Below are 121898 nucleotides of genomic sequence, written 5' to 3' on the forward strand. Positions count from 1 at the left end.
AAAAGTTTATCATCTACATGCATTTCTAAAGAGATAGTGATTTTAGTAAATTTTGGGTAAACCATTTACTCACCCTTCACTTGTTTTAAATGTTTAGAAATTTCTTTTTTAAGTTGAACACAAAACGAAGATGTTTTAATAACTCAAAAATTTTGAAACAAGGGAAGGGTTAGTAAATTTTCATTTTTGAGTGAACTATCCCTTTAAGGCCTGTGACTGTGTGAACATTTTAGAGTTTAAATCATCCAGCCACAAGAAATTATAATGTTTGTGAATTTAATATAGATTACATAATATACACTGAAGACTGTGCATTGTTGATTATTGATTATCTGTACCTGAATACTGTTTAGAAAACTATCATTCACTTTATCTTTGCTATATTAAATTTATCTATGCTTGTTATATAATATCCGAGACTCACTCCTCTGCAAAATCACCCCAAATAAATCTAAAACGAAGAATTCTTTTCAAATAAAGCCATATTCATATCGCAATGTATAATGCAGAATACAAAATATTGCAATGTCAATATTGTGCAGGCCTAAAACACACACAGCAGCAATTAAGCAAAATTACAGCATTCATGATACCCAACTGGCAAACAGCAAGCCAGCACACTAATGATGAAAACGGACAACTTAAACAGACAAAGTTAATTATTTAAAAGTATTAAACACCGGTGCTGACAACTGTAAAACATTTAACTTGGTTAAACAAACTCAAGTTCACCAGCTCAAGTTCACCAGATTCTTTGTTTCAACTTAAGATGTCAAGTTTTAGTTGAATATTTTGAAACTCAATGTCTTAAGTTGAAACAAAGATTCTCTTTAAGTTGTGTTGACTCAAATTTTAAGGGCAGCTGGTGAACTTGTTTGTAACTTTACCCAAGTTAAACGTTTTACATGGAAGTATATCAAAAATGAGGACAAAACCGACCCAACACCAAATAACTGCACAATATTTTACATCAATGCATTTATAATACACAGTTTATATATATGAGCAATATCTCACTCGTAGCAGTGCGATATGGTTGTATATCGGCACTGGTGGGAGGTGTGCGTTGTGTTGCTTAGTGCCCCCACCAGTGCCGATATACAGCCATATCGCACTGCTATGAGTGTGATATTGCGTTGATACAACAGTTTGACGACATAATTGTGTATATAAAAACAAAATCAACCATGGAGAGTCTCAAAAACCCTTTTGTATGAGGAACAACTTTCTTCCACCTTTGGATTCAAATCATAAGCTGACAGTTATAGAGCTGTTAAAACAGTCAAAAGCATCTTTTAAACTTTAGATCTGTAGTGTCTGCTATTTGCTGCCTGTATGTGTGCGGAGTAATACACAAACTAAAAAATACTAAAAAAAAAGAGGCTGTAGGAGTTCTGATATTGCAGAATATTGCACGGCTTTCAGCCAATCAGATTTGAGAACCAGATAGAACTGTTGTATAAATAAATATATATATATATATATATATATATATATATAAGTTTCTGATGGCAAAATTGTAATTTGTTTGTCAGCTTTTGTGATTCATTCTTTGAAGAATTTGATCTATCTATACTGACTATATATGATCTAATATGATCTTACTGGCCCCATACTTTTGAAAATTCAATTCAAGTTTATTTGTGTAGCACTTTTCACAATTATTGTTTCTAAGAAGCTTTACAAAAGATGCACATGCACTGCAATCATATTTGAAAAGGTTAATGTTATTGTCTACTTTATTAGTTACCAATAACTTTAACTGATTAACTAGTAATAATAGCTTATAACATTTAAAGCTATTATAAATAAACATTACCCTGCAGTTATATACTATATAGGTGATGTCTACACTGTTTACTGCATTTTTAAAATGAATTGAAACAACACATTTCTTGCATATTTTGTTTAGACAACTTAATTTGAATATGTTCAATCAATTTGTTAAATCTGTTTATGTTAAATCAAGTTTATGTTCAATAAATTTGTTAAATCTGTTATGTTAACTTAATCAATTTGTGTTGGGACAATATGGATGAGTTGTGTGGATCCCTGCATTTTTTACAGTGTATGTGTACATTCAATGAAGTGTATTTGGTTAGTGTATGTCAATAAATAATTATATTAATAAAAAAAAAAAAAAAAAATCTTGCATTTTTACATCCATGCAGAATATAGGGCATACATGTGATGCTTATTTCAGGTTGAAAAACTAAAGAAAAAAGAATAGTTGTGCAAAATATTGCAATGTTGTAATTAAACACTAGGTGGAGATAAATTTCTATCTTAAACAGGTTAGCTCTTTCTCAGGCATTGCTTTGCAGCAGGATGACTTGTTCCTCAAGGGGCAAATACTTTACAAAAATTAAGTTACAGATCTTAGTCCAGCTATTACTTTCTTTGCATAATATATTTTCATAGGATTACCACTAAAAAAATCTCCAAAATTGTTGCAAACAATTTAAATATGTTGAATTTAAACAAATTTAATTTACTAATGTAATAACTAACTAAATTTACAAAGACCTAACTTAAAAATCTATAGTAAATCCAAAGAATTTGAATCTTTTTTTTCCAGTAGGTAACACATTCGGTCCTTTTAAAATAAAATCTCCGTAAAAAAATAAATAAATAAAAATAAAAATGAATGGTAAAAGAATTAGGATAAAGCACACTGTAAAAAATGCTGGGATCCACACAACTCCATGTTGGCCCAACACAAATCAATTAAGTTAACTTAATTGTTTTTAAGTGGATTGAACATATTACAATCAAGTTGTCCCCCCAAAAAAACATTAAGGTGTTGTGTGGATTCAGCTAATTTTAAATAAGTAGTTTGAACAAGCCGCAAAACTATATATTTTTTGAGTGTATTATCCTAAGTGTCTTTCCGATTACGCCTATAAACTCAGTGTCATTGCAGTGTTAAATAAATCATTAACAAAATATATAATCAACAAACTGAATAAAGTCAAGTTATTATCGATACATATTGCTAGTCGATGAAACTCAGACAGCAGAAAGCTTAACAAAAAGCTACTTATCATTGAGTAAAGAAGAAGAGGTCTGATTTGTTTTTGAACAGACTGTGGGGAGGGAGTGTGTTTGATGGAGGAGAGTGTCTGAGGGGTTTGTTATGGATCGGGGAGAATGATACGGGATGGGGGTTTGTGGGGAAAATCTCTGACAAAACTGAGGCTGCCCCAGATTTTTTTTTTTTTACACGATTAATTCATATGGTCAACAGTTAGAAGTTTAAGATGACACCCTGCTGGCCTACTGCTCTAGGATAGGTGCAATTATTAATTAAGGGGGCAGTTCACTCGAAAATTACAAGATTACAAGTGGGTCATTATTTACTCACTACTTGATGTGTTTAGTTTTTTCTCTTGATGAACACAAAAGAAGATGTTTTGATGAAGCCATCAACTTTTAAAGTATTTTTTATGGAAGTCAATATCTTCTAGCGTTCTTCCAAATATCTTCTTTTGTATTCATCGGGGGGAGGAGGGGGGTGATTACATTTTAATCTTTTAGGTGAACCATGCCTTTTAAACATGTATATCCAAACAAGCCTTTGCATCCAATCCAAGCTATTAATTGTTTGTGAGATTATTTTATACCGATGACATGGCAATCGCAAGAAAACCTCTGATCTAATAATTCGCAGTAAAGCACACAATCACTTTTAGGTTTCCATCAGTGTTATTAAGTTTTATTGTGGTTACACAAAAGCCTCATAATCCTTGGCCCCCTCCCATTCACACCATTGTGTAAAGTCCAGCTGATCCTCCTTCTCCCCCCTCAAATCCGGACTGCTTCCCATGTTCCCTGTGTGGAGTCCGGCACAATGCCCTTGTTATCCATCGGATTGTCTGCAGTCATTACTCACTCGGCCATCCACTTTGCCTTTTGTGCTCAGCTATCTTTCACTCTGGACATGGACCTGAGACTCAGCCTGCCTCGGCCCATCTGCCACACACACACACACACACACACACACACGCACACACACACACACACACACACACACACACACACACACACACACACACACACACGCAGCTCTGTACCAGCTGTCCTGGTGAAGTCCCTGGGGTAGAAACAGGTGCTGGGTTTGTGCAGGGTCGAGGCTGACGGTGCACGGCAGCACACGCCGATTCCTCTACAAAAACACTTGAACTTGATGGTACAAATTGTCTGATTCAGATGGAGAATAGTAGAATAGTTCTGTTCAAAGCTTTGGGGTCAGGAAGGTTTGATATAAGTTAATGCTTTTATTTAGCAAGAATACTTTACGCTGAACACTAAATTGAATTAATTAAGTGTTTAAAAAATCAAAAAGATTTGAATTCTGAAAGAGACAAGCATCTCAGTTCATTTCAACAATGGTATTTTGTAAAGAAATCAATGTTTTTTTTATGACTTTAAATTAATGGAGCTTGACAATCAAGAAAATAAGAGTTTTTATTGGTCAACTAGTGTATCAAAATGTATTGTTTCCACAAATCATTAAGCAACTTAACTTTTTTCAACATTGTTTCTCCAGCATTAAATCAGAATGTTAGCATGATTTCTGTATGACAGAGTTCTATTTTTGGATAGTACATTATATTTAACATAATGGTATAATATTTTGTGGTGCCACGGTGGCGCTGTTTCGAGCCTCGGCTGGGTCAGTTGGCATTTCTGTGTGGAGTTTGCATGTTCTCCCCGTGTTCATGTGGGTTTCCTCCGGGTGCTCCGGTTTCCCCCACAAGTCCAAAGAGATAAGTATAGGTGAATTGGGTAAGCTAAATTAGCCATGGTATATTTGTGTTAATTAGAGTGTATGGATGTTTCCCAGTGATGGGTTGCAGCTAAAAGGGCATCTGCTGCGTAAAACGTAAGCTGGATAAGTTGGCGGTTCATTCTGCTGTGGCGACCCCAGATTAATAAAGGGACTAAGCTGTTAATAAAATAAATGAGTATAAGATTTCACAGCATGGCTGTTTGTACTGTGTTTTTTATTAAATGAATGCAGGTTAGGAATGTAAAATAAGAAATATCAAATATTTGGGATATTAAAAGAAAATCTTTCTGACCAAAAACATTTGAATGAATAGGATTGTAAAATAAAATTGTATTAAATGTTTTTCTTGTTTAGTAGAATTTATGGTTTAAAGCTGATTAGAACAAATAGTATTTTAAACTTCTCTATATAGTTTATGTAGATCTAGATTATAGTAGAAAATGTAGAAAATCATTGAGGATTTTGAAGCAAAAATTAGAATTGTATGTTTTTAGTTAGCACTGAAGCACAGCAAGAAGGTTACTGCTTAAGGCTGATTTATACTTCTGCGTCAAACGTCGGCTTATGCTACGACACTGAAGCATAGCCCTTCGCCGTGGCCGTCGCCGTCACTGACGTGCACCTTTCAAAAAATGTAACTACACATCGCAACAACGCGTAGCGTAAGCTCTGTGATTGGTCGGCTTGGTAGAGTCTCAGCTGGGCAAGATGGCATTTCTCTGTGGAGTTTGCATGTCAATATAATATAATGTAATATAATATAATATAATATAATATAATATAATATAATATAATATAATATAATATAATAACATTTGTAGTTGACGTGGTGGTGCAGAGGGTAGCACATTTGCCTCACAGCAATATAATATAATATACATTGTTCAAATTACAGTTAAATACTGTGTAATTTACAAAATTCACTAACAGTGTAATATAATATAATATCTATAATATCAATAATATCTATCTAATATAATATATTATAATTTAATATAATATAAAGGTGAAGCAGTGGTGCAGTAGGTAGTGCTGTCGCCTCACAGCAAGAAGGTCGCTGGTTCAAGCCTCCTCTCAGTTGGCGTTTCTGTGTGGAGTTTGCATGTTCTCCCTGTGTTCGCGTGGGTTTCCTCCGGGTGCTCCGGTTTCCCCCACAGTCCAAAGACATGCGGTACAGGTGAATTGGGTAGGCTAAATTGTCGGTAGTGTATTAGTGTGAAAGAGTGTGTGTGGATGTTTCCCTGACATCGGCTGGATAAGTTGGCGGTACATTCCACTGTGGCGACCCCGGATTAATAAAGGGACTAAGCCGACAAGAAAATGAATGTATAATATAATATAATATAATATAATATAATATAATATAATATAATATAATATAATATAATATAATATAATATAATATAATTAATATACACTAATAACAATTTCTAAAATCTACGGTAATTTACTATTTGCCAGAAACTTATTGTAAATCAACTATAGCTAAATAATGTATTTACATTTAAAGCACCATTTATGTTGCTGTATATTCATTTACAGTATTGTGTATTTTTACTGTAAAATATACAATAAGTTTCACAACGTAGCTTTAAAATACAGTAACATACTACATAACAGACCTACAGTAAAATACAGTTTTTCAAAGCTTTCCTTGTTTTAGAGTTTTAGGCATGATAATGAAGCTGTAAATATGTAAAAATTTTAAATTTGTAACAGTAGTGAAAAATAATTTGACTTAAGAGTTTCTGTGTAGGCCTAACTGTCTGAAGAGGTCTGAAACCATGCCAGAGTTCAACGTGAAATTATTACATGCTGTCCATTGATGGTCAGATAAAAATAGATAAAAGGAAAAGGGGGCTATCAGTGTGGGCCTCTGGGTAGAGTTATTTATATCATAAGCACAAATGTGCCCAGAGGGAGGGGGATAATGTTCAGCACATATGAGGAACAGTCCACAAACAGATCAAAATACCCACAGCCCAGTCACCTTAACCGTTTCCCCAGCATGCATTCAAGGTGAAATTAAAGCACTTTTATTGGGGAGATCAAAGACTGAGCTTGGCAGGACTCCTCTATTTTAGGACTTTACATTGCGGGTTGTAAAAAAAGGGAATGTGTTGACACTTCAGATGCCTTCTTTCTTTACTATGGCAGTTTGCACGTTTATCTCTTAGTACGTGATTTACATTTCCCCGGGTGGGTGATAAGGCAACATTCTCAGGGAATTCAGTCTTGCTTAATATTTGATTTTACTAAACAAATGTTGAAAGAGTTTTGTGATTCCAGTCGAAGTTTTTTGATTTTGTTATTTGATACAAGACATTGCATGCTAATGGCAATTTTAGAAATTTGGGTTTTTTAAATTTTTGCCTGATTTAAAAGGCGCCTGTTGTTCTCCTTTTTCCAGTGTGTCAGTTAAGTTTCAGCTCAAAACACCCATCAGGTTATTTATTATATCTTACAAAATATTGGAATTTTCTGCTCTAAACACAATGAGGCTGTTTTTGTTGCCTTTGCCTTTAATGCTAGTTCTCTCTGCCCACCGTTTCCACATGCCTGTCAGAGTGTGCCTCAATCTCTGCCTTGGCTGCATCAGATAAATAAGCACAGTGACAGACATGAAGGAAGCAGATCTCATGTAATGTTTGTGAGAAATACTATAGTAAGAACTTTATTAATGTTTAATTGATGTATTTGTTGTAAAGTTAATGAGAATGATTACAAAGTTCATACACACACACACACACACACACACACACACACACACACACACACACACAGCGCACACATTTAACTTTGTGCGTTTTTGTATGCAAATGTGACAGGATACACGATAATTTATAGTACTGTATGGATATTCGTTAAGTTCATGTTCAAAGTAAACCTGATTTAATGTCCACAAACCGAGATTGAAGCGTTTTCTTTTATAATTGTACAGACATGAGACTGTGGTGACAAGTAAAACTGAAGTAAACTTTGTAATTCATTAAAAACATTCACTGTTTTAAACACGTTTTAAACTTGTAAAACTCACATTTGATGATGACTGATGATCACAGAGAGCTAGATAGTTTGATAGATTTAGCAAAAAACCCAGCTAAATACATTCTTGTTCACCACTGTAATAGGAATTTGCATGGAAACTATTAGGAATAGTAATTTGCTATATTCTACTGTAAAATGTACTACTACTGTAGTTGAAAACAAAAATATGACAGTTAATGAAAAAGTTATCTGGTATTACAAAATATATAATTTAAAATAGATTCATGAATGAAAACTACTTTTGTAAACATTTAAAATTCAACTTAAAATTGATATAATGCAGTGAATAATAATACAAAAACAAGTAGGCCTACATGATCTTGTCGCGTGTTTGGAATTCAATAGTAAACACTTTTAAAAAATAAGGGTCTTGTACCGCTAGGGTGAAATGTTAATGACCTACAGTAAAAGTACTGTAATATGTTCATACTGTAAAATTAAAATGTGCTAAAGGGCATTTTACCATAAAAAGAATTTGTGGTAAGGCTATTTTACTTTAAAATGAAATTGAAGTAAAGGGCCCTGCTACTGTAAAACACATTTAAGTTACTGTAAAGGGGCAGTTGTGGTAAATTGAGGACAACAGTGCTGACAGTAAATTACTGTAAAAATACAATATAATTTCTACAGTGTAGATTGGGACTTTGAACCTGGTTCGTCCAGTGTTAAGATTTTTGTCACTTAAATATATGCCTTACTGGCATAAAACATCATTTACATATTTTAACATAATATTTTAGAAAATCATATTAGTTTTTTCATCCTTGCTCAGTGATTGTGATAAAATGTGTTTATTTATTGTTTTAGGAAACAAAACATGAATGTCTTGATTAATGCATCACAAATGAGAAAGAGTCTGACAGAGATGGATTTCTCTGGACCCGGAGCCCTTGTACTTGCTCCAGCTGGCCTGAATTGATGTTCTGCTTCTGAATGAACATGAACTGATTCGGGACATTCCCAGTATGTGCTTGCAGAGGGCAAGCTGCAACAGGCCTGAATGCAAGTACACAGAGGAGTCTCAGCCCCGTCCCCTCCCTCCTGTCTGCAGTCTAGAGCCATTGTACAAAAACTACAGACATCCGAATAGTGACGTGTCTCTCAGACGTCTAGATTCTCAGCAATGTAGCACTGTTTTCAGTGAAGTTTGCTTTTGATTTAACATACAGTTATATAATACAAGATAAAATTGTAAAATAAATGGGTTAAGCGCATAGGGGGTTTACGTTTTTTATTTAATTTTTATTATTTTTATGCCTGGTGTTAAAAATGACTGCGTTATAACATTACATAACATAATAAAATATGTGAATAAGGGATATGGATTTTTAGTATGACTCCTTTTTAAGGCTTATATTGCTAGAAGACAATAATAAAATGTTTAATTTCAGCACTTTTATTATAATATAATATCATATAATATCGTATAATATCATATAATATCATATAATATCATATAATATAATATATATGATGAAGTTTACAAAAAAGAAGTAGGCTACATTTAGGTCATTCTGTGACACCCTTTTTCCCAAATTGACTACATGAAACAAATAAGTTTTTGTTAGACACATATAACATTTGATTATTTGTATATTTCAAACTTTTTAAATGTTATTTTTATTACATCTAATAAAAGTCTGAACTACAGAGAAAGCGGAGGAGGAGGAGAAGGAGGGGCGGGTTCAGACAGCGCTGCGTCTCGCCGAATTTCATCCGAGTACCGTTCACTATCCACAGCTCTGAGCCCCTGAACATCTCTCACCATCATGCGGTGATGTGACTCGTGGACAAAGAACTTTCTTTTTTATTTTAAATCTGGAAAAATTAAAAGATCTATCGACGCAATTATAGAGCATCCCACCCCCTGATACGGAATATATTCGTAGCTGTTTCTGATCAACTAAAGATGTCTATATTGCCTTTCACGCCCCCGATCGTGAAGAGGCTGCTGGGCTGGAAGAAGGGCGAGCAGAACGGACAGGAGGAGAAATGGTGCGAGAAAGCGGTGAAGAGTCTGGTGAAGAAGTTAAAGAAGACCGGACAGCTGGAGGAGTTGGAGAAGGCCATCACCACCCAGAATATCAACACCAAATGCATCACCATACCAAGGTACATAATGAAGATTGTGTTAAAACATAGTGAGCTGCCCACCGAGGTGTCATTTTGCACATCATATCGCTCATTCAGTAAACAAACCATGTTTAAATGCAGGATGCCTAGGTAGAAAGCTAAGTAGTTTTCGAGACACCGCCACATAATAAACGTTAACGTTACGTTACAACCAAACTGTGCGGCTAACGTTGCTAACTGAAATGAACAGCCAGCGAGTGTTCTCTCTTCACTTGAGTTTTCTAATAACGTTACTGGTTAAGAATATTAATGTGTTAAGTTATTTAGTTGTCTGACAGACATCAATGGATGTTTCATTCGTCCCCAAAGCAGATTATTTCCCTAACAGTTACAACTAATGCGCGCATCGTTATTTGACAACATTAGCTTGCTAAAGGCAGGCTTTAAGGTTGCTCTTTATTGTCGCATCTCGTTTCATACTGTATCTACAGAAAAAATATATAGTTTTTTTAGTCATATCTTAATATCAAGTTCTTATATTTACACTAGTTTTGTTAGCGTAACTTGTATACAAGCCCCTATCAGCTAGCCTGACGTGCTGACTATAGAGAAAAACATTCATTACTTTTAACTGTTGAGTTGGTTTTGAAAGCTTATATGGCTGATCATAAACTTCACCCGTTTATATTCATAACAGACAGACAGTTTAAAAGGCTGCGATAAACTTAACGTTCAGGCTCATATAAGTGAATAAAATGCCAAACGCCACTAAATGCCAAGCTAAGCTGTTATATAACAGTCTGGTATCTAGAGCAGACTGGGACTGTTTTGACAAATTTTTATTCAGAGAGCTGGATTGGGCATAATTTTACAGTTTTGTGATCAAACCTTATTAGTATGTTAAATTAATAATAAACTGCAGTGAAACTATTCAGTACTATTCAGTGTTAAACTGTCAAAACAACTCACTGCAACTAGTGAATGTGATTGTTCTTAATATAGTTAATTATACTGGTTAAATTGCAATTGTACATCAGTTGGTTTATGTATTTTAATGTTCATTCTATGATACTTTGTTATTGCCACTAAATCAGTGTACAGTGCCCTGTGCCCCAGATGGTGGTGGTTGTGGAGGAGAATAGAGGAGAGTAAAGCTTGTTATATCATAACCACTGTGGTAGTTATATCCAATTGTACTCAGGACATTTAGTCATGGGTAAAAGGATTTGGAGAATTAATAGCCCTACAGATGAAAACGCAAAGCCTTTGTGGCTGCTGAAGGCAGTAATATGCATATTTTTTTTTGAAAGTATTACATTTAAGCTGCATATACCTGTATTTCCATGCTATTTAGATTCATGAATGGCAGGAAAAAGTTTAAGGATCGATCATTTTGCTTACTAAAAATTATGCTTAATGTGGTCTAAGTGGATTTGAAGGCACAAATTATTGCTTTCAAACATGTTTCACTAAATACTCCCCCAATAAGCCATTGAACTTGAATTTTTGAATGTATTGAATGGGATAGCCCCTTGAGATCTCATTTTCGAGGGGGTCCCTACGTACATAAATCAAACAGAGTACATCACGTCATAACAAACATACAGCTAACAAAAAACAAACAAACAAGCAGTACACTTCACCTGAAACACTTCCCACAGTCCCAAGCCTAGGCAAACAAAAACATATAATCAAAAGTACTGTACAAACAATTTGATATACAAATAAATAATAAGCATTTAAATTGGAATCAATATTAATAACATTTAGAAATTCATTTATTCATTTTCTTGTCGGCTTAGTCCTTTTATTAATCCGGGGTCGCCACAGCGGAATGAACTGCCAACTTATCCAGCGAGTTTTTACGCAGCGGATGCCCTTCCAGCCGCAACTCATCTCTGGGAAACATTCACATACTGTATACATTCACACACACACACTACGGACAATTTAGTTTACCCAATTCACCTGTACCACATGTCTTTGGACTGTGGGGGAAACCGGAGCACCCGGAGGAAACCCACGTGAACGCAGGGAGAACATGCAAACTCCACACAGCCGAGGTTCGAACCAGCGACCCAGCGACCTTCTTGCTGTGAGGCGACAGCACTACCTACTGCGCCACTGCCTCGCCCTTTATTTAGAAGTTGTTTCCAAAAAAGAAGATAAATAAGTCCTGAAAAGACAAAATGTCTTAGTTGATCTAAAAAACAAAGGAAGATTGTTCCAGTCAGAAGAAGCTTTGTATTAAAAGGACCTACGGCCACTTTCTGTTGTAATTCTTGGAACAAAAAAGTAATTCTGTTGCATATGTCAAAGAGGATATGAGGAGGTAAATGGAACAAAAAACTGCTTTAAATAGGAGGCAAATCTAAAATAAACACACTAAAATAAACAAATGATATTGTCTGCGGAACTTAGGTTGAAGCAAACCAAGAGATTTGTATAATATGCAATGATGGGTTCTATACAGAGATCTTAAAACAAACCTACAAAGAGAATTAAAGACAGTATTTTAAAGTTTTAAATAATATCAGAGGTATTGTTATAAATAATATCAGCATAATCAATAATAGGAAAACTTAATTAAGAATTATATTTTTTTCTTACTTAAAATGAAAAACAATTAATACAACGATGAAGAGAACCTAAGCACAGATATGACTTTTTAATTATAAAGTCAATATGGGGTTTAAACTTTAAAGGACAGGTCGAGCCAAAGACCTAGATATTTAAATTCGTCGTTCCGAAACCCATGTTATTTTTACTGTATTATAAAGATTAACTTAATGTAGTTTACTGCACTATTTTTGTAGGCATATAATTTAGGAAAATTAATTTGCATCTAAAGCTTTTCTATACATCAAGTTAAAATAAGGGATTTATTGTATAAAAATGCATTGGATGACTGGCTATATAATTTACACAAGGCTTAGAGTATACATCTTCAGCCACTTTTATTACTAACAATTAGGGCTTCTTGAGTTTTTCTAAAATATAATAATCACAATTATTGTGGTCAAAAGCAAGAGTGTGTGTATTAAACATTATTATTCAAGTAAATAATATAATTATACTATAGTTATTTATTTAGTTGTAAGTTATTTACAAGTCCTCAGTGCTCACAAAAGAGATAGGGATGAGAATGTCATTTCACCACAAAGAAACAAAGAACAACTGGGAGATTATGTAGTGAAAACATAGATTTATTATGATATAATTTGCATAACAATACTTTTTTGTGTGTTTATCTAGTTTCTATTGGAAATTCATCATTTAAAATAATTGTGTTTCTTCACCCAAACTAATGTAACAAATTAATTTTAACAAAGCTTACATTCCATACAGGTATACTGTCACAATAATCAATATACCAACTTATCGCACAACACCTGGACATGAGCTCAATCATTTGCTGATGAAATATATATCACCCATTAGGGATGCAACGATTATAGATTTTGGTTGTACGATTATTATAGTCTGAGGAATAAACACGGATTGATGGTTACCACGATTATTATGCATTCATTAATTTCAAAACACTACTAGTTTAGAAAATCACATGAAAACTCACATTGCTGCTTAGTAACTAAATAATACAGAACAAATCATAACAAAAACAAACAATAGTCCATTTCTCTTTGAACTTAAAAATAAGTGAAAAAAGTTTTAGACATTTAAACAAGTAATATCTTTACTCTGAAAATAAATGACAGAACAATAAATGAATGAATAAATAAATAAAACAAATATATAAAACTTATCGCTTTAAGTAAAATGCTCTGCTGGAAATAACAAACTTGCAAAAAACACAATATGTGATCGACCTTTAGTTAATATCCTCAGCCATGTTTAATCTGCGTGCATACTAGCCTCGGTGTACAACCTCTGAACTTCAAACTAGTGCACAGTTGTCATAACTTTGTTTAGTTGCAGAAGTTTTGTTCCATGCAGAAATGCGGTGTTGAGAAGTCTTTACGATTAATAAACCATGATGAATTAAAGGGCGGAGTGAAATCGTTTAATCATTGCATCCCTATTTCCCATACATAAAAACCAACTCTAGCAACATTCATCTCTTATCTTTATTGGAGCTGTCAGTCAGTGTCAGTATGGGTAAAAAACACTATAGTATTTAATATACATTACTACAGTATGTTTTAATGTGGTTTCCTGATTATTAAAAATAGGTCTGGTAGCAGATATTGCATTCTGTCATTATGTAATGAGCGACATCAAATGGTCTTACAATGGCATCAATATCATTTATCACAATATATTTTAATGCAATATATCTCATCACAAAATATAGATATCATGACAGGACTACATACAGGTCTGTTTAAATAAACAAACGGGTCAAAGTCAGGTCAAGAAATCTCTGTGGGATTCCCCTGGTGACAAACATAGTGTTAATAAATAGCAGTGATATCAGCAAGCGGTATTTGAGCCTGGGGTTACATACTTGAGCATGTCAGTGCATACCTTACCATCTGTGATTGGAGAGTTTAGTCAGTGAAAAATCAGTGGATTTGTATTTGATCTCATATTCCAGCTGTTTCCCATATTTGTTGATCACAAATTATGGCAGGTGAGCTGGAATTGCTCAATTGTTTACAGTGCTTGCTTACAACTGGTGCCCCACTGGGATCTGTTCTTTTTCACCCTGTTCCCATTTGGCTTCTGGTTTCATCACTCCTTCCATTCTGTCTAGGCAAAGTTCATGACTTACTCAAGCAAGGTCCCCCAGAATAACTTTTTATTTATTTATTTTTTTTTTTTTTTAATTCTGAGGCTTTATATTTAATTTGTTTTGTCATTTATGGGGTATTTTGCACTGGAGGAACATTTTCATATAGTTCCTAGAATTATTGGATGATGTACACATATTTTGGTGGGTTTGCATTTGTACAAACTGGAAATAATTAAGTAAGGTAATGCATTCTGGAGGGGCGACGCAGTGGCGCAATAGGTAGTGCTGTCACCCCACAGCAAGAAGGTCGCTGGTTCGAGCCTCGGCTGGGTCAGTTGGCAATGGCATTTCTGTATGGAGTTTGCATGTTCTCCCTGCTTTCGCATGGGTTTCCTCCGGGTGCTCTGGTTTCCCCCACAGTCCAAAGAGATGCTGTAGAGGCTAAATTGTCCATAGACTATGAGTGTGTATGGAGGGCATCGGCTGCATAAAATATGTGTTGGATAAGTTGGCGGTTCATTCTGCTGTGGCAACCCTAGATTAATATAGGGACTAAGCCGAAAAGAAAATGAATAATGCATTCTGGATTATTTTTGCGTAACATTTCTGCTGTTTTCCAGATCAGTGCTGATGAAAATGATTTTATCTTTATACTATTTTAATCATGAAATTTCTGTGTTTTTTTAACAACACACTCCTCACCTGATCTTACAGTTCTATTTAGTGCCTTATATGAAACTTACTAAATAAGAAATGCTTTAAAGGGTGAAGCAAATACTGTAGCTCTATTCTTATGAACTTTATACACTTGCAGCTGCTTAATAAAGGAAACGTTTCAAACAACCACAAACCATGCAGTGCAGGGTTCAGAAGAATAGCGCTATTTCATTTAGCTTTTGGCCTGCTTGCCATGTTATATTTGTCATTCAGAAAAACAGGGCAACACTAACATTTAGATAATTGGTTGTCACACCACTGGCATTAAACGTAATTGATTGCGTTTGCGTAAGTTTCCTCTGGGTGCTCCAGTTTCCCCCACAGTCCAAAGACATGCTGTACAGGTATTGTCCGTTGTGTATGAGTGTGTAAAAGAAAATGAATGAATGAATGACTAAGTGACATGAGATCCTCAGCTGTATCCCATCTAGACCATGTAGAAGTCTAGATGAGATACAGCTAAGGATACTCACGTCAATATAGCATAATCTAATAAAATACAATTATATGAGATTATACTATATTGATGCGAGTATCCTCAGCTTTTTCTGTCTAGTTAATAAAACAATTAATGCTTAATTTTTTAAATAATATTATAAATACTTCTCACTAACTTCCGATCGCGCTTGTATCTCTTTTAGCAACAATGGCACCGCTGATTACTTGTCATATAACAAATAATACGATTTGTTTACTTGATGATTACTTGTCATACAAAATAATAATAATCATTATTAAGTGGTTTAACAGAGAAAATATATGTTCTACCACATATTTGAAAATCGGAGTAGCAGAATTTTCATCATATAATTAGAACATATATATATATATATATATATATATATATATATATATATATATATATRTGTGTGTGTGTGTGTGTGTGTGTKTKTGTGTGTGTGTGTGTGTGTGTGTGTGTGTGTGTGTGTGTGTGTGTGTATATATATATATATATATATATATACAGTTGAAGTCAGAATTATTAGCCCCCCTGAATTATTAGCGCTCCTGTTTATTTTTTTCCCCAATTTCTGTTTAATGAAGGGAAGATTGTTTTAGCACATTTCTAAGCATAATAGTTTTAAAAACTTATTTCTAATAACTGATTTATTTTATCTTTGCCATGATGACAGTAAATAATATTTTACTAGATATTTTTCAAGACACTTCTATACAGCTTAAAGTGACATTTAAAGGCTTAACTAGGTTAATAAGGTGAACTAGGCAGGTTAGGGTAATTAGGCAAGTTATTGTATAATGATGGTTTGTTCTGTAGATTATCGGAAAAAAAATAGCTTAAAGGGGCTAATAATTTTGTCCTAAAAATATATTTTTTTAAATTAATAACTGCTTTTATTCTAGCCGAAATAAAAGAAATAAGACTTACTCCAGAAGGAAAAATATTATCAGACATACTGTGAAAATTTCATTTCTCTGCTAAATATCATTTAAGAAATATTAAAAAAAGAAAAAAAAATCAAAAGGGGGCTAATAATTCTGACTTCAACTGTATATATATACAGGGGTGGACTTTGAAAGCAGTTTCCACCAGGCCAATGTAACAGTTAGTCAGGTCACGTCGGATGCGATTTAGATATTGAAGACCGGGGGGTGGGGCGTTAATGGGGGCGCGGCAGGCCAGACTCGCGGTGGCAGGCCAGATTGACCATCAGGCCAGATTGACCGTCAGGCCAATCCCGTTCCCGGTGCTCCCTATGGCCAGTCTGCCCCTCTATATATATATATATATATATATATATATATATATATATATATATATATATATATATATATATATATATATATATATATATATATATATATCCCGAAAAAGGACAAAAAGAATCAAAATATGATATATCCATTGATCATTGGGGCTGGTGGGTCATGTGATAAACTTGCCGCGTTGCCATGGAAACTTCATAGAATTCGAAAAATCAGTGTGTGAGAAATACCCGGATAACCTACTACTTCCGGAAAGATTCTGAGGTGTGCATCAAATGGACGCTACGCAATCCCATGATGCCTCACGAGAGAGTTCATGAATGGTCACGTGATCATAACAAAATTCTCACATTTATCCAGTACAGAACATACTTTTTTTAACGACCATGGTCACAAAATAAAAACTCATGCAGAAATGTCGGGTGGAGTATTCAAAACTCACGTGTGAAAGGGTTAAACCTTAAAACTCTGGTTGTTTTCTTTGCTATCTACTCTAATTGTCAGATACTCAGTATGTGCTAGTGTCCTGAGCTACTTGAACAAAAAGGTTGTCAACAACAACTCTACCCTACATGAGTACCTGTTTTTTATTTTAGCATTCTACGGTTTGACCACATACATCCTGTCCTTTTTTCAAGGAGCTTTCACACAGGAAATTAACGGTGTTTGCTTCTCTGCTGCATCTTCTTGTCTTCTGTGCTCTGTCAGGCAAACCTCCAAACCACTGCATCATCTACTCTGGTGTTTATTTTAGCAAATACCCACACAATGCCATGTTCACACACTCAGACAGACTTTCTGTGCACTTCAAACACAGATGAGGGTGTGTTTATTGAGTTATTCAGAGATCAAGAATGCTGTGTAGGGTCTGAAGAGGGTGTGGGCTGTTCTCTGGATGTGGTTGAGTGTAGAAGGTTTGGCGTTTGGTTGGTTTGAATATAGTGAAACGTGCCATGCATACAGCCTGTGAGGTCCTGATCCTCCCTAGATTGATATGTTCTCTGCTCTTCTGGTTGAAATCTTCTCTGTGGCCACCTGGGTGGTAACGGGAAGGCTTCACATGTGTGCAACAGAAAAAGAGCAGGAAATCATCACCTGCTCACAAGCTGCTCTGAGATTCTGTGGTTGCATTATTTCCAGCTCCTCTCGCTTAGTCAAACATAGCACAGATATTTTGAGAATTAGAAACCAAAGTGAGATTTGCTTACTGCTGAAAATACCTTTTAATGTAGGGCTGTTATTAGAGTCATTATGAAAACGTACATTTAAAAAAAGCTTTACTTTTTAACTTTTTAAAAAAGGATTAGGATATTTTATCATCGAAAATCATAATACTCTGTCTCAATACTCATGTTACACCCTGCTTTCAAAAGACCTTCAGAATAAAGTTGTAGAAAGGCAAAAACTTTTTTGACAAAAAAAACAAAAAAATTATTTGGAATGTAAGTTGATTTCAGTCTATATGACAAATAAAGTCATTATTTTAAAAGGGGTATGATGATTTTCTATAGACACTGTACATATATATATATATATATATATATATATATATATATATATATATATATATAAACGCGCGCAGGTTGCAGAAAAAAAAACTGGAGCACTAGCATTTACAGCGAGGGAATGACATCCGATGCAGTACAGAGTTTGTTGTTGTCTTAGAAATAAGTTATATTGATTACATATTATATATATATTATTTACATTATTATATATATTATTTACATTATTATATATATTATTTACATTATTTACCCAGTGATAAGCACAGTGATTAGGCAAAATTAACGTTAAAGTGAGTGACGTTCGTCGGACAGGTCCATTTGGGATAGCACCCTCCCAATGGATATTGTATAAGAAGAAATGGCCAAGCATCCAGCACAAAATATACAATCTCGTTTATCTCCAAGTGTTTTTACTGGAGAGAAGTTAAAGGCCTACAAGTCTTTGGATCCCAACAGTTTTGTTCTGTGTGGTCATGTGCAAGTAATAATGTTCCATGATTACCAATTCAAAACTATGTAGTGCTAAAAACTGAAGTTCTGCCTAGCCAAAGACAAGTAAAAAAAGACGGAGCTATCCAAGGCCTGGGTAATCATCAACAAGCAAAACAACTGCATTCTGATAGCGAACTGCACCTGGACGGCAGGGTATGTGAACGTACATCTTTACATTCCATTCTAAGCATTCAGTGTCTGCAGTTTAATTCACCATATTTCACTTTTTTTGCTGAAATCCTTGCAGCAATTAAAAATGAGTAACGTGTATGATTCAGCATAGTGTTAACTTACTTGGGGTGAAATGAGAACTGCAGAGTCCAGCATTTTTAATTAGTTCGTCACTTCATTCAGCTCCCTTTTACCCAAAGATGTCTGAGATTGGCATTAAAAGCAGTGTGGTGTACATTAAAAGTTACGTTTTCTATTTTTGGACTTTCAAATTTGGCATCCTACCGCACAACAACATGTTTGCTATTGCAACCGGTCTCTTTTTGCAACCCGGAACCCGTGTGACATCATGTGTGACGTAGGGCTGTGCAATTAATTGAAAATCCGATTTCGATTTTGGCTTCTAACGATTATGAAAAACCATTAATCGAGATAAACGATTATTGCATCATTAACCGCCCCCTTTCCAGTTGTACACGTGTTGCTCTTAAAAGCGCGAAAGACCGCATGATTCTGTGTGCCACGCACACACAGAACAGAAGCATGCAGTCAGCATTCGGTCTCACTCGCACACTGAGACGAGGAGTGCATACACATCCAAAGTCGTCTTAACGTGAGCGCTTTAATGGTTAAATAGGTGTCAAAACGCAGTGTTTAGGGATTATTCTTATTAACCCTCATTTGTGTAATAAACAAATAAGTTGAGAATCAAAAGACACGCGAAATAGAAACCACTAAAGAAAGCGTGCGAAGATTTCTGGACATAATAGTTTTAATAACTCATTTCTATTAACTGATTTATTTTAACTTTGTCATGATGACGGCACATAATGTTTGACTAGTTATTTTTCAAAATACATGCATTCAGATTCAAAGTGCGATTTAAATGCTTAATTAGTGTAATTAGGCAGGTCATTGTATAACAGTAGTTTCTTCTGCAGACAATCAAAAAATATATTGCTTAAGGGGGCTCATATTATAGACTTTAAAATGGGTTTCAAAATATTTAAACCTGCTTTTATTCTAGCCAAAAAATAAATAAATAAAATAAAAAAAGCCTTTCTCCAGAAAAAAGCGCTAATAATTTTGACTTTAACAGTAATCGTTTTGAATAATCATGATTACAATTATGACCAAAATAATCGTGATTATGATTTTTCCAAAAATCGAGCAGCCTCAGTGTAACGTAGGTTGGTAATTCCTATATTGACCTTATTCTTCAATGTGGAAGTGTGCTCGTTTTTGCACTTTAGAACTTCCGATTCAGTGGCCTATGGGAGAAATACATAGGAATAATAAACGGCAGAAAACGGTCAAACCGCTTGCTCTACAAACAAGTTTTTTGCACGACAATACAGACAAAATAGACAATACAGACCGAATAATATAATAAGAAAATGTCAGTTTGCAACATCAAACAGCAAAACGGGCTGTTTTTAATGTCTAAAAATCAATAGAAGAAAATAAGACTGGAAGTCTTAAGGAATAAAAGATTCAAATGGCTCCGCCCGCTCGTACGCGGAGAATAAAGTAAATAGTTTACATCTCTCATTTGACAAATAAATGTTTGTGGAGCAACAGTATTAGCTCATGCCCATCATTGAATACAGCACCCCCATTATTTTCCCCTGATGTACTCACTGGCTGCTCCAGCAAACTTCAAAACAGTCAATTGGTGGTCAAATTGTGTTTAAAGATTATTTCACAATTTGCACACAATTTTATCCAAACTACTGGATCTTGGCACTTTCATCCAGAAATGTGGCAAATAAATATGGAAATAAAGAGCTACAAAAAGCATCAGTTGCAGTTATACGGTTCTTGCATGTTTTATGTTTGGTAACAGAATTGTTATAGGAATCAAATGGCTGCAATAAAAATACTAATTAGTTGTCATTTAAAAATTTAAGCTTTGCTTCTATTCTTCAAACCACTCGGTTTAAATATTTGCCAGCAAGAAATTTGTAATCATACAGGTCAAAATTGTGTTTTGACAATTTGTTTTTCAAAATACACATTTGCCTAGGTGTCTAAAACTACTTTTGTAAATTTGTTGCAAACATCACAATGGGACACCTTTAAACCGGAAGCTGCAACGTTTTTTTTGTTTTTTTTTTGCATTGTGATGCAGTTCCTAGAGAAACGTAATATTAAATGAGAAAACAGTTGGCTTATTTTTTCTACTGCAAGCTAAATGGATGTAAAGTAGGCACTTCATTCAGAAAGATCAGGAAAAGGGTTTGGAAAGTTATTACAACTTAACAGACACCTCCTCCTCACCATTTCTGTTTGTTGTCAGAACTGACAGTTGAAGCAGCGTGGTTAAATGTTAGCCACGCCCATTTGCTAAGATATATGTAATCTGACAATTTACTGAAAACAAAAAACAGGTAGTGCATTTTTTTATTTTATTTAAAGATTAGAAGGGCAAACAAAAGTGTTTTTCTTAAAGGGGTGGTCCACCCTCATATTTTAAACTTTAGTTGATGTGTGATGTAGCTGTGTGAACATAAACAACATCTCTGAATGTAAAAAGTTCAATGCAAAGGGAGACCTTGGTTTTTACCGAGTTAGCTTAGCAAAGCCTACAATGAACGAATTTTGGGGACTACAAAAAATACTTCTGCCCCCTGTGATCAAAGTTCGTTTACTGCGCATACAAACGGCGCAAGTATGGGCCGTGGCCAGAGGCGCTGTAACGTTTCAGAAGAGATGAAGCTATAAATGCGTTCAAATACTGCTGTTTCCACAGAGCTTCGTCTGTTTCTGTATTTGGGCTTCCAAAGGACATGACACAAAGACAGTAGTTAATACAGTTCAATATTAATTATGTTCCAGAGAATTATAAAATACATAGCAAGCATGATTTGACAAAACAGCTTCCAGAATCTCTCCCAGTTCAGTGCTGGATTCGGCTAAAATCTCCTCAAAGCAGAGGCTGTGAACTACAAGCTGTAAGTGTTTTTATTTGTTAAAATTGAACATGACATGTACAGTCTCTAGCGTTAAAGATATGCTGAAGCAACGATGTAAACAATGGGAAATGCTTCTTTGCGGGCAAATGATTTGGCTACAAATTCATATTTATTAGTCAAGCTGCTGTAAACACATAGAAACACACACTCCACCAGCACGTTCGTGTCTCTTATGTGTGTGCGCGACTGCATTGATTGTCTTCAGGCAGCTTTTCCATGTGTTTCACATCTCAGATAATGAAGTCACAAAACATATGTGGATGATTCATATTACTTACACCTGCATATTCCGGACATAAATGAAAGACGTCGTGTAACGCATAGAGTTAAAAAAAATACAAGTTAGCTTACCTGACTCGTGGTAGTAGCAGAATAATAAATCAAGGCTCACACAGGTTGCATCCCACATCTTGTGCTTTATTCTTCTGTCATAATATATTACAGAAAATAACTTAATCCGAGCATCAGAGAGAAAAAAAAAACTCCTGTGCACTTGCATTTGTTATAGAAAGATCACACATTCACTCAAACACAAACATAGACACACACAAAGACGAAGTCTTTTAAAGGAGCCACACCCCATTTTCACTCATTACAGACACTAGTCAGATTTTATTTTAGAGCAGGCAGGAGGTTGACTGATTGTTTACACAGCAGAAAAGCGCGTGCTTTTACGGGTGTGACGTGGAGCCGATCCGCGAATAGCAGCACATTATGACGATGACCAATCAGAGTCGCTTAAGGGTGGGCCTTTCAGAGGAACTACGAAATTTGACAGTCCTTTTCATGTTAGCTGAGTAACTGTGTATAATCAAAGTGAGATTTATGAAAAAATAATGCGATTTTCCTCAAGTGAAACATGAGCACACATTGCTTTGCATCTTATAAACATAAATACATTCTGGACCACCCCTTTAATGATGTGCACAGATGAATCGTTCACCACAAAACTAGCAATGTGAGCTAACAAAATCAGATGGTTAGTTTTAAATTAATTGGTACTTGAAGTCTTGTGTACACTGGGACAATTATTGTGCACTAGTGAGTTAAAGTGATTGTGCATAACAATGATGAGCAGCATAAAAGCTTCATTCAAAAAATGCCTTAAATGTCTTTTAGGGGGTCAGGTGTGTTGATGCGCCATTTTAAAAACTAGCCAATCAAATGAGATTGATTATTTTTGTTTTCATTAAGTGCCATCTGAGCAATTGCATGCAAATGTTAACCTTGCCATGAAAAAGTTTTTACCAAAATAGCGAAACCCTTCCTAAGGTCTTTGTGTAGGCTTGTATTTTACTGTACTGTAAAAATACTCAAGAAGGTCTCTGTCAGTGTTTTCAAATATTAAATTTGACTTGACAAAGTCACACAAGTGTCAATTTCACATCTGTCACATCCATACCAAAGAGTTGTCACATCAATAATGAAGCTTTTTCCTTATAAATCCAAAAATGTCAAATAAAATCAATGATTTTTGTTCTGTAGTGAGCCGACTCTTATCTTTTTGAATAGCATTGTTCCTTTTGGGTTGCGCAGTTTCATTCACAAAACTTCTACAATGTATCTTGTATAACGTTAACTTGCTAGGTTTTTGGTCACATCCATAATGTATGTTCATTTTCCTCATAAAATATATAAAATGTTTACAGATATTTTTCTGATCCTTTAACTCTGTGGTTAGTTTTTGTAAAATATAAATAGATATTTCAACATAACGTTAACAACGTCTATAAGAATTTGTTTGTGAGTTTTTACTGCAAATATCACATCCATAACACTGGAATTGCTCATATGACATTTTTGCACGTTCACTCAGCTCATCACCATTGAAAATCTCTTGCGTATGAATGTTGAAAAATGTCTCAAAAATGCTGTCAGTCAATAAAAAATAAAGCATAAATGATAAACGAACAGTGTGCATGAGGCTTTACCCTAAATGAAGTAGTCAACAGCATAAATTCTGAGGCAACTCTGGTGAGAATTGAGGTCAGGGGCCTTTTTAGGGGCCGTGATGATGACTAATGGATTTAGCACAGATCCACAGATGTGGATTGTCTGAGATAGGCCTATGTGGGAGAGCACACAATAAACAGCGCTGCTTAAAGAGGAAACTTTGAGGTTACTGGTGAGCCACATGCACTCTGTCCTCCATCCTCAACTCTCTCCTCTTCCCTTTTTTTTATTAATACACAGGTTTTATTTAATGTGTTATTGTCTGCTTTTGCTAGTGCTGTTTTGAACTTGTGAATGACTCCGATATTGATTTTAGAGAGGCTGTGTGTGTGTTCAGGAGGGGGTTGGACAGAAAAAGACTGCTGCTCTTGGCTTTGACAGAAGGCTGAATGAGTTCTGCTGTGTGTGACTTTCAGGTCAATCTGGAGGTCAGTTTGAGTTGAACAGAAGGAATTTCAGTATTTTCAGCTGAGCCGTGGCTGTGAATGTGAATGTGAGAGACTCCAGGACTTTGCTTTGTGTCTGTGTCAGACAATGGGATAGTCTGTCTACTCTTTGTCAAGTTGCAAACTCACAGAGGTTCTGGTCAGCAGCTTTGTTTGTGTCTGTCTGTCTGTCTGATCTGTCTGTCTGCATTTTTGCTAACTTAGTTTTTTGAGTGTAATTTTTATGTGGACGGTGTAGAAGTGATATGAAAATATATATTTTGTTACTTTCGTCTTTGGAAAATAAAAAGAGAATTTTAGAAGAATCATCAATCGAGTTCATAATGACTGAGAATCAAAATATTGGTAAATTATACTTTGTATAAAGTGTACTGTATTATACGAAACTTAAAAAATGTAAAAATGTAGCTCTTGATTCAAATGGACCACCTTTGTTCATTCATTAATTAAGGGTCGCCACAGCAGAATGAACCGCCAACTTATCCAGCATATGTTTTATGCAGCGGATGCCCTTCCAGCCACAACCCAGCACTGGGAAGCACCCATAGATTCTCACATTCACGCACATACACTATGGACAATAGCTTATTCTATTCACCTATATAGCGCATTTCTTTGGACTGTGGTGGAAATCAGAGCACCCGGAGGAAACCCACACGAATACATGCAAACTCCACACAGAAATGCAAACTGACCCAGCCAGTGCTCGAACCAACAACCTTCTTGCTGTGAGGTGACAGCGCTACCAACTTATTTATTTATTTTGTAATATATGTATGAAAAAAAGCTGTGTGAAGATTCTTCAAATTCTATGGGAAAAGCTTTCCTTTTCAAAAAGCTTGACGTGCCTGTTTTTTTTCGCATGACATTAATCCTTGTTGCAAATTTTAAATATTTTAAGTTATGAATGAAGGAATTATAACATATTTTGCAACTTAGGAAACATTTGTCAAGTTAATTAAATTAAATTGTTAAATTAAATAGTCTAAATATTTTTGAGGTTTATTATATATTGTTTCACATTTTATACATTTTTTATTGCAAATGTTGTATTTATTCAGGCAATTTTGCAAATCTTTAATGTCACGCCATGATAATATTTTGTATTGGTAAACCACAGGGTTACCCAGAACAAGAATTTCTAACTTTAATATAATACTTTTAAAATATTGACATTTTATACCATATTTGATTTGATACTGGGGCGGAACACTGGCTCAGTGGTTAGCACTGTCACCTCACAGCAAGAAGGTCACTGGTTCGAGTCCCAGCTGGGCCAGTTTGCATTTATGTGTGGAGTTTGCATGCTCTTATGGATTTCCTCCGGGTGTTTCAGTTTACCCCACAATACAAAGACATGTGCTATAGATTAATTAAATAACCTAAATTTGCTGTAGTGTATGAGTGTGTGTATGGGTGTTTCCCAATACTGGGTTGCAGCTTGAAAAGCATGCACTGCATAAAACATATGCTGGAATAGTTGATGGTTCATTCAGCTGTGGTGACCTCTGGAATAGGGACTAAGCCAAAGGAAAATGAATAAATTATTTGATACTACAGAATAAGTTTTTGATAGCAATAAGTCAATCTGGTGCACTTTTTGTTGTGGTAACGCCAACATCAAACAATTTGATAATAATTAATAATGATTTTTTTTTCAAATAATAATATATCTATATATATTATATATTATTTATCTATTATATATTATATATCTATATATATTATTTATCTATATATTATTTAATATATTATATAATATATTAAATATATATTATATATTATAATATATTTTCAAATAAAAATAATCAAATAGTATTATTATTTTGAAATAATAATAAAATTATATATATATATATATATATATATATATATATATATATATATATATATATATATATATATATGTGTGTAATTTTCATTATTTTGGCCCAGGTAACAGTGTATTCTTATAGTTAGCCACCTATTTTTAAAAATATTTATCTATATGTTATTTTCCACATATTTGAACTATGGCAACAATATATAATGAGCAAAGTTTAACTTGTGGAACAGATAAAACCGTGGTTTGCTGCAGTAGGACCATAATAAAATTTCATCTAGACCAAAAGACAGAAGCACTATTAGCATGCCGAATTTAACAACTAAATTTATAAACATGCTTCATATACTGTAAGTGATCATAGGCAGTACATTCATTTCTACGTTCATATTTTTATTCTGTCTGGCAAATACAGATGTCATCTGTTCCTAGTGGATATTTCTAGTGCAGAATGTTGGCATACATACCGCTGGTGCATAGCTGAATGAATAGGTAAACATTATACTGGAAAAGTGTGCAGGCGTTTGTCTCTGTCTGCTCTGCCACGCCGTCTTTCTCTCCTTCTGAACTCAGCCTATGTATTTCCACGAAATCCAGTCACTCGATTTCTCTGTATCACCTCAGTCTTAAGTGTCTGAGCTTTTTGAAGAATTGGGATAATCTCAATGTCAGGCGAAAAGACATTAATGCAATGAAATTCATTAGCTATGGCTGCCATTGAGCGTAGACCACAATAGCATGAGGATGATTCATGCTTTCTCTTCTCGCAGCTGGTGACCTCTTCCCTTGGATTAAAATAAGTCTCGATTCCCTCTTTCCACTAAACAAGACTCTTGCATCATTTAAATATCCATACTTCGAAGAAAAATGAACGATTGACCCAGTGGAAGCCTATTAAAGGCTCACAGGGAAAGATTTACTGGGCTTTCACTTTAATTGCATTGCACATTAGTGTTATCAGGAACATTGTGCTTTAGTAACTCTGTCGTTATAACATTTTAACTGAACTATTTTCTGCAGTTTAGTTTATTATTGTATGTTTCACTTAATGTTCTATAATACAAGTTTAGTGGACGGAAAACAAGTGAATAAAATTGGTTTTTAATAGTATCTATCTATCTATCTATCTATCTATCTATCTATCTATCTATCTATCTATCTATCTATCTATCTATCTATCTATCTATCTATCTATCTTTCTATCTTTCTATCTATCTATCTATCTATCTATCTATCTATCTATCTATCTATCTAAACGTGCATACAGTATATATTTGTGTGCTGTTTAAGTAAAAACAGCATACATTACTATAACTTCAAGACCTTGTGCATGGATAGTTTACTGAACACTCACTTTAAGCGTACTGTAATTGTCTGTGTTTATGTGAATACTGAGAGATTTCTGTTGGTCCATTAATTGGTCCATCTGTTCACCAAAATGGTCATACTTCAGATAATTTGTAAAGAAATCAAAAAATACATCTATTTCAATGGAGTGGTTTGATTCATATGTTCGTAAGAGACACAATCATCGATGGCCATGTCTAGTGGATATAGTTTAGGTTTTTATTGACATAAAAACTGATCAGTGAACATTGACAGACACTTGACCAAATATTGAAATGCAACTCTAAACCTCGTTGGTACTTGGGGTAGCTCAAATGTTGCGTGACACTTTTTCATGCATCAAGCAACGATGCTTAATCTTTTGTGAACAAATTCGAACGTTGTATTGTTCGCTGACCTATTGTGCAAAATTCACTTTTACATGGTGTTTGAACATAAATGTGTCGGCAGTGTGTGAACACAGCCACCCTATGCTAAAAATAAGGGATGTGAACCGCGACTAATTTTATTAGGGTATAAACGGAAATTTTGTAACCAAGCAGACCCCCACATGGTCAAAAATGTTTTGCAAAATCTGTGAATAAAGCTTGCCACTGTTATATTTTAAGTATAATTATTTAATTGATCATTAATTAATAAAAATCTAAACATGCTTGTCGTGTTTTAAAAGAACATGCATGCACATGACGGATGGTAAAGTCTTTGTGTACTGCAGCTATACATTTAAGGAGTATATTACACATATAAATATATGTGTTAAGAAACTGATATAGAGACTGTTACTGGCATGTTTTCATTCATACTACTAATTTCAATATATAAAATATAAGAAGAATAATGTATTTAATATGTAATGGCATGACAGCAATTTGAATGTAGCCTTTGTAAAATATTCATTAATTTTCTTTTAACTTAGTCCCTTATTTATCAGGGGTCGCCAAAGTGGAATGAACCGACAACCATTCCGGCGTATGTATTTAAACAGCAGATGCCGTTCCAGCCACAACCCAGTACTGGGAAACACCCATACTCTCTCGCATTCTCACACACACTCACACTCATACACTACAACCAATTCAGTTGTTTATTTAATTTATCTATAGTGCATGTCTTTGGACTGCGGGGAAAACTGGAGCACCCGAAGGAAACCTACGTGAAACCTTAAATAGTTTTAACCTACGGAGAGAACATGCAAACTCCACACAGAAATGCCAACTGTCTTAACTGGGACTCGCACCAGCGAGCTTCTTGCGGCGACAGTGTACAATATATGGTCACACTTTACAATAAGGTTCATTAGTTAATGTTAATTAATGCATTAACTAAGATGAACAAACAATGAACAATACATTTACTACTGTATTTGTTCATGTTAGTTAACGTTAGTTAATGAAAATACAGTAGTTCATTGTTAGTTCATGTTAACTCATGGTGCATTAACTAATGTTAATAAGCATGGACTTGAACGTTAATAATGCATTAATAAATGTTCAATTATGATTAATAAATGCTGTACATGTGTTGTTCATGATTAGTTCATGTTAGTAAATGCATTAACTAATGAACCTTATTGTAAAGTGTTACCCAATATATTTGCAAATAAAAAAAATAAATGTCAGCTAGCAGCTAGGCATGGGCCGGTGTAAGTTTCCAACACTATTTAAAAATATCAGGGTTTGACGGTATTGTAACCGCCAACATTTTTTGCTATACCATTTCTAAGTTATATGTAAGACTTTTTATTTTATTTATTTTTTATTTGTTGTTTAGGACAACAGTATCTCCAGCAGAAAAGATATCCAAAAATGCTGTTTTAAATTGTAAAGAAATCTGTGTTTTTTAAACGAATGAAGACAGCAGAAGTCAATGATTCATTTGAATTATTTAGCCTGACATGTTTACTGTTCCAAAATATTTTAAATGTTTCTCAAAACAAAATCTAATGTGTTCAAAGGGGAAATTTTTGTTTAGCTTTTTACCCAGACAGGCAAAAAGAAAATATTTCAGAGTATTAATCACAATAGCGTGAAATCGTGATATTTTTAATCCAAGGTTATCATACGGTCAGAATTTCTAACCGACCGATGCCTAGTCATGTGATTATGATAAAAAGTCGGATGTAGTACGTCTGAGCTCCATTCATACTACTTACATTCATACTGTGTAGAACAAACATATTTTTCTATCGGTCAAGTAGTAAATTCAAATTCAGATGCAGTACCTACAAAATAGTATGCGATTTTGGACGCAGCCAGTATATATTTTTATTTTTTTTATGAATTTTATCCTTTAAAATAATTTGGAACAGTAAACATGTCAGGCTAAATAATTCAAATGAATCATTGGCTTACGCTGTCTTTGTTAGTTTCAAAAACACAGATTTCTTTACAATTTAAAATGGCATATTTGGATCTTTTCTGCTGGATATACTGTTGTCCTAAAAACATACAAAAAATAGTACAAATACCATAGGAATGGTATAACAGAAAATTTTGACAGTTTTAAAAACTTGACTTTTTCAGCCGCGGTATACCTTGAAAACAGCTATCGTCTAATGCCTACTAGCAGCAGGAGCAGTATCGTTAAGTTATTTGTCTAAAAAATCCACTAACTCTTTTTTTATTCAATATAAATTCTGAACAGTGTATTAAGCATAAACACTGTTACTATTTACTTTACTTTATTATTTACTTTTCATTGAATTGCTGTTTTTGCAGGTCTCTGGATGGCCGTCTGCAGGTATCTCACAAAAAAGGCCTCCCTCATGTAATCTACTGCCGTCTCTGGCGTTGGCCTGACCTGCAGTCCCACCACGAACTGCGTGCTGTTGAAATGTGTGAGTTTGCCTTCCACACGAAGAAGGATGAGGTGTGTGTAAACCCTTATCACTACCAGCGTGTAGAAACTCCAGGTAAACCAGCAAATGTATTTTATTTAAGCCATTTAATGTCATAATCGGTTATAATTGAGATAAATTTTATATATATCCTTCCTGTGTGTTTAGTTTTGCCTCCAGTCCTGGTTCCTCGGCATGCTGACATCCCCACAGACTTCCCTCCACTAGATGATTACTCCATCCCAGAGAACACCATATTCCCAGCGGGCATTGAGCCTCCCAGCAACTATATACCGGGTGAAAACATGTTTTCTGTTTTCTCTCTGAAAATCACACATTAACTTTCACCCAGACATGCCCTCGGGACTGCACAACAGGCATTTACCCACTCTCTACACACCCACAGACATGCTGATTCACAGAGGCACTTCAGCTTGAGTTGATTTTGTTGCGTCTCGGGTTCGTTTAAGCAGTTTGTCAAAATCAAAGTGTTTAGTCTGGAATCTTAATAAATATAAACAGAAAAGGAGAGATCAAAGTGCAGATCTCATGACCGTAACTATATATATTGAGACTCAAGAATGATTGTTTTTCTCATGACTTGAGTGAAAGAATAGCTTTTTCCACCTCTTCACATATGCAGTGTGGCGAAGTGTTACCACACATGCTACAAAGCAAGCTTTCTCCTTTTTAAGTTTTAACTGAAAGGTTTGGATGGATCTACAGTACATGGTTTTAGACTCTCTTCAGCCTCTGGTATTGATTGATACTTAAGGCTATAAATAAATAGGCAACACGCTGCAAACTGGGAGTGTTTAAATATCTGCACTGCAGGGAGGCAGAATTCTGTCTTGTACATTTGACACAAGTGCGGTGCTTAATAACTCAACATGTCTGATTTATGTTGCAGAGACCCCTCCTCCAGGATACCTGAGTGAGGATGGGGAAACCAGTGACCACCAAATGAGCCACAGCATGGACACAGGTTGGATCACAAACAAACAGTTGCTATTCAATACTAAAACTGATCATGTTTGTTAATACTGTTCTTAATCTTTAGGTTCTCCAACGCTTTCGCCTAACCCTGTTTCTCCGGCAAACAGCAACCTAGGTGAGAAGAGATAATTATTTATTATTTATCACAGCCAGATATTACATATTCATCTCACAGTTGATACAAATATCGAACACATTTTCTAATACTTAACAATCATTCTTTGGTAAAATGGCTGAAATATAGTAGTAATGCTTGTTCATTTGTTTAGTAGTACTCGAGTGTCACACTAATCGTTCCCATAAAAGTGATTTAGAGCATTAATAAATTAGGAGGAAGAGTCTCAATGAAATCTAAACACAAGTGGTCTTGAGACACATTTTAATGCAAGTTTATACCAAACTGACTGAAAGTTGGAAACATTAATGTGTCTTACAAAATATCGTCAATCCAAGGCACTCAAAATGTTGGTAAAAATAGTTATAAACTCTTTATTTACATGGCTATTAAAGTTAACATATTTTTTATATACATACGTTTTTTTCCTCCCATTAATATATTGATATAACTGTTGAGTTGACATTAGTGTGTTGGCTTGGGCTGGGCGATGTTGCAAAAAAATCACAATATCTTGTTTCATATCATTTGGTGTCAATAATTATTGACTATTTTTTAACAACACTTTTAGGATTTACATTAGGGCTTTTTGTTATTTAACCACTTTATTTTAATTTACCAACATTACTAAGGCAAATAGTTTTAATTGTCAAAAACAAAAATATTTAAAATATCTGATCTCTTTATAATAAAATAAACCTAAGTGTTAAAAAGACTCTTAAACCTGATAAATAAAATATTACAAAGTGTGTGCAATGGTAAAGGTAGATCAACATCTGTAAGGCGTCAATTACAACTATATAGTAAACTCTGTAAACAAAAGAAATTATGATAATCAAATCTGAGCTTTCACGTAAAGGAACCAGCCATCATTATTCAAATACATACTGCAATATTACAAATGGTGAAGTTGATTGACTGAATTACCCCCTATGCTAAAAACTTTTTCAGATAGGATGTTTGTGACTGGGATGCGCAAGAAAAGAAACTAAAAAGCCACTCTGGTGACATCTTCACATACTTTTTTATTTATAATCTCCTCATTGCTGCTATACGCCACTCAATTTCACGTGTTGTTATTCTGACCTGAAGTGACGAAGCGCGAGTCTGTGATTTCGTTCACAATTTTCTATGGCGCCTCTCGTAATTAGGTGACCATCAAGCATTTTCTTAGAGGATGACAAATGGACAACCCATTGTTGCAGCTAAGATGCAAGTTTATTGAGAAAAGTATAAGAACTGCAGTGTTTGGATGCAATGTGTTTGTTAGAAGTAATTAGTCTACCTTTACTGAAATGTGTATATTCCACACAAAGTGTGAAGCAGATTGGTTAGTTCTACTTACATGAATCACGATGCACTTGCAGCATTTGGAAAAGTTCAGATGTTTGTACCTGGAAAATGCACACGCGTCAAGTGTGCGCCGCTTGCATACCGTGTGCGCACACCTCCATTAGAAATGACAAACACACTAAGCTCATTGGCATTCCTTTCAAGGTGCGCGCTCAACAGCCACATTTTATACAGAAACTTCATATCGAACTTTTTTTTTATTGCTATTGACAATGGTGTTCGGTCAATAAATATTGATAACGATTTTATCACCCAGCCCTAGTATTGGCTATATAACTGTACTGTTCAGTTAGTTAAGAGCTTACATGGGAGTGAGTGTTCAAATGAACTCCAGATGCACTTGCATATTGCCAAAACCTGTACGGTGCATATGAGTGCTGTTTTTTCAAACAATAGCCATGTTAATAAAGGCTTAACAAAGGCTTTTAACTTTTTCCCTTACTTTTCGAATGCCCTGGACTAATGATTGTATACCTTTATGAATCCCTTATCCAAAGAGCACAGACACATTAATTATGCCTGACACACTTTTAGTTTGATTCTGTATTTAATGACTTGTGATCAGATTACCGAACAAAACATTAAGAGAAGGTGAAAATGAATATAGAGACTAAAGCTTGAAAATAGTAATTCCCTTTAAAAAAAGTGTTTATCCTGCAGAGTTTGTTTGATTTTTGTGAGTACACCATCCTACTGTGAGTCTTAGTTTAATCTGGCTGGATTATCTCTGATTTATCATCTCCATAACACTGGTTGGACTGCCTGGTCCTGGTTGAGGTGATTAAAGAGGACGGATGTCTGCTTCAGTGAGTCCATGAGAAAACACTAGGAATCACTGCCAGTAAAACAGTTGGGTAATGCCACCAGCATCCAGTACTATCTTCATTAAGTGACTTACAATTCACTTAGCATAGGAAAGCATGGTTAGAATGATTAACAGTAGCTAGTTGGTTAATTTGGAGTTGTTTGCTTATTTTTTTAAATCAGCTTAAAGGGATGGCCGTCTGAACAAATAATCAGATTAAGAAATATGATGTTATAATGCTGGTTAAAGGTCATGTTGATCAGACACCAGTTAGATGCATATTTTTGAGATTTATGTTACATACGTTTAGAATTTTGAAAGACTTTCAATAATGTTGATTTAAGTTCAAGTTAAAGTTGCTTTATTGGCATGACATTCAGTACATTATTGCCAAAGCATTTCAAATATGAAATATTATGTGAGAGAAAAACAGTATTAATATACTTAAAGGTGTCCTGTTTTTTATTCTATTCGGTTCATTTTTATTTCTATAGTACCTGTGTCAAAGTGCCTTAACATAGAAGTTCTTGTAAATTGAAACTGCGTCAGTCCCGTTTTCACAGTTGAAGTTCAGTTTAGTTCAGTTCAGTGGGGTCTAATTTTTACTGCTGAAAGTCCAATCACTGAAGAGCAAATCCATTGATGTGCAGCTCCACAAGTCCCAAAACCAACCAAGCCAGTGGCGAGGAATGAACTTCAATAATTGACAAAAGTGAAGGGGAAAAAAAACAGGCTCAGTTGGACACAACCATTTCTCCTCTGGCCAAACTTCCTGTGCAGAGCTGCTGTCTAGGTGCTGGAGGCTGAAGAATGCTGGACCTTCAATGTGGAGAAGCTGCAGGTACGAGAAGGTCACCGGCGGGTGTTCAGGCTGGCCAACAGGATCAGTGTGGAGACTCTTCTGTCACTGTGGTCTTTCAGGAATCAGTCTCATGTTCTCCATCCAGCTATGACTGCCACAACATCTTCTTAGGATACGGTCTTGTCCAGGGTTATGGAAACCTCTGAATAATAAAAAACAGACTTACATAAGCGTAGATGGCGAATGATGTCTTTTAAGAAGTGTTCCCGGCTCCGGTTGTCTAAATTAATGCAGACTAACAATTTTGATTTCAAAAGCACTTGTGTTTTATGTGTATGTTAACGCAAAGAGTTGTGTCTGCCTCCCGACCTATGCTAGGAAGGCTGTTCCAGAGTTTAGCTGCCAGATATGAGAAAGATCTACTGCCTACAGTTGATTTTGATATTCTGGGAATAATCAATTGTCCAGAATTAATTGAGCGCAGTGCACATGAGGGGCTGTAGTACACCAGGAGCACCCTTAAATACTGGGAAGCTAAGCCGTTTAGGCCTTTTAGGTAGTCAATAAACTTTTTCAATTGATACGATATTTAATAGTAATGACAATGACAAAGCTGAATTTTCAGCATCATTGCAATAGTCATAAGAGCTACATGATCTTTAAAAAAATAAAACATTACTTCAAATGCTGAAAATCCTGGTTTACAAAATCTGTGCACACACATTGGAAATTTGAAGTTTGGCCAGAGGAGAAATGGTCGTGCTGGTTTCCCTCAAGATTTTTTCCCTTCACTTCGTCAATTAGTAAAGTCTGCTCCTTGCAACTGTCATCACTGGCTTGCTTGGTTCGGGACTTGTGGAGCTGAGCATCAATGGATTTGCTCTTCATTGTTTGGACTTTTAGCAGTGAAAAAATTAAACCCAACTGAACTAAACTGAGCTTCAACTCTGAAAACTGGACTGACACAGTTTTAATTTACTAGAACTTCTATGTTAAGCTGTTTTAACACAATCTACATTGTAAAAGCGCTATAGAAATAAAGATGAATTGAATTGGGCACTGCTTGGGAACAGTTTAAGAAATATTAAGTAAGGTTTATAAACTGAGTGGATGAATTAAAAACCATCGTCAATGATTGTTTTATTGTTTTTCTCATGCAAGTGACTTTCTGGGTTTTGAGGTATTTAGTTGTGCTGCTTAGCCTTTTAGAAACTGCCCTGCATTTATATCAGGATTATATTTAGAATGTATTATGTATTATGAGCGATGTTTACTTACTAAGCTGTTAGTCAAACCATTCCTGAATGGTGACTTGCTAGTGTCACAGTATACTGTACATGCAATGGCTAGAAAGCCCTAAAAAGTACATGCTTTGTCTCTCAACTGTGCAGGAGGAAAACTCATGTAAAAGGAGCTTTTGTTTCTGTCAGCCCAGGGTAATGTAATAACAATAATATCCTGTCACTGGGTTGTTCTATCTCTGTGGAGAAACAGCAGGAGGCCCTGTGGTAAAAATAACAAATAACTAGTTTCACATGGACAGCCTGCTGTTTTCAAAGAGTCACATTCTGTCACAACACACTGACTTTACTCTACAAGTACAGTGCTTTTCCTGTTTACTTCATGCTTTCTTTGTTTTGACTTTTGTTACGCGGATTCTTTCATGTTTATTTATATTTGTGTTTATGTGTTTTAGATCTGCAGCCAGTAACATATTGTGAATCTGCATTTTGGTGCTCGATTTCATACTATGAGCTGAATCAGCGTGTCGGTGAGACTTTCCATGCCTCACAACCATCTTTAACTGTGGATGGCTTTACGGACCCCTCTAACGCAGAGCGATTTTGCCTGGGTCTGCTCTCCAATGTCAACCGGAATGCAGCTGTGGAGCTGACGCGCAGACACATCGGTATATTTCGTTGACTTTAAAGGAACACTTCAATTTTTCACTAAAATGCAAATTTTCACCTAGAGTTAAAAAGCAGATTTTTACCATTTTTGAAAGTAGCAACTTTTCATTTTCCATTAGTCTTACCACATGATGTAACTACAAAAAAGTAAAGATTTAAAGAGCCCCTATTTTGGATTATAAAAGCACATATTTTGGTTTTGGGGGCCCCCAACAACAGGCTGATATGCATTCTAGATAAAAAAAATACTTTCATTGTCTTTAATATGCATTTATTTTTACCTAATTATTCCAACGACTTCTATATGATTCGTTCAGCGATTCATTTGTTTCCAAACCCCTCCTTTGCATGAGGCTAATCTGCTGTAATTAGTCCAATGACCTAGTCTGTTGTGATTGGTCGACTGTGTTCAGCGCGAGACAGAGAAATACCCACCAGGGTTATGTAGTAGCACAGAGTATGTGAGATCCCAATGCAGAAATGCAATAAAGCAATGCAGTTAAACACCTGCATATTACTCTACTCTTAATGCTCACCACAAGTAATAACAATGACACACATTCAGTATTTATCCACATAGTGGCAAAAGTTGAACTATTTAGAAAATTTACAGCGCCGCGCTTATGAGGAAAAGCTGATGGATGCCATAGCAAAGACAAACGGCAGAGAATTGCAAGTTCAGAAAGGCATTTAAATTGGTAAAGGACTAAGCACGCATCATGTTTTCAACGTGGTTTTGGATGCAATATGTGAACAGCCCTATAAAGATTTAACCTGAGAGATACATAACAAGCACTGGTCTATAATAGATACAAGATTACAATCTGCACAGAGCGGTTACAACTTACAACACACAATTAAACACATATTTTGCAAACTACAGAAAACGAGGCAACAATTTTAATTAAACTTACATGTTATGATTCATGAGGTTGAAGAAACTAATCCATATGAACTGTAACAGTTACTGACAAAGTCCCTCCAAAGTCTGACAAAGTCCAGTACATAATAGTCTCTGCTGCTTCTTTAATAGCAAATGACATGAACAATCACAGCACATGGTTGTCTGACACTTTGGAATTGCTGTGAAAATTAACCCTTTTATTACTCGCAATCAAATCTCCATCTGTCAGTGATCGTCATCTTCGTGTCATGATTAGTCCCTTAATACCCTGTGCTCCACTAGTTTCTGAAGGGAAAGGCACGCTCATGTTTTACCAGATCTGGTACTACATATTTAGTAATGTACCGTTGACGTCAATGCGTTCAGGCAAAAGATTCGAACCAAATATGATTTGTTTCTTCAACTCTAAATCGACTATTTTGTGAAAGAATCAATAGTTTTACAGTGCACTTTCAAATTTAAACCTTAGCTGGATGTTTTCATTCACTTAGTGCTGTTGCACACTGCATGGAAGGTCATTTCCAAAAACCCATAATAGGGGCTCTTTAGTATGAAAAATTTTAAAACCTATTTTTGAATTTTTATTTGAGTCAGATGCTAATAGTCTAATCCAATTCAACGATTTATGCTAAGCTAATCTAAAAGTGCTCCCGCCTGACTCTGAATGAATTCAAAAATGGCAACACTCTACTGTTAAAGTGTATGTCACTTATAAGTTGAGCCTATTTCAAAAAAAAGGTATAGTGTTCCTTTAAGTATAAAAATATGCTGTAATTAAAGATTCTGAAATGATCTTCATGCTCTCAAACTTCATAACATTTCCTCAGGCCGAGGCGTGCGTTTGTATTACATCGGCGGTGAGGTGTTTGCTGAGTGTCTGAGTGACAGTGCTATTTTCGTCCAGAGTCCGAACTGTAACCAGCGGTATGGCTGGCACCCTGCCACTGTGTGTAAGATTCCTCCAGGTGAGTCAGTCAATCTCTATGCTCTGATTGGATGAATGTGAAGCGGTGTATATATACATCCTATGAGTCACTCAAGCATGTTCTAGCATGAGACTTCCTCATGTTCCATATAAGCACTGAAGCATACATGTTTGTTTCTGACTTCCTTTCAGGGTGTAATCTGAAGATCTTCAACAATCAGGAATTTGCAGCACTGTTGGCCCAATCAGTGAATCAGGGATTTGAGGCTGTGTACCAGCTTACCCGCATGTGCACCATTCGAATGAGTTTTGTCAAGGGGTGGGGGGCAGAATACAGGTAAGAATAGACTTATATCAGATATACTGTACTGGGGTGTAATGGTATGCAGAATTGTCGGTACAAGTCTTTTATTTTGGTAAATTTATGGCCTAAAATATGTCAGATGAAAAATGTCATTTGAAACTGTCAGTGCTTTCACACTAGCACTTCTGGTCCACACCAGGCTTTGTTTGACGTCAAAGTACGCTACGTTTAGCTAGTGTGAACGCTGTCTTCTGAACCCACAAATCGTACCCGAGTCCACCTGAAAGAGGTGGTCTGGGTTGCGGTTTGTGCGAAATCTGGTACGGTTCACTTCTGATATGAACGCAATCGTACCAAATAACAGAAGTGAACCGCCAACTGTACAACAAACTTTAGTTTTTATAACATTCATTTGTGTGTGTATGTCTGTGGATCACCTTCAAAAAGCGGGACTGACCCAGTGCAAACAGTGATATTGTCTGCTTGTCCGACCAAAAATGACTTCTGCAGGCATCACGTGATGTTCTGAACATTTTTCATATTTTTTGCGGCAGTGAGATGCAAGTGGCTCTGAATTTTGATTTTGGTAACACAAGCAAAAGATTCAGTAAAAGCAGAATGACCATGATATACGTACGTCTCCATTTTGCTGCTTTGCTTTCGTGGCCGTCACCTAGCAACAGCTGTACACAAAACAGCAGCTTGATGACGCAAGCGTACCAGGGTTTAAAAGGAAAAAAGACAGTGTGAACACAAACCAGCCAAGAAGGTGGCAAGGGAGCACTCAACAAGAAACAGTCATTGTCTTTCTACAAGAAAGCCTTTTCAGATTATCAGAAAAGTGATGTGGAAGCAGTGTATGAGTGAACATGATCATCCCTTCCTCTTTCCAATTATAGCACAAAATAAATATCTCACCTGTCGTGAAATCTTTCTGTCAGTGATTTAACCCTAGAAAAACCTCAACAGAACAGATTTAATCACGTAAAATTTACCTCAGGCAACACATGTCCACTTTTATTGGTTTGCTTGAGAAATTAACTTTAGAAGAGCATTTCCTTAAATAACGTCCTGTATTATCTATTTATTCATTATAAATTAATGTGTTAGTGGGGTCTTACTTAATGTGTCTGTTTAAAAATTCAGGCATAAAAAACAAATGATGAAAGCCACTATTTAACTAATTATTCATTTACTTTTCCTTCAGCTTAGTCCCTTATATATCAGGGTTCGCCACAGCGGAATGAACCGGCAAATATACCAGTACAGGGAAACACCCATACACACTCTAATTTACACACACACTCATAGTTCATCCGATTCACCTATACTGCATGTCTTTGTACTGTGGGCGAAACCGGAGCACCCGGAGGAAACCCATGCGAACATGCAAACTTTACACAGAAATGCTAACTGGCCCAGCCAGTACTCGAACCAGCTACCTTCTTACTGTGAGGCGACAGCGCTAAATAATTATAATATTTTAACAACAAATTGGGGTATAAATGGTTTTATTGATAGATTTATTTGTATAAATATAAAGCAAATTATGTATATAAATATAATATTTATAAATATATATATATCTGTGCTTACCACACATAGACTTTTCATGGGCGGGCCGCCCAGTTATATTAACGGCCAAGTAGATTTGGTGACATTTTTTTTTTACTATTATCATCCTTTTACTTTTTTGTATCCGTCCATTACCCGAACATTCCCGATCGATTAACCAGTGGAAAATCTTCTCTCATTTACCTGTTTGTTTCGTAGCTAGGCTACTGCTCATTCAGTGAACAATCCCACAGACATTCTCACATGCTCTGCAGACCCACAGAGACATGTTTTTTGGCACTTAAACATTCGTCCGGATCGGTTATCTAAACCTCCTAAAACGTCCGGGATTCGGCTTTTGTTTCTAAAGTTGTTGTTAATTGTATGGGTTTTTGTAATACTTTTTTATCTAGGCCTACTTTAGCTTGGCATCGCAAATGACTGCGAGAGCAAGAAAAACAAAAAACATTAAATTATTAATTCTTTAATAAACCACTCAGAAACTCGCTGAAAAAATATGTTCACCATTAGTAATGGTTAATTGCGCATGTGTCTTGTATTAAAAAATCTACACTATTTATTCTTGTGATTATTATAATTTTTTAAAGATATTGCCTGTTTTGTCCCTTTTTAAGCCATTTATTTCTCATTTGCTGTATATTGTATTAATTTGATGTTTATATATTACATATTTTATACATGAATAGTTCAGATGCAAAAATCGCTTAGTGCCGTCTGAAATCTCCATCGAAAATGAACATTTTTGGCAGCCTCCTTTATTTATAAAGAGATATTTCACTTCAAAGACCAGGAAAATAACTTATTATTTGCCATGAAAATAATACTACTGAACATACCCACAGGAGCCTGGAAAAAAAAAATCATCTTAGGGGAAAATTTCAGACGACATTTAGAGGTTTTTGCATTTAAACTCTTCACATCTTAAATACTATGGCAATACTGTACAAAATGTCAGCAGCAGATTTTATCTGTCAGTGAGGGGACATGGCTCCTGAATAGCATTCATTCATTCTCTTTTCGGCTTAGTCCCTTTATTAATCCGGGGTCGCCACAGCGGAATGAACCGCCAACTTATCCAGCACATGTTTTCTGCAGCAGATGCCCTTTCAGCTGCAACAAACAGCTGGAAGGGCAATAACCATTTATTCACACAAATACACTACAGACAGTTTAGCCTACCCAATTCACTTGTTCTTTGGACTGTGGGGGAAACCGGAGCACCCGGAGGAAACCCACACCAACATGGGTAGAACATGCAAACTCCACACAGATACACCAACTGACCCAGCCGAGGCTTGAACCAGCAACCTTCTTGCTGTGAGGCGACAACACTACCTACTAAGCCACTTGTTCGCCCTCCTGAATAGCTTAAAAGTAAAAAACACAGGCCCAGTGAAATGTTTTAATTTAAAAAAGTATTTTTTTAAATCTTTAACCAATTGAGTAAAAAAACTGTGTATAACAGTGTCATAATAAATAAAAATATAGTTAAAAATTACATTATTTTTTGTTTGTCACAAGTTGTTAACCATTTATGTGCTGTGGGTAAAAGGTGTGTTTCAATCCGGCTACCACACAAGTATATTTCAAACCTGTGGAAAGCACTGTAAATGTTTTTTTCATATCTATCACCATCAGAAGTGCTCTGTACTAGTACATGCTGAGAATAAAATGGCATTTAATCACTCTATTTCTGACAAAAGCTAATGGTTGCCCTTGATTATGTAAAACAGTTATTTCTGGCTGCTCTGTACTTTGTTAAAATCGCTGGGCAGGCATGGAAGAACATTACTGACCCAGATTCTCCTTCCTCCAGGCGACAGACAGTGACCAGCACCCCCTGCTGGATAGAGCTGCATCTCAACGGGCCCCTGCAGTGGCTGGACAAGGTGCTCACTCAGATGGGCTCTCCAAACCTTCGCTGCTCCAGCGTGTCATAGGACAAACTCTCCAATCATTTCATATAACCACACCCATATTATAAAAACCAGGAATTACCCTCTATTGCTGCTGAATGCCAAGCAAACAAATAGAGCAGTATCAAGAATGGGAAGGCAAAACAGCCTCTGGACTCCTCAGAGTGTTACTTTATCAATTACAGATCCCGATATTTGCTGTGGGCAAAAACTGCTGCGTACAGTTGAAGCACTTTGAACGGTGACACTCGTGGAGCAAATGAACTTAAAATGAGGGGTCTTCCTCATTATGAATTTTAATGTGATTAAGAAATTTTTGTCTTTCTGTCTGTTTTTGTTTTGATCAAGAAGTGTGCACCGCATTTAATTTGATCTGAAGGTATTGGCATCATGGGCTCATAATATGATTGGTTAAAATCGTAAACGTCATAGCAGACCTTTCTGGCAACCTAAGTGATGCACCAGACAAGCCTTCAGAGGAGAGTGTTTGTTTCCACCACCTTCAGTGAAGGGGTCATGTGTGAACTTTTAAAGTATGTCAACCTCAAAGTATACTTGGGTTTTTTTGCAGCTCACACGTGCGTTTTAATTGTTTTTGCACTAATTAGTTTGTCCACAAGATGTCAACGCTGAACCGGTTGTTTGTGCACACTATCAAATAGAGAGTACTTTAAAAGGCTGTTGCTGTGTCCCCAATTCGCATACTTATAAGTATGTCCTAAAAATATGTACTTTTTTTGTGAAGGAAAAATAAATACATTTGAGAGTGTAACAGAGGAGTGTGCAAGCTTTAAGACATGCCAACTCCTCGTTAACAGATCGTTATGTTGCCCTGTCAATCATCCACACATCATCCACATTTGTGTCATAATGAATTTCTTACCTTAACGGACCCTGCTGAAAAATCCAGCTTAAACCAGCCTAAGCTGGTTGGCTGGTTTTAGCTGGTCGACCAGGCTGGTTTTAGAGGGGTTTTGGCCACTTCCAGGCTGGTTTCCAGCCATTTCCAGCCTGGTCTTAGCTGGTCAGGCTGGGAGATGACCAGCTAAAACCAGCTTGACCAGCCTAGCCAAGCTGGAAGTCCAGCCAAAACCAGCTATATCCAGCTTAAACCAGGCTGGTCAAGCTGGTTTTAGCTGGATTTGGCTGGTCATTTTCCAGCCTGACCAGCTAAGACCAGGCTGTAAATGGCTGGAAACCAGCCTGGAAGTGGCCAAAACCCCTCTAAAACCAGCCTGGTCAACCAGCTAAAACCAGCCAACCAGCCTAGGCTGGTTTAAGCTGGATTTTTCAGCAGGGGAGAAGCAGCAGCAGGATAATCTCCCATTCTTTCATGCAGAGAAATCTCCTCAGGTCTAAGATAATTATTCAGACGTTAATATCCAAACACGTCTGTATATAAGTTCAGTATTGTTGTTGCAGATGAAATATAACACAGAAAACACGGTTTAAACATTTTCCAGTGGGCTGGATATTAATTAACAGTCATACAAACATTTTTACTGAAGCCTCTACTTGACGGTTGGTCTTGCACGTCCATCATGTTTGTAGTTTATTTACACTTTTCACCTGCGTTTGTAGTTCTAATTCACGTCCAACACACAATGTACTGTGGGCAATATAAGTGGTTAGAATTTGGACGGTTCTTCACTTCAATTTTTTACCGGAAATAGTAGACCATCCTGGAACCTTTGGCTTACTCTTTTTAACATACTACGATATTATTTAGGACAGATGGTATGCAAATTGGGACGCAGAATGTGTGTTCTACATAAGTGTGCCTGAAAAGTGAAGCCAATACATTGTGTTCGCCCCCTTGTGGCTGCCTGTATTATAGGTCATAAACAGGACCCTCTCCATATAAATGAATGGGATGTAAGCAAAGGTTTCATCATTTTAGGTGGCACTTATCATGCTGAGGTCTGATTAAGTGCCGTTTTTTATGTTTTATTTAGTGATTAGCTATAAAATGGAGTGTTGTGTCAAGATTATTTGCTTGAGATTAAATATTTAAGTGCTGCATTAATGCAATGTAATTATTATTCTAATTCCAAGATGACAACCACCCGGTGCTGTTTCTAGCCTCAGTCTAGGGATTATCCGTTTCTGTAGCAACAGTCAATCCTGCATGTCTTTACTTTTGTATGGAGATGTCTACGTTGGCAGATTCTGTTACACAATTGTTTTTCTTGTCACTTCGCATAAGCCATAGCTCTCAAAAAACACTTCACAAGTTGTAATTATGAGAGGTCTACGAGTCTGTGAATGCAATTTACAAGCTGGAATCTTTCAGATATGGCATGAATGAACCTTTTTGATATCTAGGCTCCAAATGAGCTCATCGTTATAAGATGGCAGCGGCAATACATGGCACAGATTAGCTTTATTATTTTACAGTGGAATGAAGTGGAGATGCCTCGTCCATCTTTTTCTAAGTTTATTTATAAACAAATTTTAAGAGGATCACATGCTTATGATTGTTCACAGCTGTTCCAAAATTAGCTCATGACCAATTATCCAATCAGTTGATTCCTAACTCACTATAAATAACCAGTTTTCTTATCTTGATATCTTCGTCTTAAAGAACTTGAATTTCCTTCTTAACCAGGCGGCATTTCTGTGCAGAGTTTTGCTCATTCTCCCCGTGCTCGCGTGGGTGTTCCCTAGGTCCTCCAGTTTTCTCCCACAGTCCAAAACAAGCACCCTAAATAATTGATCACAAAAACTTTACAGTCAAGATCTAAGTGAGTACACCTCTTATTAGCCATCCATATCCGACACTTAGCTACAAACAAGCAAGAGGAGAATAAGCATCGAGATCTACCTGAGCTCAAACTCCCTTCTCGCCCTGCAATGGGAGGGAGGCCAAGGCTCGAGAATCTTAAAAGCTCAGGGCTCTCTTCCGGGACAGCATGCCAAACAAGCTTTAATATCAATCATCAGCTAAGTGTGAACTCTTGAACCGTGGAAAAAATCCCAAGTATACTTCGGGCAGAGATGATTTTGCTTTGTGTTAACCTAAAGCTAGCGCTTTGGGTAACCTTGTCCATTTGTTGTGTGTAGGTGTGCTTGATTAAATTGCACTGCACTGGACGGGTTGAGTGTTTGTGATTGCCATTGGTCTCTTGCACGGTCGACCATGTTTGTACTTTTGACAGGAACTAAGTATGGAAATTTTAAAAAGACAAAGGTACTTACCCTTTATTATGAATAGCACTTGTTTTTTACAACCCAGTGGTGGCATAAACAGGAAAACAGCATTGGAAATTTGTCAGTGACAAATGTTAGTAGCAAATACTGCCATTTCATTTCTTGAACTTGATGGCTACTGTTTGAATTTTGCTTAGCAAAGGCATTTTTGTAACGAGTATTTTTGCATAATAAACCGACTGAAGTTTGCAGATGTATATTTTACTACTGTATTAGAGTATTGTGTTTATCAAAACAAGACATTTATATCTTTACAGTATGGTGTGGTCACATAAGCAACACTCCATTTAGTTGTCAATAATGTAGCAATACATGTTTCGCTTTGGAGAAGTTTGTCGCTTTATTGGCCAATGACAAACCAGAGGCAGCTTGACTGATATGTGTTGCAACCAATCAAAACTGTTCATTTCAATGGAGAGAGCAACTTCCAGCGACCTCTGTCTACGCGAGCGACAGTGACCGTTGGCAATATGGTTGTGGCTGGAAGTTAACGAGAATTATTTATATTATTTATTAAATTTTCCATTTATTGTATTTCATTAATGTCTACACCCACTCCAACCCTAAACCCAACTGTTACAGTGCTGTATAAAACGTAGTTGTATCGAGCATTAATTATGCTATATATTAAATTACCCAATAAATAGTTTTTTTAACGCCTACTCCGTCACAGTACTGTAAAAATATTAATTGTTGTAATTATTAATTATTATTAAAAATGCTGCTATATTAATGTGCATATTGCATTTTTGGTAGGCCGCAAATCCAATCTAGTACTTTACCTGTTGGCGATCAAGTGGGCGTGTCGAGTGACGCAACAAACTTGAAAATCGTACAAATTTATGCAAATGAAGATCGAATTTCTTGAGCGACAGCCAATAGGAGCACCAGTAGACCTCATATGATCATTTCTCAGCTCGCTTAGAAGCTGGTTGTAACGGGTTTCCAAACTCGGTCCTGGAGGGCCGGTGTCCTGCATAGCTTAGCTCCAACTTCCAGCAACACACCTGCCTGGAAGTTTTTACATAGAAAGAGCTTGATTAGCTGGTTCAGGTGTGTTCAATTGGGGTCGGAACTAAAATATGGAGGACACTGGCCCTCTAGGACTGAGTTTGGGCACCCCTGCTATAAGCCTACACAGACCTGCGTTTGCAGCAGATTGCCACCCAGAGCAACAGGCAGCTAAAAAGTCACTGCTAGTGTGAATGAGGCATTATTCAGCGTTACATTCAGGGGTGTGAAAATGTAACATTATAAAACTCTTAGATCTATTTTGAAGATTCTATGGCATACATTACACACATCCTTGGTAAATCCACCATTTAATTGATTATCAGCAGGGATTTGTTACAGTTGTGAAAGAATTTTTCGGGAGGACCTTTAAAGAATTCGATGTGTCAAAGGGAAATCCTGTAAAATTCATCCAGTCAGATGACAACTTTGAATCTCATGAAGTGCTTTCCATGTGTCAAATGTTTGACAAATGCTAGTGAGTCTGAGGCTGAGACTAAAGTAATTATAACTACGAAACACTGCTCACACAGAAGTTACTTCTGTGGCAACACCTGACCAAATTCACGCTGTTATGAAATCTGTGGGGGAAATCTTCAACCTCATGCAAAATTTCCGTTTGCGTGCGTACCTATTGAAAAGACACGATTCCTCCCACAACAAAAACCGCCAAGCAATGGTAAGTGTTACCTTTAGACACCAAAGTTTCCGTTTTAGCATTGACTTTTATCAATATGCTTCTTTGATCGGCACTTATAAGGGGGTCTCTTTCCAGCTAACGACTGCCAATTGGTGAAATTGGGAGATATACCTGTATTGTGTTTAATGTTTTTATAGGGCAAGTACTGCTGGCAGCTCTTGGAAAGCTTATATTTTTATGTAAAGATATATGTCGCAGGATGACTGCCTACTGCCTACATGGCTAGATTTATTGTGTCTAATTTGCTCATCAAATCCAGTACTGACATTTAACTGCAGTTACTCAATTCATGACTCTTGCCTCGATACCAAGAATCTGTTAGATTTTTTATGGAATAATTGATGCTTGTGTTTGATTCTCCTAAGCAGCGTCTTTTGCTTTTAATCTCGCTGTTCATTATGGTGGCAGGAGAAAGCCAACATACTGTTATACTACATCTGCTTATTCCGTCTTCTTTTTATTCATTTTACTATTTTAAGAACGCATCTCCTCCCAGACAGTTCATACTACAACCACCAAACTAACACCAAACCTCCAAATTTTAATGAATTAAGTTGCTATATCTTATCCAACTGATCTGACTTTCTGATCTGTTTTAACAAAACTGAGCCGGAAATTTCAGAAAAGTTCAATTGACTTAGCATTGGACCAAACTTTGTGACCTCATAAGCGCCAGACTGTCATACAGAATAAAGGTTGGGCTCATTTAACTTAGACTACCAATCTGCCAATCACTGATGACCTTTCAACTTACAAGCCACACCCTAGCAACCACTTATGGCACCCTAGCAAGTGTCACATGGATTTCTATTATTAAAAACTGCCCTTGACTTTACATTGGACATACTAACAACATACCAATTCATGCTAACAATACACTAATCCATACTAGAAACATACTGACTACATATCAAACCATACTAACATACACACTAATCATGCAAGCAAACATGCTAATTCATACTAAATTCATGCTAACAACATCCTAGTTTATACTAGAAGCATGTTAGCAACATGTTAATTCATTTTAGAACTTTGGCAATAACATGCTAATTTATGCTAGAACCATGCTAACAACATACTAATTTATATTAGAACCATGCTAATTTATATAACCAACTGCTTAGCAATTACTTAGAACACCTTAGCAACCACATAGAAACACCTTAGCAACTACCTAGCAACACCTTAGCAACCACTCACCCTAGCAAGCACGTAGCAACAACTTAGCAATGCCTTAGCAACCGCCTAGCAACTACTCAGAACACCCTAGCAACGCCTTAGCAACCACTCAGAACACCTTTGCAACCACCCAGCAACTCCCTAGTAACACCTTAGTAACTACCTAGCAATGGCTTAGCAACCACTCAGAACAACTTAGTAATTACCTAGCAATGCCTTAACAACCAGTCAAAACACCCTAGCAATGTCTTAGAATCCGCCTAGCAACCACTCAGAACACCATATCAACTGCCTAGCAACACCTAAGCAACCACTCAGAACACTCTAGCAACCACTCAGAACACTGTAGCAGCCACTTAGCAACCACTCAAAACCCCCTATCAACAGCCTAGCAAGAAACATGCCCATCCACACTAGAAACATGCTAACATTCAGTTGAAGTCTGTTTTTAGCCACCTTTGAATTCTTTCTTTTTTAAATATTTCCCAAATGATGTTTAACAGAGCAAGGAAATTTTCACAGTATGTCTGATAATATTTTTTTCATCTGGAGAAAGTCTTATTTGTTTTATTTCGGCTAGAATAAAAGCAGTTTTTCATTTTTAAACACCATTTTAAGGACAAAGATATTAGCCCCTTTAAGCTATTTATATCCCAAAAGTCTACAGAAGAAACCGTCACTAAAAAATAGCTTGCCTAATTACCCTAACCTGCCTAGTTCACCTAATTAACCTAATTAAGCCTAAATGAAATGTCACTTTAAGCTGTATAGAAGTGTCTTGAATAATATCTAGTAAAATATCATTTACTGTCATCATGGCAAAGATGAAATAAATCAGTTATTAGAAATGAGTTATTAAAACTATTATGTTTAAAAATGTGTTGAAAAAATCTTCTCAACATTAAACAGAAATTGGGGAAAAAAATAAACGTGGATAATAATTCAGGGGGGCTAATAATTCTGACTTTAACTGTATAGGTAGTTAGAACTGTTTCAAATTTAAAAACCACTTTAATTATTGAAACTTTAAACTTTCAGACTAGGCTTTCTCAAGCCACCATAGAGTTTGTCTACGAACTTTACTTTTCTAGTTTATCTTTAACCCATCATGGCCAAAGCGCAAAGTACTGTCCATCTTTCTCGAATATATTGCTTGTATTTAAACATTGTTTGCACTCATGATTTGGAAACAAATGCATACTGTTTTATATTGTATCACATCATCCATATTCATCTACTAGTGCTTAGTTCTTGTTTGCCCTCATTTCCCCCATCACAACTCTTGCATTCACTGTCATAATGGAATTGATGTCAGTTTCAAGAGTGTGACTTTAAATAAATAATCTTTCCTCATGTCAAATGCGTTTCCGAACATTTGATAGATGTATTTCCAAACAAAAGAACATCAGAACTGATTCTACAGATCATTCTTTTTAATTGATGAACAGCTAATGACATGCTCGAACATAGTCCATAATTGTGAGTCACATCATGAAAATAAAAGTTGAAAAATGATCCATTTGTCAGCCCATCTGTCATTTGATTTACAACAACTCTTGACAGAACCATAGGCTTCCTCCTAGTATTGTTTGTTGCTGCATACTTACACTAAAACCGCAAGAAAGTGGATAAGACCACAATCTTGCACCCTGCAACCTGTCGAGCGGCTCCGAATTTATAATATTGAAAGCCAAAAGTCAATACTGATTTCTACTGCCTGATTGGGGTGTTGAGAAAATACAGTAGTAAAAGCAGTATGATGCTGCTGTTGTCCATATTCTTGCGTGTTCCTCATTACTGGATCTTAGCTCTGGACTGGGCGGATTTGGGGTGATTGAGGGTCCAAAAGGTGGGCTGAGTATCAACAGTGGAGGCTGGTTAAAAGTCACTGGTCTTTAACTCTCTTCCCCTGATGACAAACCATCAATCTCATCCTGGTCTCCACCAATAGCCATCCAAAACGCTTTAGCAACCTGGTAAAGGGTGAATGAATTGTAAGTTCAAGATTGGAGGCTTGTTTCGACCACTAAAGAGAAATGAATCTTTTTATGGGATCTAACCATTCATTCACAAGGCAAGAGACTTTTAAAATGGGCTTTAGGAGTGTGCATTTTTTTGGTTAACTATCCCCTATCCAAAACCTGATCATGTGGATGCATATTACATTCACAGTCTATAGCAGAGATGCCCAAACCTTTTTCCTATTAAGAGCCAAAAAGCAAACTTGACAGAGTTGTGAGCAAAATATATATATACACTAAACCGTATATGTTAAATTTTCCATTGGGTAATTACCTAATTTATTTGGTAATATTTCAAAATAACTAGAAAACCTAGCTTTAAATCATGTTAACTAATCCAGTATAATTTGTATCATTTAATAATGACCTTATAACAGTAAAAACATAAACAATCCCATTTATAACAGAATGGAGTTCAATGTGGAAGACACTAGTCGAGCTGCTCCTGCCTTTACCTTGATTTGCTCGCAGATATCTTACATTTTAAAAGTCTGATTCATTTACAACATTTAATTGACTAATTTAATTTAAGTTTGTAGCTTAGCAATAAAACGAAGAAACAAAAGGTTACGTTAAATTAGAAATGACGATCTCTATTAAAGGCATTCGCCCCAACCACCTCCCCATCATTCTCCCTATCTTTTCAGATGAGATGGCGGGCCAAATCAAAGGTTACCATGGGACAACTTTGGCCCGCAGGCCCTACTTTGGGCATCTCTGGTCTATACAGTAGGCATATGCAAGTACTGTACGAGACAACCAAAAATAACAATAGCAGATGTGCAGTATTTCTTCACTTAGTGATAACACCAACTACTGGCTTATAGTGTTGGTGGTGGTCCACAAAACTAGTCAAATGCATTGGTTAAGTGTTTTTAATACATTGCTGTCATGCAAACATATCATGTACTGTGGAGAATAGAAAAATATATTACTGTTAATAGGATAATATTACCTTTTCTGCATGTACTTTCCTCTGTTCATGTGGCAATGAAGAGGCCTTATCTTAAAAAGAAAAAATAATAGTAAAAACAAAACATTGATAAAAACACCTTCAGTTGATTTAACTTATATATTATGTTTGTTTTCTAGAAACTTGATTTTTGTACCCTAAGGTAATATATATTGAGGTATATATTATATATATGTATATACAACAGTTCTGTCTGGTTCTTAAATCTGATTGGCTGTTAGTCGTGTGATATTCTGCAAATAACAGCACTAGTCCAGCCTCTTAACCCTTCACCCTTTTGTATTACTCCACCCACATACAGCAAAAAGCAGAGGACACAGTTTGACAAATATTGCTGCTGTTTGACAACATAATGAATTTTTAAGGCTGTTTTAGTCGAGAATTTAGTTGTTCAGACTGCAACTATGCAGTTTATTTATAAGGATAATGCCTGATTTTAAATATTTATCATTTCGGAGCATCGGTTTCAGTGCATCAGCCTGTCTGAGCAGACCAAAGTGGTGACGTTCTGCCACAAGATGGCGACAGAGACCGCATTATAAGTCCTTTGGGGAGAAGAACAGCATTTTCTCAAGGTAAATTTAAAACTACAGCAGAACAAATCATTATAAATCAGGTAAGTAACAGTCGAAGCCAATCTCTCTCTTTGTGTTCTGTAGTGCTGTATTTATACCACAGAAAACTGCTAGTGTTTGCTTTGCTCTGGCTTTTTCGGGGTTAATTATTGTAAAAACCCAGTTCCAACAGAGAAATACTGGGAATTCTCTGTAGATTGATGGCATTTCATGCCGTTAAGCCTTATATTCTTAAAATGTGAACAAAACCCACCTGTTTTGTCATCACTTTAGGCATTACGCTAGAAAACCATTCAAATACTAGCTCAAATGGCGTTAGTAAAGTAGCATTGTAATAATATTGTATTTTTAATGTGGTTAAATAAAAACTGAAGAAATTAATTTCAAAGACATACAAATCTTACTGAATCCAAACAAATGAACAGTAGTGTTTAGATAATGAGTCTTTATACCTTTCATTTCTTTCAACTTTGTAAAGAGTCGTTCAAAATTCTCCACATCTGGGTCTCCAGCTGTAAGATTAGCCAGCTCCTGAATGTCTATGTCAATCATGGGATCTGTGACAGATATTTCATTACACATTGAACAGAAATGCCTTCCAAATAAGTATTCATAATGTATTGCCCTTAACCAAAGCACTTACCGACTGCTGTATCTACTGTATTACTCTGGTTATTCTCTGCCCTCTGGCTCTCAGTGCCTTCATCTGTACTGTTGGATGGGGAATGAGAGGACTAATAACAGAAAAAAAATGGATCACTTACAATGAGATGAACTAAATAGACAAAGTAATGTTCAATTGCACATTTTTAGTTTGTGAATGTGAAAGATCAAAGTGCACAGTAAATAGACTTATTGATCATGCACTATTAGGAGCACTTTAAAAGAGAAGCACAATTAGAAAAGACTAACCAGTGTTTCTTGACTGGGCCGTGGGTTGTTGTGACGGGAAGCCACCAGACTGCTCATTAGCCCGAAACCCTGACTGTGTTCTGAGGGGAATAAATCATATTTAATTATATATGCCAATATCTAATCGGTCAATCACATGGCAGCAACTACAGTAGACTACTAACATCAGAATGGAGAGGAATGGTGATTAAAGTCAGTATGAAATCAAAATTTCTCTTCTTATTTTTATGGTAGTGCTTATGAGAGAGTGCTTAAGAGAGTGAAATTCATTACCTTTATCTACTTTTCATCTTTTCATACTTATTGCCACTTTAGGTTTCGACCGGTAACATTGCTGATATTTTAACTTACAGTATTTTTAGTAAATATGGATTGTAAGAATCTAATCCTAAACTAAAACTTTATTCATAGATATTAAATAAAAATGCTAATCCAGCAGGTGGTGCCTAAAACAGCAGGAATAACGGTGTTTCCTTGGTTAATGCAGTAAACAAAGCACCATGACCTCAAATCTTGCAGGATTTTATCGATTTCATAAACTACACAGCACTTTAGCATAATGATATAAGATTTAATACCTTGTAAAATAGCATTTAAAACTTTTAAATGACTTTTTAAGTGCCTAAAAGACCTCTAAATTGATTTATCAACTTTTAATACATTTAGGACCCTGTGGACATCCTGAACAGTAACTGAAATAACCACTGTTTACAACTAAGGCCTGCCAAAAACATCAATGAAAACATCCTAAACCAGACCTTGAAGCAGATGAGCTACATAAGCAAAACACCTCATGTCAGCTAGGATCACGAAGTTGATGCAACAATTCACATGGGCTCATCAAAACTGGACAACAGAAGACAAGGTTTGTCTGATCCAGATCCAGAGTCTTGAAACTATACAGCTTTGGGTAAAAACAAGCAAGAAAGACCCATCCAGTGTGGATATTTTCGCAGCACACATTGGGCTCTTTTGTACCAACTGAGTATTGTTTGTCCACCACAGCCTCTTAGAGAAGTGTTGCTGACTATGTTGATACTTTAATGACCACATCTCGTGATAGACAACATGCAATGTCTCAAAGCTCAAATCCTCTCAAACTGATTTTTTGAACATGACAACGATATCACTATACACAAGAAAAAAACTCCATGGTCACAATATCTCAGAGCAGCTTTGGGAAATTCTCAACTACTGTATGTGATGTTATCATACCAATATGGACAAGAATGTCTGAGGAATGTTTTCAGTGCCTTGTTAAAATAATTGCGCAAAGAATTAAGGAATTATCAAAAGAAAAAGCAGATCCAAACAGGTACTAGCATTAGGTGTACCTAATAAAGTGGCCACTGAGTGTACATTTCAAAGTAGGATAATAATACAGCCTCACCATCTTTCATCTCAACGCTGGACCACACGTTGGCATTGAGGGCCTGGATGATTCTTTTTACCCCAGTGGACTCTGGAAAGTCATCTGTGAGGTACATAAAAGTAACAAAAAAGACTAAATTCAATCATGTATGCACATAGTCAAGTCATCTTGCTTAAACTGTCTTTTTTATTTACCATCTTCATCGGGTAGATCTTGTGGGTTAAGTTCTACTAATTCAAACGCATGGGCCAAACACCATTGCTGGGCATCTTGTCTGCTAACACCTGCAATGGTATATTTACATCAAAATTAGCACAAGAAAATGCATACATTGCAGATAAATGAGTGAAAAGCTACCACACACACACCCTCATCGCTGTCGCACACATGGTCACACACTAGGATCAGCACTTCTGGAGCCAGTTCCTCCACTACTGATAACCAGGAGTTGACATTGTTAAGGCTGTCTTTCTGAAAGACAAATAAAAGGTGAATTGAAGGACACAAATAGTTAAATCGCAAACTGATTAACATGGCAATCACTCACAGTTTTGCTGTCAAAATAAATGATGAACGCTTGCATAGACCGGGCCACCTCAGCATTCATGTCGAATGTACTTGATACGACACATAGGCTGACGTTTGCGGTGTAGTATTTGTTGTTGATCGTCCATGGATACCAGGAAACTCTTTCTTCTATTCTGTTAGGCTGCGGTGGTGATTCTGAGCTCAAAATCTCTGTAATTAACACAGACAAAACTGTTAAAAGCCAAGTGTGTATTTGATAATACTGGCAGTAAAAACTATATTATCTATATATATATTTGGGCAGAATGAGTAAATTAACTGAAGTCCAACACTGCCGCCTGCTGGACACAACGAATCACTGGACACAAGGAGTCACTACTTTTATATCCTTTACGTGGTAAAACGTAAGCCAATAATTGTGTATAAGGATGAATACATAAAAACAGATAGATATATACTGTATGCAAAGAACTATGGTAACGCCATTTATAGTACATATGTAACACTATCGTTTAAGTCATAAAAGTTCAAAAGTCTTGTAATAACCCCCCCCCGAAACACACCAAGGTTTTTCCCATGAGTATTTCAGTGACTGCTGAATAAAACATATATATATATATATATATATATATATTTATTTTATTTTTTTTTACTTTATTATTATTTTTTTACAGGGTTTCTGCAGGTTTCCTCTAATTGAAGAATTTTAAGACCCTTTTAAGAACATTATGAATAAAAATTTTAGACTTACACAGGGCTAAACACAAAGGATTTTCTTTTCTAATTGCCCGGTTCGGTAAATACTTTTTGCATTATGGAAGATCATGTGGAGATGTGTTGCTTTAGTTTTTTTCCCTGAATTGGGAATTTATTTTGGAGAATTTGCTGTAAAATGTTTAACAGCTGTTGTAAATTGTATCTCTTTGCAATAAAAAACTTAAATGTATAAAAAAATAAGTTTTGAGATGGATTATAGGTGATTGGGTGTTGGCCAGATTGGGTAGCTTTACGTAGACATAGGAAAATTAAGACCTGTTTAAAATAATTTAAGACCTCAATATTTCAGTGAATCTAAGAGTTTTTAAGGCCTAAAATTTTACTATTGAAATCTAATTGAATATTTATTCGCAGAAAATGACACTAGGTTCATCAAAAATACATGTTTTCCTACTTATATTGGGAAAAAAAAATATTGGTACTGGTACAAAAGTCTGGAAATTTAGGGTACTTTATTTGAACCTACTGTAGCTCGTGCAAATAAATGCAAAATACTTAAACGTAAATTACAACATTGTTGAAGAATATAACAAGCACCAATAATACCTTTGAAAAATTAGTGAATTTTGTTAACTTTGATAATGCTTTATCAGTATTCTGCGATCAGAAAACTGGGTATTATATATATTAAAAAATACATTTACAAGACAAACCGGTAGAAAAGACAATCTGACTTCAATAAAACTCAGTATGATATTGAAGTAAAGTTGATTTTACATTGGCACATTCGTTCAGTAACAGCTTGTGATATGGTCCCTATAGTGTTTATTATTGTACTATAAATATTCGGTCTAAAATCACAAGTAAGTATGACTCCAAAACAACATTAGCACTATTTAGTTGATTGTGAACAATGCTGTACTTTGATGGTCATTGGCTGCTAATATGATTTCTCTATGTAAAATTTGTAAATAACACTTTTCTGAAATTATATTATTAAGGACAAAGTCAGAATGTGCTAATATAAAGCCAACTTTACATTAATCAGTATGATTTACGTGAAATGTACAGAATAGTGTACATTTCTAGATTGATAGCTGGATTTATCAAATTTTTTTTACTTTTAAAATACCGTAACACAATGTAATAATACATCAAGTATTATATGCGATTAATAACGAAAACGTTTACGCGATGCACGCGTTTTGATCTGTAATCAAGTGATATCAGGAAAAATTCTTATTGTTGACAGCTAACATTAGCATAGCGGCAAGGCTAACGAGTATGGGCTACATTTTCCTTATTTACTCACGTCTAATGAGCTCCTCTTCTTTAAAGTTGGAATCACAACTTGTGACTAAGATACAAGGTAGGGTAGGTGCTTCATCTCCTTGATCATCTGCCATTTTAAGCCTTGGAACAATTCAAAATAGCTCCCAATGAAGGTAGCACGTTAGCAACAGCTGTCAACCTCCTGAAGGAAACCTTTCACCTCTAACCTCAACTTGCTTCCGCGTCTGCGCGCGTTTAGAAAATATAAAATAAATAATATAGTGTACCTTTGAAAAGCGCAAGTAAATCCTTTATAAGTTACATGATTAATTAAGAAATAATAATCATAATAATAAATGTGATTTTGGTGTTTCCTCACGGAGAATACCATGCGTCATGTTGCCATAGTTACGGTCAGACCTTTGTTGATGAAAACTTGTAACGAAGCTTAAAATGACCTGAAAACCCTTAAACATTTATTATTCGTTTGAAAAAATGGCCAGCGTCCTCAAAAATAAAGACGAAGTTGGGAATATTTTAGTAAAGGTAAGTTAATGTGAAGTTACTGAAGAACAGATATATAACAGAAGACTTTACTACAGCCGTTTAAGTGTTAAATTTACAGACTTTGAAACTTATGTCACATTTCATGGCGGTGTGTAGGACTATGTTTTTTCTGAATGTTCGTGTGTTTTAGGTCCAGGATGATTTAAGACAGCTAAAAAAGAATATTGTTCAATTTACTGTGCAAGAAAATGGAGAAATTTTGGATATTCAAGCTCTGGATGCAGCCATCATCAGGACAGAAAATGGAATAAGGGTATATAAATTATTACTTTATGATAAATTTACCGTAATAGTTATTTTATAGCTGTTTGTTTGTTTAGGTATTTAAAATAGTTTAACAATAATTTATTATGTTTCCCAGAGATGGGTTGCAGCTGGAAGGGTATCTGCTGCGTAAAACATATGCTGGATAAGTTGGCGGTTCATTCCACTGTGGTGACCCCAGATCAATATAGGGAAGAAAAGAAAATGAATGAATAATTTATTTTAATTTGTAAAATTATTAGATCATTTACATTTAATTTAACAGTTTATTTTAGAATTTGTGCAATGGAATATACACATACATGAAACGTGTGGAGCTTGAAAAAAAATTGGTTTGTAAATGGCTTGTAATTTTGTTTTTCTAAATTTTTTTGTTCATAGAGACACGCAGAGGATTATCTGAAAACCATCAATAACCAGGTTTTGACTCTACCTTCTATTGAAGAGCCTGAAAAGAAGACTGCTCATCCGAAACTTGTTACGTGGTATTTAAACAAAAATTCCCCTACTGAGGCAAATACAGAAATTCTCTTTACAGTATCAGCGATTATGCTCATCAGCAGTTTTATTGGATACCCATATTGCACCATGAACCAAAACATGTTCATCGCTATCTTAACTTTTTTTTAAAAATGTATAAATTTAAGGCCGAGGCAGTGGCGCAGTAGGTAGTGCTGTTGCCTCACAGCAAGAAGGTCGCTGGGTCGCTGGTTCGAACTTTCGCTCAGTTGGTGTTTCTGTGTGGAGTTTGCATGTTCTCCCTGCCTTTGCGTGGGTTTCCTCCGGGTGCTCCGGTTTCCCCCACAGTCCAAAGACATGCGGTACAGTTGAATTGGGTAGGCTAAATTGTCCGTAGTGTGTGTGTGTGTGTGTGAATGTGTGTGTGGATGTTACCCATAGATGGGTTGCGGCTGGAAGGGCATCCGCTGCGTAAAAACCTGCTGGATAAGTTGGCGTTTCATTCCACTGTGGCGACCCCGGATTAATAAAGGGATTAAGCCGACAAGAAAATGAATGAATGTATAAATTTAAATATAAATAGGGCTGCACCATATTGGAAAAATCTAGCATTGTGATATTTTTTTTTAAATATGAATACAATTTCACCAGATAACTTGAATATCTCTTTTGAGAAAGAATTGTTTACATTAGATTGATTAGGGTGATTCTGCAGTGGAGTGCATAAAATCTAATACACAATGTATATTTTTTGGGGTCCCCCAAAACATTTCCGCTGTGGTCTGATATTTGCAGTGCATTTCTGTTTTTGCATGTAATCAAGAAAAAGATACAATTGAAAAAAGTGTTTTACCGTTTCCCGAGTCTAGGAGTATCAAAGTACAGTAACTGAATGTTAAAAATAACTCAGTGAAATAAATCGCTGTTAAAGTTACAAATGGTACAATTTATTATGCCTGGATGCTTTTAAGGTCATTATACAATCACAGGCATCAAAAACACATCCAAATGATGAATTATAATCCCGACTCAACATTGGGTATGCTTGTGTTGTGACTATTGTGAATAATCTCATTGTGATATTGATGCTGAAACAATATATTGTGCAACCCTAATTGCTGTCATGTCATTGAATATTTGCATTAACAAGAAGTTGATCAAGATGTACCTAATACAGTGGCCATGTGTATACAGTATGATTGTAGATTATGTAAAATCAATTGAGATCCAACATATCTAGCCTTTTTTGTAGGCAACCACCATACGAAGCATTACCAATTGCACATCCACATAGAAGCCCGATTCCAGGTCCATCTCCAGGGGAAAAGGTTTTTATTTTTATTCATAGTCATAACATTTGTTAATCTCAGATTAGATCTGAATTCACTAAATCTATCTTTGTAACTTGTCCAACAGCACAAGACAGCATTTATCATGCGTCTGCTACATAACCCTTTTCATCCAAGGAACAAGGAGATTTTCCAACAAAATTATGGGATTCAGCTTCCTCACCTGCAAAAGAGAACTAGTGTGAGTTTCTGAAAGATATGCTTTTATTTCTTTGATATTCAAGAAAGTATATTAAAAGATCAGTGCACCTATAATTGCATATTCTGCCATCTTTTACTTACTTTCACGTTGTTCCAAACGTTTATTTCGTCTATAGCACACACAAAAATTATTAGTTATTTTAATTATAATAATTATATTTTAAGGTGTCCTTGTTAATTTAACTAGTCATTTAACAAGTGAATACTATTAAATAATAATAATTAATACTATTTATTTTCAGTCAGCCAGCCCAAACGATAATGAACTGTCATGCCATTAAAAATTGCCACAATTAAGGTCTGACTTCTTTAAAAATCAGTGATCATCACTGCCTGAAAGATATACAATATAAAGTGGGTCTCAGACCAGACAAGAAGCACTGCATTAAATTCCATTTTCCTCACCATGTCTTCAAAATATGAATATTTATTTTACCCCAGTATTTTCAATAGAGTTTCTGTGCTGGGCTGCTGCTACTGACAGCACTAGTGTTTATGCGGTCTTTTGTCTTGTTTTACGCTTGAACTAAACTTTAACAACTAAATGAATGCATAAGTCTATTTAAATTATTGTAGTTTAATTGCATTACAACATTGTGTTGTAAAAGGAAATTGAAAATAGTCCCATAAACCTTTCCCCGGACATTTATTGTTGGCTGAAAAACACTAACTAGTCAATTGGTGAAGTTTGTGCCTCGTCACTGTTGACACTGGCTTGCTTGGATGGGGACTTGTGGAGCTGCGCAGATAGTTGCTCTTCATAGTTTGGACTTTCAGTGAAATTTAAACCACACTGAACTGAACTTAACTAAACTGAACGTCAACTCTGAAAACTGGACTGACATGGTTTCAATTTACTAACTTCTATGTTAAGTTGCTTTGACACAATGTACATTGTAAAAGCGCTATAGAAATAAACATGAATTGAATTGAACTAGCTGTGCATATAGCCCATTACGCATAATAATTCTTCTTATTATAGTAAGCACGTAGAATATGTGAAACAAGGACACCTTTAAAATGAAGTGTTACCAAATATTTTGAAGAATGATGGTAAGGAATCAGCTTTGGTGACCACTGAACACTAGGCTATTTTGATTCCTTTGAATTTTACGGCCAGCACACTGCACCATCAGACACCAACCAATGGCTATTCATCAAGAGTAACTTCATCAGATTTTTTCGGTGTTACCTTTGTCAGGTCATGTGAACGAAACTGTAATCTGGTGATTGTCCACATAGTCTGTGTCTGTCTTTCGAATGTGAATTGCCCTTTACATGTTCATTTGTAATAGAAGCCCCCATCTTTTACAATTAAGACTTATCGATAGTGTTGATTATATAGCGACCGGTGCTGACTGTTGCCTTAACGCCAGCATCTGTCACAAAAAGAAATGGCGCGTAATAATACATGACTCCAGTCACTTTGCTTTCGAACAGGAGATGCGGATTTGAAGGTCACCTGGTTTGGCAGTGACAGCTAAATCTGTCTGTTGGTAAACAAATTAATCTTTCGAAAGGTCACCATTTGTTTTGGTGCTCTGCTTCCCCCCCTTCTGCTTTCCGCTGCGGTTCTTCCTCTATCTCCTGCATCCTCTGCCTGTCACTCGTGAGGAGGCTGTCATGTTGTTGAGAAGAAGCTATGAGACTTGGCTGCCGAAAGCAGACAGACGCAGATTGCGGCACATCAGCATTCTTCGGAGGACGGCCACCGCCTGATTGCAGTTGTATGGGCTGCTGCTTTACAGCTGTCTCAGGACAGGCACTCGTACCTGTTCCCGCATGCCAATAAGACAGCCGTGGTTTACCCAACTGGCATTCGCTGGCGCTTTGCCTGCTGTGTCTATACCACTATGCTGTCGGCTAATTCTCTGCTGAGTCTCCGATGGAGCTCCCACTGTTTTTTTTTTTTTTCACTTTTCTTTTAAATGTCCTCTTGTACCACTTAAACAGCTGCGAGCCTCTAAACCTTTCCAAACACCTGGCCGGTGCTGGTGGTTTGTCAGGGAGCTCAGTGGTGTGACAATAGGCAGGCCAGAGAACATCAGGGGGAGAATCCGCAACAGCAGGATGAGGACAGTACAGAAGGCCGCTGTCTGGCATGTGCCCACAATTTGACAAACTCACTTTATATGTTTATGAGCACCGAGGAAATGACCGACCTTTTATTTTGTCGATGCTGTTTTGTGTGCTATTAATTCACAAACTGCTTGTTTGGTGTTTCTACACCTAAAAAGTTTTGCCTTTTTAAATAGGCTATCAATTTTCGGTAGATAACGTGTTTTTATTGCCCTTTTTATGTTTTGACATTATGTGTCCTCAGGTGTAATTTGTGACTTTTGATGCTTGTTTTTATTGAAGTGATTGTAAAAATTAACGGCGAATTATATTAACCGCCTTTTACTGCTCTTTGGAAAGTCCTAATTATTGCAGCAAATCAATTTCATCGTGGAAAGTGGCAGGACTTTTGTTTGATTTATGAACTGTTATATGATAATGAGGAGGTGAGAGCATTTTAGGCATTGCTCTGATGGAATTTAATTCTAAAAGATTTCAAACAGCTGTTCGCTTGAGAGAAGGTGCGAGACAAATAAACCGAGTCGTGCTCAAAGTATCCAGAAAGCATTGCCAGCATGTGATTGATTGCTTCAGGGAAGGGGGCTTATTGGCCAGTTTACAATGTCATTAACTGCCTGTATTTTAGCTCCAGCTTTATTTTAATGAATGCAGAAAATCTGTTGGTTGTAATCACACAACATCACCATGCTCCCTCTCGCAAATGTGCACACACTTGTGATTCGAAACAGCCAACGGAAACCAAGAGAAAGAGAAACCGTATTTCTTGACATCTACAAGCTGCCACCAGCCTGATTAATGGATAGTCGTCTCCCGGCCTTTTACAACAAAGTTTTGTTTGGAGGGAAAAATCTGATCGCTGACCCGAAGCTAATAGCATTCTCCATGAGCAAGTTATTGAGTGAAGTATGTTCCCTTTCTCTCTTCTTCTATTATTGGGTAAATGGTGGCTGTAGTGCCTGCAGGCAGGTCTTTTTGACCCAGTGAGACAGGCCAGTGGGTTAATTCCCTTCGTTCTGTCACTTTCAATACCTCTAACCTTTGACCACAAGGCTATCGTTTAGGGTTCAGTAATTCCTCCATGTTTGGACAATGTTTTTATTGCCTTATAAGACATGACCATTACTGCAAACAAGTTTAAAGGCATATTTTATTCAATAATGAGAATTCTGTTTGCAGTTAACATGAATCTTGGACTGATTGCAATCAAATTTGAATAAGCTTGTGAGATTTGAATGTTACCGTGAATGTAAAGTATTAAGAACAGTGAATTAAATGATAATGGATTTACTTTTCTTAATGAAGAAGCCCTTTGTATTCCAGCTTAGGTGAACCATTTGTTAGAAAAACTTTTGTACATTGAATGTAATGAAAACTTAACATTTGCTTTTATCGGTTTTACAAGATTGGGATTCAAAGAGTGGTCACTGGCTCCAATTTGGGGAATTTTGCCATTGCACATCTACAACCCAAACCACCACCTGAATGCCAAGATGCAGTTGCAGGTATAAAGATTTTTTTATTTTATTTTTTTTATTTTTTTATATAATAATATAGAAAGGTTATGTGTATATAAATTTTTCCGGCTGATTTTGAAGAACTTCTTAACAAGAGAAGTGGTTTTATTGTATGGGTAAAATATATATATATATATTTCTTATTAATTATGAATTAATATTTAAAACAAAATATTTAAAAGAATTGTTTTGAGCGCATTATGCAGCATTAATCTAGTTTTAATTGCCACACAGTGTTTCAGAAATCATTCTAAATATGCAGTTTTGGTTGTTAAAAAACATTTGGTATTTTCTATAAATATTTTTTTATATAGACACCACATTTCATTACTCTTTGACAAACAGAATATTCAAAGGGACAACAGCATTGGTTAAAAATCTGACACTGTTGCTTTTGATCAATTTAATGCATCCTTTCTGAATAAAACTGTTAATTTCTTTAAAAAAAAAAAAAAACTTACAAAATCAAAACCATGACATTAGAGCTGTACAATATTGAAAAAACTGACATTGCGGTATTAATATTTATATTTTTGCTACGCATATTTAGTATAAATTTACCAGATGGGTTGAATAGCTTTATTTGCAAAAAAAAATCATGATTTTAGATTGAATAGGATGCTTTTGTAGTAGAGCACATATGCATAAAATGTATTAAACCAATCACAGGCATTGATAAAAACAGTAAAGCAAAGTTAGAAATGAAATAAATGCTTTAGGGTATTCTGGGAGTCTAGTATTATTTAAATATACAACTTGAATAATGAAGTAAAATGACACAGTATAATTTTCATTATGTTTACTGTACATGAATAATTAATATTTTTTAAATTACAAAAATGTCAATTTCTTCTGTATAAATGCTTTAAAACTGGCTTGAAATGCTTACACATTCACAGGCCTTAAAACACACAAAAATATACAGTATATATATTTTTGGTAACTTTATGGTAAAACTTTGCAATTACCGGTACTCTACAATAAACTATGTTTTTAATTGTGGCTCCTAGTCAACTATATCCCAAATCGACATTGCAGATACAGCAATGTGACTTTTGCGGATAAGCGCATTGCAATATCAATGCTGAAATGATATATTGTGCAGCCGCTTGACAGTGTAGAATACAATTTAGAATGTTCTGAATTTACATTGTTTCATTTATGCCCTTTTTGTGTTGATGAGTAAAATGTTACAGCCACAACCCCTGAAATATTTTGTGTACAGATTTTAATGAGCCTTGTTTTTCATACATTTCAGAGCTGCAGCCCTCCGCAGCCGACCTCTCTTCAGTTCAAACCCCAGTACAGCCCAAAGCTGTCCATGTGCTCCAGAGAGAGGACAGTGGCCAAAGTAAGATGGGTCAGTCTGTTTCCACAATGTCATTACACACTTGCGGCCTACATTTAAAGTTAGAAGGTCAATTTGTTTGTATCCATAATTCTACTTATATTATTTATTTATTCCCTGCAGTCTGCATTATTGAGGGAGAAGACTAAATTAATATGAAGTTTTAAGATCATTTTATGCAGTCTGTGATATTTTGTTATATTTTTTACTAAAATAACAGTTTATACAGTAGTAATTTTACGTGTTTGGAAAAGTTTTTGCACTGAATAAATTGTATATCAGTAAACTTTAACATATATGTAATGTCTAAAATCATAATGCATATGCAAATAGATGTCCAAACATAGATGTCTTAGTTAAAAAAAGACTAAATTTGGGTAGTCAGTGAAAATTTTATAAACGTCTTACAAGATGAAAGCTAGATCTAATTCTTATTGTCACCTTTGTAACCCATCCTCAGTTGACTACTACTTACAGTACATATGTTTTGGGAATGTTCAGTGGTGATTCTTTTTTTGGAAATTTAAATGCTCCACTCTTTTGGATTTTCTACTTGTAGACATACCTCGGGATCCCCTACTTTTTCTTGTTTTGGATGACTCCATTCTACAACTAAACCCTCAGCCAAAAATGACTTTATCAGCTATTAGCACTGCTGCTAAATAGATTATTTTGAAATTATGGATTGAGCCATCCACTATATTTTAGAGATATCCCCTTCCTGGAAGGTACAACCGCCAGGCTTAACAGCGTAACAGGCAATACTATTTGAGGCTGGACCAATATTGTTGTGATGTTGCTTGACAAACATAGAAGCTTTTTGATTTTTAGTTATTTTAATATATTCATAGATTTTCCTTCAGCTTAGTTCCTTTCAAGAGTTCATGTTCAGATATGTTCGGCGCTATTAGCTGGTTTAGCATGCTGTCTCAGGAGAGAACCCTGAGCTCAGAGATAATTGAGCACAGGGCTCCCGCCTGGTCAATACGCATATAAGAGGATCCAAGATCAGGTAGGTCTCGAGAGTTCCCCCTGGTAAAGGGAGGAAAAGGAGAAGATGGAGTGGATGGGGGGATTCTTCCTAAACGAAGATAAGGTAGAAGGGTGAAATCCTTCGAAATATTGTTAGTTTGAATTAGTTTAATTGGATTATTGCTGATTACGGATGAGAGGCCAGCCGTGATCAATCATATCACATGCTCCTCTTAAAATTAGTTGGTAAAACATTAGGGGTCGCCACAGCGGAATTAAAAAACACCAACTTATCCAGCAAATGTTTTACACAGCGGATGCCCTTCCAGCAGCAACCCAGTACTGGGACACATCCATACACACTTATTCAAACACATACACTATGGCTAATATAGTTAATTTAGTTCACCTATAGCACATGTGGGGACTGTGAGGGAAACCCGAGCACCCAGAGGAAACCCAGGAGAGCAATGGGAGAACATGAAAACTCCACACAAAAATGCCAACTGACCCAGCGGAGACTCGAACCAGCGACCTTCTTGCTGTGCCACCGTGTCGCCCCTATTTTTATATATATTTTACTTTTTTCCTCTTCCCTTTGTACAAGTGGACGGTTTTATGGCATCTGCTTTTATATAGTTTTATATCTACATAGCTGAATTTGAATAAAATTACTACTATACTGTAAGACTTCTATTAAACACAAAACTTCTTATCTGTTGATAGATGAGTCAAAAAAGGTTTATAAGCAGGAGATGGATGTGAGAAGAGATGGAATGGCTCTTAGAAGATCAGCAATGGAGAGTGCAGAATCCAGACTCCTTCGCGCTCCTCCACCTTCAGCTGCTTCTGCTAGCTCTGACAACAGAGTACTGACTCGAGGTTTAGCCAGACTCAGCCCAATTAACCCACAGGTATTACTTATTTACACTGACATAAATAAAGTTATTTATGGCAAAGATACATATAGTGTGTTCAGCTTTCTTAGGTTAAAAAACAGCTCATAGAATGTGATTTCAACTTGTCCCATTGTAACTATGCTTGCATTCCACTTCTAATAAAGGTTTGGTTCTCAAAGGTACTCATATGTTGCATTTCGCCTGTGAATAAATAATAAACACACAATCTGCTCTGGAGAGCTTTAGACCTGACTGATAATCAATTTCCTTTTTCCATGTAAAGTGACCTTTTACCCCTGGTGTAATGTTAAATGTGTCAGAAATAGCTTCAGGGCTGATATAGGTAATGATTTGAAATGGTTCCCTTCTGCAAGCCAGTGGCCTTCAAAAAAATTAAAAAAATATATATACAAAACCTGTATTTATATACAGTTGACATCAAAATGATTAACACTCCTTTGAAATTTTTTTTTTTTTCAAATATTTCTTAAGTGATATTTAATGGTTTAATTTAAAGGAAAGTCTTATTTGTTTTATTTCGGCTAGAAGGTTAGAATAAAGGCAGTTTTTAATTGTTTAAAAACCAATTAAAGGTCAATATTATTAGCAGTATTGTTTTTGATTGTCCAGAGAACAAACTGTTAAACAATAACTAAATTACCCTAACTTGCCTAATTAACCTAGTTAAACCATCCGCTTGTTAAGTGGTGACGTGTTTGTGACATATGTATACTGTTTTCGGGTCCAAGCAGCCATTCATTTGAGTGGAGAAATCATTCGTTTATGATCACGTTTTATTCCTATCACACATTAAAGTTAATTTTATATAAGATCGTAGTGTACACAACAATCTCTGGGCTTGCTGCATAACAAATACCAAAAATGTAACAATTTATAAAAAAAAATTATCACTTTCTGGCCATCGGATATTAGGCATGGACATATATACTGCCACCGTGATTTTCGAAAACATTAAATAGCTTTGTCACCGTTTATTATTACCATTTCATGAGTCTCCCCATTCAGTTGAATAGAGCGCTTGGACCCGGAAGCCGCTTTGCGTGACGTCACACTTAACAAGTGGATTAAATTGCACTTTAACCTGAAGACTATCTTGAAAAATATCTATTAAAATATTATGCACTAATATCATGGCAAAGATAAAAGTTATTAAAACTATTATGTTTAGAAATGTTTGAAAATCTTCTCGCCGTTAAACAGAACTTGGGGAGAAAAATGCTAAAGAATTAAACTTTCACAGGAGGTCTAATAATTCTGACTTAAACTGTATATATCATTAAAAAAAACTTTACTGAACCCCATTTTAAAATGTATTTGTAACCTTAATATCAAATGCATTTCTCTCTTCTTAGAGTCTTCCAGTGCCAGCTGTTGTCAGCAAATATCCTTTCACCATAGTTGATGGTCAGATTGACCCGGATGCTGCTGACTTCTGTCGGTATAAAAAGCAGTATTGTCTGTACTGGGGTGCGATGGTAGAAGCTCTTGAGCGGCTGCAGAGGATGCTGTTGGACTTTGCTGTGCCACTGGCGCGGGTGTGCGGGGAGAGGCTGGCAGCTTGCGTGCAGAGTGGTGAGCTCAACTGGAGAGACGGCAGGGGCCGGTGCACCCATGTGGAGAAGCTGCTGTCGGTGCTGGAGAACAGGGATGAGGTATGGGACCTGATGTGTCAGCCCGGCCAGCGCTACAAAGGCAACGGGGGGCATCAGGCAGCGGCTGTGCGCATCCAGACCTGCTGGAGGCGTTACTCTGCCCGTACCGCCTACCTGATCCGGCTTAGGTCCAAATGGGCGGCAGAAATTATTGCCATGTCTCTGCTGAAACGTGCCAAACTGTGCCATTTGAAGAAGAGTCTGCAGGCCTCACGTCTTCGGCAGCTGGAAAACTTCCACAGCAGGGCAGAGGTGAATCATATACACATTTATACAACAATTAGTTCTGGTTCTTGAGTCTGATTTTGATGTAAGTTTAAGGGTGCTGTATCTAAGTTTTCGCCTCTTCTAAGGCATAAAAATACCATAATATGTTTGCATATATTTTAAAAAACATGTTAAGTGAACATACTTGTTTATCTGAAAAACAATGGTAAAGTCAGATGTTCTGCTTTGAAAATGTGCATTAAGTGCCGGAATGTCTGTCTTTTTTTTTTTTTTTTTGGTCATTTAACCTACCCAATGCCAGTTCAGCAATTATATTTTAGCAAATATATTTCAATTCTAAAGTTCCATTTCAAATGGTTTATTTTAGTTTCAAGATCTGAGGTGACCTATCTGCTGCTGCTTTCAGAAGTATGGCAAAAAATGGCATGTGAAATGGCATTCAAACTCACAATATTAGCATTTAACATTGAATAAAGCACATGAGGGGTACCTGAGGTTATCACTTTCAGTTTCCTGTTGTTCAGCTGCAAGAAATAGAAGCCATTTCTAAAGTATAAAGTTCTCCTTTTAATATGGAAAATATTCCTTCTATTGCCTGCCATTGCTTTTATTTTAACGTGATTTATATCAGCCTTCAATCAGCCTTTTGGCTTGACAGTCATGCACACTGTTGTTGGTGTCATCAATCTGGCAACCTGCACTTGCGTATGTTTTGAACCATGTTTTTTGTTCCAATAATACATTGTTGTTTTGATATAGTGAAAAAATATACAAAAGCACGCAAAAAGTGCTAAATATATTAAAAACGGGGCAACACCAAATCTCCAAAAATGCCAATTTATTAAATTAAAGGCATGCATTGTTTTGAGCACACAGCTCTTCATCAGACAATGTTTATCACAATAAGTTGCTTCTTTTTGTACACTTCCAGATCACATGATCTCCCATATTATCTCACAACAAGAAAAATAAGAAAAAACAAACATATTTTAAATATATTTTAAATTAAATATATTCTTAATAAGATATTTAAAATGAAGATACAGAAACAAACCCTAATATTATATCAGAAAATAAAGAAAACACAACAGAATAACAAAATAATACAACAAAATGTACAACACATCGGGAGGGAGATCTTAATAAACTGCTGTTACAACGTGAAGCTTTTTGAATTTTCACTCTAGATACTTTGTCTCTAAGAAGTTTAAACGAGGAGTTTGATATTTGTCCTTTTTTTTTAAAATAATTTTTAATGTTGAATTAGGTTTTTGGGTAAAGTTTTTGCCCATATTTTATTGTGTATTTAGTTGTATTTTTTGTTATTCTGTTATGTTTTCTGTATTTTTGTTTTGAATATCTAATTTATAAACGTGTATTTTCTCTATTTTTCTTGTGAGATAATATGGGAGATCATGTGATCTGGAAGTGTACAAAAAGGAGCAACGCATTGTGATGAACACTGTTTGATGAAGAGCTATTTGCTTGAATTGTTAAACGCTTAGTCGCAGCCTTTTTAATTTAATAAATTGACATTTTTGGAGCTTTGGTGTTGCCAACTTTTGAATTTATTTTGTTTTGATATAGTATAAATGAAATCTGGATGTACTATTGCATTAGTTCACTTATAGTTCAGTTATTGAATCATTTATTCAATAATATGTGTTAAAACACAGGCTTTATTCAACACTGTTCAAAATACATCAGTGTTGTAGTAGTTCTGCTGTGAAACTGTTGTCTTTGGCAGAGAAAACCAGATAAAGTATTTGAAAAGATTGTATCTAAAATGTAAGTTATTTCAAATAAATCCATTTTATATTTAACTAAATGCAAAAATGTTCAAACGAAAATACTGTATATCTATTTGAAAACATTCTTGTTCTAGTATATTGGCTGGTTTATTCTCACCAAATATGACCAGTAATTAATTAAATCATTGAACAATTCATTCCAATGATATGTTACAAATGGCTGATTCATTTAGGAAGGAACCACATGATTTCTTATTGGTCGTTGAATCATTGACTTAAATGATTCTTTCAAAACTAGATTGATACAGGAATGAAACAAATGTTCCACACAAACTTTGTTTAGGAATATTTTTGTTTTTGATACAAAACTGAAAAAAAAAAATTAGTCTGGACTTTCCTTACTTCTCAATCTTTTGAATGGCAGTTCCTAAATCCACAGCATAAGAAAATACAGAAGTTCCACTCACAAGAGATTTGTTCTGACTTGCTTAAACACTTGACCACTGACGTATAAGTTTCTATTTGTCAGACCAGATGTTTCATCTGTGCTGTCATTCCTGTAACATCTTTATGAATTTCGCATGTCTCTTAATTAGTGCCCACATGTTCATTTATCCTCACCGCCACTCACCGTGAGACGAGACACAAGCTTGTGTATGTTTCCACCCTTTAAACACTCACATCCTTTTAATTAAGCCTTAATCTTCCCCTGGCAGAAAGCTTCATGTAGCCTGCTAATTGAATTAATAGAGGAAAGATGTTTCTAAGCATGCACTTAGCTGATTTAATTAATGTGATTTATGCTTGGTTTGTCTCAATGAGACCCAGGGAGAAAGACGAGCATCATTTCCTCCCTTTGCTGCCATCGGTGGGCCGACAACATGATAAATCCAACGTGCTGGGTGCTGTCTGTCACCCATCACTTTTACTCTCTTTTATTCTCTGCTGTGTGTGTTTCACAGAGTCTGGCAACCAACTGGAAACACATCACCTCCGCCAAAAGGACTATCATCCATGTCCCATCACTGGGTAATTCATTTCAATCTGCCGTGAGGGCTCCTGGTTAGATAGTATTTCTGTAGAGAGGGCAAAAAACAAACACGTTTATATATCAAAACTTGTCAATGAGGCTTTCGCTGGCTATTGGAGATGATGATGATGATGATGCATGTGAATTGTAATCACCAGCAGATGGAGTGTGATTTTTGCACTGGGGGTGGCTGAGGAGAGGCCTGTGTGAGCTTAGATAATTAAGATGTTGAACCCTATTGTTTTTATTGCCTCGCTCTGTTAGTTTGCATGCATTTAATCATTTCATTATAGAGATTAGTTTCTTGCAATGTTTTTGAGAATTTGGTCCATATTTACAATATAGTCTCTCAATAATTTATTGGGTTAGTTCACCCATAATGAAAAAAAAAATGGGGAATCGATATCGCAATGTGTGTATCTGCAATAGTCACATCACATGATTAGATTACTTATTACATTTTTAAAGACAAAGATATTATTAAAAAATATTATTATATTATTGGATAAAATTATACCATTATGATCATGTTATTTTACATTAGTTTTTTCAGTTTTTGTATTTGGATACTGTTAGATTCTTCAGAAAACCATAAAGCACCGTTTATTTAACTTTTATTTCAAGAGTTCGCACTTAGATATGGCTTGATGATAATAGCAGGTTTGGCATGCTGTCCAGGGAGAGAACCCTGAACTTGGAGATAATTGAGCCCAGGGCTCCCACCTGATCAATGAGCATGTAAGGAGGGTACGAGATCAGGTGTTCACGAGGGCTCTCCCTGGTAAAGGAGGAAAGGGGAATATGGGTTGGATAGGGGTTTCTCTGGAAACTCTGACTTTAACTGTATGCTTATAACTTATTACATTTTATGCAGATGCAATGCATTGAAAAACATGATCACCTTAGTCAATCTAAATTTATGAAATCTTTTAGAATAGAGCTATTTGAATAATTTAGACAAATTATTTTCATGTCGCAATACACAGTTGAAGTCAGAATTATTAGTCCTCCTGATATATACAGCCCCCCTGTATATTACCTGTATATTTTTTTCCTAGCTTCTGATCAATAGAAAGCAGATTTTTTCAATACATTTCTCAACATAACACTTTTAATAACTGATTTATTTTATATTTATATTTTATTAAATATTTTTTCAAGACACTAGTATTTAGCTTAAATTGCAATTTAAAGGCTCAACTAGGTTAATTAGGTTAACTGAGTAAGTTGGGATAATTAGGGAAATCTTTGTTTAATTATGGTTTGGTCGGTAATATAAATGTATATCAAAAAATATATATTGCTTTTTTTGGACATGTTAATCATTTAGAAAATATTTTAGAGGAGGGCAAATAATTTGGATTTCAACTGTATATCGCAGCAAAAACTATTTTTCTCAATGTTAGATTTTTCCAATATCGTGCAGCCCTAATTTATTCCCTCATTTTGTTCTAAATCCATGAGAAAATCATTCATCTTCAAAACACAAATCAAGATTATTTTTTATCAAATTTGAGGAATCTTAAATATTCTGTGACTTTCTTGGGAGTCTATACATTGAAAACTCTGATGCCTCAAAACCCTTTAAAATCCAGCTATAAATTGAGTGGTTGAATTCAAGACATAACTGCTTTATATAATGAAGAAATGCTATTTAGAGAGCATGGAGATCATGTTGGATGCAAAATAATTTACTTTAGTTGTAGCAAGATAAAAACGTGAATGAATATCTCAAAAATGAATCAGTAAATCAACTGCAGAATGACATCAATACAACATCTTGCAACTTTTTTGTCAGGTAAAACTACACATTTACCTCAGCAAACCCATTTTGAAAACAAATCTCCTCAGAAGACTTCAAACCACTTGATCCGTATAGATTTCATTTTTGACAATTTTACAAATGCGTATAAACGTCACAAATTTAACAGTGAACAGACTTGGTGTAAAGATAGAAATTGTCTGAGATTAAATAACAATATTATCAATTGTGTTTTCAGAAGATAAACAAAACTCTTATAGAACACAGAGGAGAGTAAATGATGACAGAATTATCAATTTGAAATGAGCTAACCTCTTGAAGGTCCCATAAAAATTAAAATAAAATGTTTTAGATGTTAGTATCAGTATTGTTTGTGTAAGCTAGTGAGCACCAAGACAGTGAAAGAAATCACACTTAGAACCAATAAAAAACCAATATAAACTTGTAAAGCTTGTAGTTTGTCACTTCCACCTAAATGAATCAACTGTATTATTTACATCACCTCACCTTCAGTTTCTCATCAATTCTTGACCAATCAAAGCTCTCTAGTATCTGATATGCCCCGCCTCCTTTAAGATGCTTTTCATTTGATGCACTTGAGCTCAACATCTCTTACTGGCAGAGAAGTGAGAAAAACTAAACCCTATTGGCTTTTTTTTTTTTTTTTAATGAGAGAGGATGTCCCACCCTCTCTTCATACTCAACACTGAAAAAAAAATGCACAATTCAAATCACTTCAGGAGAACATTAAAGGGGTTAATTTACCCCAAAATTAAAATTCTTTCATAATTTACTCAAGCTTTTTCTATTGTAAGAAGCTTGTTCTATTGTACACAAAAAGCATGAAGAATGTTGAAAACTGGTAACCATTAGCATCTATAGAATGTGGGGAAAAAAGCAATACTATAATAGTCAATGCTTACCAGTTTCCTACATTCTTTAAACTATCTGATTTTGTGTTCAACAGAACAAAACAAAAATCTACTTTTGAAACAAGTCAATGGTGAGTAAAGTTTAGGTGAACTGTCCCTTTAAAATCTCCCTTTGGTTTGTTTGATAGGATATTCCCAGCCTCGACGACTCAGTCTCAGAGGATATGATGTGCTGCAGAATACCCAGATGGGCCGACTGTGTGACATCAGAGGTAAAGGGTTTAATCATGACACAATCAAATTGAATTTGCAGCATGAAAACACACGGAAGCAAATGCGGCAGTGTTTGTGTCACACACAGATGAGAATGTGGAGGTCATCTATGTGTCTCCGGTGCGCCTGGGAGAGGATGTTCTCCAGTATTACACTCGTCTGCTGGGCCTGCAGACCGCCATTGAACTGGGTGATGCTTCTGCAACTGAGTCACACTCTGCCAAACGCTTTACCATCCTCATGCCAGAAGCACTGGAGGACTTTTCAGTATGAAAACACACACACACACACACACACACACACACACACACACACACACACACACACACACACACACACACACACACACACACACACACACACACACAGAGAGAGAGAGAGAGCAGGGTGTTCTATAACAGAACTTTTGTTTCTCTTCAAAGAATTTTTAAAGAATAATTTAATGTTATTTATTTCTTGCCTATAGAGGGCGACAGAGGCGACATGTGTATTTACAACTCTTAGGTAAAACTTAGGTTTTAGTGCAAGAAAAACAGAGGCTCTTTTTACATGACACATTTAACAAGATTCCAAGATATGAAAAAATTCTTCCTGAAACAGTAAAAAATGCTTGAAATTTTTTTCGTCGCATCACTGCTTTTAAAATGTTTCATTTTAATATGTGATTCTTCACACAACGTGTCAAGCTGTATATCCAGTAGGGGTGTGATGAGACGCTTACACCATGAGACGAGAAATGAGATTGTGTACAATTTCACATGAGAAATGGAACTTCTTTCCACAGATTTTACTTTTTAACTTGTGTTCAGTGGACCGTCACGGTGGCGCAGTGGGTAGCACAATTGCCTCACAGCAAGAAGGTCGCTGGTTCAAGCCTCGGCTGGGTCAGTTGGCATTTCTGTGTGGAATTTGCATGTTCTTCTTGTGATAGTGTGGGTTTCCTCTGGGTGCTCCAGTTTCATAAAACTGCGTAAAACATATGCTGGATAAGTTGGCAGTTCAATCCGCTGTGGTGACACCAAATTAATAAAACATTTTTAAAAAATCATCAGTGATGATAATGGCTGGTGTGCGTGTCTCCAGGATTTCACTGTGTGTGCACTCGGTGGAGATGTGTGTGGCTGTGGTCATATACTGGCTCGATACATGCAGAGAATAGTGTTAAGCAGCTATGTGTGTGTGTATGGAATATCCTGTCACAAAATGCGAATAAAAGTCACACATAATAGTATTAGTTTGATTTTGGCGTTTACATGTCTGTACTGCACTTTCATATATTCATTTTCTTTTCGGCTTGGTTGCTTTATTAAACAGGGGTCGGCAAAATGGAATGTATAGAAGTCTTGAAAAATATGTAGTCAAATGTTATTTACTGTCATCATGACAAAGATAAAATAAACCATTCATTAGAATTTAGTTATTAAAACTATTATGTTTAGAAATGTGTTGAAAAAAACTCCTCTCCGGTAAACAGAAATTGGGGAAAAAAATAAACAGGGGAGCTAATGATTCAGGGGACTAATAATTTTGACTTATAATATATATACACACACACACACACACACACATATATTCAATTCATTTTAATAACATTTTTAACAATTATTATTTCACATAGCAAGCATGCAAGCAATAAATAAAAATTAGAAATATAAATAATGTGACCAAAATGAACTTTGTAATATCAATTGTTTATTTAAAATATAGTTATATAAAAACTAAAATAATCTATTAAACTTTTTTTTTGATATATAAATAAAACAGAAACACATTCTGTTCAAATTTATTACAACATTTATTAAAAATAAAAGTTTCTCTTTCAAAACATAGCATTTTTGTACTTTTCCTCTACATTTATCATTGTACTAATAAGTAAATTGGATATATAGTATCCAATATATATCTATATAAGATATATATATATATTTTTTGACAAATACAGATATAGATATATACGCTACCAGTCAAAAGTTTGGGGTCTATGCAATATTTAAATGTTTTAAAATAAGCTTCTCCTGCCACCAAGGCTGCATTTATTTAATCAAAAATACAGTACAAATTGTAAATTAACAAACAAATTGTAAAATAACTATTCGATAGCAGTTTATAATTTAATTTAATAATTTATTCCAGTGATTTTAAAGATGTATTTTCAGCTTCATTACTCCAGTCTTCAGAGTCACATGATCCTTCAGAAATCACTTAAATATGAATTATTATTATTATTATTATTTTTATTATTACTACTACTATTGGTAATAGTAATAAAAGCAATAAAGACTGAAGTAATAATTTCATTTGAAACTACATACAATAAGAAAGCAGATATTTAAACTTTTATAAATATTTAACAATTAATTTTTTTTACATTTTTACATTTAATAAATGCCGCCTTGATGAACAGAATAATTTTTTTTAAAACAACATGAAAAAAAAAAACGGACCCCAAACTAGTAGGTAGTGTATATATTTTTTTTAAGTTAAACATTACCTTAAAAATCAGTGAGCAACCGGAAGATGATAGAGAAACTTGACAGTACAAACTATTCTTGAATCTTTATACTTTGCAGTAAAGCCAAGTTTATTTTATGCAAATGAATTTCTAGAGTTAGCATAGACCTAACTGACTCCACATTTTAGCAGTGCCCTTCTGTTATTTATTGCCGCATAGCGCACGAGCGGCACGCGCTGCCTCTTCCCTGTCGATTCTTCTCCGTGTGTAAACTCTGCCAGACGTGTCAGCAGGATAAATCTCTGTTAGCCGTTGCTGCCAGCGTGGCGTGCCAATGACAGACGGGACAATTCTGCTTGGATCAAACATACAGATGTGGAGTAATTAGTGCTTTCCCCACGGAGCCCATCACTAAGCACACAGTAAAGACAAGAGGCGGCAGAGGTGTGCCGTCCTCCCCAGACTCTCCTTTATCAATTTAACGTGTTGGAGTACAGGAGAGGTCATGACCCCTCCGGCTGTACGTAATGGGCTCAATGTGTTTGCGCACGTTCATAAATTACAGCCATAGACAAAAGGAGGGGTAAGACCTTAGAGCAGGAGTAGAAAGGACAGTTATTTATGTACACAAAGACCGCTGAGATTTCACCTTTTGGGAGGAAATATACATTACAAAAATGTATTGCTGTTATATGCATTCTCTTTATTAGAGCTTATTTTGTTAGGAAGATACAGTGTTAAACTGTTTATGATCACTGATTACAATTTTGAAAGTGCCTTTTTTCTCATTTCTTAAAGCTGTTACATTGAAAAAGTAACTTTTACATGAAAAAAATATATACTTTTGATTTTAAAATATATCAATGACCAGATTTGTTTATGCAGATCTAGAAGACATAAGAGGTGGTTAACTATCACAACTGTGACCAGTAGTGTTCAACACATTCTCTAAAATGAAATCAATTGAATTGCAGTGTAGTACACTATTGTTAACTGCCATAAAACCTAATTGAACCAACATAATATCAAAGGAGACAAAATGTTTGGGTGTTATGGAGGTCTACAAATTAGGCATTTATTTCTGTAGTTTATTAATTTTGCATTTTTGGGGGGGTTTGTAGAACTGTTTTTTAAGCTGGATTTGTGGAACTGTTTTTTAAGCTGTTGTAAAATACTTTCCAAACACCTGTGTGTGTTGCTGTGTCAATAAGCTAAATCAATAAGTCCTGTGAAGCCGTGGATTGCAGTGAATTTATAACTGCGTATACAGCACCTTTTTGCTGTTAGAAAATCACTGTAAGCCATGGCTTTTTGGTGCTTATTGTTTTAATTTACTCACCCTCAAGTGGTCTCAAACCTTTATTGATTAACACAGAAAATATATTTTAAAGATTGTTGGACATGGAATGTTGTTTACACACCACGGAAGTTTCCAGCATTTCTAAAATACAGTATGTTGATTTGTGTTCAACTGTTCAACAGAAACAAAGAAACTCAAACAGATTTGGAATGGATGGAAAGTGCGAAAATATTAGTTTTCAGTTTTGGGTTAAAGGGATAGTTTACCCAAAACTGAAAATTCTGTCATCATTTACTCACCCTTTACTTGTTTTAGACCTGCGCAGCAAAATAATAATAAAAAAAACACATTTTTTTCTACCCCAAATATCTAAAAATCCCTTAATCACAAAGCTTTTTCTAAAAAGTAAAAATGTAAAGTAAAAAATATTGATTTATTTTCAGAAATAGTAAGTCAAAATTAAGACAACATTTTCTTAAAACAAGCTAAATAATTTGGCAATAGAGTAAGCAAAATAGTCTTGCTTTTGCTTTGAATAACATCATTTTGCTTACCCCATTGGCAGACTAGTTTGCTTGTCAAAAGAAAATATTGCCTTAATTTTAACATATTATTTCTGAAATAACTGTTAAATGTTTTTAATTGACTAAAAATGCATGGTGATTTAAGGATTTTTAGATATTTGGACTAGAAACAAGAAAAAAAATCAACCTCTTAGTAAGAAAAGCTTTTTTGCAGTGTGTTCGACTTACTGAACAGAAAAGAAGATATTTTGAAAAAAACTTAAAAACTGAAACCATTTTATAATTGTTAAATGGTTTTCAGCTTTTTTCAAAGTATTTTCAATAAAGAAACTCATAAAGGTTTGTAACAGGGTGTATGAGCAGTTGATAAATCAATTATGAGAAATGTAAGGCCTTTAAAAGGTATTAAAAACTCTAAATCATGTTTTTACGAGGTCTTAAAAGCATAAATATATTTATTTACCTCCTAATATTAACTACAATGGATGATCCATGTGCTTGGTTTGGGCTGAGATGTGTTTGGCCAAGCTCCTCCGTGCGGGTGATGTCATGAAATTTGCGACAAACACGTGAAGGTGGTGTGATGCTCTCCACGTGTAGCGAAACCATAGAGCAAAACAGATGACAAAATGGGAAAATGTTAGTTTGTGTACTCCTGTTTGGAAAAAGCCGAGTTTAAACAGTGGCTGAAGCCTGTTGCTGAAAACAACCACGTAATTTATTCTTTCAAGCTTTGTTTCTTCCGAGCTTTTCTGAGTTCTGTTGCATGGTTGTGCTCCATTGATTTATTTAACTACAACTGTTTATTAACAAATGTTTATAAAGTTAAAGGTTTGACACTGATTAGAACTTGAAGTGGTGATGAGGTCTCAAAATATTCTCAGAAGGTGTTTAAGAAGTCTTAAAAAGGTATTAAAATTCATTTTAGGGTTCCTGCATTTACCCTGTGTAACCAATTGAGGAAATAGTATTCAATCTTCATTTCTGAATAAACTATCCCTTTTAGTGTCCCTTTATCTCCTAATGGTGCATTATATTTCTCTTTCAGACCCGAAACTTATGTCTAGCTTCGCTCCTGAAATACAGTCCACGAACTCTAAAGCGCATCAAGAATTTGATCAAGGGAAAACAGGCCTACATGATCAGCGGTGTTACCCACACTGATGACCTGGCTGTGGCAGATGAGCTACAAATTCCTCTTCTGGGCACAGACCCTGTGGTAACCCAGCTCTACTCCACTAAATCTGGAGGGAAAAGAATCTTCAGTAGCGCAGGAGTCGACATGCCTCCAGGAAAGTGGGATATATACACCTTGGAAAAGGTCAGAGTGCCAGCCATCTGAAACTTGCATTTGAGAATATGGAAAACTCACTTTGCAGTAATACATATGTTTTTTTGCTGCAGCTCTATGAAGGTCTAGCTCAGCTGATGGCAAAGCACATGGAAGTCCAGCGATGGCTTTTTAAGATAGACAGTGAAGTGGGTGGACGGGGAACTGCTTATGTTGATGTCTGCCATCTGAAAAGTCGCCCATGGGCACAACAGGAGTTTATCCGCCATGAGCCTCAACAATGGAGAACATCACAGTCTCAGGTGAGAGTGGGATCATTGATATAGATTCATAGATGCCTTAATAACGACTGATTCTAAGGGTATATAGATGTAAACGGTACACCAGATTAGAAAAGTTAAATGTGGTCCATGAACATTCAAACTTGACAGTATGTCAGTAGTCTGCAGTAGACTTAAGCAATCCACTTGTTAAGTGTAACGTCACGTGAAGCGGCTTCCGGGTCCAAACGCTCTATCAAACTATATGGGAAAACTCATCAAATTGTAATAATAAACGTTTACAAAGTGATGTAATACTTTTGAAAATCATAATCGCAATATATTTATATATATATATATATATATATATATATATATATATATATATATATATATATATATATATATATAACATATATATATATATATATATGTATGTATATATATGTATGTATATATATATATATATATATATATATATGTATGTATATATATATGTATGTATGTATATGTATATATATATATATATATATATATATATATATATATATATATATATATATATATATATATATATATATATATATATATATATATATATATATATATATAAAACAGTTTATATATGTATAAAACCGTTCTGTTTGGTTCTCGAATCTGATTGGCTGATAGCCGTGATATATTTTATTAATATCAGCACCCATACAGCCTCTTTACCCTTTGTGTATTACTCCGCCCACATACAGCCAGCAACAAGCAGACACTACAGAACTGAAGTTTAAAAGATGCTTGCTCAGCCGTTTTAACTGTCAGCTTATGATTTGAATCCAAGGTGGAAGAAAGTAGTTCCTCATACAAAAAGGTTTTTGAGACTCTCCAGGTTTGATTTTGTTTTTATATACACAATTAGGCTTGGATATATGAGCAATAGCACACTAGTAGCAGTGCAATTCGGCTGTATATCGGCACTGGTGGGGGCACTAAGGCAACGCACGCCTCTCACCAGTGCCGATATACAGCCATATCGAACTGCTACTTGTGTGATATTGCTCATATATCCAAGCCTAATATCCGATGGCCAGAAAGTGATTCATTTTTTTATAAATTGTCAAATATTGGTGTCTGTGATGCAGCAATCCCAAAGACTGCATACACCAGGATTTAATATAAAAATCCCTTTAATGTGTGATATGATTGAAAAAGTGGTCATAAATGAATGTTTTCTCAATTTAAATGAATAGCAGCTTGGACCCGGAAACAGTATTCCATACGTCACGACAAACTGATTGATTTTGCTAAATTAACATAGCATAAAGTGTTGAGTAACTAAACATTCAACAGTTCAATATGGTAATTAAAAAAAAATACTCTAAAGTTGTTCCAAACCTTTATTAATTTATGTTTTCTGTTGAAGACAAAATAAGATACTTCAAAGAATATTGGCAACTGGTAGCCATTAACTACCATAGTAGGAAAAACAAATACTACGGAAGTCAATGGCTACCGTTTCAGCATTCTTAAAAATAATTTTAATGAAAGAAACCAAAACAGTTTTGGAATGAGTGGAGAATGAATAAACATAATTAAAGAATTTTTATTTTGGTAAACTACATTTTTTTTTTTTTTAATGGATATAAAAACACAAACCAGTACATTTTTATCTGTTAAATCACCTGATTATTCCATTTCCTATTGGAGAAGTGACTCTACAATTCAATTCAATTGATCTAAATTTCTATAGCGCTTTTACATTGTAGATTGTATTAAAGCAGCTTAACATAGAAGTTTAAGTAAATTGAAACTGTGTCAGTCCAGTTTTCTGAGTTTAAGTTTAGTTTAGTTCAGTTCAGTTCAGTGTGGTTTAATTTTCACTGCTAAAAGTCCAAACACTGAAGAGCAAATCCATCAAAGAGCAGCTCTACAAGTCACAAACCAAGCAAGCCAGAGGCGACAGTTTTGAGGAACAAACTATATCAGTTGACAAACAAGTGTACAAAGAAGTATGTTTATGACTGTACATTTAAAAAAATAGAATAATATAGTAATAAATTATCAATTTGCAACATGAAGCAGCATGATGATTTGTTTTTAATGTCTAAAAATCAATGGAAGTGTATGAGACTGGACGTCTAGAGCCAAAAAGAGTCTAATGGCTGTGCCTACTTGTGTGTGAAAAACTAGGACAATAGATATTAGATGACATATTGACATAGTGGTCCAAATCATTAACATATACAGCGGCCAACATTTGAAGGATCAAAATTTTTCTAAGACAAGAACGGGAGTTGTTCAATAGTACTAGGAATTTTGCAGAATGTTTAATAAAACTCAAATATAATAGTGGTAATACAAATCATTTAGCAAAAATTACAGCTTTTGATAAAACAAAGGACATGCCAGTGATTTCTGCCTTTAAAACTAGAAAAATAAATCTGTTGATAAAATTTAGTTCTGATATCTCCACCATTCAAAGACACAGTTTGTATCAGTGCGTGCTCATTGTGCAACAGTAGCAATTCAGAAGTATCAAGTGGCTTGTTTTGTAAATGCGAAATGAAATGTGCCATTTCTTTTATTTTGCAAATGCAGCTACACTTCACTCACAAGCCCTGTTCATTATAATTTCCGCTTTGCCTGGTTTTTTTTATAATTTATATTCTGCACAAAATGTATCCTTGTCTCAATGACAAGCCTGCCATTACTGACCAAGGCCGAACTTTGATGCCATCATCATGATTTACCTAGAGAGTCCTTATGACTCTAATTCATGGCAAATTAATAAAGAGGCATTTGAATTTTAGCATATTTATGTATTCTAATTCAAATATGATGTATTCAACACTCCTGCAATAAAAACGCATCGGTTTCATCTGCCTGTAATCGTGTTTATAACCCTCTCCTCAATCAAATGCTTACAATCTGGCCCTTGATTTAAATACCGTGTTTTGCCATTACACCGTGAGCTTTGTGTTAGCTAATTACAGGGTTATCATCATGCACGACTTTGTGTGCAAACCTAGCTTTTATTCATTTATTTGTTTTATTCCAGTCTCTTTTTGTAGTCTTCTATCCCAAGGGCAAGAGGAGGCTGCGTTTTCTACCTCCAAGCTATTAGCTCAGTCCCTAATTCACACTGAGGCCGAGAGAGGAATCTGGGGCTGTAATTGTGGTGGCATTGGCGCTGTTAATTACAGAGGTAAGCGGTTGAGGCCCAGCCAAGCTCCATTATGGTGATGGCGGTGAAGGAGCTTTAAATGGGGGGCTCTTCACCAGCTGGGGTCCCAGTGAGAGGAGAGAGAGCTGGGGCCTGATGAGCTGGCCTGCACCCTTAGGGCTTCTGGGCCATATGGAAGCCAGTACGAGCCTTTATTCTACCTCTTCAACCTTTTTTAATCAATGGCAAGCTCTGCTAACAGAATGGAGAGCACAGAGGTTATTTCAACGTGTCATTCATTTTCTACAGATCTGTATTCACTCTTTTAGGGGCAATTTCGCCGTTTCGTAGCACCCCTCATGTCTGAATTTTGCTAAATGCTCACGATTATGTTGTGTATTTGCATGTCATTTGATTTATTTATCTATTTGATTCCTTTTTTTGTCATGCTTATTGTGTTTTATCTCGATTACTATTGGGCTGCCTCACAACTAATTGCATGCTTATGAAATTAATTACCTTAAACATGTACAATATGGGGAAAATAGTTTAAGATTCAGGACTGTAACCTTGTATAACATTACATAAAAATTATGAATCATAATTATAGGCCTTTTAGGGTTGTAATTATATGAAAAAACAGCAACGAGTATATTTTTAAAATAAAAATAAGGTAGAGTATCAATTGCATACAACTTGTGTGCAAAAATAAATGATAGATTAAGTGAAATTAACAATGAATCAAATAATGATCCAATAAAATAATGAATTAATTATACCAAACAAAACAGTACAAAAATTCACCACCCAAAAACCTATAGCTTAAAACCAATTTTTTTTCAAATCCAAAAACCATAAGCAAAATGAATATAGAGTAAACTTAAACATTTAACAAAACCATTAGTACAAGCTGCAAACATAAAAAACTAGATTCAGTTTCAGTCAGAAGTTCCAAAGCAAAATACATAACATAGCCTTCAAATGTTTAAAATATGAATAAATGAAATGTACAGCATAAAAACAGTAAGGAGGATTTTTAAAAATAAATATAAGAGCATCAGTTGCATGCAGCTTTTGTGCAGAAGATTAAGTGAAATTAACAATGAATCAAATAATGATTCATTGAAACAGTGAAATAATTATACCAAACAAGAAAATTAGTACAAAAATAAGAAGACCTATATGTAAAATATAGTGTAAACCAAAACATTTAACAAAATCATTAGTGCAAGCAGCAAACATAAAAGATCAAATCAAATTTGCATTTTAGTCAGACGTTCCCAAGCAAAATAAATAACATAGCCTTCAAATGTTTATACGTGAATAAATGAAATTTAGAGCATAATGAACCACAATAATACACTCTATATATATGTGTGTGTTTGTGTGTGCATGTGTGTGTGTGTGTGTTTGTGTGTGTGTATGCATATATATATATATATATATATATATATATATATGTATGTATGTATGTATGTATGTATGTATGTATGTATGTATGTATGTATGTATGTATATATATATATATATATATATATATATATATATATATATATATATATATATATATATATATATATATATATATATATATATGTATGTATATGTGTGTGTATATGTATGTGTATATGTGTGTGTGTGTGTGTGTGTGTGTGTGTGTGTATGTATATATATATATATATATATATATATATATATATATATATATATATATATATATATATATATATATATATATATATATATATGTATAAGTTGCAAAACCATAAGTGCAAAAAAAAATCAAAATTCAGTTTCAGTCAGAGGTTCCCAAGCAAATTAAATAGTATAGCTTTAAAATGTTTTAAACATGAATAAATGAAATTTAGAGCATAATGAGTCATAATAATAGGCCTTTTAGGGTTATAATCATATATGTTTGGGGATTAAAAAAAAACAGCAAAGAGGATTTAAAAATTATAAGGTAGAGCAACAATTGGATACAACTTGTGTGAAAAATCTATAGTTTAAGTGAAATGAACAATGAATCAAATAATGATTCAATGAAACAATTAAATATTTATACCAAACAAGAATATTAGTACAAAAAATAAACAGATCTATAAACATCACCCCAAAACCAATAGCTTAAAAAATATTTTAAAGTGCAAGATATAGATATAAACCATAGCAAAATTAATTTAGAATAAACTAAGACGTTTAACAAAACCATAAGTGGAAGCAGCAAACATAAACGTTGAATACAAGATTCAGTTTCAGTTCTTAAGAAAAATAAATAACATAGCCTTAAAATGTTTAAAACATAATTAGGTTAAATATAGAGCAGCAAATTAAAGGTATAATATTGGCTATATTTTGCATTAAAAAATTTCCATTTTAATCTTTTATCCTTTCAAAGTGGTGTGTTTTTACCACTTCCAGAGTATGATTGTTTTTTTTCTGCAACAACCACCCAGTAAAAATTTATTCAACTAAGTCTCTTAACATTTAGTGGTCTATTAGGGCTTACGTCCCTAGGTTAATAAATTCATAAATATTGTAAAGCAGATATATCAGTTTTAATTGCAGTGTATAATAATAAAAAACTAATTGCATTATTTATCAGTTAAGTAGAAAAATTAGTATGCAATAATATGTCTAATGAAATTTTTAAAACATGCATTCGGAGGCCGACATCCTTGGAGATACATAATATAATTATCAGACCACAATTATCAGTGCAGTGGCTTAACATAAGTTTTGCGTTTGGCTTTAGTTATAAGTCATGAGAGTTTAAATGCTGGTTTGCCTCTCAAGGGAGCTTTCTTTCAGTATAATGCATCCTTTAATTTCCCCCTGCCAAGCTCAGGATGGTGTTGGACTCCCCCTTCTATTTACCCTATTTACTGCATGTGCATTGTTTAATTATTGATTGTGCAAGAAGCCTTTTCTAAAGCAGACGGCAGAATACCAGAACCCATGTGGTCCTATAGAGGAAAAGGGCACAGAGATAAGTGTGAAAACAAACCTGGAGGCAGTGTAAAGAAAGGCTGTGTGTTTGGGAGGCCCGAGGGGTGTTTTTTTAGCCTGGGGCAAACCTTACAGCTATTCAGAGATGATGGTTTAAAGACATGCAGATCTCGCTCCATTCAACGGCTGGGTGGACCCGAACACGCTACACTTTACACATTACAAACATGCACGTTCTGCCAGCGCACGGGTCATTAGACACGAGGGAGCATTATACTAATAGCATCAGCAGATAGACAGATTGTCTCCTACTTATTTTATTCAATGCATGTGGGATTACGTGTCGTGACACGTTTATTTTATTGGATTTTGAACGTAATGACACTTTCCGTATTCCTCTTTGGTTAATGTTGCATTTGCGAAGTAATCCGCAAATATGTTTATATTATGTAGGCTTTATTTTCAAAAGCCATTCAAAATGTCAATTTACCTGATATTAGCATTTAATGTTTGTGCAGGATTTGCTGGTATGTCTAATGTTGAATGTATAGACTATTTCAATGTGGCAATGTCATTGGCTCATGAAAATTTCCTGCATGTTGTCAAACTATTTCATAACTGTAACAAGAGGCAGCTCAATCATAACTTTACAGTACATCAAAACACCTGCCATTGGACTGTTTATCAATATGCAGCTTTTTTTGAATTCTCGAAAGCTATGGAAATTAAAAATGTAAAACAGGAAATGCATTGTTACTGTTTACATCCCTCAAAATGGAATATCAGAAAGTTATATCTGAAATGAAAATGCACAAACAAAACATATATTTTAAATATATTTTTATCGGTTTCTGTTCAAGTAATGAAAGTTAATGAATCAGCATCTGAAAAAAAGACCTCACTGATTTTCATAGTATAGACCAGGGGTGCCCAAACTTTTTGTTATGAAGGGCCAAAAACCAAACTTGCCAGCAGGCTGTGGGTCGAAGGTAAATATACCAAACTCTATTACATAAAAATTACCATGAGTAAATTCCTAATTTATTTCCTAACATGTTAAAATAACTAGAAAACATTGCTTTAAATTATATTAACTAATGCAGTACATTTAAAATATATATATATAATGAATTTATTACAGTTAAAAACCTCAACAATTCTATTAATAACACAATGGAGTTCAATGCTGAATACTCTAAACTGCAACCCCCATTGTCCTCTATCCGTCTTTCATATTCATTTTCAAAACAAAAGAAATTACAAAACAAGCAAAACATTACATTAAATTTGAAATGACAATCTCTGTTTTAGATATTCGCTCCATAATTCGTCCACTCTTCTCAGATGGGATGGTGGTTTAAATCAAGGGTTGGCCTGGTCCAACTTTGGCCTGCAGGCTCAACTTTGGCCATCTCTGATATAGACCTACAGTAGTATTGTTGTGAAATGGAATATTTATTCATTCATTTTCTTTTTGGCTTAGTCCCTTTATTAATCTGGGGTTGCCACAGCAGAATGAATCGCCAACTTATCCAGCTTATGTTTTATATATTTTTTATTATTTTTGTCTCTTTTTCTTTTCATTAAACAATTGTATTTGTATTGCTTATAGGTAATATATTTACTGAACTTCTTCTGTTGAGTGTGATATGCTTTTCATACTAATGAAGCATTTTTGCAGAAGTAGATGAAGCTGATAGAAATGCAAAGGCCTGGTTGTCTTAAATTAATTTGAGCTTTGTAGCTAAACTTCCTGTTAGCAGAGATGTTTTGAAACTGAACACAGAATATGTGCAGTAGAGAAAGTATTATGCTTTTAATGCTGTGCAGAGAATTCGTAGAAAAAGAGGACGTACTGTATGGGTGCGGCCAATGGAGGACTTGAGAATGATTGACAAGTGACGATTTTCACTAAACTCCAACTGTTAATATCAGCTGCCAATAAAAGTTGAAGTCAGGAAATGAAAGTGGTTGCGCACCTCCTGAATGTAATTCTTGCATTGCGCTGAGAATATCAGAATTCTGTGAATCAAATTATTCAATGTATCCCATAAATTACTAATGTTTTTGACATTAAAGAAAATCTTCTCCTGAACTTTTTATTGAACACGCATGGAAATGATTAATTATTCCAACAGTATTGGCTTTTATAGTGTAAATTAAAATGTAAACACTTTTTAGGATAAACTTTTTTTATGTTCCACATAACAAAAGCTGCTTTGTAATAGAATGAAAGTTAGTGTGGATATTTGACTTGACAAAAATTATATTTAGAATTTAGTTTCATAGAACAAAGACTTCTAGTTAATTTTCATATATTGATTTCATAGTAAATAATGAAAGTAGAAAACAATACTGTACTTGCCTGACTTATTGAATAGGCAAAACAACTAAGATATTATTTAGATCTAAACTATAGACACAAAAATATTTGTTTCACAGATCCAAGAAGATTTTGTAATGTTATAAAGAATGTTTGAAGAAGTAATAATATTCTCAAGAGTGTATGAATAATTTGTAAAATTATAAAAATGTTTAACCTGTTTTGGATTATTAAATGAAAGTTAATGGGGTTCAAACAACATTAGACCTGACAGATGTGCATTACATGGAAAAAATCTAATACTTAAGATTGTAGGATGATAAATGATATTTGGGCACAATCCCAAAATCGTAACTGCACTGTGTATTTACACAGTGGCCATATTCATCAATGTAAACACACCAAAAACAACATTAACATTATACCAGACACTGTAAAAAGCTCATTCCCAGCCTCTAGACATTACTGACAGGCTATTCGAGTGTCAGAATGTTGTGAGACTGCTGTACAGGAGTTGTTAATAGGGGTTATAAATTGCGAAATTTAGTGTTTTTCTTAAAAGCATGATGGTAAAACATGAATGCGGTTATGAATATATTAAAACGTGTTTGTTTGTCGTAAAAAAATCGTAATAATGACAAAAAATACTAATTTGTGGATCTCCTTACTTCCAGGTTCAGCAATACTGCCGTTGTGGCAGGTGTGGGAAATTTTCTTACCCCTTGTTTAGAGTGGTTCTAAACATTTTCATTCGAAAGGTTATTCACCCCTTCCCCTTACCCCCTAATGCCTCAAAGCTAAAGAGATTTGGGACGCCCCTACCCCTTGGCGTGCACGCACAAAACGAGGGGTAGGGGTAAGGGGAAAGGCTAAGGGGTAGAATTGGGATTGGGCCTTGCTTTTGATTTTTAACAAAATGTTTCACCTGTCAAAATAATGAAAGTTAATGGGGTTTAAAATAGGACTTGAATAAAAAACGAAAAAAATTTAACTGACATTTTTCATGCGTACTTTTGTGTTCCACAAAGCAAAGACTGGTTTGTTAAGGGGCACCTATGATGAAAATCATCTTTTGTAAGCTGTTTGGACAGAACTGTGTCTGGGTATAGTGTGTTCACGGTCATATTGGAGTGATGTAAAGACAATAAGTCTCTTTTTTTAATTTTCTGACATATCCTGAAATCGGATCCAAATCCCATGTTGAGCCCTACCGCAATGTGATGTAGGTTTCCCCACCCACCAAATTGATTGACAGCCATGTATTAATGTCTACGCTGTAACGTGTATAATCATATCAACAAGACAGGACGTGCACAAAGCAACTGGAAATAAAAGATCTGTTCAGCTCTCTGTGATCATCAGTCACCATCAAATTTAATCAAGAATGAGTTCTACAAGTTTAAAGTGTTTTTAAAACATATTTGTAATGAATTACAGCGATTTAACCATGTTGGTACATTTATAGAAAAAGATGCTTCAATCCTGGTTTGTGGATGTTAAATCAGTTTTTTTTTTTTGTTCATTACCATAACGGATGTCCATACAGCAGTGTATGTCACATTTGCCATGCAAAGTTAAACACGCATACTGTGTGTGTCCGCTGTGTGTGTAGGTCTGTGTGTATGTGCATGAGCGACATTGTGTGTGACTCATTTACTCCACAAGAAATACATCAAATAATAATGATTGGGAAAGTTTTTACAGTAGTATTTCTCACAAACGTTACGTAAGATCTGCTTCCTTCATGTCTGTCACTGTGCTGTTTATCTGGCACAGCCAAGGTGACCCACATGGAAATGGTAGACGGGCAGAACTAGCAGTAAAGGCACAGGCAACAAAAACAGCTACATTGTGTTCAGAGCATAAAATTCCAATATTCTGTAAGATATAATAAATAATCATTTGAGCTGAAACTTTACAGGCACATTCTGGTGACACAAAAAGAGGTAATTTAAGTGCCCTTGAAGACACAAAGAAAGGCAGAATATTTGTTTGGAAGTGAACTGTCCCCTAAGGAAAGCTTGGAAAGAGCTTCTGTTTTTGGAGGTGGTGCTGTTGAATATGCTCACAAGCTCAGTGTCGCTTCTCCTAATGTCAAGATCAAACAGCAATCAAAGCACGCAGGAGATGTCTGTTTTATTTATCTATTTTCAAATAGCTCATCTTTATGTGGAAGCCAAGCAAGGCCCGAATCCTCTCTCACAGTACAGCTCTCAGTTTAAGTCCAAATAAAGAATGGCAAAAATGATTCCCTCTCGCTTTCCTTCCCTCCCTGCTGTTCGTGTGAAGTGCATGGGCAAATTCTCCGAGCTCGCCTGCTCTTTCGCGGGGAACGAAGGCCGTTTCCTTACATTTTTTGCCGCACCATTGTGTGCTTTATGGCTTGTGTCGGGGGTGAAATCACTGCGCAGCGATTGACCCTGGCTCTTCTGGTACTTGAATATGATGATGGCTGTTTCATGACTTGAATATCAACAGCATTGTGTCTTCCCGTTTTAAGACAACTTCCTCAGTGATGTCAGCGGTGGCATTTGTTTGAACATTATAAATGTGCTTGAAAAGGATAAAGACTTTATGAAGATAAAACACAATGTTCTAGAGCACAACCTCCACTTCTCAAGGTTGTAAAACAGGACCTATTGACTTGGTTCATGCGCTTACAATAAAAAAGACATTTTATTAAATAGTTTACCACCAAAAACATTTTTTACCCTTTTGTGTTATGCTTAGTCAGAATCTGCTTTCTATGCGTACACTATGCACTTATGCGCTTGTGGCGTGTCAGTCCGTAAGAGCTCTGTCCATTCATCTCACTTTTGAGAGGTCCTTAAGGTGAAATTCTTTCTCGTACTAACCAACAGGTTTTAAGAGGCATTCACGAAAAGTCAAACATTGCAATTAACCACATAATTAAGTGTCAAAGCCATTATGCTGTTTTCTAGTTACAGAAACAAGGGCTGTATTGATTAGGAACAGACCCCGATTGATCTGCTTATTGATTGGCTTGCATAGGTATTTATCTGCCAGCATGTGTCAGTCTGTATTGGGGACAGGTGCAGTTACTACTGCCTTCAGTTAAAGCTATTAGACTACTGTGATGGCGAGGCAGCAGGCTGTCAATCAAACCCTCACCCACCCCCATACACAACCACCTTCTGTGCTTTTGTAAGGCTTGTCAAATTAAGACACACTTCAGTAGTTACTGCTTCATCAGGGGTATGGGCTCTATGCAGCTTTATGTTTTTATTTACATCAGCCAAAGAGGCTGGTCAACGCTTCTGATTTGTTCAAAGCAAATGATTTCTTGAATAATTATTGCAGTATGGCTGACTGTGCTTTATTTTTCACTTTGTTGCAGGATTCTGTGATGATCAAGTTTTTAGAGGAAGTTCCTCATCTTTTGGCATCTTACGCCAGGCTGGCAAACACATCCTGCTACAAAACATGGGCCTGCTTCCTTGAACACTTCCTCAAAGAAGGTAGTTTTAATAAATTTTGCAAAGATCCTCTCACTAAATAATAATAATAATAATAATAATAATAATAATAATAATAATAATAATAATAATAATAATAACAATAATAATAATAATAATAATAATAATAATAACAATAATAATAATAATAACAAATAAATAAATACATAAATAAATAATAGAAAGGTTAAATGTAAAGGAAGAAATAAGTGTATGTAAAATGTAAAACAAATCCCATGTGATTAATGGGTCGCTTTATAGGACCCACTCCAACTTTAGATGTTGAAAAGTTTAACAATGCAATAATTTTTTTATGGCTTAAAATGTTTTATTGCCTAAATTGGTCATATAAATTATGGTACCAAACCCGTTAACGTGCAGGCAGTACTTTTAACTGATTAATTTCAACATATAAATACCGTGCTCAGTATATATAAGTAAATCCCTTACAAATCTCTCTCATAAATTTATATTTTTAATAGGAAGCTATACAGTAAAATATTTGCATTTGTGCATAAACATCATATTAGTCAGTTCTGAAGCCAAATCTGGAGCTTATCTAACAAAATAACTTAAGATAACAGTCCAAAAACTAATATACCCATGTTTTAGAAAAATATTAAATACAAATTTTAAAAAGAGGAAAAATCAAGAGAAGCAAAAATTGAAATATTTATTTTAAATTTTGTAGGTTGTAATTTGTTGAATTTAATTGTATTATCTTTCAACTTCTGAATATGCTTGGTGAATAAAATATTATTTTAATAAATGTATCTGTTCAATAAATCAGTTTTGTTTAAATGCACCAAAACACATTGCATATATTCACTGAGAAATTGATCAAAATATTCATTTTCATAATGGGGTGTACTCAATTTTGCTGAGCCCTTAGATAATTTCTTAAATATTGTTTCAAATGTACTAAAAGTGTCAATAAATATCAATTTGTGATAGTGTAGCATTAATGTTTCTCTAAACATCATACCAAACAGCACATGGACCTGTGGCTAAATGTCTAATGCATATGGTGCACGTTTTTGTCAAAACACTTCAGTAGATTTAAAGTCTTCCTGTAATTGTTTTAAACATGATTTCCAGCAATCAAATGTGCAGCATCTTAACCAGTTGATTGAATTAACAAAACTGTTATGTTTACATCAATGACAATGCTCACTGATAGAGTTATAGTAAATACAGCATTCGTCACTATCCGAGATTCACATCATATGTTTAAAGGATGTCCAAGTGTGTCCTTGAAGCATTTAAAGGTAATATAAAAGTGTTCTTTTAACTTGTTTGACTGGTGTGGCAAACTATTTAGCTGACAATTTGTCATCATTTAAGGATTTTTTTAAAGATCAGGAGCTGGTTGCACCAACAGTGCCTAAATTAAAACGTAGCCTAGTTGTGACTTAAAGGGAAACAAAGTTACAATTTACGCACTACTAAATATTTTAGTGTTGCACCACTAAACTTAGTTTAAACTTTACGCTACATTCCAACTCAATATTTACGGCAGCATCCCTCCTTGTATAACGGTAGAAAAGCTATGACAGCGAGATTAGTGTACATAAAGTAGCTCGTGATGATAATGCAGAAAGATCTCCCTCTACTTACGTCCTTATTTTCCTTCCAAATCTCGCATTTTCTTCGGGTTGTGAAAGAAGAGTTTCATTATGTTTTTAAAGAGTGTTTTGTGTTAATTGTATCCATCATTAAAAACAAGAATTTCTTTATTTCTTCATTCTTTTCTCTTTCATGTGTAGAATATAAAATAAAGTTTAATCTTTGAGAACTTCATGTGTATTTTGCATGCATTCACGGCTCGTGATGCAGGTGTGTGCGTCGTCTGCTTTTAGTGACTGACTGTAATTTAATGTACTATAAAAATTTGATTTTTAATTTAATTTTCATTGGATAGATGTATATAGATGCATTAGTTGCAGAATTTTAAACCAGTTTAACGATTTAAAGCTTTTTATTGGATATTACGTCAATACAACTACACGTGACTACATATGACTTTACTGAGAGGTTATGACCTACTAACTACGGTTTGCCTTAAGAACATGTGGTGCAACCGAAGTGAGAACAAATTTAGTTACAAACTAGCTAGTAATTATTAAGCCCCTAGTGTCGACCTTAAGTTCCAGTTTAAGAACGAACTTACGAACAGCTGGTGCAACCCTACCAAGATTTCAAATGTTTGCCGCCTCACATCACTGCATATGCAGGCTAAAATACAATAGATGCAGACAGTGGTTGGACATGTTGTCTTTTGATCAGTTATTCAGAATTACTTGCTAGGATGAAAACATCACTCAAAACCATAAAAGGTTTACTCTTGACTCACAAATACAACAAAACCATTTGCTTTTATAAAACAAAGAAAAATAATGGGTACTTTAGCCTCAATCTGAATGATCTTTATGTTGAAAAGAGTAACTGAAATAAGAACCGAAACCGAAAAAAAAAAAAAACAGATCAGTTAGGGTATTAATGCATTGTTGCTAAAAACTTTTTAAGGCATTCATGAGTGAATGATGCCCTAATTGCATATCTGCCTGTAGATCATGCAGATATTTTCATACCCTTAAACATGATCCAGTACAAAATGAAACATTAATGGTTGATTAACCTAGCATCATGGGCAGTTCTTGACCATTAAAAGCAGCCAAAGTTCCCAGACCTTTACTTGTCATTCTGAGGTCTGGCTATGCAAAACGTTGAAGTCTGCACCATCAAATCTTTTGAGAGTAGAAAGCAAGGCCCAATAACACAACTCAAAACTGTATAATGATTGCTTTTTTTTTACTTCATTCCATAAATAGCACCCATTTTACCTCAGGTGAGGTTCCATGCAAGCTATACCTGTATTAAACTACTGATCACTGATTAGTCCAAACTAGAATTTTCACTACCATCATTGCTACCAGTGTTAGATTAATTAATCAATTAATCAATTAGATTTCCAACACAAGACACCAAATAAATACTGCTGTACTGTTTTTCGCATGACTAAACTATTTTTTTAAATCAAAATATCAATTTAAATGGGGGCTTAGCCAAACAACAAAATCATCTGGGTCAATAAATTAAAATACATTTAAATGTAATAGTTTTATATTTTTGGAGTTTAATGTTGCCGCCTTTGTAAATAATTCCAAACTATTTTATACCATTGTAAGAAAATTAAAGCTGAAAGGGCAGCATTGTGGTTAGTACAAAAGGTTTCTCTCATTGGTAGCAGATGAGCGGATGACCTGAAAGTTTTTCAGAAAGTCATGCCAGCAAAGTTGGCCCAACTGTAGCAATAATCTCACCCACTTCAAGCGATTCTAAACTGCAGTGGAAATGCAAACTGAGCCAAGCAAACTGAACTGAAGAGAGCTGTGTAACGTGCAGTGAAAAACTGAACCTATGCCTATAGTACATAACATGTCAAACAGCAGTCATTGGTTTATTTGTTAATATGATGTCTAAAAAATACCATCAAAACTTAATCTCACTTTCGTTATTCATATTCATCTTCTTCCTTTAGGAGGAGTGATAGAAGCCTTTCCTCCTTCACAGAGTTTGACGTGTCTGGCGGTGGATCTTCTGTTGGAGCCAGGCGGAGATGTGCTCATGCTGTCCTGTGGAGATCAGCTGCGTGGGCCTAGTGGCTTGGAGGTGTTGGGCTGCACTGTACCACAGACCTCCATCTGCCCTGAAGTCCTGCACTCCGTCTGCACTCGTGTGGGTCAGGCCTGTCAGCAGCGCTCCATCATGGGCCACATCTCTTTAGATCTGGTCACTTTCCTGGATCCCAACAACCTGGAGCAGCAGGTTAGAGGCCAGCACAGTACTTAGTCTTTGAAACCCTTCTCAAAATAAAACAAACTATATTTACACTATTGTTGCCAAAGTTTGGTCAGTAAGATTTAAAGTAAGAATATGTTTGTTCAAGAAGGATGCATTAATATGTTTAAAGTTAGGCTGCTTATACTGTAATTTAACTTTTACATTACATGAATTTTATTTTAAACAACACAGGCTCATTGTGAATATGTACCCCGTATACATTTCTGGAGAACACAAATTATGGAGCCAGTGGTATGTATGGCTACATTTCATCTTTCAAACAAACACTACAGGACAGCATGACGCCACCGACGGCTTCTGTTTTTTTCGTGCAACCAGCTGACCACTTACCTCTGTGTGGATGGCTTTCCGCTGTTACCAGTTTGCCCAGTGGCTCGCTGCTTACATTGGCGGACTTAATGCAGAGCGTAGTTGACTGCGACTGCAGGGTTTAAGTCTGGCGAAGAACAGTTCCAGAAAGCAGGCCAAGTAAATAATTAACAAGTAAATAACATGGTTAGAACGTGGTGAGATCTGAAAACGTGCTAAAAATCAGGTGGCTTTTCTTTTTCTGGATTGCTTTTAACAACACTATCGGTTGGGTTTTGGGAAGGGGGTGGGTGGGGTTATCGGTCGGTCAGTCAGTCAGTCAGTCAGTCGACAGCGGCTTTTGGTGGATTTTTACAAGAAGAGCTGGTTAAAATGTCACTCACAAGAGAAATTTAAGATCTCAAAAAGCATATACAGTGGCCTCTCGTGGAGTCGTGAAAACAAAAACTGCAGAAATGTTCCTCCTGGGACATATTTCGCAGTTACCCGAAATGTGTACAGGGGTACGTATCCATAATGAGCCTGGGTTGATTTTCAAATGTACGTAAATTAAATACAAAATTTCAAATCAGTGTATGTACTGTAAATATGTAAAAAGTCTGAATAAATATTTTTTAGACTTTAAAATTTACAGTTTTTAAGAGTTCACACTTAGCTGATGATTGATAATAAAGCGTGTTTGGCATGGTGTTTAGGGAGAGAGCCCTGAGCTCAGAGTATCCTCCAGCCCAGGGCCCCCTCCCCTTTGAAGGGCGAGAGGGGAGTTTGAGCTCAGGTAGGTCTTGAGAACTCATTTGCTTGTGAACGTTTTAGGAATAGCCGAAAGATATAGCTGGCTAAGAGTTAGTCTTATGATGCCACTTTGGATTAGTTAATTTACCTATAATGTATGTCTTTGGATTGTGGGAGGAAACCGGGGAACACAGGGAAAACCTACACGAGTACGGGGAGAACAAGCAAACTTTGCACAGAAATGCTGACTGGTCCAGGAGGGGTTGAATCAGTGGCGTTCTTGCTGTGAGGCAACAGTGCTAACCACTAGGCCACCGTGCCACCCTAGTAGAAGGGGAGGAGTAGGGGTGGAAGAAGTTATTCCTCAAGACAAAAAATGACTGAAGTGGAAAACCCTAGTTATTTATAGTGAGTAAATTGTCTGAAGTGTTTGAGTGTGTATGGATGTTTCCCAGGGAGGGGTTGCAGCCTGAAGGGCATCCGCTGCATAAAACGTGTGCTAGATAAGTTGGCGGTTCATTCCACTGTGGCGACCCTGGATTAATAAAGGGACTAAGCCGGAAAGAAAATGAATGAATGAGTAATAAATGCAGTTTTATATAATTTTATATGTAAAAACTGTATTTATACAGTCATAACTAAACAAATATGAAAATAGATGTTTTTGATGTCTACATTTGTATGACATTTCCATTGATATATAAGTATATGGGGCAAGATAATGCTTTAAATATAATGTTTACCATTTACTCAACTTACTTTATGCAGTTATATGTTTTCTGTTTATAATAATATATATCAATATTGTTTTCTAATCAAACCCACAACGTTAGTATTGCTAGCACTATGCACTACCTTTTCAGCTACCGGAACAATGGAATCACTCAGCTCCATCTATCTTTCATCAAACAAGCTCTCTCAAAAGCAAATTGACCCTTAAATGTCAGCGGTGTGTTTTACAGCTCTATGAAAACAGAAGTTGCCATGTTAAGAAGCTGTTGAGAATGAAATGGGATCTGACACGTGGCACAGATCTGTCATAGCCATATTACTCCTTTAACCTCTAAATATATGGATAGTGTGAAAGTTCAATCTACTGGTCCGGGGCTCTTATTGAGATGTTATAAGATCAGTCCTATAGGTTCCGCTCAGGAGCTGTACAGATGAGAGAATGACCAAGGGCCAATGTGCCAAAAGGCTATCTAATAAACTGTCAGGTCTGATTGTGTCAATAAACTAATTCCCCTTTTAAGGCCTTGCCCTCTGACCTTACAACACACTTGCTATGCGCTGGTGTCAGACAGGAGGTCAGGCTGGAGTGACACTGGGGTTCTTGGTCACTGTCGAAGGCAGATTAAACACTGCACGGCTTTCTCTTGTAAATTACTGCAGAAGTACGCAAAGAAATAGAAAGCTATATAGAAGATTTTGGCTTGGTTATTTGCAAGATTTTCCTCAACATTATGCCACTGGAAAACTTAACTCTTTTATAATTTGGTCAAATAGTAGCTGATTCTTATTCACTTGTACAATTTCATTATAATGTAAATATTTTGGTAGTTTTTATCAGATATTTTATTTTGGACTTTCTATTTATCCAAAATCCTAAAACGTAAGAGTTTAAAAGCAGGATTTTTATTCAACTTTGATGTTATTACAAACTATTAATAACACCAATAGTGAGTGATCATTATACAGCGGCAATTACTAAAAAAATTAAAAACACCACATTATTTGTCATGAACAGATCACATTAAAATACTGCAGATTTTTTCAATTTTTTCCTAAGTTTTTAATATCAAACAAACGTTTTTAGTATCAAATGATATCACCACACACCACTATGTGCCTAAATGTAAATGATGACAGAATGTAAAAGTTTGTGTGAACTACCCATTTTGTAAGGGAATAATATTCCTAGCAAAAAAACTACTTTTTTTGTATTTTTAAAGGGCACCAACAGTATGATAAAAATCATCTTTTGTAAGCTGTTTGTACTGAACTGTGTGCAGGTATAGTGTGTCCACAGTCATATTGGGGTGATAAAAATAATTGTTTTTTTCTGTATTTAAAATAAAATCCAAATCACTTACTTTTTAAGGCCCAACACAATGTGACATAGGAGTATGGCTTCCCTGCCCATCAAATTAGTAGCGCGTATAATCATATCCACTAGTAAGGACGTGCACAAAGCAACTGGGATTAAAAGATCTGTTCAGGTGTCTGTAATCATCATTCATCATCAATCAATCAATCAATCAAGCCTTTATTTGTCACTACACTTTCGTATAGAGAATCAAATGTACATCAAATGTAATCAAGAACAACTTTTACAAGTTTAAAGCATTTTTAAAATTGAAAACATAATTCAACACTACAGCCACATAGTGACAGTACTATTATAAAAGAATATGCTTCAATCACGGTTCGGTGATACTAGGTTGTCGCGGACTTAATTGTAGGCATGGTTAAGGTGCGGGGCGTTGGATAGCGGAAGGGTGTCGCGGACGAAAGTGAAGAGGCTTGGGGAGTCGTGGAAAAGTGACAGTGAACAGCGGACGGCGAAGGAAGATGGTTGAGGAGGGGGATTGGTAAAAAGAGGTGCCAGATCAGATTTCAGAGGTTCCGGATCCGGCGTTTTCGTGCACAAATTAAGCCCTGTTTATGTGCGTGGAACTTTATGACGACATTGTGTGTGACTCGTTGCAAAAATTTTACTAACTCCACAACGATTATATCAAATAGCAGTTGGAAGAGTTCTTACTAGGGAGATCTGCTTCATTCTTGTCTGTCACTGTGCTGTTTATATATGTTTAGGCCATGACTTTGACATGCACATGGGAACGGTGGGTGGGGAGAACTAGCTTATATGCATTAAAGGCACAGGCAACAAAAACAGCTACAATGTCTCAACAGCTCAAACTTCCAAGATTTAAAAAGGTGTAATAAATAATCTGATGGGTGTTTTGAGCTACTAGCCAAATGTGATGCCTGAAGTAGACATGTAGATAAATTAACAAGATTTGTTTTCATGACTCTACGAACTTAATTAAACTATTATAATATATAGAACATGTTGTAGTAAAAGACGAACACTAAACTCGGTTAAGGTACACCCTAACGTGGAATATGGGTTTCGTTGTACTAAGAAAAGAATACACAGACAATTAAGAAGCGTATAGTATACTATACAATCGTTAATATTTAATGGTGCTGTTTTTGATTAGCAGTCATTCTCCTGCTCATTCCTCGTTTAGCATTATACATCATACAATCAAAATACAGAGACCATACAACAGGGGTGTCCAAACTCGATCCTGGAGGGCCGGTGTCCTGCAGAGTTTAGCTCCAACTTGCTTCAACACACCTGCAAGGAAGTTTCTAGTATATCTAGAAAGTGCTTGATTAGCTGATTCAGGTGTGTTTGATTAGGGTTGGAGCTAAACTCTCCAGGACACCGGCCCTAAAGAACCAAGATTGGACACCCCTGCCATACAAGATGTACATTTTCCAAGTTCTCCAATTTGATTACAAAATCTATGACATATCATAAATATAAACAACACAATCATAACTCGAAAAGTGAAAATTAAAAAGCCTTTGTTGACCTTATAGCATTCCTGTAAAATGTGCTTAAATGCCTAAAAAAATGCATACACAACGTAAATTGCATGCTATTTTTTAACCATTTTGACACACTAAGGTTTATTCTTTAATAGTTAGAATCACTGTAAATGTTATTGGTATTAAGTAATTAAACTTAAGACACACTAAAAATGCCTTAACTAATCTTAACTAATGCCTGCAGAAGACTATAATTAAGAGGTATTAGTTTGAAAAGACAATTGAATCAAAGCTTGAAGTTTTACCAAGCCAAATTATCTATTTTGATAACAGTACCTTAGAACATTAGTGTTTTATACACCCTGCAGGCACAGGACGTCAATATGTGGGGACGTTGGATTTTGTTTGGAACATCAGGTCAACGCCAATGTCCAATCTAAAATCAACCTGAAATCAATCAAATATCAACGTCTAATCATGTTACACCTTGATGTTGTGTGGACGTTACCACTATGACATCTATCAGATGTTGGATTTTGGTCACTTTCCAATATGTGTCAACGCATTTTGACGTCATTATTGGATGTCAAAATAACATTGTCTGTAGACGCTGGCTAGACATTGAATTTTGGTTACCTGACGTCATGACCTAAATCTAACCTAATATTAAGTTCTTATGATGTTGTGTGCGTACTCGGCATGTTTATCCAAAGGATTGTCTATTCGCTCCTTAAAAAAGGCCACTTGGACACTCTCAATGACCCTTTTTGACTATTAATACTTTTGGATATAACAATTTGTAATAATGGCTATTCTTTAAAAACAGCACCTCAGATATTTGGGATTTATGAATCCTTTTTCAAAGAGCACTGACACATTAGCTATGCCTGTAGCCCCTTTTGTTTGATTTTGGATTTATATCATCAGTATGTTTGAAAAAAGGGCATATGACACTGAGTAGACACTACACTAAGTTGATTTTAGGCATCCTTTTTTAAGTGCAATGTGCATTTTATGTAAGTTTTTACCCCTTTCTTTGGACTTTGTAAGCTAATGTAGTAAGGTTGTAAATAGTTAATTTGGATGTTAATTTAGACCTCATGAAGCTTCATCATTTTTAAGGTTACCTCAAAAGATTTTTTACAGTGCAGAGGCGCCCTTAACAGTAGGAGGCTAACTAGCATTCCTCGCGTTTCAGACAACACAGTTTGCTTTGCATCTCTGCCAAAAGACATGACAACTGAAAAATCTCTGTTGGTGGAAAAGGGAGGGCATACATTAAAATAAATCGGAGTCTAATGTGGAAAAAAATGATATGGATTTGACCTCGCTGACCTCACCGTGTTAGATATTGATTCAGTCATTTTTCAAAACTTGTGTTTCTAAATTTAGGTCTATTTATTAAGTCCTGCAATGCTGATATCCCCTGTGGAAATGTTGTACACATCGCAAATGATAAGTGAGCAAAGAAGTGATTATATAACTAGGCAACATGATGCATAATTAATTAGAGCTCTGTGATTTTTATCAATGATCCTTGCTGGCAGGCTGGAGATTGAAATGTGTCATTGTTCTTGTAGTCATCCGATTCCCACTACCACTAGAGGGTGGCAAAACACACTCGCGTTGTATTCACTACATCTGTCACTACTATAAAAAGAGCTTTCAGTTGTTCTTCACATTGAGATGGACAGACTTTAAGGTTTGACACAAAACTTTGTTTATAAGCTTTAGATGAAAAATGGCTCATGACATTTACTAAACACAGTAATTTCTAAAGCCAATTTGAACTGTGTGGTTGACTTTTACATCTCCATATGCACTCTAAAATGGTAAACCAACACTGAAATGCTATAGAACAGATATATATTCAAACAAATATCACACACTGCTGTTTTAATCATCAACTCAGTTGGCATGCTGTGATTTTAAAATAGATGATTGACTTTACAAACCGGAGAGCCGCAGCTTTTTTAGATAAATTACTCATTGAGGTTGAATGTACTTCTCTCTCTCTCTATAGCAAATTTCACACTTGAATCTCATATAGTCTCCTGACAGAATGGCTTTTTTACTCTCGCAAATGAAAGTAATTCATACATTCTTCTGATTGAATAGCACCGGGATTCTCCATATTGTCAATTGACAGAGGCACGGGATGGATTTTTATTCAGCACGTCTTACTGAGAATAAACTGCATGCACAATTAATAGCGACAAAAGGAATCGAGACAGATAAATCCAAACATTACTGTCCCATCTCTCCCGGCACTGAACCAGACGGATCTGCCAGACTAGTGCTAACCTGTCTCTATTTAAACATCAATTTACATTCAAACCTGTTGCTAAAAGCAGCCTGTATTTTTTGTATGTGTGTGGGGGGGTGCGGGTCGCATGTGTTTGCCCTTGCAGACTCGCCTCACATTGTGTGCAGTGGAAGGCTCAGCTGCAAGATTGCAGTTTTTAATGAAAGTGAAGGGGCTATAGAAGACAGGTACAATCTGGGCGTATATATCAAGCGCTTTTGTTAAGGTTGACAATGAAGCAGGCTTGGCTGATTCTACAGACTGGCTAAATGGTCCCACCTTTCCCACAAGCACAGGTATTAACTATGAGCGAGAGGTGATTTCGGAGCTGTACTCAGATCTTCCTGAGACCTGTTTCTAAAGGTCATTGCTTTACTTGAACCCATTGCAAAGGTTTTTTGGTTGCAAAGTTATTAAAATTGTTATTTGGATAAGTCACATTTTAAATAAATTACTTTCACAAACTAAAACTGAGAAGAAAATGTTTAGTTAAAATATCTATCACGAGGAAGGAAATAAAGCAAATAGAAGGGCATATAACATATAATAATCTACTTTCTTTGTAATAGTTTTTAAATTACAACCTTTAACAGAATGCTTTAAAGATAAGTTAGTGTTTTACAATATTTCTTTCCTTTTGTAAATGTTTCCCAAATGATGTTTAACAGAGCAAGGAAATTTTTACAGTATGTCTGATAGAACTTTTTCTTCTGGAGAAACTCTTATTTGTTTTATTTCGGCAAAAATAAAAGTAGATTTTTTTATTTAAACCATTTTAGGATCAAAATTATCAGCCCCTTTAATCTATATATTTTTTGATAGTCTACAAAATAAACCATTGTTATACAATAACTTACCTAATTACCCTAACCTGCCTAGTTAACCTAACCTACTTAAGCATTTAAATGTCACTGTTAGCTGTATAGAAGTGTCTTGAAAAAAATCAAGTCAAATATAATTTACTGTCAATCAGTAAGTAGAAATGATTTATTAAAACTATTATGTTTAAAAATGTGTTGAAAAAATCAACACATATACATATACAACCGGTCAAAAGTTTGGGGTCCAAAGGATTTTTGAATGTTTTAAATAAGCTTCTCCTGCTCACTGAGGCTGCATTTATTTAATCAAAAATATAGTAAAAATTGTGAAATGTAATTGCACTATAAATTAAATTTTAAAAATTTGTTTATAATTTAATTTAATAATTTCTTCCAGTGTTTTTATTGATGAATTACCAGTTTCCAGAGTCACATGATACTTTAGAAATCACTCTAATATTAATTATTATTATTAATATTACTATTATTTTTTTATTATTATTATTATTATTATTATTATTATTATTATTATTATTATTATTATTATTATTATTATTATTATTATTATTATTATTAATGGTAATAGTAATAAAAGCAAAGTGACTGGAGTTATAATTTCATTTGAAACAATAATATACAATAGGTAATTAATAATCATTTAATAAATAAGTTTTCAACAATAAAATTTTTTTTCTTTTCTTTTTAAATTTACTAAATGGCGCCTTGATGAACAGAATATTTTTGTTTAAAACAAAACATGAAAAAAAAATTGAGCCCAAACTTTTGACCGGTAGTATTGACAGAACTACACAATGGAATTTCAAGAGTTTTACAGAAACAAAAATATTGTGATATAATGTATGTTGCAGGTCAAGCTTATTATAGTTATTATTGTAGGCTATAAAGTATAAAACTAAAAACTAAATAAAAACAAGTAAAAAAAAGAAAGAAAGAAAAAACACTTTGGGAATGACGATTTCTGTCAAAGGCATTCACGACAAAAACAATACTGAATTAAAATAAAGACTAAAAATTTAACTCTATAGATTAAAAAAAATACTAGATTAAAAAAAAAGATTAAGTTAAAATGTAAGAATGACCAATCAAGCTATTAAAAAAAACTTCATAACTAATAATAAAGCTAAAATATTTACTTAATTATACAAAAACAGCATTGGCTCAGGTTCATTAAATGATATAAACAAATGAAATTTTGATTTTAACATTGCATTATTTAACATAAATCTTTTATGGTAACCCTTCAAATAATGTTAACCATTGAAACCTAATGCGGACATATTTGGCTTAATGATTTTTTGAGTATCATAACTAAAAACTTGAATAAATATAAAAATATGAATTTAAAAAATAATACCTTTTTAACTTTTATTTAATGTTTACAATGCAAATCCAATTAGATCCCCGTATTTGGTAAACAAAGCAAGTCTCTCATATAAAAAATCTACTAAAAGACAGAAAATATTACTTTGCAAGCTGTATTGTAAATAAATCATATGAATGTTTTTATATTAGTCAATAATAATAACTCAATCAATATAAATTTACACACGTTTGCACAAGTAAATAAATAGACTCAATGGTGGTCTAAAAATCTGCGGACTTCTGTGCACGCAGATTCAATGTGGGCCTACTAATTACCAAGAATTCTGCTTTTATAAACTGTAATTAATTAGTGCATGCAGTAGAATTAAAACCGGTCTATAAAGATGATTCTGTTCACTGTATGTCAGTGCATGAGCATTAACCATGATACTGTGATCAGAAAGTGATTTGAGCAGCCGGGCCACCATTTGCATTCGCTGGCAGCAGCGTTTAGGTTGACAAATAGGGACGACAGGAGAGTCAGCCAACTGCCACTTAGTTATTAACAACTCTTTCACTGGTGATTTATTCGCCACTTTTTGAAGAGAGGGCATAGCTATTAGATTATTATCAGGGAAAATTAGCCCTGTTTAAGCATAAGGCCATGACTGGGCCTGACCCCTTAATATCCTTATAATGATGCCATTAACCATACAGATGTGAAGAGAGTCTCCAGTTGGGCTTTAGACACAGTGTGCAACTCTCTCTCTGTCTCTCTCTTTCTCTCTCTCTCTCTCTCTCTCTCTCTCTCTCTCTCTCTCTCTCTCTCTCTCTCTCTCTCTCTCTCTCACGCACAATGTCTGGATCTGACTGTGAGCTTTTTTCCTGCAACTGTATATTTTATAAATCTGTTGGATTCTTTTGAGTGTTTTAAATGTTACTTTTCAATGAAAATAGGTGGATACTTTGGCTAAATTTAACATTTTACTTACCATTTACTCAAAACTTTCAAGGGTTTCTTGTTTACATTGAACACAAAATATATATATATATATATATATATTGAAAAATATTGGAAAAATTAATAAATTTAAATTCTACTTTGTATTGAACAGAAAAAAGAAACTTCAATATGTTTGGAATAGGTGGAGGCTGAGTAATTGAAATATCCCTTTAATTATGTGTTGGATCTCCTGACCCTTGTTTGTATGTGCTGGTTTGTATGTTTTTAGGTTTGGGCTATTGATCTTGACCTGGGCTACAGTAACCAGTTGGCCATGACCCAGCTGATGCTCATGATGACGAGGGGGACGCTGAACTGCCGCACCAGTAAACTGGAGGTTCCTCCTTCAGTGAGAGAAATCTCTGTAAAGAAGTCATCTGTACACCATACTAGAAGGCAACCCAAATCTGTAAGAATTCATAAATTTAAAATGTATTTATTTTCATTTTCTCAGTTGGGACCTCAATTGTAGTCACCTAAAGGTGTTATACAAAAATGTTTTTACAATTAGTCAGTGTAGAATTTTCCCCACTCCTGCTATTATGATTGGACAGCTGAGAAAAAAAGGACTTGAACAACGTTTCCTCGCATTTTATACCTGATGTATTTTTTTTTTTTTATTCATATACAGTTGCTTACATATAATGAAATGCACAGCCTTTCATAGTATACTCCACTTAAAACCATGCACAAATATAGGCACTTCACCTCTACATATAGGCACTGATTCATCCTTGTCCACTGTCTGTACTTTCTCTCTTCATAAGTTAGGATCACTAAAATTGCTTTATAGCATGGTTGGATGAGTAATTGAAGGAAAATTTCATGTGCATTTCGTCAGTAAAGCTGATTCTAGTAAAACTCCAGCATGTGCTGAAAGGAGCCACATTTATAACACAGAGTCATAGTTTACTGACAAGCTACACAAAATTGTGTTCAAAATTGACGATATTGACATCGAGATAATAATTCTGTGATAATTACAGCTGTTTGTGCCACCTCTCTGTGAACTACCGCTCTGTGTAGTAAATGCTCCATTTGAAAATACCACTAATCAGTCATAATCAGTTGAGAGTTTTAAATAAATACTTATGTGAGATAATGTCCATAGTTGTGTGATCATTAGCCACACTGAATCAATGTAAGTAGTAAAAGCTTTCCCTTGAAAATGTACTACTGATCACACAACTGTGCTTCCCTGACAAGATGTGCATGACAAGCGTAGCTTTGCTCTATAATGTTTGAGATGTCATTTAGTCAAAATGGTGGTCTGTGGTTTTGCTGGTCTGTTGATATCAATTATTATGATTATTATTTAAGTAATTTATTAGAAAAATGTAATAAATTATTAAATATAAGTAAATAAAATAGTTTTAAAAATAGAAGACGAATGACAGAATTGAGAAAAAGGTGGTTAAGAAAACATGGTCATTGTAACATGGATATGTTGAGCTCTGGAATTCACTGGCATAATGTCAACAGATCAACAAAGTACAATTTTAAAAGTTTGATTATAAATTTTACAAATAAAATTTTGTCAAGGATCACACATTGGTGAGAAAATGTAAAAAAATCTGAAATTTTGCCCTTTTGCCTCTCCTCAGGAAACCTCAAATGGGGGTCTGTTGTTTTGCTGTCTTCACTAGTTTGTTTTTCTTATTCCATATTCTCTGTTTCTTTTCTAACTGTGAAACTGGCTGAGTTCAAGTTCAAGGACACACTATGAAGTGCAAAAATAATTCAAAGCACATGTCTGATTACAAAAATCTGGCAGTGCATACAAAAGCAAACTGTACTTTGCGCGTTGCCTGCATTTGGCAAGCCCAATGTGACCAAATTTAAAACAGTAAAACTCATTAAAAACAGTAATTATGTCTGTGTAACACATTACAGTACATCTGATGTACTAATAATCTAATGTACTTTAAGCACTCATGCTCACAAAGGACAAATGGATTTGGACTGTTTGCTGTCTTGAATTTCCTGTAGACTGATCTGCGGTGACTTGAGCAATTACGGTTGTAGATGTAAGCTGATCATTCTTCCTGACTTTCTGTTCTCTGGATGGAGAATACAATAAAAAGGACCAGGGGCTTGTCAAAAAAGAATCATGAAACCTTGATAAAAGTAGTATATTAAACTTATTAGATGTATCTTACAGTAGATTGTCTTAAGCCATAATAGAAAGTCATACAAGTCACAAGGATGACATAATTTTAATTTTTAGCTTAACTATCTCATTAAAGGTTAACGCTCGGAACTGCTTGAGATGCTCTCAGCTCTTTAAAGCACAGAAATACCATTATCCCCAATGTGTTCCCTGAGACTGGACTTGAGAGCAATAAGTGTCCTCTGCTGGATATTATCCCGATAAATCAAGGCATCCATAAAGATTGATCCAGCTAAGCTTTGTTGTTTTATTTTGGTTAAATACAACTAAACGCTGTAATTACGCTTCCGACCTGATTGGTGTTTAGAAGAAGCTGAATTCATTATCATTTTGATAGATGAGCCTAAATAATCAGCCCATAAATAATGCATACCATATTCATTATGCATGTGTATGCATGCCTGAGCACCTCATCAACCTGATGCCAGCCCCCAAACAATAGACTTCCTTTATTAGCGGCAAACCAGAGTTTACGCTTGTTAATCTGCGACTTGTATTATTTTATCAAACATTCATTTAGTTTGTATGTGCCTGTGTCGCCTGGCTCCCGCCTGCCTGTCTTAATGGCTCCGGCTTTGGCCATCATTTAGGCCTGGAATATTACAAACACAATTAAAAGCCTGCAGGAAAAGCTTTTTATTGTTGTTTGAGGATGGTGTGTCTGACAGCAGAAAACAGAATTGTATAGAAGAGAATTACTCATGCCCTGCACACCATGCGAGGGCTTTACCCTGCATTTCATATCTGTCACTGAGAATATACCTCATACCCGCTACGAGTCCTGCGAGTCCTGCCACTCTTAACTAATCCACTCCTGTGGTGTTCTTTTAGACACATCTTTTATCTGCCATGAGCATTGCTGGGTTTTTTGAGGAAACCATCCTGTTTTCCGTAGTGGTGTAACCTAATAATGCAGGACTTTGTGTCCCTGGTGTCCCATATGAATGTGAGACTAATGCCCCTTTTTCCATGTGGACTTTTGAAAGCCTTCTATTTGTTTCTGGAATGGCTGTTCTTGTTGTTCCCGAGAGCTCAGTTCATCATTTAGATGTACTGGTCAAATTTTTAGCAACAGAATTAAATGCAATTTGTTGTTAAACGGGGCTGTATGTAGACTTCAGAAACGCTTGTTGTTAGTGACACTGGTGGCTGCTTCTAAGTGAACTGCAGCCAGCAACTCATTTCTTGTGCTCAAACTTTTGTCCTTGTAACATAAAAAAAATGAAATGCATTTCAATGCCATGATACAGAATTAAATTAGAGACCGAGCAGTTGTCAACGTAGGTATTTTGTATTATTATATTATGTTTTATATTGAAAAGTTGGCCAATGATAACCTTTAATTTGGCCCGCCATCCTATGTGAAAAGAGAGGGAGAATGTTGGCGGTTGGGGCGAATACCTTTGACAGAAATCGTCATTCTGAATTTTGAATTCAACATAATCTTTTGTTTATTTTTTGTTTTATTGCTGAGCTACAAAAAAAGCAACTGAAATTAAATGTTGTAAATGAATCATACTTTTAAAATGCAAATACTGTCACTTAAGCATATCAAGCATATCAAGGCAAAGACAAGTGCAGCTCGACTAGTGTATTCAGCATTGAACTCTATAGTATTATAAATGGAATTGTTTATGCTTTTAAAGTACTAAGTTCATTATAAAATGTTAAAAATAATATTGCATTAGATATTAAATATGATTTTAAGCATATATATATATATACCCAGTACTGGGTTGTGGCTGGACATAGTTGGCGGTTCATTCCACTGTGGCGACCCCTGATAAATAAGGGACTAAGCCGAAGTAAAATTAATGAATGTTACAGACAGTATACATAATTTCAATGCAGTTTCACAAAAAGTCATAAGGCCGGTTCTACACAGGGTTTTGACTGTAACAATAGTCACTGTGAAAGATTATATGATTTTGACAGCTTAATTCTTGTGTCAGCAACACAGTGGCTCAGTAGATAGTGCTGTCACCTCACAGCAAGAAAGTTGCTGGTTTGAGCCTCGGCTGGGTCAGTTGGCATTTTTGTGTGGAGTTTGCATGTTCTCCCAGCGTTCACGTGGGTTTCCTGCGGGTGCTCTGTTTTCCCCCATAGTCCAAACAGGTGCATGAATAGGTACAGGTGAATTGCATGGGTAGGCTAAATTGTCCATAGTGTATGAGTGTGAATGAGGGTGTACAGATGTTCCCCAGAGATGGGTTGCATCTGGAAGGGCAGTTGGCGGTTCATTGGTATCATTATAGGTATATATAGTTATATAGTTAGTTATAGGTATAGTTTATACTTTTAGCTATTTATTTGGGGGCCCTCGGGTTTCCTGGGGCCCTAAGCAACTGCTTGCCTTGCTTATAACAAGTTGCTCGATGTCACTGAAAAGACATTTACACCATGTCTGAAAATTCTGTGTGGAAGAGATTCTATGCTCCTATTGGTCAGCATGGAATCCATCTTGGAGAAAAATTCTGATTCTGTCATTAATCAGCAGCATTTGAGTTCTAGCTATATTAATATTTTAGCTGTTACATCAGTGCCACTTTTAGTGAACAAAGCTGAATACTATATTTTGGTTACAGTTTTTTTTTTGGTTGAAGAGATGCAAAAATATATGTATATATTTTTTAAATATTCATTGATTCCTTTTCCTTCAGCTTAGTCCCTTATTTATCAGTGGTCGCCACAGCAGAATGAACTGCCAACTATTCCAGCATATGTTTTTTATGGAACAGATGCCCTTCCAACCGCAACCCAATGCTGGGAAACACCCCAACACTCCCACATTCACACACACTTGTACACTACGGCCAATTTAGTTTCTCTAATTGACTTATAGCGCATTTCTTCAGACTGTGGGGGAAACCGGAGCACCCAAAGGAAACTCACACAAACATGGGAAGAGCATGCAAACTCCACACACAAATGCCAACTGGCTCAGCTGTGACTCGAACCAGCAACCTTCTTGCTGTGAGGCTGTGAGGAAATACCTTTCGATACCTTTTGAAACGATACAGCATGCTGGTAACAAATATCCTAAATGCACTTAGACACTTAGAGCAATGCTTAAAAGTATATGTAAATGTGTGCCGCATCCATTTAAAAACAAATACATTTTAGAAGTAATAATTAAGTGATTTATTAAACATTTATAAATTATAATAAATAAATAAATAGAAAAATCACAGCAGTTAAGAAAACAGTAAGGAAAGCATCTGATCATAGTAATATGGGTATGTTGAACATAGTTGAACTATGTAGAATTATTTTTTTTTATCTGTTAATATCGACAGATGAAAAAATTACAAATATAACAGTTTGTTTTTTACAAATTTTACAAAAACATTGCACCTAAAAGGGGTGACTTGGTGGCTCACACCAAGAAGGTTGCTGGTTCGAGTCCTAGCTGGCCATTTGGCATTTCTGTGTGGAGTTTGCATGTTTTACCCATGTTTGTTTGGGTTTCCTCTAGGTGCTCCGCTTTCCCCCACAGACACAAAGACATGCTGTATAGGTGAACATAAACTAAATTGACCATAGTGTATGGATGTGTATGTGAGAGTGTATGGGTGTTTCCCAGTACTGGGATGCAGCTGGAAGGCCATCCTCTGTGTAAAACATATGCTGGATAAGTTGGTGGTTTGACCACTGATAAATAAAAGAACTAAGTAGAAGGAAAATGAATGAATGCGTCTAAAAGTCTGTCTTGTTTTTTGTTTTTTGTTAGTCAGTTGCTCATACATTGATGAGAAGTATGTGAAAATTCTGAAATAACACCCTTTTGACTCTGTGTTTATATGCTCTCCTCAGGAAACCTCAGTGACCAGTCGATTTGCAGTGATGTGCACCCGGCTTCTTCACACCAATCTGCCTTTAGTATACTATAGCACGTTTTTCCTGATGTGCAAAGCGCAGGGCATAGGCTATGATGTCAAGGTAAACCTTTGCTTGCTTCCCAGTAATATAACCCAAGTTCTTTGATTCCAGAATAAGTGTTTTCTTTTTTATGTTTCAGGCAAGGCAAGGCACTGTGTTTGCCCTCCATGACAGCAGATACAGAAGAAGTCTCGGCATGCTGTGAGTTCCCACAATAAACAAAGCAGATGCATTACCCTTATCTTTCTCCAGCTCTGTTTTTCCTTTCTGCGTCCCCATTTCCATTAGAGCTATATCTAGACCTTGAGCAAACTCCCAAAGAGCAGATTAAACATTATGTAGCGAATACCTTAACCGAAATGTGTCAGTGCAAAACATACTGCCAAGTCGAATTAAAGGCATTCATCACATAAATCCTATACCTGTCCCATCCAAGCCCTGCTTTCCCTCCTCATTTCTCCCTGAAGAATAGCACACTCTTTAAGGCTGAGAGTTCTCATTAAGCTCCTTACAGCCCCACAGCCAAACAAGGTGATTGTTTTTTTGTTTTTCTCTGATGATGGTTCTGGGGGATCATTAGTAAGCTCGTTTGTTTCTCCGTGTCGTTAACAGAACAATCTCGGAGAATCTCCAGGGAGCGTTGCTGACCTTTGCTCGAAACCTGTCAATCATTCATCAGGAAATATCAGCTCCAAATATGCAGGGGGCAAGCAATTTTAAGGTATGTGGGTGTTTTCTTAAGCTACTTTTTCAAAGATTGTCAAAGTAGTATCTAAACAGGAAACAATGCTCTTAAGTACAATAGTATCATTGTTCAGAATGAGTCAGTTTAGTGTTGATTCAGTTTAAATCAATAGTGTACATCAGGGGTATCAATGTCAACGCACTGGAAAAATTGCTTATAAAACAAAACTTGATTTTATTAAGCCTTATGTACTGTTAGGGGTTTTGAGTCTTAATTTGGACATACATTTTTCAGCTAGCAGAATTATTTTGGATGACGAATCTTATTTTGAAATATTTTGAGAAAATGATTTAAAGAAAAAAAAAAAACTAGTGATACACTCTGGGCAAATTTACTACACGTTTGTTATGTTAGGGATGAAACACACAAAATGATGCATTTTCAATATAAAAAGTAGTTGTGGACTGGATTTTTAAAAATCTTTTATCAAAGTCTTAGACATGTAAAACAACATTGCTTTTGATGAATTGTTTTTGATCGATTACATTTTAAAACAGCAAAATAAAGTGTGTGTATGTGTGTGAGAGCGACCTTTGCACACTTACCTTGATGTGTCTGAAAAAATCAAAATATGCATCTCAGTTCTCAGAACTACAAAGAGTAAAACAAAAACTGTATTTATGCACCATTAAATGTGGTTATAATGTAAGTCAATGGGGCAAAAACAGCCACCGACAGTAAATTAGGGAGAAAAAAATGAAAATCTAACAACGAATCAAAGCTAATGTTGTTACTAATCATTCACATGTCAAAAACTGTGATAAAAAGTCAAAACAATCTAGTCTACAATTTATTTTTATATTAAAAAAAATTAATTTTGTGTGTTCTTTCACCAAATCTGTGACATAATTTGTTAACTTGGCAATTAAAGAGTTAAAATCCTGTAACTTTTAAAAACATTTAGTGGTTTTGATCAGGACTGAAAAAATATTTATCTGATGCATTTTTACAGCAGTTTAATTCAGTGGATGTTTGGCTATTAAAAGATAATTATAAAATAAATATATATAAATTAGTTTTTTACAAGTGCAGTCACCTTTGTGACTGTGACCATGGATCACAAATCAGTCTTATGTTGCACAAGTATATTTTTGGCAATATCAAAAAATACATTTTATTGGCCAAAATTATAGATTTTTCTTTCATGCCAAAAATCATTAAAATATTAAATAAATAAAAATACAATCCATGAAGACATTTTGTAAATTTCCTACTGTAAATATATTAAAATTCAGTTTTTGAATATTATTATGCATGACTAAGAACTCAATTTGGATAACTTTAAAGGAGAATTTCTTAGTATTTTTCAAACAGTTCCAAATATTGTATAACAAACCAAATATTGTCATATCCTATCAAACCTTACATTAGTGTCATCATTTTGCTTATTTATGCAACTTTCAGAATATGTGCATCTATGACCATGTAAACCAGGTTTTTTGGTTCAGGGTCACATACTGTATAAATACAATTGATTGCATAAATACAGCTTCACAGAGAAAAACTGAAAAATAGCTGAATCAAATGTAGAAATAAAGTATGATAACAAAGCTTGACACTGAGGTACTGCTACTACTACTACTACACCTATATTTTAAAAGTTGTAGTCATAAGAAAGAAAAACAAGAAGCTTAAATTAATTTGCAGTACATGGCTTTGTCAAACTCGTATCATTAAGAAAATTATGCAAACAAATCAGATTCTGCTTTGATATACCTTGTTAAATCAAATGTGTGAAATTCCTGATATGCGTTCAAGTCAAGTACAAGCAATTCTATAAAGGACAACAAAGTTTGTATCTAGCTTGAGTCAGTTTTATGTTGATTAAGTTCAGTTCATTACCATTTGTCAATATTGCAAGTATCTTCAGAAGATGATCGTTCCATCAACCTACTGTACTTAATTCATTTCATCTTCTGTTCTTATCCAGTGAGGCTAGTTAAAGTCTGCTCCAAAGACTGATCTTTTATAACTATAATAAATATAAATGCAGTGGGTACGGAAAGTATTCAGACCCCCTATAAATGTTTCACTCTTTGTTATATTGCAGCCATTTGCTCAAATCATTTAAGTTATTTTTTTACCTAAATGTACACACAGCACCCCATATTGACAGAAAAACACAGAATTGTTGACATTTTTTTTTCATATCTATTAAAAAAGAAAAACGGAAATATCACATGTTCCTAAGTGTTTAGACCCTTTGCTCAGTGTTTAGTAGAAGCACCCTTTTGATCTAACACCCATGAGTCTTTGGGAAAGATGCAACAAGTTTTGCACACCTGGATTTGGGGGTCCTCTGCTATTCCTCCTTGCAGATCCTCTCCAGTTCTGTCAGTTTGGATGGTAAATGTTGGTGGTCAGCCGTTTTTAGGTCTCTCCAGACATGGTCAATTGGGTTTAAGTCTGGGCTCTGGCTGGGCCATTCAAGAACAGACACAAAGTTGTGAAGCCACTTTTTAGCACGTTATTTTAGCTTTGTGCTTAGGATTATTGTCTTGTTGGAAGTTAATCTTTCAGCCCAATCTGAATGTCACACTTCAATGAAGACGAAGGGACCCAAGTGCAAGTGACAGTTTATTGATACACAAAATAACAAAGAGAGACTGGGTGGCTGGAAGTCAAAGGTCATAAGTAGCAATAATCTCCGTCAACAGAGTGAATCAAAAGTTCATCAGGAAGAACCTCAATCTCCGTCAACAGAGCGTATCAAAAGTTCATCAGGGAGAACTCCAATCTCCGTCAACAGAGCGAATCAAAAGTTCATCGGAGGAGAAACTTCAACCAGCACAATAACCAGCGAACTTAATGGGGAGAGCCTGACAAAGACACAGAGACAAGTGAGGACAACGAACTGACAAGGTGAGACAGGAACGCTGAACATTTATTGCCACAGTAATGCGCTACACCTGGAGCGCAATAATCAGCTGAGCAGTGCTAGGCGACCGATGACCATGATCATGTGACCGCCCAGCTGATGACATGAAAACAACAACAACACTGACAGCCACGCGACTCTCACACAAACACAGAGACAATCGCACACACACACCGCAAACACAAATAAACAATCGCACCACGCAGACACATCATAGAAGAGCAGATAGATCCACAACCGTGACACTGAAGTCCTGAGCACTCTGGAGAAGATTTTCATCCGGGATATCCTTGTACTTGTCTGCATGCTTCCCCCATGCTTCACTGTTGAGACTGTATTGGACAGGTGATAAGCAGTGCCTGTTTCTCTCCACACACACCACTTGGATTAAAGGCCAAAACATTCTATCTTGGCCTCATAATACCAGAGAATCTTATTTCACACCATCTTGTGGTCCTTCATGTGTTTTTTGGTAAACCATGAGGGCTTTCATGTGTTGGGCCACTCTGGTGGAGGGCTGCAGTGATGGTTGACTTTCTACAATTTTTCCCCATCTCCTGACTACATCTCTGGAGCTCAGCCATAGTGATCTTTGGGTTCTCCTTTCGCTCTCTCACAAGGCTTTTCTCCCTCAGTAATTCAGTTTGGAAGGGTTGTGGTCGTCCCAAATGCCTTCCATTTAAAGGTTATGGAAGCCACTGTGCTCTTAGGAACCTTAAGAGCAGCAGAATTGTTTTTGTGTAACCTTGGCCTGATCTGTGCCTTGCCACAATTCTGTCTCTGAGCTCTTCGTGCAGTTCCTTTGACCTCATGATTCTCATTTGCTCTGACATGCATTGTGAGCTGTAAGGTCTTATATAGACAGGCGTGTGGCTTTCCTAATCAAGCCCAATCAGTATAATCAAACACAGCTGGACTCAAATGAAGGTGTAGAACAATCTTAATGATAATCAGAAGAAATGGACAGCACCTGAGTTAAATACACGGGCGTCACTGAATACTTACGACCATGTGATATTTCAGTTTTTCTTTTTAATAAATCTGTAAAAATGTCAACAATTCTGTGTTTTAATATGGGTCAATATGGGATGCTGTGTATACATTGAGAAAAATATGAATATAAAATATTCATATATATATATATATTATTAGAATATATAAATAATTTTAGCACATGGCTGCAATATAACAAAGAATGAAAAATGTTAGGGGGTCTGAATACTTTCCTCACCCACTGTATATCCACAACACAGCAGTATGTACCATTTACTCAGAAAAGGAGTTGCTCCAAAACCTCAATGTAATGCTAATCATAATAATCAACTTCATGCTTCACAGTCTTCAAGGCTGTTCTATTTAATGTGGGCATTTTTCATTATCCAAGTCAAATTGAATTTTGACACAACAATCGGCAGCATGTAACCTTTGACAATACATGCTGTACCCATATATGTGTACTCAAACATGGGTTCACTTCCAGTTCACATGCAATTGTTTATCACAATCTTGTCTAAACATGGTACTCCAAATCAATTATTATTGTCAGAATAATAACTATGTTTATATTTTTATCACGTTTATAATTCCTCGCATTACACCAAGTGAATTTGGACATATTTTGCTTGAGCACCCATTTTCAGAAAATGTGTCGTAATAAAACCTTTACAATACACAAGGTAGTCAGTTATTAAATTCAAGGCTTTATGTCTGGCCACATTAACTGCAGTTGAAGTCGTGTGGGTATTGTCATACACTGTGAGTGTACTGGAGATTCAATGACTCGCTGAACTGCTCCATTCAACACACATCATTACTTGATTTGATAGAGGAATTCTTATTCACCGTTTAATAGTTACAAGTTTGGGATGTGTAGTCAGACATACACTGAATGCCTGCTATTGTTTGCTTTTATAAGGAGCTTATCAAGGACATTGAAGAGGTCTTGGGCATGACCATACAAAATCAAACCGCATCTCAAGAAGAAAAGGAGATTACTGGAGTCGGAAGCGATTGGTTATCAACTCATAAACTACATCAACACAAAATGAGTCAATGTACAAAGCCAATCCTACAATAGCGTTTACACCTTGAGTTATAATTGCTTTCACCAAGCCTTTAAATATAATATAGACATAAAACTCAGTTAAAGCGGAAATGTGGTTAACATGTAGTAAAATTAAAAGGAGAAACACACTTGCACATTGATTTGTCCATGGCCTTTTTTTAGGCCAAACTATAGTGATCTAAATCTATTGTGCCTCTTCCCGCTCTATGAAGATGAACAATAAGACCTTGGATAATTACATTTAAGTCACATCTGCCTTTTAGGAAATCTTAGTTATTTATGAGTACAGATGATATAAATATGCAGTCAAAGACAGTACATTAACATTCGACACAGGCGCGATGCTACGAGGGGGAGGGGCAAAAGGGGGCATTGCCCTCTCAGAAAGAATTTGTTTACTTAAAACTGAAAATTTCCACAGTAATCAACACTATTATTATTATTATATTCATTAATATTAATATGAACCTATAAAATTGACAAAACGCAGAAATATTTTGAATGTTTTTGTTTATTATGAAGTTGCTAAAGCCAATTTTACAGTGTGAAAATAATTAAGCAGCAGCAGTCTCAAGTTAGGACACTTAAAAATGCCTTTTGCGTTTAAAATGTAACTAATTTCCATGTTAATATCTGTGAATTTAGGGGGATTTTTCTGTGTTTTTCTGGCTAAACTAATGCCTTAATGTAAGTAAGTGACACATTCAGCTAATTTATTTTTTATGACATTAGATTGTAACATTTATATTTTTCCTAACTCTGATAGATGATTAGTTGAGCAATAGGCAACGTGAAGCGTGATGACTCGGTTATGCAGCTTTCCCTATTTATTTACTGGTTATACGAATAGTGGGTTAGCTTGCATGTGTTGTCAAAGTTTGAAGTTTTTACCTAAAACTTTAAACATTTAAACTGTTTGGGAAGAAAACCAAAAGAAAAAAGGAGAATAAAATACAATTTAAAGCACTCCTTTGGCTCTGATGCCATGTCTGTCTGCATTAATAAACAACATCATTGCATTACCTTTATTAATAAAATTAATTATAGCGAAACTGCACATATTATTATTATTATTATTACTATAAAAACTATATTACTGCCTTAAGTCAGTAACTTAGGCAGTAATGCAAAGTAATAATAGATATATGAATATACTGTATAGCGCAAATGAAAGGAACAAGGGGGGACCAAAATCATTCACCAGGTCTAGTGCCCCCCTATGGGATTAAAATGCCCCCTCAGTTATAACATCCTGGCGCCGGGCCTGATTCAATAAAATGACTGTGCAACTTTAATCATAATTATACATGCATATGAATTCAGCAGATGATTTTGCTAAACTAAGACAACATAAGATGCATGTGTTTTCCAGCAGTACATGAAAAAGTTATCACAGTTTAAAAATCAACTTTATTTATGTGTTAATGAACATCAAAACACAAAACAACACATTTCTTGAGGAAATTAAAATTACAGATTGCACAATATTGGAAACATTTAACATTGCGATTGCGTTACTGTGCGACTACAATTTCACCAGATGACTTAATATCTCTGTTTGAAAAGAATTTATAATGTTAGACGGATAGGCAAGATTATGCAGTGGGAGTGCATCTCTATAAAATCTAAAAAACAATCTTTAACATTTTTAGGGTCCCCCGACACATTTTCTTTGTTGTCTGTACTATTAGCAGTGCATTTCTGTATTCGAATGTGTTGTGAGTATTTTCATGCACATGTTTAGTCAGAGATTGCTAAATTAATGTTTACTGTTTGCATCTCCATACAATTTAATAAACAATCTATAGGCTTTTGGGGGCCCCAGCACATTTTCATTTTGTTCTGTGCTATTTGCAGTGCATTTCTGTATTTGGACATGTTGTGAGTATTTTCATGCATAACAATTTATAAATACAATCAAGAAAAAGATACAATTGAATGAAAGTATTTCCCCAGTTTAACAGTATTCAAGTACAGTAACTGAATTCGAATAAATAATTAAATTAGATTAATCGTAGTTAAAGTAAAAAATTGTACAATTTCTTATTACTGCTTTTAAAACCATTATACAATCACAGGCATCAAAAACACATGCAAATGATAAATTATAATACAAACTTAACGTTGCATTTACCTTACTACTGCAGATGATCATATTGTGATATCGATGCTGAAACTATATATTGTGCAGCCCTACTGCACAAATACACAAACACACACAAACACAAACTTTAGGCATTATACTTCAATTCTTCTTTAAATGCAACCTTAAATAGTAAACAATCAAAAATCTTCAGTTTAATACTTTTAAAAAAATGTACATTGATTTTCACACATTGGATCAATCATGTTTGTTAATTCAAATTACATGGATATAAATAAAAGTTTACGTTGTTTGTGGATTTATCTGTTATTTTAGGAAAACCATAAATAAATGTTTACTTTTTTGGTAAAGTTTCTGTGAATTTATCTGTTCTTGGGTTTCTTCTTGGATGTTACCATAAAAACACTCTTATTTAAATGCCTATGGAAATTATAACCACTCAAACAATCTGTTTTAAAATAGGTATTTACTACATTTTAGTGCACATTGGTATTCACTCATTAAATTACAGATTTGTTAATTATAATGAACAGAAAACCTTAAATGATCAAGTGAAACTCATTTTGTATTTGATAAATATATAAGAAATTGTACTGTAAATGTGCAGTTTTGGGGTGCACTAGCTTTGAAAACTATTTAAATGTAGATTGACCAACATATACTCACTATCAGTAAACAATTAGTATATCCTGATATTTATCAATATATTATCTTATTTTATATGCAATTAAATTTCTGGAAAGTGTATGCAGGATTGCATGAGAATGAAGATCCATACTACCGTAGCCTACATGCTGCAGTACTGTATGTAGATGGGAACAAACGAAAAGTCTTCCTTGTTTCCTCCCGGAGAATATATTAACCGTACCAGGGAAGGTTATGCGGCTCGTCTCTTATATTTCTTGGGTACAAGTAGCGCATTATTTGTCTCGTTCGTAGAAACAACAAAGTAGTAAATTAATGTAAACGTGTGTAAGTGTGAAAATCCGCTCCGGTAAGTTGTGTAACATCTGACAGCCGGACCGTCTTCGCGAAAGCAGAGATGCAATAGCAGTAAATAAATGTGCAGTTTGTAAATATTTCAGGGATTCTGTTTGTTTAGGTTTGTGCGCTTTATTTCACATGGCTTACCTCTTGTAGTGTTTAATGTATGTTTGCATGCGAAATAATGACGTGACCAACCCTTAACGTTACTCTTGAAACGCTTTACATACATTTGAAACCTGCAGTTTAACGTAACGTTACTCGGAAATGACAGATATTCTTCGCAGGGTCCACGGCTGCTTTCTAAAAGTGGCCCTGTTCCCCAGTACATTTCGAAATAAAGCTGTTCGTCCCTCAGCTTCTGAAGTGTTGACCTGCCACCTGACGCAGCGCGCGCTCCCGCCCTGGACATCATTCTGCGTGCGCTACCGTGACGTCATCAACGACCAGTTCGGCCTGTCCAACTTCAACTGGCAGGTGCAGGGCACGAACTACCACATCCTCAGGACTGGGGCTTTCCCCTTCATCAAATACCACTGCACCAAAGCACCTCCACAGAACCTGCAGTTTGAGAATACGTTTTTCGGAGCTCTGAAAGTCATCAATTTAGGTCAGTTCGGATATTGTTTAGAGACCTTCTGTTTCTGACAGTACAGCAGATGTATTTGTATTATGATTTTCTCTCTCTTTTTTAAGGTATTCCATGCTTGGCGTATGGATTGGGCTCATGGATGGTGGTTGGCGTGACAGAGACGGTTCAGACCTCTGCAGGACCTGTTACTGTTTACTTTGCTTACAAGGAGGCGGAGGGTGCTCAGTTTTAATATGTGAAACACAGTAATCAGAGAAAGGACCTGGGTTTGAGAGACAGTAGTTGACAGGCAAAAAAAAAAAAAAAAAACTTTTGTGAATAGGCAAAATAAATAAATTAATTAATTCTGAACTTTATGGTTTCCTCTTCTATTTAACACAAAACTATGTTTATCCATTTGTAAAAGGCAACATTCAGATCTACAGATTCAAAAATAGAGAATTCCTCTTGAAATTTGCAACGCACAATTTTTACAGTAATCTCAAATATTTAGTTAGATCAAAGAACCAAACAGATGATTTATCAATGACTGTGAGAGGCCTGAATTGGACATTTCCCCCAGTTTTATTTATTTTCTTATGTTTTGAAGTTAATGAATTTGTTGAAAATATGATATCATTATCAGCATTATTAGCAGGGGCGGATTTAACCAATAAGCTAGGTCAGTTTCCGCTTAGGGTCCCAGAAACTCTGAGGGCCCCAAATAAATACCTAGAAGTATAAATGATAAATTAAATTATATATAACATCATTTTCTATCATATTGTGTACGTTGAGGGTCTAAAAATTTAGATTTAAATGGAATTATTATATCTGCATAAATGTGTCCCCCACCTTCAAACATAGAGCGGTCCAGCAGTCTAATCATTAAAGATTTAGTTTTAAAAACAAAACAGTTCATTTATTATGTT

At 35.3% G+C, this 121898-nt stretch overlaps 4 protein-coding genes across 42 annotated transcripts; 3 read left to right on the forward strand and 1 right to left on the reverse strand.

Moving 5' to 3' along the window:
* Nucleotides 1–9565: 9565 nt before the first annotated feature.
* On the forward strand, nucleotides 9566–45620 carry smad3b (SMAD family member 3b). Of its 17 annotated transcripts, none has more exons than XR_012393578.1 (10): nucleotides 9566–9952; nucleotides 30483–30676; nucleotides 30770–30898; nucleotides 31512–31586; nucleotides 31662–31712; nucleotides 36369–36581; nucleotides 38314–38451; nucleotides 38604–38748; nucleotides 42107–43226; nucleotides 43323–45620. XR_012393578.1 is itself a non-coding variant. In NM_175083.2 (9 exon segments), coding segments are annotated over 9 exon segments (1272 nt in total). In that variant the 5' UTR covers nucleotides 9741–9749; the 3' UTR covers nucleotides 42231–42975.
* A 4107-nt stretch (nucleotides 45621–49727) lies between these two features.
* aagab (alpha and gamma adaptin binding protein) lies at nucleotides 49728–56899 on the reverse strand. Its single transcript, NM_001002423.1, is given in 10 exon segments — nucleotides 49728–50282; nucleotides 51286–51335; nucleotides 52331–52435; nucleotides 52522–52612; nucleotides 52791–52870; nucleotides 54181–54264; nucleotides 54357–54446; nucleotides 54531–54633; nucleotides 54710–54900; nucleotides 56720–56899. Coding segments are annotated over 10 exon segments (966 nt in total). The 5' UTR covers nucleotides 56814–56899; the 3' UTR covers nucleotides 49728–50204.
* Nucleotides 56900–57094: 195 nt separating this feature from the next.
* Nucleotides 57095–119707, forward strand: iqch (IQ motif containing H). Of its 23 annotated transcripts, none has more exons than XR_012393754.1 (22): nucleotides 57095–57225; nucleotides 57377–57499; nucleotides 57892–57995; nucleotides 59222–59297; nucleotides 59386–59499; nucleotides 63001–63100; nucleotides 64371–64472; nucleotides 66159–66346; nucleotides 67705–68256; nucleotides 70946–71012; nucleotides 73836–73919; nucleotides 74009–74187; nucleotides 79245–79517; nucleotides 79601–79789; nucleotides 82797–82943; nucleotides 91532–91652; nucleotides 95191–95477; nucleotides 105800–105979; nucleotides 111554–111679; nucleotides 111759–111820; nucleotides 112232–112340; nucleotides 117158–119707. XR_012393754.1 is itself a non-coding variant. In XM_073929394.1 (21 exons), the coding sequence occupies exons 1-21, from the start codon at nucleotides 57175–57177 to the stop codon at nucleotides 117317–117319; spliced, it is 3261 nt and encodes a 1086-aa protein (XP_073785495.1). In that variant the 5' UTR covers nucleotides 57095–57174; the 3' UTR covers nucleotides 117320–119707. The 23 variants fall into 23 exon arrangements, 16 of the variants coding, with proteins under 16 accessions (XP_073785495.1, XP_073785496.1, XP_073785497.1 ...); XR_012393755.1 differs by having other exon boundaries at nucleotides 64371–64463; XR_012393760.1 differs by having other exon boundaries at nucleotides 57892–57987; nucleotides 59210–59297; nucleotides 64371–64463.
* A 561-nt stretch (nucleotides 119708–120268) lies between these two features.
* zgc:162898 lies at nucleotides 120269–121313 on the forward strand (the record flags this gene model as incomplete). Its single annotated transcript, NM_001082953.1, is given in 2 exon segments — nucleotides 120269–121005; nucleotides 121092–121313. Coding segments are annotated over 2 exon segments (471 nt in total). The 5' UTR covers nucleotides 120269–120662.
* Between the last annotated feature and the right edge of the window lie 585 nt (nucleotides 121314–121898).

This window comes from Danio rerio, chromosome 18, assembly GCF_049306965.1.
Source record: "Danio rerio strain Tuebingen ecotype United States chromosome 18, GRCz12tu, whole genome shotgun sequence".
Lineage (NCBI taxonomy): Eukaryota > Metazoa > Chordata > Actinopteri > Cypriniformes > Danionidae > Danio > Danio rerio.

Bases quoted from the DNA above. Each gene is read 5' to 3' on its own strand.
- iqch (XM_073929394.1), top strand. From the start codon at position 57,175: ATGGCCAGCGTCCTCAAAAATAAAGACGAAGTTGGGAATATTTTAGTA. The intron at 57,226-57,376 runs GTAAGTTAATGT...CGTGTGTTTTAG, and splicing joins TTGGGAATATTTTAGTAAAG to GTCCAGGATGATTTAAGACA. The intron at 59,298-59,385 runs GTTTTTATTTTT...CTTGTCCAACAG, and splicing joins GTCCATCTCCAGGGGAAAAG to CACAAGACAGCATTTATCAT.